Source organism: Brachyhypopomus gauderio, chromosome 20 (assembly GCF_052324685.1).
Source record: "Brachyhypopomus gauderio isolate BG-103 chromosome 20, BGAUD_0.2, whole genome shotgun sequence".
NCBI lineage: Eukaryota > Metazoa > Chordata > Actinopteri > Gymnotiformes > Hypopomidae > Brachyhypopomus > Brachyhypopomus gauderio.
This window is the reverse complement of record NC_135230.1, coordinates 12961569-13074997: the sequence shown is the minus strand read 5'-3', so window position 1 is coordinate 13074997 and position 113429 is coordinate 12961569. Positions and strand designations below refer to the sequence as shown.

Genomic DNA, 113429 nt, shown 5'->3' with positions numbered 1-113429 from the left:
CTGATGAATGTTTAAGAATACCTAACACTTCCAGGCCATTCAGACTCATGGTTGTCTGTTCTAGCTAGGGCATCCATGCTCTAAAAGCCCTGATTTATCTCAGAATTGCCTTCGACATCCTGTGAAGACTCTGCTCTCTGAGTTTGGCCCTGGAATCAGTGGTCTGCACTGGCTCCAGTGGTGGTCTTCATGGGCTTTTATAATGTGTCTATATGAGCTTACAAAGTTCAGTCCAGAGTGCATTAGCATAGCAGTAGCCGTCTTCAAATGAATGACCATCTGCTTTCTCGCACGGACGTGGAGGTTAATGCCCTCGGCTTCGTCCCAGACGGGTCACATGCGATCGCTCCTGTTACCGCATTTACGCTATTATGAGCCGTGCGTGTGCGCATGGTTCTCTTAATGTGCCTTCCCCCAGGTCAAGCAGCTGATGAAGAGACAGAGGGCGAGGGAAGAGAGCTAGGGCAGCTGGCTGCGTGTGCGTGTGTGTTCGTTTGAGCGAGGGATTAAGATTACGAAAGGATAGCAAAAGTAGCCTAGTGAGAGACTTAAGACCCTGGCGGGCTGCGTAGGACAGCCTGGCAGGCATTTGAGGGGTTGTGCTGATGGGGGGGGGGGGGGGGGGGGGGGTGATGACGGAGGAGTGAAAAGGGAGTGAATGATGGCACAGAGAAAAGAGTTATGGGAGAAGGAATGCGAATCAGAAGGAGAGGAGAGGCGGTTGATGGAGCACAGAAGTGGCAGGACGTGTGAGGGGAGTGGGAGTCTACACAGCGAATGGATCCTGAGGAGCGTTTCATCACGAGCTGCTGGGTATCTCGCCCTCCTGGGGGTCAGTGTGTAAGGGAGTGTCGGGGGGGGGGGAGGAGGTGCGCCGCAGGAGGTGAAGACAAGGCCAAACGTGAGCAGGAGCTCGGCTGGAAGTACTGGAGGTTTGGGCAAGAACTGGCTGGACCTTGCTGGTATTTGTTAAGTATTTTTGTGTGTGTGGGTGCGTTGGGGGTGGGGGGGTTGAGTCCGTGTTTGTGTGTGCATGTGTGTGCGGGTGTGTTGGGGGGTTGAGTCCATGTTTGTGTGTGCATGTGTGTGCGGGTGTGTTGGTGGGTTGAGTCCGTGTTTGTGTGTGCATGTGTGTGCGGGTGTGTTGGGGGGTTGAGTCCGTGTTTGTGTGTGCATGTGTGTGCGGGTGTGTTGGGGGGTTGAGTCCGTGTTTGTGTGTGCATGTGCGTGGGGTGTGTTGGGGGGTTGAGTCCGTGTTTGTGTGTGGAGGTTGTGTGCAGGAGTGTTGGGGGGTTGAGTCCGTGTTTGCGTGTGCATGTGCGTGGGGTGTGTTGGGGGGTTGAGTACGTGTTTGTGTGTGCATGTGCGTGGGGGGTGTTGGGGGGTTGAGTCTGTTTGCGTGTGCATGTGCGTGGGGTGTGTTGGGGGGGTTGAGTCCGTGTTTGCGTGTGCATGTGTGTGGGGTGTGTTGGGGGGTTGAGTCCGTGTTTGTGTGTGCATGTGTGTGGGGTGTGTTGGGGGGTTGAGTCCGTGTTTGCGTGTGCATGTGCGTGGGGGGTGTTGGGGGGTTGAGTTCGTGTTTGCGTGTGCATGTGCGTGGGGTGTGTGTTGGGGGGTTGAGTCCGTGTTTGCGTGTGCATGTGTGTGCGGGTGTGTTGGGGGGTTGAGTCCGTGTTTGTGTGTGCATGTGTGTGGGGTGTGTTGGGGGGTTGAGTCTGTTTGCGTGTGCATGTGCGTGGGGTGTGTTGGGGGGGTTGAGTCCGTGTTTGCGTGTGCATGTGTGTGGGGTGTGTTGGGGGGTTGAGTCCGTGTTTGTGTGTGCATGTGTGTGGGGTGTGTTGGGGGGTTGAGTCCGTGTTTGCGTGTGCATGTGCGTGGGGTGTGTTGGGGGGTTGAGTCTGTGTTTGTGTGTGGGGGTTGTGTGCAGGAGTGTTGGGGGGGTTGAGTCTGTGTTTGTGTGTAGGGGTTGTGTGCAGGAGTGTTGGGGGGGTTGAGTCCGTGTTTGTGTGTGGGGGTTGTGTGCGGGTGTGTTGGGGGGGTTGAGTCCGTGTTTGTGTGTGGGGGTTGTGTGTGGGTGTGTTGGGGGGGTTGCGTCCGTGTTTGTGTGTACATGTGCGGGGGGTGTGTTTGGGGGTTGAGTCCATGTTTGTGTGTGGGGGTTGTGTGCGGGTGTGTTGGGGGGTTGAGTCCGTGTTTGTGTGTGCATGTGTGTGGGGTGTGTTGGGGGGTTGAGTCCGTGTTTGCGTGTGCATGTGCGTGGGGTGTGTTGGGGGGTTGAGTCTGTGTTTGTGTGTGGGGGTTGTGTGCAGGAGTGTTGGGGGGGTTGAGTCTGTGTTTGTGTGTAGGGGTTGTGTGCAGGAGTGTTGGGGGGGTTGAGTCCGTGTTTGTGTGTGGGGGTTGTGTGCGGGTGTGTTGGGGGGGTTGAGTCTGTGTTTGTGTGTGGGGGTTGTGTGTGGGTGTGTTGGGGGGGTTGAGTCCGTGTTTGTGTGTACATGTGCGGGGGGTGTGTTTGGGGGTTGAGTCCATGTTTGTGTGTGGGGGTTGTGTGCAGGAGTGTTGGGGGGTTGAGTCCATGTTTGTGTGTGGGGGTTGTGTGCGGGTGTGTTGGGGGGGTTGAGTCCGTGTTTGTGTGTGGGGGTTGTGTGCGGGTGTGTTGGGGGGTTGAGTCCGTGTTTGTGTGTGGGGGTTGTGTGCGGGTGTGTTGGGGGAGTTGAGTCCGTGTTTGTGTGTGGGGGTTGTGTGCGGGTGTGTTGGGGGGTTGAGTCCGTGTTTGTGTGTGGGGGAGTGTGTGCGGGTGTGTTGGGGGGTTGAGTCCGTGTTTGTGTGTAGGGGTTGTGTGCAGGAGTGTTGGGGGGGTTGAGTCCGTGTTTGTGTGTGGGGGTTGTGTGCGGGTGTGTTGGGGGGTTGAGTCCGTGTTTGTGTGTGGGGGTTGTGTGTGGGTGTGTTGGGGGGGTTGCGTCCGTGTTTGTGTGTACATGTGCGGGGGGTGTGTTTGGGGGTTGAGTCCATGTTTGTGTGTGGGGGTTGTGTGCGGGTGTGTTGGGGGGTTGAGTCCGTGTTTGTGTGTGCATGTGTGTGGGGTGTGTTGGGGGGTTGAGTCCGTGTTTGCGTGTGCATGTGCGCGGGGTGTGTTGGGGGGTTGAGTCTGTGTTTGTGTGTGGGGGTTGTGTGCAGGAGTGTTGGGGGGGTTGAGTCTGTGTTTGTGTGTAGGGGTTGTGTGCAGGAGTGTTGGGGGGGTTGAGTCCGTGTTTGTGTGTGGGGGTTGTGTGCGGGTGTGTTGGGGGGGTTGAGTCTGTGTTTGTGTGTGGGGGTTGTGTGTGGGTGTGTTGGGGGGGTTGAGTCCGTGTTTGTGTGTACATGTGCGGGGGGTGTGTTTGCGGGTTGAGTCCATGTTTGTGTGTGGGGGTTGTGTGCAGGAGTGTTGGGGGGTTGAGTCCATGTTTGTGTGTGGGGGTTGTGTGCGGGTGTGTTGGGGGGGTTGAGTCCGTGTTTGTGTGTGGGGGTTGTGTGCGGGTGTGTTGGGGGGTTGAGTCCGTGTTTGTGTGTGGGGGTTGTGTGCGGGTGTGTTGGGGGAGTTGAGTCCGTGTTTGTGTGTGGGGGTTGTGTGCGGGTGTGTTGGGGGGTTGAGTCCGTGTTTGTGTGTGGGGGAGTGTGTGCGGGTGTGTTGGGGGGTTGAGTCCGTGTTTGTGTGTGGGGGTTGTGTGCAGGAGTGTTGGGGGGTTGAGTCTGTGTTTGTGTGTGGGGGTTGTGTGCGGGTGTGTTGGGGGGGTTGAGTCCGTGTTTGTGTGTACATGTGCGTGGGGTGTGTTTGGGGGTTGAGTCCATGTTTGTGTGTGGGAGTTGTGTGCAGGAGTGTTGGGGGGGTTGAGTCCATGTTTGTGTGTGGGGGTTGTGTGCGGGTGTGTTGGGGGGTTGAGTCCGTGTTTGTGTGTGGGGGTGTGTGTGCGGGTGTGTTGGGGGGTTGAGTCCGTGTTTGTGTGTGGGGGTGTGTGTGCGGGTGTGTTGGGGGGTTGAGTCCGTGTTTGTGTGTGGGGGTGTGTGTGCGGGTGTGTTGGGGGGTTGAGTCCGTGTTTGTGTGTGGGGGTTGTGTGCGGGTGTGTTGGGGGGGTTGAGTCCGTGTTTGTGTGTACATGTGCGTGGGGTGTGTTTGGGGGTTGAGTCCATGTTTGTGTGTGGGAGTTGTGTGCAGGAGTGTTGGGGGGGTTGAGTCCATGTTTGTGTGTGGGGGTTGTGTGCGGGTGTGTTGGGGGGGTTGAGTCCGTGTTTGTGTGTGGGGGTTGTGTGCGGTTGTGTTGGGGGTTGAGTCTGTGTTTGTGTGTGCATGTGTGTGGGGTGTGTGTGCGGGTGTGTTGGGGGGGTTGAGTCCGTGTTTGTGTGTGGGTTGTGTGCGGGTGTGTTGGGGGGTTGAGTCAGTGTTTGTGTGTGGGGGTGTGTGCGGGTGTGTTGGGGGGTTGAGTCCGTGTTTGTGTGTGGGGGTGTGTGTGCGGGTGTGTTGGGGGGGGGGGGGGGGGGGGGGGCGTTGAGTCTGTGTTTGTGTGTGGGGGTTGTGTGCGGGTGTGTTGGGGGTTGAGTCCGTGTTTGTGTGTGGGGGTGTGTGTGCGGGTGTGTTGGGGGGTTGAGTCCGTGTTTGTGTGTGGGGGTGTGTGTGCGGGTGTGTTGGGGGGTTGAGTCCGTGTTTGTGTGTGGGGGTGTGTGTGCGGGTGTGTTGGGGGGTTGAGTCCGTGTTTGTGTGTGGGGGTGTGTGTGCGGGTGTGTTGGGGGGTTGAGTCCGTGTTTGTGTGTGGGGGTGTGTGTGCAGGAGTGTTGGGGGGGTTGAGTCCGTGTTTGTGTGTGGGGGTTATGTGCGGGTGTGTTGGGGGTTGAGTCCGTGTTTGTGTGTGGGGGTGTGTGTGCGGGTGTGTTGGGAGGTTGAGTCCGTGTTTGTGTGTGGGGGTTGTGTGCGGGTGTGTTGGGGGGTTGAGTCTGTGTTTGTGTGTGGGGGTGTGTGCGGGTGTGTTGGGGGGTTGAGTCCGTGTTTGTGTGTGGGGGTGTGTGTGCGGGTGTGTTGGGGGGGGTTGAGTCCGTGTTTGTGTGTGGGGGTGTGTGTGCGGGTGTGTTGGGGGGGTTGAGTCTGTGTTTGTGTGTGGGGGTGTGTGTGCGGGTGTGTTGGGGGGGTTGAGTCTGTGTTTGTGTGTGGGGGTGTGTGTGCGGGTGTGTTGGGGGGGTTGAGTCCGTGTTTGTGTGTGGGGGTGTGTGTGCGGGTGTGTTGGGGGGTTGAGTCTGTGTTTGTGTGTGGGGGTGTGTGTGCGGGTGTGTTGGGGGGGTTGAGTCTGTGTTTGTGTGTGGGGGTGTGTGTGCGGGTGTGTTGGGGGGGTTGAGTCTGTGTTTGTGTGTGGGGGTGTGTGTGCGGGTGTGTTGGGGGGGTTGAGTCTGTGTTTGTGTGTGGGGGTGTTGTGTGCGGGTGTGTTGGGGGGAGGAAGCGTGAGTGCAGCGTGTACTTCTACCCAGGGAGCAGTGCTGCTGTAACAATGGAGAGCAGATGTAATCACGCCCTTCAGCGTGTGGCCCGGTTCTGCTCACAGCAACTATAACTCCATCCTCTGGTGAAGCCATGAACACTCCCAGCACCATATCACAGTGCTGAGCAGCACCACCCAACACAAAGCCTGTAAAATCTAAAAATTCCTGGCAAATAGGGAAGTTATTTAACCAAAGCGTGTTTGCGTGGAGCGAACAGAGAAAATACGGATTTGTGCCTCAAGGCCGTCTTGGATCAAATCAGACAGTCAAATCATGGGGTCCCACTTTTATTTTGCATGCTCCATTGAAGAGGGTGTGGGTGAGCGTGGAAGTGCACGAGTGTCGTGTTTGAAATAGGGGCTGATGATTGACAGGTTGGAGGTGTCCAATTGGTTGGGAGATAGAGACTGGAGATGTGTGGGTGATGATATGTGTATGTTCAGCTGAGCCACCTGCACACTGCAAAAAAAAAAAAAAAAAGCAAAGATCATTAACATTAAACTTAACAATAAAAATCATGAATTAAATAAATGGTTCAGATTTTCCTCACCACTTATGAATGATTTAAGACACTCAATTACCAATAAACATTACCCATATTATTCATATGCAGTATGTTTGGCTTGGAATAAAAATGTCCCAATGAACATAAACGGCGCTTTGGCTGAAAACGTGTCTTTAGAGGATAAAACTGTCACTTTCAATGCAAGCTACATCACAATAGGATGGAGGGAGAGGGAGAAACAGAAACCCTGGTCTGGACCCCATTGAACATGGAGGTGGAGGTGTTTGTGTGCGTGCAACCCTCAGCCAAACAAGGGTGCCGTGAACCCAGTGCTTTCCCCCAGATGCACGTGAAGGAGAAACACGCACGCACAAGCACAACCAGACACAATGTGTCACGGACGATCACACTCGCGCAGCGTATCCATCAGGTGCACACGTGCACGCCTTTCACGTGCACTAGCGGACGGACAGAACAGAGAGAGGGAGAGTGGCGTGCCGTTCCACTTTCCCAGCAGATCAAATTGACATCCCAGAATTACTGGCCAGCAACCCTCGGCCGGAGGCAACTGCAGCCTCCAGATGTTCCATGTCAAAGGGAACCGGTTCTGTGTTCTCAGTCTCAGCAACAACACACGACACCACAAAAACACTCCCCCCAAACACCCACTTGTCTTTTAGGGTTCATAACACTTTATAAGCTTTAGGCTTTCTCTCACGACATCATTTCCTTTCAACCACTGTGCCAATTACCAGTACAAAACAGTGCTCAAACCAGTTGCAATATCTAGGTTTCCAGTACATCTTTGCACAAACATTAGATATTGCTTTGATATTTTGACCCGTTATTCAGAAAAGTGATTGGTTTGAAAAGCAACATCAAAAATCACTTTCACTACACCAGTGCTAAAAAAAATGAAACACACTAATATTTATGTCCAGTCAAACACCTCTGCATGAGCTCAGAGTCCATGGATGGGGTGGTTTTCCGGTAGCACCGAGACCCAGGGCTGGTGAGAGCCCGTGAGAGTGCTGAGAGACACTCAGCAGCTTGGGCTGGACAGGAGAAACAGCACGAAGAGACCACCTAAAAAGCCCCGCCCATGCCTGCATAAGCCCCGCCCATGGCCGCCAAAGCCCGCCCTCCTCGTCCCTCTGCCCATTCCAGTCGAAAGTAGGTCAACCAGGAAGACCTAGTTAAAGAAAATACCTCCAGGAGCGTCCAGGACCTCAGCCACAAATACAGTCTGTCCAAGAAAATAGTAAAAGCTTTGCTGAAAGGCAAACTTGCACTAACTTTATTAGACACCTTTATCGCCTAGAAACAAAACATAGTGAAAGGACTACAAAACGTTGCCATGCACAGTGTGTGTTTATTCTGCGTGTGGGACTGCTGTGTGCCAATCATCGGTCATGTAGTGATAAACTGACCACTGATGAGAGAAGGACAGTATTCACCAGCCACGCACAACACCACATGTCCTGTCGTGTGCACCTGTTCACCTGTGAGGCGTTACTACCAATCACTCTATGTGGGTGGTGAGTGCGCTGGCAAAAATGTTGCGTTCCACGTTTCCGTCCTCTTTCCGTCTGGTAAATGAAAATGGGAAATCCGATTTCAGGGTCTTAAGTCTCTAGCACTGACATTTTCACGGTTCTTTCACTACAGCCATGTTCTCTGCTGTTTCTGAAGAAAAATGGTTGCCAGTGAATTTTGTCAGCTGGCATCAACCAGGAAAGCCAAACCACAAAGAATCTTGTAATGACTCATAGTTGATCCATTAGCGTGGAAACCTCAGATAAATCTCACTGCTACTGAGATTTGATTATTTGCTAAACTGGGGCGCTTTTCCTAGAAACACACAGTGATTACAGTACAATCCAATATGTAGGCATTTTACATTGCAGACAAGCAGCAAATTGGTAGTACAGTCTGCAGGTATTTTGACAGTGACAAATTCTTTTTGTTGTTATTGTTTTGGCTCTATACCCCATTGCATTGAGATTAAAATGAAAAAATGACCAAATTGAAAAATTTTTGACTACCGAAATGTGGGAGTTTAAACTCGCTTGCTGTAATAAAGGAGCAGCAATTCAATTATCCTGCATTCTTGGTCCTTTTACCTCAGATTTGATCAAACCTAAATCTTTACACAGTGCGGCATTGATTTTACCGGTTAGAGATTTTGTCACACCCTAGGTCCTTTTGCGTCTTAGCGCAGCAATTAACGGTCTAGTCTTGAAGACAGTCCTGAAAAGCGTGGGCCGCTACGATGAGCATGTAGGCGCACTCCCATGTTCCCCTCGCCTCCAACCACACGTGAGCATGTACATCTTTCCCCTTCTATCGATCTCAGAATGCTCCCTGCACAAACAGGAAAAGTATGCAGGGGTTCACAGCACAAATGTACTTATCCCCGTCCAGGACAGAGATGGAGCAGCACCCTTGCGTGAGCACATACCTGTCTACAAAGAGGTATGAGGTCATTTCTAGCCTGCAAGGGCGTCATCCACCCTCTGGCCTTGTTTTTAACCATAGCACTCAGTGAAGCGTCAGCTGCTTGAATCAGAGGACACTGGAACGAAAATGCAGCAGGGGGCGGTGTGCATATTTGGGGGTGTGATTAATTTAAGACATGTGTAAACAGCATACACACACACACACACACATTTCCTTGTGCAATGTTCCCACTCGTAGAGTGCAGTACAGACCCGGTGGGGCCGTGCTCTCATTCCTCACTGTTTTAACGGCATACCTTTCAAATGACTTTCAGCACAGATACCGAATACGTCCTGGTACTTCTGGAATCTTAATGCCGTAAGCTTAATAACCAAAAATGAAGCCTGGAGTTGAATAAATGAGCAACCATTCAAATTGAAAATAAGTAGGATTTCTAACCTAAAACACAACGGGACAGCTGCATCATGTTTTTTTTACCTTGACAAATTAAATGCCAGAATACCAGGGTATGACCTTGAACCCGTAACTAAGGGCTTGTGGGAGTTACTAAAGTTGCTATCTGATTTGGTTCATGTAACTTTAACACAAAACATGCCCTACTGTATTTAATCAGAGCTTCAGAGGTAGACTCCTGTCCTCATAACAAGACATCATGCTTGAAGTGTACTTTCACATATGTACTGTTTATCTCGTGTTAGTTTGCAGATTTAAAATGACAAACTTTGATCAGCAGTAGCAGAACTATGGAAATAGGTGGAAATTTGGGTCATGAAATACATTTTTGTACTATATGCACATTTATTAGACAATAATCACAATAATATTTTTTTTCAAAGATAAATAAATATTTGTTTATAAATAAATATTCAAATATATTTACAAGATACTAATCAGCCCATGTATGGAACCTGAAAAGAAAAACATTAGATTGAATACCAAATACATTTTCTTGACATATTAAGAATTATCTCAGAGTTTGGTGGACATGCACCCAAACTATGTGCTATGGCACTCAAAAGATATTGACATGGAAATATTAATAAAACAGAAAAGAGAAACTGTTCCAGATAGTTCTCCCTTCCTGCTGTATTCCTTAGGGCCACTCTACATATCACAAAGAACTCACTTTTCTCAGTTCTGGGGGAAAAAAAGCCCTTTACAAAGCAGCTGTGTTAAAGCAACATTTTGCCTCATCACGATCATTTGCAGAAGCACATAGCACACTTCTTCCTGGCAAATATTTATATATACACACAGTGCAACAGAGATCAGAACATTCAGATACTGTTATAATGATGAACTATAACATTTAGAGGTAGGTATTAAATGTGCTGAGTGCTTTCATCATAAAAAGCAACTTAATCCTACATATTAATATGATGTATATAGCGTAGCATATAATAATCCGTAGTCTACAGTATTTAACAAGGTTTACTATCTTTTCTTTAATAAAGCTACTCCATACTGTTTTTATGGCACACACCTACATAGGTCAACATAAATACTCTTGCAGAATTACAGAGGATTTGGGAAAGGAGACATGAAGTCAAGAGAAGCACAAAGGTTCTGACCATTTGGTTAATGTTGTTCTAATCAAGCCTTATTTTGACGTATGTGAGAGCAGTCAGGTTCACTGCACACCGCGTCAACAGTCAAAGCACACTGGGACCAGAGATCACTGTTGGGTTCATGACATCCAGATGACTCACAATGACTGAAACTGATATGACATCTCAGTAGAGTCAAGTTTAACAATACAATACTTTGTTCTTAAGTGAATGTTCGAGAGACCCAGAATGTTTAAAAAAAAAATGATTTCATGATTTGAAAGTCTATGTAGGAAATCTTGTTCTCATCAAGCAATCACAAGCTTTTCACCATCAAAGGTTGAGACAGCTTCTACAAACAATTGCTGACTTGTATTGTTTGACCGAATTATGCCTTCTCATGTTAAGAATAAACCTGCCATTCTGGTGTGTAGTCACGATCCGGCCCACTGCACTCGTAACAGAGTCACTTGGACTCTCATAAGTGGTGTTTAGCACCAAGGACCCTTATGCATTTAAAACAAAACATCAAAATCTTCAAGATGGACGTTTCATGGCCACCGCCTATTCCCCAAGTCTCCTGACAGTGTCTCCGGACATGCTCCTCTAACACAAGCATATGGACCCTAGCACATTCCATCCTCCCCTGCCCACCCTATAATCATAGGGTCAGTAACCCCTGAGTGCTGCTTCTCCCGTTTGAGGACCTTGAGGGGAAACCGCATCGCTTTCTTCCTCATGTCCAGAGGGTGAACTCTATTTCCCAGACCTTCCAGGGCCGATGGAATTGCCTAAAGTCCCACCTTAACCCAAGGGCAAAGAGCTCCGTTGGCATGTGTGCATGTTACTGATGGCCTACGATTCGTTTCAACATTTCTGGAAACTCCTCAAGGATGTTGAAGAACAGCCAGTGCATTTCTGCTCACGAATGTTCCTAATCCTAAAATGCTCAACCCCACCCAGTGGACAACATGAGGTTGTTCTTGCAACTCTATCTGCTATCATGACCCTTTTGTATTAGCTCTTCTTTTTCAGACCAGCACCACAGCCAAAAACTGTTAATAAACCTTCCTGTCTATCTACTATTCGTAGGTTTGTCTGAAATTATTATGGACTTTATTATTGACTTTCACTGCCCATGTCGGTCTTTATCAACCATCTGATTTACGATGCCTCAAAGCATAATTATATACTTTATAAGTCCCCTTGTCTACAAATCTTTGACTGCTGTAGCAACAGATTCCTTTTGTGAATGTTCATTGTTCCATTGAGGTCAAATCCCATCAAGAAAAGTTCTTTGGTCCAAAAAACTCTGATCCATGCCCTGACGCTCTGAAACCCTCCTGTCTGTTTATGGGCAAACTGTGGTGGAGCCACAGGCCCCATTAGCAAAGATACAACAAGCTGTGTCTGGATTCAAAACACACGCTCGGCTTTCAAGGACTCCGCTTGATGAGAGCAAAGATCAGCATCTTGTCAACTGAAAACACTGACTCATCTGCGTTACACTTGCCAAAGGAGTTTCTGGACAGCCCTTAGATCAGGACTTCCATTTTTATTTGCTCTCGTGTCCAAAAATTCGGTTTTAGCATCTACTAGCACATTATCAGAACATCATGGAGATTAGCGATAACTGTTAATTTGTAGCAGCACTGAATAAAGTCGTCTAATCTCAGAATCCTTCTTGGATTCAGTTGACAGCCACTAAATGATCAAAGAGCAATTCTTAACTTGTTCTTTTTCCACCTTTATTCTTATCTGACCTACAGCTCACAAGAAACCAATCTTTGAGTTTAGACAGGACCCAACAAGTTTGTTCTTAATCACTAGCAGAAAGGTTTCCATGTCTACAGCATGGACTCAGGGTGGGTCCCACACACAACTGACTGAAGTAGAATATGGCCTACTAACTGTGCCAGGCTCACTAATGAGGTCAGGCACTGGGACCGAACTTCAGCATAATGACTTTATTCATGTAAATTTTGTTTGTAGCTTCAATACGTCATGTGGAATAGACCCAGGCCCCTGTCAAAGAATCAGTGTTCTAAGGACCCGATTCTGACAGTCTCCAACAGTGATGAGCCATGACGAAAGCTGGAACTCTGAACTTGGGGCTATGACTGTGGAGTGAGCTAAATGATGTTGGGGTGAACAGTATGACTATGGGGTGAGCTGATGGCTGTTTCTGGACAGTGTGGTTGCTTTCCTCAGGATATCTCTGCTGCCTTTGATGTGCTGCACAAGATACACACTCACCACTCAGCTGGAAGTGTGTATGTGTTTGACTGTGATGATTTGCCCATTTGTCATGTCTAATTGTGAATTTGGAATGGCTGCATAAATGTGCATATTTATGTTCTTGAAATACATAAACCAGACTGCCTTAAAATACAGATCACCATAATTAACATGTATGGACTCTGTGCACCATCAGACAGGTTATATGGACTCTGTGCACCATCAGACAGGTCTTGGTCACAGTGTCAGATGGCACTGAACATGAAAGTATGCAGCTGCACTTAAGACAAACTTTGAATTTCAGCTGAGAATAAAAAGCCTGTTTTAAATCATCTCCGTCTCCCCCATGTCCAGTTCTTTAGCTCTGGTTCATTGCACTGATGATGTTTAGAAGCTTTGATGTATTTTTTTGTTTTTTCAGCATAGTACATATGTAACAAGAACACATAAACCACATCACAGTACACTCACAATACACAACACCACCTTACAGTACACAGCACCACCTCACAGTACACAACACCACCTCACAGTACACAACACCACCTCACAGTACTCAACACCACCTCACAATACACAACACCACCTCACAGTACACAGCACCACCTCACAATACACAACACCACCTCACAATACACAACACCACCTCACAGTACACATCATCACACTCAGTTATTTTTTATAATAGGTGACATATTTGATAACAGCTTACACTGTAAACAGCAACACTTGTAAGTGGTTTGCTTAATTCTGCTGGTCAATTAAACACTTAGCCAACATAAAAGCTATGCTGCGTCCAAAATATTCAATCCTTATAAGTTTCGAAGCAAAACAAAAAAAAAACATGGTGTTGCCATGGTGCTTTGTGAAAAGAATGCTTCCTGCAGAATGTTCTAGGGTGGAGTGAGGTCAAAGGAAGGTGACAGTAATAAAATAAATGTAGTCTGTGTGCAGTTTCCATAAGTTGCTACTACAAATTTATGTTATTGTATTAGAATAGAGCCTAGGCCACTCACCAAGCACACCATTCCCTTTTACCAGTTACATGCGTTCTTCTATCGTATTACAGTATTGTTTGTAGCACAGTTCTGCTACAGTTATTTCTCCTTTCATTGACTACATTACCCATCAATCACCTGCCCACAACCCACCTGTCACTCCATCCACCTTAGCAGACGTTCTTACGCAGAACAACTTACAAAGTGCTTTGCATCTGTTCATAGAATGCAACTCTCTTCCAATCACAGGGCAGCTCCTTTTTCCATCTCCCCTGATTACTGATTATGTCCACCTGTTTTTAATTGTATATGCTTGTTTGACTTGTCTATTGGCATGTGGTGTGAAGTATTGCTATCTCATCCATGCATGCTGGTTGGTTCCATTGTTTGTCTCTCTGGATACTGACTTGCTTTGGTTACTGGGTTTGATCTCTGCTCTTCCTGTCTCTGGCCTCTCAAACTGCTCTCTGGTTGTGCATTTTGACTACATCTTTGGATCATCCCTGGATTGCCTCATTCTATCTACAAGTGCCTGGGTTCCAACTGTCATGTTACAGTTTGACTTGCATCCCAGTATTACTGACCACTATCATGACATGGCTATTTGTATTGGCACTACTTGCACTGAACATGCACAGCCAGGAGCTGTAGTATATAGTGCTATAAGGTGAACAAAACCTTTACTGATAATAATTAATTAACTATGGGAATTAACCAAGCAAATGGGCATCTGAAGGGAGTGTTAGACAGAAAGACTCGTATCTTTATGAACCCAAGTCCTTTCAGTCGTACCTACCAACTCCATGCTGACTTCCACCTACTCACTCTCTCTCTCTCTCTCTCTCTCTCTCTCTCTCTCTCTCTCTCTCTCGTTCTCTCTGAGATCATAACAAAGATCATTGCTTATAAACAAGAATAATGAGCAGTTAATTTTAAATGGGTTAAAACTGCTCAACATCACCAATAAACCATACACAATGGATATAACATGATCCTATGATGGTCCTATGACAACAATGCCATATAGTATAAAGATTCAATTGCTATGTGGTTGTAATGGTGTTTTAATTGTAAAGACTAAAACATCTCAAAGGTAGAACCAGTATATTCAATTTCACAAGTTCCCAGAAGTTGCAATTCATAAATTGTTTGCTATGGATGATTTTTCTGCCATATGGTCTTAGCCAGCACTGACACACATTTAATTCCATTTTAGCTTGGTGGAATCCTGGCTCTGAGTATGATGAATGGACATTTGAGTTATTCTAATGAAGTATTACACAGTAGGCTAAGGAGGTCTTCTGGGAGATGTTCTTTCCCAGAGTGAGTCAGCTCTTAAGTTACACAGTAATGTCACCAGTGTTTTTTGAAAAAGGAAAGCGGCCAAAGGCATTAATTTGATGACTTGTAGTCATGTACTGTGTTATTAGAAACACATTTTACTCACAAGAACTTTCTTACGTCTCAAGATTGATTTTCTCACAACTGTACATATGTCAGCAACACTGAACCACCACATCCTGTTGACCACCTACAGCTTGAGAAATCAGGATCGAATGAATACAAAATCAGTCAAACAGTAACTGTCACAAATGTAAAAATGTAAAATGTATGGAGAAATCTTAGAAAAGTCACATACATCATACACAATAGGTCTACTTAAGCATGTTAGAAATCTAGCATACACAATAAAATTATAAAAGCATTGCAGTTTTTACAATCGTTAAAAAATACACTTGACTCAATACTATATCCAACAAAATCATCATATAAACAGACTATGTGAACTAAACAGTCTATATGTTTGCATTGCTGTGATACAAAGTGTATCCAATGACCACTTCTTCCAAAATTCACCACCATTGTAAGTCTGTACAGCTACAGAAACATTGTGCAGATATTTAGATACGTTCAATTCAAAAGCCAACAAAGTTCTTATCACTATGGATGGAAATATGTTGTATATGTATGCATTTTGACAGACATATGAAAATAAGCACTTGAACTATGTAAGATGGATTATTCAGATTTTAGCAGAAAGTTTATTCATTTTTTTCCATTTTATTGTTTGTTTGTTTGCAGCCTTGTTACCATAGATACTGTAAAATGTGTCATACTTGCACTGAAATGTCTAAATGTGCCAATGTTTGTCAATTGTGATTTTCACTGGAGAGATTTTTCCACTACTGCGGGTCATGCACTGCTGACATTGGTCATAGAATAATTTATGACCAGCACCCATGTGACCAGATATTGCGTCTGAACGACTGCTGGGTGTATGGATCTGCCCGTGGATCATATCCAGGGCTAGGTATGACACTCAAGGAGATGTTTTTCTCTGTTTATGGCAAGAGAGAACATTCGATGTAATGTTAATGAGAATCTACGGCCAAATGCAGTGAACAGCACAGACAGAACAGGCCAACAGTAGACTCCTGATACCTATAAGCAAATATTTGTGAATTACTATATAGAGAGAAAAGAGACAGGTTAGAGTGTACAAATAACATAGACGAAAACAAAGAAACATCAAACGTATACACAAGCACAAACACGATTGAGGGAGGAGTCTGGGGCTGACCATATCAAAACCCCCCAAGAGAGTGGAGTCGGGGCGGACCTTAACAGAAATCCCCGACGAGAGAGGAGTCAGGGACGGACCTTAACAGAACCCCCCACGAGAGAGGAGTCAGGGACGGACCATAACAGAACCCCCCACGAATATTTGTTAATGCAATTTGTATTTTGCAATTTTACAAGATCTTTGGGTTGATTGTACACTGAGTGCCAAAGCAGTCTGGTGGGGTTTAACTGACAGTTTAACTGAAGTGTTAACATGTATGGTCCCAAAGCATAATGTGTGAAGATGTGAAAATGGTATTCAGAAAAGTGTGAAAATTATTATAAAAAAGCATATAAAAACACGCCAAGTACAAAGTCATATTTATTTAAGAGGAAAACACATTGACAATGTTATGGTGTGCTATAAAACTGGTAGTAACAATATAAAAATGAATGGTAGAAAACTACATTATATGCAAGCCCTTGAAGATAAAAGACTTCAAAGCAAACATAAACATATATGCTTACTCCAACAAGCAGGAGCTGTCAGAAAAAATGCTTTTGTGCCTCCACCCACCTCCCATAGTTATTAGGGTGGAAATGGGAGTGTATGACACAGCCTGCTCCACCCAAAGTCCCGCGCTCACAATTGTAGGAAAAAACAATAGATAACCCCACTACTGCCGAGCCAGAAAACGAACATAAATATGACACAGTAGAGTGGAAATAATTTGTGAAAACCTTTATTACAAAACAAGTAGCAAGGAAAATCCCTGGCAGCCAGGAGAAATGACGCAGCATGAATGCGTCTTCCCTGCAGGAAGTACTGGGAATCTCATTAACACCCCTCACCAACGCTCCTTAACGTCAGAGCAAAAGATCAGGAGACACTTATACAGGCCAACGGGTAATACCTCAAAATATAGCAGGTTAGAACACAACATTTAATAAACTAAAACATCAACTGAGGTAAAATAATACATGATAACTTTCATAACTTTCATTGAATAGTCAATTCCACTCACACACACACACACACACACACACACACACACACACACACACACACACACACACACACACACACACTCACACACACACACACACACACACTCAAAAGTGATTTTGTTTCAGTAATGAAGGAAGAAGAGCATTGTGGATCACTTTGTTTTTGTTTTAGAATGAACATATAAAGAAGTTAACATACTCTACGGGCTTATTAGATGTGTTATAATAACAGATTATGTATTTGGGTGTAAAATAGCTATTCAGTTTAAGAGAGTTAAACAGACGGGCTCATAAATCAGATACATAATAACACGTTATTTGTTATCTCACATTGGACAAAATAAGAGCATGAAAGTTCCATCAACATATCCACAAAAGGAGCATGAGCTATAAAAGAGGAATCACTGGGTGTTTCTTATTTCAAAAGAAAACTATTATTATGCATAGGCTGTCCACCCCCGGTTTATTACCCATGCACGCTGCGTCCTTACGCCACACTGTTAATGCAACAATGCAAGAATAACTGGGATGTAGTCGTGTAGGATGTAGAAGGAATGAGTTGCCACTTGACCTCGCAAATAATCTTTTAGAAAGTTAGTGAAAAGGCTCAAGGGAAAATTGCTAATAATTCTGCCCTATACGTTTTCACTTCGTTTATAATGATAATAAACTATCTGTCAAACTGTCAACACAACACACAAAATGAGAATTGACGGTTTCCATGGTGTTAAAAGACAAGGAATTCGTTAAAAGTTCCTCATAAATCAACCCAACCGGGTCATCATTTTTTGTGGTTTTGTGTTTGAGTTAGAAAAAAAGAATAATGGCCCTCGATGAAACGGTGTATGTTTCTCTTCAAACCGACGTGTGAGTTGGGGCTGCTAACATGGGAAGCTGTGCTGTTCTCTGCGGCTTTCAGTATAAGCTACACCCTCCTGACGCCTGTGTTCCTTACTGCAGCGGAGAAAGGGGAACTTGTGAACTCATGGCAGGGCGTGTTTGAGCGCCTCCGTTTGACACAGTTTTCCGGCCCGGTCACTGCGCATTTGTGCCTGCACACTCCATAAAGCGCTGCAAGTTTACACACGTGCGATCAAGTGAGCACATCACTGACGTGGATGTCTGGCCGGTCACATCCGCCGTAGCTCGTGGGACACAAACCCCGCTCCAGAACCCACGACGAAAAGTCCCTGATCTTCTATTGCGTTCTTTCACAATCTACCGGTGTTCTCAGGGCTCCCAACAAACCAACTTCCCCCAGCGATGACTCATCCCAGGTTCAAATTAACCACTTCTCTCGCTTAACACCCCTCCGCAACACACACAAGGCTTGCGCGCCTCCCTGGTGTAAAACAGAGGTGAAAAATTACACGTTTCACTCGTCGCGCGGGAGCGCGTGCCCAGTCTGGGAGCTGACCCTTCAGATTTTTTTGTCTGAGTTGCGTTTATAGCAGGATACAGTATGTGCACAGCTGCGTTGTTTTTTTTTTACACACATTTTTAGATGTAACGGGAACTGTGTGGGACCATCAGTCCTACAGTAGTGAAATGCTAGTTACTGGAGATGTTTTTAAATTAAGTGGGGCCATCTTAAAGACAGACCAAATGAAATGTCTAAATTATTCTGAATTTGACACTGTGTGCAATATCCAAATGGTAATTACATTTTCAAATTAAATGCTTTTTCAGGCTGTGGTTTCTGGTGACAAAACATTCAGACAAAACATTTGGACCAGACAAAACATTTTGTCAGGAATGCCACCTGATCCTCCTTTATCAGCCTCACCTGCCCCTCATTACCACGCCCCCTTCAGCCTTACTTAAGCACTTCACCAGCACGTCTCCATCGCGAAGTATTGCCGACTCATGCCGCGTACCAAGCCTTTCTATATCCTGTCTGCTCTCCTGTGTTCTGACCCTCGCTTACATCCCCGACCTTGTCTCCTGCCTAATCCCTCTGTACCTTCTGACTTCTGCTCCCCCGGTATGACCCTGGATCGTCCTGACCACGCCAAGAAAACGCTGTTACTACTGATCCTAGTACTCGTGATTCACCTGCCATTGTTTGTACCAGCGTCTCATTTCAATAAAAGCGGTGTTCTTCTGCATTTGGATCCCTCTCTGCCTGTTCAATACGTTACAGAAATACTTCGCCTTCAAATGGATCCAGCAGAAGTAACCATCGCGACTCTCACTGAAACGGTCCGCCAACTCACGGATATCATACGGAGTCAGGGAATTAACATCGCTGCCCTTCAGGAAGCTGTCCGCCTCGTCACGACCTCCGCTTCTACCTCCGTGAGTGTTCCTGCAGCAGAACCGGAACGCTACGATGGATCTCCTGATCGCTGTCGGAATTTCCTCATGCAATGCTCCATATACTTCACGTATCATCCAGCCCGGTTCCAGGCTGAGTTACAGAGAGTCCACTTTATCCTGTCGTTCCTCACGGGAGTAGCAGGCACCTGGGGTACAGCGTTGTGGGAAAGCCAGGACCCTGCCCTCCAGTCGGAGAGTCAGTTCACCGCAGTGTTCCGGGCTGTTTTCGATCATCCCGCAGACGGACGTGATGTGGGAGACCGGCTCTACGAAATCAAACAAGAACAACGCAGTGCTGCCGATTATGCTAGGGAGTTTCGTACGCTAGCTGCAGGAAGCGGTTGGAGTGAATCGGCCTTGAAAACGGTTTTCCGCCGTGGTCTGCGAAACGACATCCAGGTTGAACTCGCCTGTCGTAGTGAAGCCCTCACTTTATCAGAGTTTATCCAAGCGTCGATTAACGTGGACAAGTTGTTGTCAACTCACCGCTCCAGTAATACCGATGCTCCTGTCACTACGTCTGGTGCACCACCTTCCAACGTATGTGCTCCAAGTCTTCGGATGTCAGACGAGTTCGTGCAGCTGGGCAGGTCCCCATTGACATGCCGATCGTTACTGAGATATAGTCAAGTTAGCTTACCCGTACAAATATCTTGGGGCGGCATAAATACTCACCTGTCTGCGTTAGTTGATTCGGGTGCAGCGGGCGATTTCATAGACTAAGACCTCGCCTACCACCTACACCTTCCCACCGTACCTATAGATCCTCCCGTGAGAGTGAATTCACTGAATGGACAACCTATAGGAGAGGGTGTGATTACGCTACGTACCTGCCCCGTAGAGTTGCGGGTAGGTCTGTTCCACAGTGAAATGAGAGAGTTCTTCCTCATATCCACGCCCCGAGACCCCGTCATACTCGGGTTACCGTGGCTGTCAATGAACGCCCCTGAAATCTCCTGGAAGAAGCGAGAACTCGTACGATGGAAGGAAAGTTGTCTTAGTAAGTGCATGCACCTACCACTCAGGTCCTCCTCGGTGGAAAGCCCCGACACTCCTCTCTCTGACGTCATCCCCGAGCAGTATCGCGCATTCGCTGACGTCTTCGACAAGGACAGTGCCTGTCGTCTGCCTCCTCATCGTCCCTGTGATTGTGCAATCAATCTCCTACCTGGGGCCCCCTTACCTCGTAAGACGAAACCTTACCCTCTATCACGCCCTGAAGATCAGGCGATGGAGTCCTACATCACCGAGGCTCTGCAGAAGGGGTTTATTCGACCATCCACCTCCCCGGTTGCTGCTGGTTTCTTTTTCATCGAGAAGAAGGATGGGGGATTACGACCTTGTATTGACTATCGTGCCCTAAACACCGTAACGACGAAAAATGCTTACCCTCTCCCCTTTATCACAGCCTCCCAAGAGCGTCTGATGGGGGCGAATATGTTCACCAAGCTGGACTTATGCAGCTCTTACAACTTGATCCGTATTCGAGAGGGCGATGAGTGGAAGACAGCCTTTGTTACCGCCAGAGGGCACTATGAGTATCTTGTCATGCCATATGGACTAACCAACAGCCCCGCTGTGTTCCAAGCGTTTATGGATGACATTTTCCGTGACCTGATAGATGACTTCGTTTTTGTTTATATAGACGATATCCTGATTTATTCCCCGTCTGCTTCAGAGCATATCCGACACGTCTCTGCAGTCTTACAACGCCTTCGTGAGCATAATCTTTACGTGAAGGCGGAGAAATGTGAATTTCATCGCTCCTCGGTGACGTTTCTGGGATGTACGCTATCCCCTGGCCAGATCTCCATGGATGCGCAGAAAGTAGAAGCTGTCTTAAACTGGCCGACCCCTCGTTCCACGAAAGAGCTGCAGCGATTCCTGGGGTTCGCTAACTTCTGTCGCCGTTTCATCCGAGGGTTCGATGAGTTGGCTACCCCTCTCACTAATCTCTTGAAAGGAGGGAGGAATCGGAAATTCACCTGGGCTGCTGAAGAGGAACAGGCGTTCTCACTCCTCAAAAAGGCATTCATGTCAGCCCCCATTCTGCACCTTCCTGACCCCCAACTCCAGTTCATCGTGGAAGTCGACGCCTCCGAGGTCGGAGTGGGCGCTATTCTCTCTCAGAGGCAGGGAAGCCCGCCGAAACTATACCCCTGCGCCTACTTCTCCAAAAAGCTGACCCCCGCGGAAATGAACTACGACGTGGGAGACCGGGAACTCCTGGCGATTAAACTCGCGCTCGAACAGTGGCGTCATTGGTTGGAGGGAGCGGAACACCCCTTCATTGTTTATACTGATCACAAGAACCTTGAATACCTGAAATCAGCCAGACGTCTAAACCCGCGACAAGCAAGGTGGGCACTGTTTTTCTCCCGGTTTCGTTTCACTGTCTCTTACAGACCCGGGTCAAAGAACATCAAAGCCGATGCCCTGTCACGGATCCACGAAAAGGACGAAGCCACTCATGAACCTGGACGTATTCTGCCAGAGTCCTGTTTCCTCGCAGCTATTCGCTGGGCAGTACAAGAGGAATTAGACGAGGCTTTGCGCACTGAACCCAGTCCGGTGGAATGTCCGGAGGGGAAACAATACGTGCCCGTATCCCTTCGGGGGCGCATCCTACAGCTCGCACACGATACGGCGGGCACTGGCCACCCAGGTATTACACGCAAATGACACTTGATCTCTCAGCGTTACTGGTGGCCGTCCTGGGAGGATGACATTCGTGATTATGTGCTGGCGTGTTCCGTTTGTGCTCAGACCCGTACTCCCCGTGCACTTCCAGCAGGAGAACTCCTTCCCTTACCCGTTCCTCACCGGCCATGGACGCACCTCGCGATTGACTTTGTGACAGATTTGCCCACATCGGGAGGTAATACTGTAGTTACGGTAATCGTAGATCGATTCTCTAAAATGTGCCGTCTCATTCCTTGCCCCAAATTACCCACTGCCATGGATACGGCTCTGACCCTCTTCCATTACGTATTCCGTATATATGGCTTACCCAAAGAGATCGTCTCAGATAGAGGGACACAGTTTACATCTCGAGTCTGGAAGCAGTTCTGCAAACTCCTTGGCATTACTGTCAGTCTGACTTCAGGCCACCACCCCCAGTCTAACGGAGAGGTTGAGCGTTACAATCAGGAGTTAGGGAGGTTTCTCCGACAATATTGCGTTTCTCAACACGACTGGCATAAATACCTCCCATGGGCAGAGTACGCCCGGAATTCCATTATACACACCGCGACCAAACTCACGCCCTTTCAATGTGTATACGGTTACCAACCTGTGTTTTTCCCGTGGGACAAGACACCAGCTGATGTCCCCGCCCTGGACGAATGGTTTAAACACAGTGCCCGTACCTGGGAGCTGGCGCATGTACACTTGCGGCACGCTCTACACACACGCCGGCTCAATGCAAACCGTCATCGTCTCCCCGCGTTGATTTATCACCTGGGACAGAGAGTATGGCTGTCGACACAGAACCTTAACTTGAAGCAACGATGTAAAAAACTCAGTCCACGGTACATCGGTCCATTTAAAGTGCTCAGCAGAGTTAACGCAGTCACCTACAAGCTTCTTTTGCCGTCACATTACCGTATTAACCCTGTCTTCCACGTCTCTCTCCTGAAACCGGTTCACTACAGCCCATTCACCGTGCCCCCTGTGTATGATAAACCTCCGGACCCTCTGGAGATCGACGGTCGTCCAGCGTACATCGTCCGAGAGCTTTTGGAGTCCCGACGCCGGCGAGGTGGTCTACAATATCTGGTGGATTGGGAGGGATATGGCCCCGAGGAACGGGCCTGGATTCCAGCGAGGGATGTCCTCTGCCCCACGATGATCGCGGATTTCCACGCTACACATCCTAACTTTCCTGCCCCCCGGCGCCACGGTCGCCCCCCAACACGTCGTGGAGCGTCAGGTGCCGCTCCTTTGAGGGGGGGGTACTGTCAGGAATGCCACCTGATCCTCCTTTATCAGCCTCACCTGCCCCTCATTACCACGCCCCCTTCAGCCTTACTTAAGCACTTCACCAGCACGTCTCCATCGCGAAGTATTGCCGACTCATGCCGCGTACCAAGCCTTTCTATATCCTGTCTGCGCTCCTGTGTTCTGACCCTCGCTTACGTCCCCGACCTTGTCTCCTGCCTAATCCCTCTGTACCTTCTGACTTCTGCTCCCCCGGTATGACCCTGGACCGTCCTGACCACGCCAAGAAAACGCTGTTACTACTGATCCTAGTACTCATGATTCACTTGCCATTGTTTGTACCAGCGTCTCATTTCAATAAAAGCGGTGTTCTTCCGCATTTGGATCCCTCTCTGCCTGTTCAATACGTTACACATTTTTAGGTCAAATCTTAATATCTTCTGAAATAGGCCAAGTTTTTAAAATGTGAATTGAAAATTTGACACAAATAAATGTAAAAAAAAAAAAAAGTCATGTGGCCTAACACCACGGACGTAATTTGGGGGGGGGACATGTCCCCCCCCCACTTTTTCAAAAGCCGGCTTTGGTCCCCCCCAGTTTTTACGGTTAAAACCAAATATTTAAATGGCGACGAATCCATGTCCCCACCACTTTTGAAATCAAAATGACGTCCATGCCTAAAACTACTTTTAATTGTAGCAGTTATGGTAGGGTGTACATGTTAACTGAATAAACAGAGTTCCTGTAGTCCTTATGATGTAGCCCATATGATCCCTTTTTCATTAGAATGTGACATGGTGCAATGGCTTCACACACATGTAAAAACTGAAAACGCGCCTCTTAACGTGCGTTACATGACAAAAACACACAATACTCCAGCTACATCTGAAACGGACGGCTGCCTGCCATGTGTTCAGTAGCCGAAACACTCCGTTTGTTATCGCTGCTGTTCACTCTTCTTTGATGTACGGTTCGCTTACTGGTTCGGATCATTTTCTTGTTATGTCGCCTCGTACCACGTCACAATGTCTTTGGCCTCTGAAAAGATCACAGTGCTTCGGTTTAAGCAGGTCTAATGAGTCCTTTATTTTACTGGCTATTATAAAATGGCCGGGGCCTCAAACTCTGACCTCAGCCGGGCCTGCAGGTGCCTTCGTCTCTCAGCGCTGCAGGATTCCATTATCATGGCTGATCATGCAGCACTTCCCTAAATGAGCCTGTGTTAACAGATATATCTCTGTAGCGTGCACATACAACACACACATCCCCTCTCACGCTGATATAATGGTGCCACGTGACATGTCCTTAATCACACAGCACAGGCTCTGGCTGTGCCATAGGGATGGAGGAATGAGGCCATAAACACTGGACACACAACCTGTCAATATGGTAAATCACAGCTGCATTTTCAAAAAAAACGCACAGCTGGGATGACATGAAGACAATGAGCTGGTTGTACGTCCTATATCAAAAGGACAGCTTTCTGTGACTTGTATGTCCACCATATGCCATATTTTCCCCTTTTAACTTACATTATAATAGATCCATTCAAAAGCACTTGCAAAAATGTGCAAGATGTCCAGACCATTTTGTCATTGCTTTGTATTATCTTGTCCTTTTTCATTTAGTAAACTTTCCAGTCATTATACACATAGTCGTAAACTTTCAACACTGTATCAGTGAGAGATGATGGAGAAACTTAAAGGCTAATTCTCGATCATGTAAAGTTTGGTGTGCTTCCTGTCTTTTTATGTCACTGGGAAACACACGGTGTTTCAGAAAGTTCAATGAAAATTAGTCATAGCTGGAGTCTGATGAAAGGTCAGGTGTGGTCACGCTTTAGGGGGTAAAATGGTGTTAATAAAAATCATTAGACCTTCCGATGGCTAAAGTGATTTGATAGTTGCCGTGACAACATGACCATTCTCAAGAATGTCTCCCGCATGAATAGGAGCATTTCAGTGGAGTCCATGATACGTTCCAGAGTTTGCAATCAACGTCAGTTTGTTTTTCTGGAACTGAAATCACCGTGGTCATAGCAAACAAGCCCCGCAACAGTAAATACACAGAAAGGCATTTCCCCAGCGGACTGCGGGGCATGTCTCCGGGCAGGCATTGTGCCTCTGAGGCAGCATGTGCTGTGATCCTCACGTGCTGCTCATCCAGACCTCGTTTTTCTGTCAGAGCTTTGTATGAGTCACCGCCCCACCCAAACAACTGCAGCCTCTGCATCTCAGGAGCCCAAACTCAATCTGCCTGCATGCCTTTGTCATGCACATAAAAGAATGTGAATTTGTAAGCAGTGGTTCTTAGCCAGAGGACCTTCCTAGCACTAGCATATGCTTTCAGGAGTTTAGCCATGTTAACAGAGCTGCAGAGGGGGAGTCCTTGTGTTTAGTGTTATGTCTCACAATTGGAAATCATGCTGGCTGTGGATTTAAGTGATACCATCAATGTTTAAACAGAATAAAGTGAGGTAGATTAGTTCCTACAGTCAGGCAAGGTAAAGTGTGTGACGATCGCATTACATGCTTCTCTGCATAGTGTGCTAACACAAAAGAAAAGCAAGAAAATGAGTAATTCCCCCTAGAAGCACATTAACTAAATTGGCAGTGTAAAACACACAGACATTCTGTATTAACAGGCTCCCACCTGCACAATGAAACACACCCTCTTTGCATTCTTTTTTTTTTTTGAGGGGAGGGGGTATAATTAGGATATTTACGAAACGAGCATCAAATACCATTGAGATGTGTGATATGTCTGCGGGTGTTTTGAACTCGTCAACCATTTTAAAAATCAAATTTCATTTGATTTGGTTTCCTGAATGCAGTCAGAGCTCATTATGCTATCCTCTGATTAAGAAATAAAACACACTTTAAAGTGATCCAGCTGTGCAACTATCACAAAAACATAATGTAAAGACTAAGAGTAAATCACTGTTTATATGGAGAGATCAAAAAACTTCATGCATTGACTTTAATGTGGGCATTGTCACCAACAATTGACCAACATAGTGTATTTTACTTCATTATCTCCCAGAGTCTACAGAGAAATAGGACACTGAGATGCTCTAATAAACTATCATAAATGTTTGTGTGTGTGTGTGTGTGTGTGTGTGTGTGTGTGAGAGAGAGAGAGAGAGTTTTGTTTTGGGACAGAAATTTGGCAGAGATTACATTTTCCATTCTTGGCCTGGATTCCTCTGGATTTCACAGAGCTTCGCTCTTCATGAAGCCTCTGTGGTCCTTCTGTGGTTCCACAGGTTCAGATATGTAGATGGAATATCAGCAGAAAGCCAGCCAGACTCTGCTGAAGCATAGACAGACATATAGGGAATGTTAGGGATGAGAGGATGAGATTGCATGTTTAGAATAGAAAGAAGAATGCATAAGAGAAAAAAATTCCCCAATTAACTAGGGCAATACTCTGGGGAATGTCTGTTTCCTGGGCGATGACTGCCATTCCTCAAAAACAAATGGATTCTTTCATAACACACTTGAAACAAAGTGCATCTGTGCTATGGCACAAACACATTCAAAAGAAATTCTCTAACATTATCTTAGTCAGATGCTCTCTCACGAAGTCTGAAATGCAGTTAGCCCTGAGCGCACGGCAAATGTCATTGGCTGAGCCTGCAACTAAAAGCCCAGCGTTGTCCAATCAGCACTGTTGGAAGACGACAGCTTCACCAATGGCAAAACAATGGTGACGAACTGTTTTAATTACTATGACCATATGCTTTGTGTGAAATAATGACCACCATACCAGGTCTGCCTGTTGCGAGACAAAAACCAGACAGACAGAAAGAGGTGCTGTGAACATGATGAGAAAGCTCCTGGTGGATATCCAAGGCCTGGGAAAACCCTAAATATGCTCCAACAATCCCTAAGAGTTGCATATCTCTCTCAGGTAATCATGGGATCATGTGGTCGGAGCATGCGATCACAGACATAACGCTCGTCCCCTCAGCTGCCCCCCCCCTCACCCACCCCACCTTGTGAACTCACAATCCACACTCGAGGCTTCTCAGGCTCATCCAGTGGACCTGACTCGTATAATGAGCTATGGGGGAGGTTTTTTTGGCAAGGTCTGGAGACCAACCTTGTGGGTGAAACCCTCATGGGAGATCTTCCCCCATGGAGAATTTCTCATATGAACAGAGGTTTATCATCCCAGCACAAGTCTGCTGGTTAACTTGATGAGATAGTATGAGAGGTATTTTATAGCCAGCTTTCTGATGCTCAGTATATATATTTTTACAGTATACTGGCAATAAACACTCCTCGTGTCAAAGATATATGGATAATACTAATACTATAAATTTTTCAGAATCTACAAAAATATTTTAGTAACCATGAAAAACACGATTTATATGAAGAATGATTCTGTTTTGGAAGTACATATTGGAAGCACACACTCTCCCTCAAAGCAAATGTAGCTCAGTTACATTCATTTATAATTTAGGACTGCATTTACTCTAAAGCAAGAACCAGTAAACAAAAACATGACCAAAAAATTCAATCTGCAAATGGATTTGTGTAAGGCAGCTTGTACGCACATCAAGACATTCAGGCCATGGAAATACAGAGGAGCTCAGACTGGATGGAGTAGGTGGATGACAATGCAAACTTGCAGTCTTCAGTGCTGCCATGGTGACCAAGCCAATAGTCCAAAACAGACTGGTCTTTCATGTGATCATGGTTACGCCCACCAGTGCACTGGGGTTAATGTCAAGATCAGGGTGTAGGAATCCCTGTCATTTTTTCTGTCCTCTTCCTGTCTGTGTTTTTCTTGTTTAATGTCCCAGCCAGCTGCTTCTCTCCGTTTTATTGCGTTGATTTCATAAAGATACATATCCAGTTTTTTTTAATTAAATCACTCGCATTGTCTTTGTCATAGCATATTCTCTGTTACCTGAATTAATAAAGGGGTATTTCATAGATCCAATATGTATTAAAACTAAAAACCATCTTGGAAATATGTCAAAACATCCCTTCAGTAATGTTAAGACATAAAGTAAATTCCCTAAGGACATATTACATACCGCTGATCCTTGGACACAGTACATAGATCTAAATATGGAGCTGTAAAATATCTGATCGTGAGAAACTCTCATCCTGTAAGAATGCCCGTCATCCCTTGATAATGTTCTTATTAAAATAATAATCCAGACAGCAATATGTTCAAAACGTGTAATAAATATATAATGTTGTGTTTTTATTTTGTGCTTTTCTGATTTTTACCAGACTTCAAATTAACAACAACAAAAAAAAAAATGCATGCATAAATAAAAATGCACAGACAAGCAGGTAACAAAATAAAACGTGAAGAACCTCTTTTAGGAAAACAGCAGTCTGGCTGGCCCGGGAGTTCTTGGCTGTCACGTGATCGCGCCGAGACCCAAAGATGTGGTTCGCCAGTTTGCTAGTCTACCATCTGGTTTTCACTGTCCATGGACTCGGGTGGATTTAAGATCCGCGAATTGTTGGAAGTTTGTATGGGGACATTTAACGAGATGAGTTCCGCGGAAGGAGGGAGAGGACATATGCTGACCTGTCTACCCTGCTGCTCGGTTTAAGTGGATTTTCCAAGGATTTTCTGAGTAAACGTGCCACCTCAGTGACACCTGCCCGCCGACCGCTCAGTGAGCCGCTCAGACCCCTCTGGTACCTACAGGTGACAAAAGTGCTTAACGCCTCTTGATAGGCTGTGTAACACGGAACTGCTCTGTTTTAAGAGATTGCGTAACTATTTAACCAAGGTAGCTTTTACAGTTTTTACGTGTTTTGTCAACAACGGGGTCTTCTGACATTTCTTCTGGAGTTTACTGAAGCAGTATAAACAGCTACTTCGGCACTGGCAACTGACCGTTAAGGTCAAACGGTCAAATTTAAAGGCTAACTGACTTGTGCACGAATATCATGTCCATCTTTCTAAAACTGCATTACTTTTTTAATTAGAGAAGAGTGTGGTGTAAAAACTAATAATGGCAATGGATCTATAGCGAATCTGTACACTGGTCACAGTATTTGAGTATCACTACGTACGTCTGTTCATATTACAAGAGGCGATAACATGAGATATTCACGATACTCACTCTAATTTTACTTTAAAAGATTTAAAATTATCTTTTGTACTTTTGCCATAATCTTATTATCTATAAATAATTCTTATCACATTTACTAAACTCTCTGAACTGTAAGCATTGTCCCATGTATAAGTGGTTCTTTATGTATGTTCTTTATTGACTACCCTTATGTTTAGATGTCTCTGTGTTGGAATATAAGTGTCCTTTATGAAGCTTGTCACCAAGTCGTACTATTCTAGAAAATTCAATATGGGAATTTTCACATATTTGGGTACAAAACGTCAAAACATAGACATAACCCTGTCCGGCTGAAGCACTTTCGAGTAGCTAGCACTAGTAGACAGTCCTAAAAAGGGACAGTCCAAGGTTGCTAATTCAGTGACTTAGTCTAGGAGTAGGTGTACAATATGCAGTTTCTAGACCCCCAGACGAGAACACCTCCTTCCTCTGGAGTTGTCCATGCAGCACTCATTGGGAGTTGTCCCAATGAAGATTTTCTTTGTTTTTGTTTAGTTACTTTTTAATTTTCTGCTGTTGCTTCTGCCTGAAAGCCAGCAGTAATGTATAAGTGGTGAAATTCCACTGTAGGTCAAAATTCCAAGCTGTCCACTGGTCCCCAGTGTCCCATAAGTCCAATGGCAAAAAAACCCCATAGCAGTCAGTCCATATTTTAGTAGCAATATTTTGGTAGTCTCACCAAGCCCAAACAGACAATGATTTAAAAGGGAAGTGTTTGCCATTCACTTGAGTTGAGATTATCATAGATAAATACGAATTAGTAGCAAAGTGTATTCAGACGGGCAGGGACAGTTGTTTTAATGTCCCACAAGGCATTCTCCAAGTTAAAGACTATTGTTCCTCGGTTTGAAATTGAGGTTAAATAACATCAGCTGTTTTGAATGGAGACAGAGAGGCCAAAGAACTCTGGCTGTTGAGCTTGTTTAAACTGTAATGGTATTATAAAGTAAACAGGAAAACGAGACTGCATTTGGTCATTAGAAGAGCCTCTGCACTCCTCAGAACAAAAGCTAATGTTCTGCCCCCCTCCCCATTTGTACCACCCTCAGGTGCAGCAGCCAGTATGGCATCTCTACACCTCCCTGCCTTCCTCCTCCTCCTCCTCCCGCTCCTCCTGTTGCTGCAAGCCCGGCAGGGCTCCCCCCTGAGGCCACAGTGGCCGTTGCAGCGTGTACCGGTGGTCCTCCCCCAGCAGATTGAGGAACGGCCGCCCCCAGACTTCCTCGCACCGGTGCAGTTGGAGGTGACTTCCTCCTGCAGCCCTGAGTGTCACAAGCAGGCTCCCGCCCCCACGTACTGGGACCTGCGTAACTTCCTGTCCTACGAGACCCTGTACTCCAGTGGCCAGCTGACGGAGACAGCCGTGGGAATCTATGGCTTCAACCCAAACGCTCTCCGCGAGGCCCCCGCCTCGGAGCAGGGGCGGTCCCGGGCCAAGCGCCAGATCTTCGGGCCTGACGGGCGTTTTAGCATCGTGGGCCGTGACTTCCTGTTGAATTACCCCTTCTCGACAGCCGTCAAGCTGTCCACTGGTTGCTCGGGCACACTGGTAGGTGATCGGCACGTCCTTACAGCGGCGCACTGTGTGCACGACGGGAAAAACTACGTGAAGGGCGCACAAAGGTTGCGCGTTGGCTTCCTGAAGCCGCAGCAGAAAGACGCCCCGGCGAACAACGGCACGGGTGAGCCGAAACCTCCTGCCCCAGACAAGATGAAGTTCCAGTGGATCCGTGTGAAGCGCACTCACGTGCCCAAGGGCTGGATCAAGGGCAACGCCAATGACATCGGCATGGACTACGACTACGCCCTCCTGGAGCTAAAGAAGGCTCACAAACGCAGGCACATGAAGCTGGGCGTAAGCCCTGCCGCCAGACACCTTCCCGGGAAGCGGGTGCAGTTCTCGGGCTTCGACAACGACCGGCCAGGCCAGCTGGCCTACCGCTTCTGCAAGGCCGGGGACGAGACCTACGACCTGCTCTATCAGCAGTGCGACGCCCAGCCCGGCGCCAGCGGCTCTGGGGTCTACGCCCGCATGTGGGACCGCAGGCGTCGCCAATGGGAGCGGAAGGTGATTGGGGTTTTCTCAGGACACCAGTGGGTGGACCTCAACGGCGCCCCCCAGGAGTTCAATGTGGCAGTGCGCATCACACCACTCAAATACGCCCAGATCTGCTACTGGATCAAAGGGAACTATGTTGACTGCAGAGAAGGCTAAACTAATGCTTAAAAGTTATTTCTCATCCAAGTGCAACTGCTAAGATTAATTGAAACAGAATTTTAACAACCTTGTAATGTAATGTAAACACTGTAATATAAACACTGAAAAAGGAACAAGGAAAACCCCATTCACATATATACTTAAGCCAATTTCTACAAATTGATGTACCCAAACTTAACAAAAACAAGTTTGCACTGTCTTATTTAGCTTGGAACATCCTGCTCTACACTCTATGTCCAACCTACAATTTATTTAATGTGCTAAGCCGGCAAGCAAATATATAGTTTGTATTTATAGCCAAACCATAAAAGCCATCTGAAAGCCACAGAACCACTATTAGCAGTACCACGTGTCATCCCCCTTCTATCAAAAACACTGAAGCAATTCTGCAACCACTTAGCATTTGTAAATATTCATATATATTTTTGTGAAAGAATGTAGTGCAGTTAACCAAAGATGTCTTTTAATAGTTACATACAGAAGTTAAACATGCATGGTTCTTTACTGTATGTAACCTGTGTCCTTGTGATAGTATCTTTATGTATTGTGTTGTCTCCCTCTAGTGGCCAAAGACAGCACTTCACCACACAACATTGGTTCTAATAGGTGTTGGTGAATGGATGCTGCCCTTTGACATCATGGATCTGCTTGGTGTCTTTGCATAAAGTAAAGATTTGGAGCTGGTGCTGATCCTAGATCACTGTACAATGGCAAATAAGTATTTAAAAAAGTATTTAAGTATATAGATTTAGAAAAACTGAACTTGTTCGCTCTGACGCACTTTGAATTTATATTGCTATTTGCAATGTCATTAACAGCTTTGGATGACAATTTACACTGTACTATAAACACATTAAATACACTTGGATAAGATAGCTCTACAATGCTCTGCTTTTTTAAAGAAAAGAATGAAGCAATCCAATTATCTTCTGGAATAACAGTTCCATTTCCTAGTCTCATATGCCAGATTTCATACATGTATCCTTTGTGCCTTGTAACAGGATATAATGATTAAGCATTCTGTAAAATTTTATTCTCGTCACTTGTCTTCATCTGTCCTCCCCAAAAAGACCTTTTCAGACACACACAAAGGAAGATGAACCATTTTTGTTTATTCTGGATGCCATGGCATTTTGAAATAATAATGCTGTACTGTCAAATACTGCAAGCTTGACAGACTTTGGGCCCTGCCCAGCATCCATATAGCCACGCCCATTAGCAAAGTGGAACAGAATATCCAAGAAAGCCTTCCACAGCATCATGATTTGGCACAGAGATAAACATGAAAAATATTCACTTGGGGTTAAGCTTCAAAAAGCAACAGCGGCGAACCTGATGGAGCATGTCTGACACTTCTAGAAAAAAACTGTCGGATAAAATGCACCAATATCAGGCTATGAATATGATAAAATACAGTAATGTAATGAAACTAATGATACAGCATTCACTATACAGGCAACGTACGAGATTTCATCCTGCTCGTCAGTCCTCGATCTTGATTGGCTGGTTGAGCCCTTCATGACTGGCAGCCTGCCTGTTGAATCTTTAAGAGCATCTTTGGCGAATTTGGACATCATGTGAGACGCATGCTACAAGGCCCCGACACTCCTCTCCATCCACAGCAACTTGTGTTTGTTTTTTGTTTTGTTTCCCCTCTTTCTCAAAAAAAAAAAAAAAAACAAAACTTGGGGAGAAAATGACATCACGCTGAAAAAACCGTAATGCCCCGTGTTCGTGTAACAGTATACAAAATAAAATATTTTCTTAAATAGATATAAACATTGCATGAAAATAGAACCGTATCAAAATAAACAGCTGGAGTTCACAGTCTTTCCGCTGCACCCCCTCGTCCCAGGCGTGCTCCGCTCCTCCCAGAAACACCCCGCTGGGTGCCACCCGGTCTCGGGGAGTGTGGGGGGGGCTTCACTGGGACTTGAGGCCCAGGCTGCCGGTGCTGGAGCCCAGCGGGTAGGAGTAGGCCTTGCCCAGCACCATGCGGTCCCGCAACAGCTTGAAGAGCACGTAGTAGTTGCAGAAGAGGATGAGCCCCAGCGAGAGCGTGTGGTTCCAGCGCTCGGAGCGCAGCAGGGAGTACAGCTGGTACAGCACCACGCTCGACTCGATCCCGATCAGCAGGTTCAGGATCCGCAACGGCTTATGGAACAGGATCTGAAATGGGGAGGGGGGGTGTTAGTGTTGACAAACAAACCTGGTGAGGAAATGTAACGGTTGCCCACTGAGAGAAAGCTGGTGGTTCTTACTGTTAACCAGTGTTGGGCATGTTTGTAACGGTTAGTCTACCTCAAATAAATGAGAGCAACAGTGTCGCTGTCCTTAAAAAACATCAAAACTGAACCAAAAATGGCCTTATGTATGTATGTATGGTGTCCTGGATACCAACAGGAAGTGCACATGCTTTACAGGAAGTGTAAAAACCACATGAACATCAGGTTTCATTATCAAGGCCAAATACAAACATTAAACAAGTTTATTAACTCTTATTAAAATAAATACAGATTTGAACTGCAGGCTACACATAAAAGACCCCATTATAAAACTGAAGCATTAAAATAAATAAATACAGTAAGGGGGGGGGCAGCCCTTCACTACAGCAGTTGCACGAGAAGCATCAAAGACATTTGGACAGGCTACCCACATAAAACCTGGCGTGGGAGACGTCGGAGGGCAAAGCCACGTTACACGGACCCACGGCCTTGTAGAGACAGCGGCTGTGTCGAACCAGCACACCCTGGGGCCACACGGTACCCTCAGACCATCTGAGGAACGACAGAGACGAAAATCACACTCACACACACACACAAAAACACTTGTGGCTCCACAGTGCAATCAACTCGCGTTTTATCTTGCAATCCCGCCCCCCCGGAGGGATCCGGGTAGAAGAAACATGACGTGCCACGACATTCTGACTCGTTGCCCGTGTGGGAGGTGGGCTCGGTGGGTGTGGCCCGGGCGGGGTGGGCGTGGCCCAGGCGGGGTGGGCGTGTCCACTCACACGTGCTGTGGCGCGTTGCTGTAGGAACCGTGCTCCAGACGCTGCCAGCGGCCCAGGTGAGCGGCCGAGCGGTGCAGCAGGTCGCAGTAGCCCGGGGGGAGGAGCTGGCTCATCAGCATGACGAAGGCGTTGATCCACACCATGATGAGGTGCTCACAGGACCAGCGCATGTCGTAGTACTGCGTGTTCTGTGACCAATAGGACACACACACACACACACACACGTTAAAGAACGGGAACGTAGACGTCATGCTGGGCTGACGTCCCGAGGCTCGGTGCACTCAAAGAACACGCCGGCTGGCGAGTGTGACCGACTCATTCACAGAGTTCACACACTGATGTGTGTGTGCCAACTCGGTAAATGAAGTTGCTGCCGAGTCCTTTGAGTTCACTTTCATATTGTGTTACCGCACTCTTCCAGAGAACTTACTGGAGAACTTACTTACTCACCTGCTTCTGGGAATGTATGAAAAAGTACAAGAGAATTTTATTATATACACCTACTCCATGTCTGTATCAAACTGGAAACCATATATTTGAGTTAATTTTACATTCCACCACCTCTATACTAGAGTCCACCATTATTGGCTTTTCATTAGTGACTGGATTTTAACCAGTCAGCTACTTTCTGAGCATCTTCAGCCAATCAAAAAGAGGGTTGGTACAGTACTACTGTGAGTACTAGTAAAATAGCAGTTGTACAGTACTGAGAATGCTACCATTATATTTTTCTATACTCCAATAAAGAGACTGGGAAATCATTAAACACGGTCTTAATCCCATTTCAAAAACAACTAATCTAATGATGTAATGGCCTGTGGCGTATTAACTAAACCCATGTGGGACAGCGGGCAGACGCACCTGGACAAAGCAGAGAGGGAGGAAGGCCACGTAGTAGGCGCTGAAGAGCGAGTTGAAGAGCACTTCCTTGATGCGGCGGTTGAAGTCACTCTTCAGCTCCTCCACCTCACTCCGGATCAGCTCGGGCGAGGGCAGGCAGGTGTGGGCGGGCACGTGGGCGGGGCTGGAGAACTGCTCCCTCAGGTTCTCGCGCAGGAGCGCCAGGAAGTCCTTGGGCCGCAGCAGCGAGCCGTCCGCCGCGTCCTGCTCGGTGAAGCCGTAGTCGCCCGGCAGCGGCTGCGCCCGGCCCTCCTGGTGGAAGCAGCACAGTGGCACGTACACGCCGAACCTGCGGGCCAGCGAGGGCAGGACACAGGCGTGAGTGAGGACACAGGCGTGAGTGAGGACACAGGCGTGAGTGAGGACACAGGCGTGAGTGAGGACACAGGCGTGAGTGAGGACACAGGCGTGAGTGAGGACACTCTGTTTCAGAGCAAACCTATACTCCAGAATTTCTGTTCAGTTCCCCTGGGTGTAAAGACGACCTCCAACCAACTAGTATAATTACCTGAGCAACCTGTAGACGTGTCCACTGTGGGACTGCAACACACTATTGTTGGGCAAACAGTCACTCAGTTGAATTTGTCTCAGTTTCTGCATTCCCCTCTATATTCTGTAGTCCAATCAGTGGTGAAGCATTTCAACTGCATTTAGGCTAAAAATGAAAGCAATTTGACAACGTCCTCAAACATTCTGAATATTTCCAAACAGAAAAACTCCAGACTACTGTTAAAGCACCCCAGGCTCAGCTCAGGAGAGGTGAGACGGTTTAACCACAATCGGTCTGCCTGTCATCTCACTTCCTCCACCCATAATCTTTCCCTTGAACAGTCTGCAGGTAAACTCCTGATCTCTGCCGACAGCAGACATGACAGGGGAATAAGGGTTTTGTTCTTTTCTCGTGTTGAGGGCTTGAGAATTATTTACAGGCCAATAAATGGCTCTAATGAAATGAATACCACTAATTAAAAGGTAAACTACTTAGTTTTGATCAAGACCAATACTAAACAATCCTACATAGCTACAAGGCACTATGTAGTCGATTATATGCAATATGCATGTGTGAATCAGTGTCTATTTCGTTGAATAATTTGTCATAGTTTGTCAACGAACCTTTTTTTCATGACGAAAACGAGATGATAACTAAATAAAAACTATAAAAAAGCATAAAAATGAAACAAAAATATTGGCCAGCAACGACATCCAATCAGACCTGATTTAGTTTAGTGAAAGCTAGGGATAAGTTAAGAGATCCAACCGCAACTACTTTAGCATACATGGAGAGGCGGGACAAACCGGGTAACCGTCCAATCAGTACTAACGTCTTCACATCGCACAGAACCCGAGAAGGCCATTGTTAACTCGACAATGTTAGCAGGGAGAAAGATAAGAGGCGATATATGGACACATTTCTCCTTTGACTTTGAGAAAACCAAGAAGGTGTGTAAACTAGAGGTGACCTGCAATAGTCGCTGATTCGACTATAATCGACTATACCCCCTAGTCGACTATGAACGTCATAGTCGAATGTACCATTCTAACTGCATGGGGGTGCCCAAGGATGCAGCTAAGCATTAGTTGTTACATGAAATGTCTGTTTTCGTTATATATAGTCTTTTGTCATATAAAATCATCCTAATTTCTGTTAATAAATATTTTTAAATGATGTTTGCACATTAACAATAGGCATCTTCCTTACTACACATTAATAAATCACACCCTGCAGTTGCACAATCCAAACGAGCGGAGCTGAAAACACTACAGAATACACGCAGCATCTGCCGAGATTGTAACAGCTACTAAAAAACTTTCAAAGTATTTTGAAAAAGATAAAGATGAATCAAAGAAAGTAAAGTGCAAGTTATGTCATCAACGTCTTTCATTTCGCACGACAACAAACAACATGGCATACTATTTAAAACGCGTAAGGCGAAAAAAAAATGTTAGTCGTTTCAGTAGTCGTCTCGTCGCGGTGCGTCTCGGCAAGTAGGCCTATAAACACTTTTTGATGTTGTTTGCTTTTAAACCCCGTTACTTGAACCTTTCCTTATACTTTTTTGCTGTTGTGTAGCAATTGTTTTTATATTTTCAGGCAGGCATATTTTATATAAAATATTTTTGACATTTTGCACAGTGCCTGTCTGACAGTTCAATATGCGCAATGCGCACTGACGGTTAATGTTCTCTAACGTTTCATAAAAAAATAAATAAGTAAATAAATAAAAGCTGAATAAAGTCAACCTACCGTGTTTATTCATTTATCTGAGTGTTTTAGGTTTTTACTTTGAAGAGGAAAAAAGTCCTGAATGAGAACGGGATCCCGTTTAAGGTGCTCAAAATAAATAAATAAATAAATAAATAAATAAAAATAAATAAACCCGATTCGACTATAGTCGACTAAAGGGAAAAGCTGACGAATCAGATTCGACTATGAAAATCCTTAGTTGAATACACCCCTAGTAAAGTGCAAGTTATATCATCAACGTCTTTCATTTCGCACAACAACCAACATGGCCTACCATTTAAAACGCGTAAGGCGAAAAAAAAAGTTTGTCGTTTCAGTTGTGTCGTCTCGTTGAGGTGCGTCTCGGCAAGTAGGCCTATAAATAACTAATTATAAACCCGATTCGACTATTAGTCGACTAAAGGGAAAAGCTGACAAATCAGATTCGACTATGAAAATCCTTAGTTGAATACAACCCTAGTGTAAACCATGTGGGACGATGATGTCGGGAAAAATACGACAAATGAAACGACATCTGCAGGCTATGGCATTGCCGTTTTTACGGCACCCAGTTTTATATAGAATGTAATATGCTTTGTTCATAAACTCCATATGCTTTTCAGGTAGAGCGGGCCTACTGGTCATCAATGTTTTGTTATTGTTATGCTCACTAAGCATAATTTCAAGTGAATAAAGTTGTTTGGAAATCAGTTTTTGTGTATATTGCACTTACAAACAATGATATTCTGTAACTGGTTAATAAATGTTTCATTTTGTGTAAGTGTATATAATATATTTTAGTCAACTAAATTCTTTTGATAATTAGTCGACTAAAACTAGACTATAACTAAACAACTCCAATGACTAAAATTATGACTAAAACTAAGGGCGTACTCACACTAGGCACGGTTTGCTGGTTCCATGCTGGGGCCCGGTTATCCCCCCTCCCCACTCCCCCTCTGACCTGCACTCACACTCGCTTCAGCAACCCGGCCCGAGCACGCTTACGTCATCACAACGCCGCTTTATTTGGAAAAAAAGCGCGCTCGCACAACACTATGGAGTTCACGATTCTCTTTTTATTGTATTTTTGAAGTCGTTTTGGGAGTGCAGAAACACGGTGCAAGCACAGATTTATCGATAATTTAACACAACGATTGTCTGCTAATCGCTTTGCCGCTATGACTGTTTAACGTGAGCGTCGCATCACTGATGTCATGTTTGAGTTCCAGCGAAATGAACCAATCAGACGAGGCACCAAGCGGGCCCGGGCACGGATAGCGCTCACACTAGAAGCGAACCGTGCCCGAGTCCACATGAATCGTGCCCTGGCCCACCTCTACAAGCGGGCCCGAGCACGGTTAACTGATCCGGGCCCGGGCACGGTTGGAGCGCTCACACTAGCCAAACGAACCGTGCTTCGGCAGGCAACCGTGCCTGGGCCCGGATCACAGAGCCTAGTGTGAGTACGCCCTAAATGACATTTTAGTCAAAAGACTAAGACTAAATAAAAAAATTGCTGTCAAAATTTACACTGGTGTGAATACATATGCACATACATTCGTGTTAGGTCATGGGTTAAAGCAAGAAATTTTCATTTGACTGAAAAATTTTTCCTGGCAAAAGACAATGCCAGCAATTACTGAAAATGTGGTGTAGTTGGGACACGGCCTCTTTTGCCTAATTCTACACAATAAACACATTTATAAAGTATATTTATCTAAACAGCCTGTGTAAGGAGAGAAGAGAGAATGAACACCTGAGCAATAAATGTACATAAATGTGTATTTAATGGGAGTTATCTGGGGGTCCTCTTCCAGAAAATTATTTAAAGATCAAGTCAAATTTAGTGAATCCTGGTGAGAGGTACGAAGCTCTCTTGTTTTTATCAGATTCATCATCGCAAAAACATAAGCCGTAAGATTACATGCTTTAAGTAGGTATGTTACAAAAAAATTAACACCACTGGATAGAGCTTTGAAATACAAACAGAACAACACCATCCATGTTAAGCCTGGTTTAAGCCTTTATACTTAACGCGGTACGAGTGGCGTGAGCAGCGCGAGGGTCCGCACGCCGAAAATGACGTAATCGCGGTGGCTCCACCCGTGCGCGAGAGCCTCGCAGTCGTGCACCTCTCGAATTTTGTAACTTCGCGCGCACAGTGCTTCAGCGCAGTGAACCAAGTCATGTTTGCCGGGTTCATACACCTTTATAAGGTGGAATTAAAGCACTTGTACGTCACTTTCAATGTCCATTTCAACGCGTTCTCAACGTTAAATGTAAGTTAAATATTTATACATATACTCGAAATGATTCGAAATAATTCGCTTTTTATCACATTATTTAATGGTGGTTTATTTTCAAAACGCCCAATCTTAACGACTTCACGTTCTCTCATGTTTCGTCCTGGAATTACAAGAGGCTCGTATTTGTTAACGTAATAACTGTTCAATGAGACAGATATTTGTTGTGAAACGAAGTAGTTACATTTTCAAGCATTTTAAAGTACTTTAGCCTAAATTCCAGCACTAATGCAACATTACAATTGGTCAGGTAAATGTTCATTCCCCTGTTTTTGAGGGGTGTTTCTTTATACTACCACATATTGCTTCGGACTACACTGCAAAAAGAATGTGACGCAGCAAGTAGCCTCCGCCGTTCGCGCAGGTGTACAGAGTCGCGCGCTACGGTCACGCCAGGCAGGAGGCTACGTAACATCCGCAAATCTGAAGGCGGAATGAACCACAAGTCAATCAAATGACACCGCCGTCATCCATCCAGCGCTGATGAGCGCCAGTGGGAATCATATTTCGGCCACAAAACAGATAGCACGCGCGTGTGTTGTTTATTATGATTTGACGGACTTTTTCCCCAAAAAAATCAAATGACGGAAATCCGTCGTAGTGACGGAGAACTTTAACCCATGTGTTAGGTGTGGTTATGAGGGCCGAGTGATATTAGTAGCAGACTTACGGGTAGCCCAGGAAGAGCAGGTTGAGCACTGAGTGACGCTTGAAGAGGTTGACGAGGGTCCAGCACAGGACCCAGCCGCAGAGCGTGAGCAGACTGAGCCGGGCCACGATGAGGAGCACATACTGCACGCAGGACGACGGGCTCGTCTGAGATGCCTGCCACGCGGAACCGGGTGGCAACAACAACAAAAACAAAGGAGACTTCAGGAATTAAGCAGATCAGGTCTCTCGAGACATTTTATTTTCAGGCCTAATCAGAGATTAATCTGAGTTACGAAATAACAAATGCATGTTTGCTGCTGGAAGGTCGAGAGACTTTGGGAGGAAAGTGGGCGTGTGCCAGGGAGGAAAGTGGGCGTGTGCCAGGAAGCAGGCCGCACCCTCACGGCTGTCCGGCTGGAGTTAATCGGGGCTGATCATAGCCGTGGTTTTAACAAGACCCAAAGGTCCAAAGTGAATAAAGCTGGACAATGTTTTCAGACATGACACTTAAAATGAACAGACACACCACACTAAAACAAAAAAGAAAAAAAAAAAGAAAAAAAACTCACAAAACTTCCCCTAGTCACACATGACTATGACCACTGTTTCATCATTTCAGTTTCAACAGTGTCTAAAAGTGTGCCAGTTTCAGAACATAAAAAAACTATGAAATTCCAGTACTGTGTATGTTTCCTATGAACATGGGTCGTACCATAAATGTCAATTATCTATAAATCATGTAAAATGACAAGTATTACCAAAGACTCAACTATATACACCACGCAAAAAGTACCTCTGACACAATGGTCCACACTAGTCTTCTGGCCAACATGACTGTGATGAAAATGGCCAGGTGGTAGTCAATCAGATAGAAGTTCTTGAAATAAAAAGACAACATTAATTAGACACAAGACACTAATTACACAGTTACAATGTGTTTGATCACCTAGAAAAATATGTGGGTTTCAACACACACTTGCAAGACTGAACTACAACCTGATGTGTATAAAATAATAATAAATAAAACTTGCTGTGAACACACCTCAGGCCTAAACTGACTGTAGAGGTTTTCAGCGGTAGGCAAGTGTGCTCAACTTAAAACAATGCAGCACTTTTAAAAAGAAAAACGTGTGCATCTTCATGTACGTGGTAGCAACATGGAGGCTCCTGAGGCAATACCTGAACATGCTTCAGGATGTGCTCAAGCACAGACCTCCATCCAAAGTCCACGTCTGTTTATAGCCCTGATATCTCCCCTCTCCACCACTGCCTTTGGCCCACAACTAAGGTGGAGGTAGCAGGTATTCAGTGAGTGTCCAGGGCCAACTGTACCAGCAGGGCTTACATCTAGTGTTATGCTAAGTCGGTCAGAACCTTAACTTAGCTACAACAGTCCCAAGTTGAAGACCGAGTGTACAATGTCCGCCTAGCCAGGACTGGGCTTGAAGTCAGATCCTATACCTTTTCTATGGCAACTGCTTTAAATGTCACAATGACATGGTGGTCATGATGCAACCATTCTAGGAGTCGTTCAGATGTCTATCACGAGTGAAAATGCTTTTTAATACGTTTTTTTGTGTCATTTTGTTTAGAGGTCAGTTTGGCTTTTAGTAAACCATACAATTAAATAAATTTACACATTTCACCGAAATTGCTTTTGCAGGTTTTGTTCCCTAAAGTCGGCACGGTCGTGGGATTAGCAGCCACAGTAAGTACGAGTAGCAATTTTGCTCAATAGAATTTCCTTAGCAACTGTCATTACACATTTCCCATGAACTGGTCTTGGCTGCACTTAGGCATAACAACCATAAAAACCTAGCATAACCCGGCTTAGCCATTACGACCACCTTAGGTAAACCCAGTTTAGCCATTATGACAGCCTTGGTCAAACCCAGTTTAGCCATTATGACAGCCTTGGTCATAATGACTACCTTGGTCAAACCCAGTTCGGCCATTACGACGTTGGTTAAGCCCCGTTGTTGAGGGGGCAGCTGAGGAAGCTGACCGCCCGGCGGGTGGGTGTACACGTACCAGTGAGGTGGAGGCAGCGGGGTGGCTGTGCGGGTACCACCACACCGTCCTGTAGATGTTGATGTACTGCACGAACAGCGCCACCAGCAGGTAGAGGAACAGCAGGAACTCGAACAGCAGACTGCCGTCGAGGGGCAGGTCGGGGATGCGAGAGTGTCGGACCGGCTCTGGCGTGATCAGCGTGGTGAGGGGCGGGGCCGACAGACCCACCGAATTACTGCTCCTACAGCGGGCGGGCGGAGGCGGGTGTTGAGGAGAGGCTGCTACATCATAGGTTCACGACTACTGTGCCACTTTTCTAATGTTTACTGTTCGTTCCGTTGCTAAACAATTCTGCCGAGTCAAAAATAATGAAGCCATCATGCACAAGTACTGAAAATAAAGGACTGTGTGAGCTGAAGAACCCCCACCCCTCCATCCTTCACCTCTGCAACGCTCACACTGACTGATGGGCTTAATGAAGCACCCTACTCCCGTGATTCCACTGGTTCGATACATTTCAAGGATCCGTGAGGCAGGAGTGAAGTGTGTCGATCTAAGTGGTACAGAACAAATGCAGCCAGAGCTGTAAAGCCAAGAGGACAACAGCAGATTTAGAGCAACTCTCGGGTCTTCCACTGTGCTCGTTAAGAAACGCAGCTCGCCAACTCAAACAGATAAAATCATGGCAGCTTGCGAGTTAACTCAAGCGTTCATGCACATGACCAGACACGAGTCAGAAAGAAGAAGAGAGACAAGCATTTTACTAGAACATCGAGTTTTGCAGGACATTTATGAATAATTTACGATGCACGAGGGCTCGTGACCTTAATGAAACATCACCCTTACTAAATCTGAAAACCAGAAACACTGAACACCGAAATCAAACCATAATATCAGAACTGCACATCGTTCCCAATACTATTGGTTTCTTCCATTCAGAAACAAAGAGTAACCTGAAATAGTACTGAGTAAAACCACCACCACCAGTTATCCTCTAAAGCACACACAAATACATGTAAGCCTATGAACGTTATCTTCCAGGCCACCGACAATAACAGGAAAGTCTCAGGACATGATCACTAAACAGCATCGCCTCCATGTGTTTGTGAATCAGCTTTCACTGAGCTCAGCGAAAACTATAAACACCAAGGCCACATTCACCAGAGTCCTGAAGCTAAAGGAGCCACCACACCAAACACTCGCACCACTCCTGTATATGGACATACAGGGACGTGTAACGTGGACCTGCAGAAACCTGCTCCAGCTGATGGTTTTCCCCCCTCAGACACTGCAGGTATTTTAACATGAGTGCAAGAACAGTAGCACGACCACAACTGTGAAGATAAGAAACAAATGTGCCCTCCCTCTTCAGGTTAAACAAGCAAGGGGTCTGATCTCAGCTGCACAGATGAGCCAACGTGAGACGGAGAACCCGCTCTCCCCCTCGCTTTCGTAAACTGGGTCCCTGTTTTCTTCTCACCGCACCGTGAAGAGCAGTCGAGTCCAGCCGCTGCTCTCACGCCCACAGTCACGTCGACGCGCCTTTTTTTTTTTTTTCGCAGTACTGTGGCTGTCACACATCCAGCACTGTGTGTGAACAGATCAAGGGCTACAAAGATGACTGACAATTACAAGAACAATAGAAAGCACAGTAAACATTAGTCTCGGTGGCACAGGAAACTCTCTCAGTGTTTTAATGTTGCCATGCCAGTATACATTATGCACCATACTGCATTCCTTAACTTGTGGATATCGTTACTGGCTACACCGTAGTATTTTTTTTACATGGTTTTTCCCCCTGTGGTCTACTTTTAAGCAACAGAACAGACCTGTGAGATCCACCACAAGCAACACAGGCTGCTCGGTCATTCCGCGCTACGAGACGCACGTACGCGTCGGACAGCACGTGAGGTCGTACCTGCCCCTGGAGCCCGTGCCGTTGCTGAGGCCGCCCCCCACCAGCGTCTGCAGGGAGGGCAGGGCGGAGCGGCTCAGCTGCTGTCTACTCGGACCCCTGCGGCCCCCGGGCATGTCGTGCTCCCGCTGCGACCTCCGGCACCACGAGCCCAGCAGCGCCTCCCAGTGAGCACGTCTTCACGGCCTCGCCAAGCGCAGCCCGGCCACTGCAACGACAGCCAAGTCAACATATGGGGAAAAGAAAAAAACAGGTTACGACCAAACTGGACAAGACTGTGCGGCCGGTGCCAGCAGACGAGATGAGTGGACTCACTTCAGCCCCAGCCGCCAAACCGTTCGTTTGCAGCGCAAAATGCTATTGTGACGAAGACTGAAGAACCCGAACTCAAACCCCAGTTCAAAAGGAAAGCTTAGACCACTGGACCAAAGAGCCAGCACTCTGGACAAGCAAACAGAGCACCCAGCCTAAATGACATTACACCATGGAGAGTGATGTAATAGTGATTAATTAATAAACAGTTATATGAACATTTTAGACATGGCACTAACAGTAAATGTAAAAAAGGGACAAAACAGTAAAAATAAAAAAGTGAGTTTGTGTGTTAATTGTTTCTGAAAGATGTCCATATCACGTTCGCCCTATTGTAGGATGAATAAAGGGAAAACTATATTTTTTGCTCCTAATTGAAGTGGCAAAAGCAGCACTATACGCGCATTAAAACAAAATTGGACACATGCCACTAAATCACAACAAAATAACGCATTCTGCAACAGCTTTAATACAATTACTCCTGCTGCAGAGCTTCAAGAGCCAAACAGGGCTACTATAACAGGGAAGATTCCTCTCTGTGCAAGAACGATAGAAAAACAGAGCAAGTCCAGCATGCTGAGAACTGACCAAATGACCGGATTATTAGGAGCGTCATGGCACAGGAGGAAAGTCTCGCCGCATCTCGGGCTCGTCACTCCACAGCTGCTGCGTTTCTCACCACGTTTGAAGCGAAACAGTCATCTGGGTCATTACAGTCGTCATCATCATCATCATCATCATGATGGTCTAACTGCGGCTCAGCTCACCGAGGACGCAACAGAACGAGGAACTGCGCAAACATGCGCAAACATGCGCAGTGGGAGCGCAGCCACGTTAAAGTGCGATTTACGCGCACGCAGCAGATTTTACAGTTGCGGGAATGACAGAGAGTCGCGGGGGGGATAAAAGAAGAGAGTCAAACGCGTCTGTCGTCCGTAGGTAAATTACCAGAGCGAATATCAGCAACTTCAGCACCGAGAAGAACTTCAACCCAGACGGTTAGCACCGAGTTTGGCCAGGAGCTGCAGGACTAACGCAACCTGTGGCTACACACCTCGCACTTGGCCGCGTTCAGCCGACGGCAGCACACGCAGCTAACCGCCCTTCGCGTCCTTCATCCCCCCCTCCACTCCTCCGGGTGTGCGTTCACTCCGGGGCCACAGGACGAGCTCTCTCGGTTAGCTCGCCGGGCTAACTCGCTGGCTGTTGCGGAGGTTAGCCAGCTAGCCCGTGAGCTAACACGGGTCTCTCCGCGGACCGACCCGCTCCCGCAAGTTCGTGTGCGAATTCGTGGCGTTTTCGCGGCGCCCAACTTCGCGGGCGAGTGTGAGCGGAGCACGGGGGAGTGTGGCTGAGGTGAAACGGGTGAGAGAAATACTCACACATCAATCAGGGACGGATGGTGTGGACGCGGAGACATCAGTCAATCGTGGTGAAGAATCGAGCCGAGAGCGAACATTTGTTTCTCCTGGAAATGTGGTCTGGGGCGTTTAATAAGGAGCTCTTTGGTTTAAAACAAAAAAAAACAAAACAAAAATAAATGAGTCACACACTGTAATAATGTTTCCAGTAGAACTGAAAAGTTGAAAAGGCGAGCTGGGGGAAGTTAGGCTACCCAGTGGAGTAACTAAGCTATTGGGGAGAGTGAAGATTTGCTAGCTACGGTCTCCTCAACTCTAGAGACCGACGTGGCAGAGCGGTTCCTCCCTCACCGCTGCGTCATCGGCTCCGCGACGCGGGGACGAGCGGCGCGCTGGGCGCGTTCACGCTGAAGATCCACGCGTGTCCAGGGCGGGCAGGTGCGAGATCTCTTAACGCCACACACATAGAGCACGATCACGTGCTGCAGCCTCATGGACCAGTAACAGTGCTTGGTTATTTGTTATGGATTGGTTTGCTGCCTGTGATGTGCTTGCTTTAGTTTGAAAGGCTGTGTAGTTGTAGTTATTTATTTTTGTAACTCAAGTACTGTGAGAATTTATTTTAGATTTAAAGTATTTTTAAGTATTTTATTGCACGCATAAAAGACCTTCATTGAGATATAATCTAAGCATCCTAAAACATGATTGTACACACTGCATGTGAATACAGTAGTATCTCCTTTAAAATTGTTCTCCTTGGTAATGTTTAATTTAGTTTACATAAAACAGCTCATCAATATAAAAAACGAACACAAAAAACGAATAACAAAAACTAGGTAAATGACTATAAACTAATTGCTTTGGAACCAGTTATTCAGAACAGAAACAGGCCCCCTGACACAGAGGGGCATTCTGCAGTCACAAGAAAAATTAGACCCTGACAAACAAACGTACAGCAGATTCAACAAACAAAGTCAACAGCACAGAGTAATTAATGAAAACATTTACATGTTCAAATTGTTGTTTCAGCATTGTTATTTATAGACACCAGAATCAAATACTTGATGTTCTAGTATTTATTCTGTGCTCTGAATATATTTTGTAGGAAATAGTTTGAGAATAGATGCAAATGACGTAAACAAACAATCAGTATAAAGCTTTACACGCATTCCACATACACAAGCTTTCAAAAGATTACCATTATATACACTGTACAAATTCTGCATTAGTCTCTAGAACGCATCTGTAATGAACCACGGAAAAACAGCTCTGCTCTACAGACTTAATCTTGCACTGAAAATGAGAAAAAAAACTTTATGAATAACCTTTTAGTGAATTAATATTGAACACGTCACAATTGTTAGCACCCAGAAAATGAAAAGACGTGATTGACCTGTATGGAAAATGATGTATATGTATTTTTGCCTGCATGTATGTGTAAGGGGGGGTTGTTGGGTGTGTATAAAGAGATTTTCTATCATGATGTTCCCACCCCTGCCAGGTGTCAGACTGGTTTGTGGTGAAACCTTTCATGGTCAAAGCACATTATAATCACCTGACCTACACCCCAATAAAAAACAGGACCAGTTCAGGAGCAAGGTCCTTGAAGATCAAGAAAGAGGTCTGTTTTACATTCTCCCACTTCAGACTTGGTTCATAGAGCCTTGATGTACAAAGTACTAAATGCAGAGGTGCCAATAATTTTGACAGTTCTTTATAATTTTTTATAATTATTATAAGTAATTTTATAGTTCATGTAATTGAAATATTTATGCACAAGTCAAACTGAGAGCAAAATAAAAGTTTTCCGTTGTCATTCCAACTTTACCAATGGTACCAATCTTTTTGGAGGGCCTGGTACTTTAGAGGCTAGGAAATTCACATATGCTATCAGTTAAAAAAAATTTACATCATAAAACCAAAAATTATATATAATATGCTCCTTTTGATTCAAAATGAACGTAAAAAAAATGAGGCATACCTTATCAACAAAATTAATTTTGTAATAAAAAACACCATGTCCAATGGCTCTTTCATTAATGTAAGATAAAGTGGCTGAATAAAAAATAAAAATAAAAAAACAACAAAGACAAAAAGATTTGGGTCACAGTCAGTGAGGGATGTGCGGGCCTGCTCCTGGATAGCTACACCAAGCTCAGTCCAGCACTGCTTCAAAGCCTGTACCAAAATCACATCAGCACTGGGACACTGTGCAGCAGCAGACACAGAAGGTGAGGATAACGAGGAGCATCCAGGTGATTGTTCAGCACCTGTTGGTGGTGGTTTAATTGGCAGCTCCTGGATACGTGGTGGGAGGGCGTCAGATTACTATGCTGTTACCGCTGCGTGAGCCGTTCTCCTGAAGGAAAGAGGAGTCTCAGTTAATGCGCAGAGTAAGTGTGTACGAGTGCAATGTAAAAACATGTTATTCAGAGAAGGACTGTTCAAGAACAGGTCCAGGAAGTATAGCAACACAGGATCATCCAATGAGAATGAAGCAGCATGTATCATGTAGCATGTTAGCCATGTGGTCATTAAAAAGACTCTAGACTCTTACGGAGAAGCGGTCGGGGCGTTTTGTCGGCTTCTGTTCCGGCTCGTACTCGGTGTAGCTGGGGGGATGGTCGTTCCAGGCTCTGCCTCTAGGTCCGCCTCTAGCCCCGCCCCGAGCTCCGCCCCTCCTGCTGCTGTCGTCGTCGCTGGCCGAGCCCCAGTACTCGCGGTCATCCTGTCGGGAGCGGGTGTCTCGGGTGGCCGCGAGCAGGTCGTCCCTGGAGCGGGAGCGCGGGCGGTAGCCCAGATCTGCCCCCCTGCTCCGGTTGTCCAGGATGTCCTCCTGGCTGTAGCTGCGGGTCATGTGGTGCCTGGACGGGGGAGGGTAGCGGCGGTCGTCACGGCGAGGGGGTGCGTAGCTGGACGAGCCGCTGGAGTTGGTCGGGGGCCGTCCGCCCCGGGAGCCGGGTGGGGGGCGGCGAGAGGCGGGGCCATCATTCAGGGCAGAGAGCATGCTGGGGGGGCCGGCACTGAAGGGCACGTTCTGGGGCATGTGCTGGGGGGGCGGGGGCATGTGCTGCATGGCCGGCTGCGATTGGACGTCCAGGCCACGCACTTGGTTCTCCAGGAAGTCCAACATCTGATTGGTGCCGTGAGAGCTACCATTCCCATGTATACTAGGCGGTGGCATGCCGTGGATGCTTGGGGGAGCCATGGAGACGAGGCCGGCCTGAGGGGGGAGGGGCAGGGGCAGAGGAGGAATTGGAGTCATGGCCATCTTTCCTGCTGAACCTGAAAAGAGAAATGGATGGATGGATGGATGTAAGACTTGACAGAACTCCAGAAGAGCGTAAAGCTTTATTTAAAGATTCATTACTCTTTGGGCTCTCTCAAAGACACACTGTGTCTAGTAGAATGAAGCTTCCCTTTTGGGGAGGCCCATATGCATTTCTGAAATTAGCCACTTTACCAAATGAAAAAAAGAAAAAAAAAAAAAGCACAAGGTGGCAAAGCGGGTTTCACTTTAACCGTGCACACAGTAAAGACGTCAATTAATTGTAAGTGACCGAGTTAACTGTCAATTCATACAACATACATTTCACAGGACATGGAGGCTTTGGCTGACTGACCTGCATACATCATGGGGTCCATCTGGAAAGCGGAGCTGTGGGTACTGAGGGGGGCGTACATGGGCTGGCTGCCTGGCCATGTGCTCATGGCTTTCTGAGCGTCCTTCATCATCCGGTACTGCATGACAGCTGAGGGCAAGAAGCAACGGTCACCATGAGTCCACAGCTCACCCAAACCTGTGCTTCGCTGTTTCGATTTGTTACCAGTTACAGCTAATAGCTGTGAGAATCAAACTTTACTCTGTAACACCTGATACGTTTGAAGGTGTCAAAAAACCCATCACATATTCTCAAATGTAGGAGGATGCTCAGGGCTCACACAGGTACAGAATCGTTTGTGTAAGCAGGTTTTCCCAAACAGCTAACCAATTTTTTTTTTTATGTAATGCAACAGGTGGTCTCAAGGTGGAGCTCTTGTGCTGCTCAGCAGACTATGTGTGAGGCACGATCAACCCCCCTGCCAACATTGTGCAATGTTGAGCATTTTGAAGTGACGACATTTCAGGGATGACCGCACAACAAACACTACATGTGGGCATGCAGGTATTCATGAGTGTGTGTGTGTGTGTGTGTGTGTGTGTTCAAATCTACCCTTCTCAATGTGTGTGTTCAATCCTACTCTTCTCAGGTATTCATGAGTGTGTGTGTGTGTGTGTGTGTGTGTGGTGTGTGTGTGTGTTCAATCCTACCCTTCTCAGGTATTCATGTGAGAGTGTGTGTGTGTGTGTGTGTGTGTGTGTGTGTTCAATCCTACTCTTCTCAGGGCAGCAACAGGTTTTCGGGCAGCAGGGGCAGCGTATGTAGCAACAGCAGCGCTGTGGACAACACTGGCAGCAGCAGACACAGATGAGGATGATGAGGAGCAGAACCCCGATGATCATGAAGAGGACAGTCAGCCAATCTGGAGGGAGCATTGGGAAAGTGTTTATTTTGTAGCCAATCACCACACTTCAAATACACTCCTAACTGAAACCGAAGTCAATTTTACGTGAAAACAGCCCGACTCAAGTGGCTAAAGAAAAGGGCCAAACAATGCAATATACAGTCAGTTCTGTAGCCTTTGATCATGGTAAACTGGGTCCAGTATCGTCCATCCATTCTAGTAAGGCTGCCACACTTTATTTACAAGTCTAAAAGCTGGAAAAGCTGCTTACTGTAGACGATGAGTTTGATCTCTGCATTAGGATATCCAGTTGTATCTCCAGGTGCATTAACAGAGCACACGTAGAGCCCATTATCCCACCACATCACCTCACCGATCAATAGATCAGCCTCTGGGGGAGGAGGGAGAAGACCAGTCAGTAGGACTAAATTATCTGGACTAAATCACTGAGCCATTCCCAGTGTGAACAAAGCTGTCTCAAAATGCCAACGATACGTAATTATATTCTCATTCTACAGACACAGTACAGCCTTCGATTTTAAAGACTGCTGAGGAGAGTGCTATAAAGCTTAAACAAATAAAAGCACATTTAAATAAAGCTACTAGCTGGAATAAGCGGTACAGATAATGGATTGATTAATGGAAATAAAAGGTTGCATAGTTTACACCACGCTGTCTTGGTCTTACTTTATTACAAAATCGGATGGGTGACAAATGAATCCAGCAAAGGACGTACGGTTCTCGATGGAGATTTTGCGGTTTCTGTAATCGGGACCTAGTGTGGCCATGTTGGAGCCTTGCTTCTGGGCCACAGTCCGGACGGTGCGCTGGCTGTCGGGACAGTTATTGGATGGGTCCTGGCCCATCTGGAGATCAGCCTGATAGGCTACATAGACAGATTTGTTAACGTTATTTGCATAAGCAAACAGGTATGTGCACATAGTCATTTATATAATCCATCAGCCAAAAAGAATAAAAACACTACTATACAGGCCACACAGCAAGACAAGTCATCATAGCCATATAATTTATCAAAGCTTAAATGGTTTAATATTTTTATGCTCCAACCAAACTCTAGTTCAGCAACTTCATGTCAGTGTTTCCGATGCAAACTCAAAAATCAGGCTGCACCCTTCTGTTGAATAACTCTAGTTTCAGTCTCGGTAAGAGTAAGGTTGCGTAAGATAATACCTTAAAATACCTGAAATACCTAAATATACAATAAAGTACACAAAGAGAACAGAAAAAGCTCCACATGCGCCCTCCTGTCAGCATGCCTTCAGAGCATGGTCCCCTCAGTAGGACAGAAGCTGAAGGTATCATCACAGCTCACTCACACAATGATTTAATCACACAGGGCTGAGAGGCCATTCCTTCCTCAGACACCCTCATTTCCTTTAGCTCTTTTGTGGGACTCGGGAGCCGTTATCAGTCACCTGTTCTTCCAGCCTAAGTGTGCACACAGTGGTTGGCCCGTTCGGGCTTCTCACCTGCTGAGTAGTAGTTCAGGACTGGGTCTTTACAGAAGGACTTGAAGACCCAGGTGACCAGCACATTCTGAAGGTTTGCTGAAGTTGAGTAGTCACAGCGCAGTGTGATGGGAACGAAAAGACCCGTGCTCATCTGGTTCACGGGCACGGTCACCAGAACAGACAACACATCTGTGTGTGAGACACACACACACATGGAATGGTTAGTTCGGACCCTTGCAAGGAACAACATACTAAAAATGTGTTTAAAAACTGAAAATGTTTTCCAATTTCTCTTTATGTTTGTTGTTCACCAGAAACAGAAACTCTTATAAAGTTTCTCATATAGGCCTACAGAGTTACTATACACACACACACACACACACACACACACACACACACATTCATTCAAATTATACAGCACGACATAATAGAGTTTGGAAAATACAGAGACAGAGAAACATCACTGAAAAACATCAACACCAAAACCTGTATAACTGGAAAGGGACTGATAGGAAAACCGGAAGTATGTTCCTACAACGCCCGTCTTGTCGACGGTTGATTTTTTCCCCCAATTTCATTCAACAAAAAAAAAATCAAAATAGTCGTTCTCAAACAAAGTGTTTATTTTGGACCCGTTTGGAAATTTCTGTCAAGTCTTTTAAGTTTTAGACAATTCGAGATCTAGTTTTAACGAAGCGTCTTCGCAGTTCTTGGACGCTACACCTCCGCAATGGTAGTTTTATGGCCGCTTAGTTTTCTAGCCTGCAGCAACTTGCTGAAGAACTGGTTTTACAGGCCGCTGATGCATTACTCACAACCTGATAAACAGCGGCGGTGACGGTAGATACGACAGATTATACAATCGTGAGATACTCTGTACGTGTTGTTAAGTTAATTGAATAAAGAATTGATAAATTTTAAAATAAACGAAAAGACGCATCTATGATTCATCTGTTTTCGGTCACGTGATCGATACCTGGTCGGTCTGTCTTGCGCTCAGTTTCGGTGCGTGACGACATTAGAGACACAATACTTAATACTTTACTCAATACTTCGAAAAACAAATAAAAATGTTACAATCAAACTACTTTGTACTGGGTAGAAACGAATGAATCAGAAATATTAGAATTCTGCTTTACCTGAGATCAGGAAACTGAGAACCAGCGGTACGAGTAGTTTCCCCATTGTGTCCAGCGCCTGTTCACAATACGAGTTAATTCAATCTTCAGATAAATACGAAAATATAAGCACTGTATTTGGACAAAAACCTAAATACGAAGTAACAAAGCTTAATACTATTTATCCCGTTGAAATAGAGCTACTTTATGTATAATGTCTCCTGTTGCTACTTCGGTTGCTAGCCCCTTACCTGTTCTCCTTTGTATAAACTTCCGTGGTGTATTCGACTCCACCCCGAAACAGGTGCATCGTTTGACGTAACGTGGACAGGTAATATGACTCAAAATAATAAAAAAATCCAAAACTGTGTCCTAAATACTTTTTCGAACAAAGGATATTGTGTGGAGACTTTGGGGCTGTCTGTAGTCTGCATGTTTTACTAATAAAGATTAGTCATAAAGATTTAAAAAATGAAATAATACTTTCTTTCTTTCTGTCTGTCTGTCTGTCTGTCTGTCTGTCTGTCTGTCTATCTATCTATCTATCTATCTATCTATCTATCTATCTATCTATCTATCTATCTATCTATCTATCTATCTATCTATCTATCTATCTATCTATCTATCTATCTATCTATCCAGCAGATGGCGTAGAACACATTGGGTAAGTACATCGTTTTCACACAACTCTTCAGGCTCTGAATGTGATCGAAGCCTCTGACTGCGATGGTTATTCATGTAGTTGTGCAGTTTGGAAAGCAGAAAATGGTTCTAATGGGTCGCCTGAATTCTGTGTAGATTAATCAGATATCCAGTCATAGAACTGGCCACAATACATCTGTATTTGTATCTACATCTCCCAGGATATCTCTGTACCCATCTATCTTTACATCTCTCCCTATTTTACATTGTTGATAAGAATGCAAACGCTTGGGTCCTTAACTGAGGTGGAACACCAAAACAGTGTCTGGTGTAACAAAGTGGGGGGCCCTCAAATTAACATTTGAATAAGGAGTCCCACAGCCATACTGAAAGGATGAAGAGAGGTTGTCGTGTTCCTGAGGCTTGAGTTTGCAAGCCTATGTCAAATCACAAAGTTGAGAGACCGTGTGTGTGTGTGTGTGTGTGAGAGAGAGAGAGAGAGAGAGATCTATTTGTAGGGCACAGTGCTTTCTCTAAATATTGGCAGCTAACAGACTTAGGCCACAAAAAAAAAAGAAAAAAAAAAACTTGTAAGGGCAATTCCATGGCTCAAACCCCCTTCATGCACACACTACCATGCACTGGCTCTAATCATATTGGTGTCAGTACATGTTAGTGTGGGTGTGTAGGCAAGCATATAATAATGTGTAAATTTACATTGACCATATCAATAAACACAGCAAGTCGCACAGAGCGATGTCGCTTCCTGCTATTGTACACCAGCCACACACCACATGCCATGAATAATTTTCATTTTCCTTTCGGTGTTCAAATGCATCCTGTTGGCTCAAGGTTACAACACAAAGCAGTGATTCCACACCACGTTTTGAGAAAACTTGTGTCTAACAGAAACTGATCAGAAACCGACGGGCTACTCCACGTCTCATTAGCCGGTACGATGCTACTGCTCACCAAACATCCAGGCTAGCGTGTGATTGTCAGCGTCTGCTAGTCTGCCACGTGAGATCCTTGACTGCATTCCATGCATACGTCTCTTACTCCCCGACTCAGTTCACCCCTGAGTCAGAACCAGAGGCCTGGTACTCCGAGGCACTGCTCAGAGGCAGCCCTGCACAACCCCAGACACGTGAACAAACTGTCATGCAAGACTGATGAATCTGGATTTAGGCTTTTTCTTTTTATTGGGTGAAAGGGAATGTGCGATCCTCACTGATGTGACAGGGAGCGGGACGGTGTTTCTAGAACAAAATAAATAAGTCAATTTGGCACCGTTGGTCATGCTATTCTCAAAATACTTTAACATTAATGTGTAGCTAAATATACCAGATATGTGTATTTTACGGTAAACAATGTTTTGATATGCACATTTAAAGTTAGCATTAACACAAATCAATCAACATTAATGTACCATGCTTAGTATTATAAAAACAGTGACTGAGCGCACAAGACAAAATGATTATTTTTGTGCTATTTGTTAGTTTTCATGTAAATTGTTTATTGTGTGCAGAGTGGGACTACTTGAATATAAAAGGTGAGGACACCCTAGTGCCTGTATGAGGCGTCTATCAGAGAGACTCTTATTATGTGATAACAATGGACAAGAACTCTCAGCGTATGAGTCATCTGTGGTGAAACGGTCTCATTTACATAGCAGAAAGCTGCTAACACGCTCCAACATGCCAAACGCCAGCACCTCACATCGGTTGACACTTCGTAGCAAGACTGTACGCTGCAGTAAGAAGACAATCAGCTGTGGGTTTGCTGAGGACATGTTGGGATTCTTCTTTGTTCGTTTTGCATCGAGAAGTTTTTTTCTAATTTGGTTATGACTGGTAAGCGTGGACTTATAAAACATAAAAAACAGGATACAGCAAAATAATAAAATACACTACATAAACGTAGGTACTAAAACAAAAAAAAATTATAAGCAGGAAGAAAATATAAAAAAAATATATTTGAAATAATATAAATCTGTCAAGTTTGAGTTCCATCACATTCAGTATGAACACATACGTTTCTGACAAAACTAGGCACTCCAGACTTCACTATTACATAAAATAAGGCACTGTTTATTAACATGTTATGTGAAGTGTGGCAAAGAATGCAGTATAACTTGGACAAACGTCACCCAGGGTCTGATCTCACACGGCCAAGAGACTCATTCACGTCTCCAAGTGTCGTCTGGTGAAATCATCCTTGTGTGACATCACAATGAGTTTGTGTTTTCTGTGGCTGGCACATATTCCTCCAGCCTCTACTGGAGGACACGCTCAGGGCTACTCATGCATCCAGTCACCTCAAACTCTGGAGGGTCTCTAGCAAACATAAACAGGCAGTTTATAGTGACAAAAGACACAGGATATTTGTAATGAAATGACATATTTTCCACTTTGTTGAAAAAAATTTCTTGTCCAGTGAACAACCTTGTTCAAAGCATAAAAAGAACCTCAGATGTAAAGTAACACCACAGTGAAATCTTTGACATGTTCATAAACAAGAGCTCTTGCACCTCTGGTTTTCCAGTCAAAGGTTTCTTGGCCATTCGCAGAGTCCAAAACGAATAGTAGGTCTTTATTTAAGCTCTTAGGAGGAAAATGCAATAACAACACTGCTAAGTCGTGTTAGCTGTAGCATTCCGCAGTGGTTTTGATGTTGCAGACACATCCTCTTTTTTCCTCGCATAATGCAAGAGGGCAGATCGGTGAGTCAAAGCGTGAAGACCAGCAAGCAGAATGCAGGGCCTGCCGATGCTGCCCGGTGGAGCGGTGTGTGGCGGGTGGCTCGGTGAAGACACGTGTGGCGGCCCTGCGCCTTTATTTGTAAGGCATCAGACTATGAGTGAATCTCTGCTTAGGAGCGTGTTCTGTTAAAAAGAGAAAATAGGAGAGAGAAGTGTGAAAGTTGTGGAAAGGCAGGTGTGAAAATGGATTTGCGCTCTATTAGTGAGATCCAGCGATGAAAAGGGGAGGAACTTGCAGGTGAGGGCTTCGTAAGTGTGTTACCACTGCATGTACTGTAGCGTAGATTTCAGTTTCATGACATTAAGACACATGTTACATATAGTCCAACTGAAATCATAATGTGGGGGGGGGGGGGGGGACAGTGCCTAAGCAACATATACACTGATTAATGGTGCACTCCATAAGACTCCATTTATGCTGTGACAAAGAAATTGCTACATTGACCTTCATGCTCCTCCTCAGCTACCAGTGAACCTGCAGAATGTCCTTGTCTAGCTGTACATGGAGAGGCATTTCAATCTGAAATCAGTTACACATCATAGATGCAGGTACAGGAAGCCGGATCGCTGTACTAGCTCTATAGCTAGGAACCCAAGCCTAGTTCTAATGCATACCAGTCTAGCAAAATACATTTCACAAAATTGTCACTCTTATATTGTAAATGTGGCTTTTAGCACAGGTGTCAGGAAGGCATTGCTGATATTTCTCAGTATTGTGTTCATGCAACTTATTTGCAACATCTTCACTGACAATGATGAATTATTGCTAAATGGTAATGGCATATCCCAGTGTAACCATCTGGTAGGGCCATACTTAGTTCTAGTTTACCCTGAATATTCATAGAAACATTTCTTATCTAAATATTAAATAGAAAACTAAATACCATATTTGGAGTTAATTTTCAAGTTAGTTGTTTTAAAGTTGTAACAAAGTGTAAGTTGCAATAAAAATGACGAAACACTGCAAGCGAAGGGATGTTTGAAAACACGTCTCTGCTCATCCTTGTTACCTGTGTACAGGTTATTTTCTGCTGTCGAGGTGAGGCGCAAACTGAACCGTGACTGAAAAACCTACGTCCGAATCAAAGTGCGGATTCTGTTCATCAAAAAACCTCTACAAGAGACAAACACGACATAACACGAGATAAACAGGAAGTAACTGACGAGGGGAGGAAATCTTATAGAGTGCATCTTAACCAATGATGTGTGCCATATGTCACTGACATGGCGTCTTCTTCAAGCCTGTCTTCTCCTAATTCAGTATGGGGTAAGAGAAACTCTTATTCCAATGACCCTGAATTGGTCTGAGGCACTATAATGGAAAGTCCTCATAAGTAAGGGGTCTGCAGGTAACTCACCACTTTCCGGGGTCTCTGTTGTTCCCGACCCTCGGGCTCCAGTTGAGAGGGCTTAGCAGGACGCGGGTAGGCAAAGGGCCGCTGGGACGTTTCGCCACTGCGGAAGCGCTCGAGCTCCCTCTCTACATATGGCGGCAAGGATTCGTTACAAGGTGATCCACTGCTTGGTGACTGACTGTGAGCGCTTTTTCTCGAGCTGTTCTTGGAGGGCGTGTCCGAGTCGTCCTCGCGCCGCCCACCTTTGGAAGACGCCGCCCTCCCTGATTTCGCCTTGCGCTCTAATAAGCTGCTAAGAAGAGCGTCGTCATAGTCCCGCCCACTGTCACCATCCTGACCCCTGGAGTCCTTCCTACTGTGCTCACGCTCAGTGGCATCTCGGCGTGGGATTGGCCGATCGCTGTCCCAGGTACCTCGTCTCTTGCCATTTCCGGATAAGCGAGGGGGACTGGGAGGACGCGGATGGTCTCTGTGTCTCTCCGCGCTGTCCTTTGGGTAATAACGCTTCGAGCTGTAGTACGGATAGCGATCGCGCTCCAGCTCCCGTTCTCGTTCACGGTCCCGGTCTCGGCCCCGGTCCCGTTCTCTTGTGCACTCCCTCTGACGTTCGTGTGTCCGGTAGTCGTCCTCCGGGTCACTGATGTCTCCGTGACGGCCCCGCCGCATATAGGACATGGCAAATTCCTCAAGCTCGTCCAGCGAGCCAGTACGTCCACCCATTTGGAAAGCTTTCCTCTGCAGGTGCTCTGAACGAGGGTTCCACCTGGGACAGTAACATTCAGAAGCATACCAGAAACCTTTTCAAAGCAACTCCAAGCAATCATGCACTGAGAAAAGTGATCTCTTTATTCAGTACACATCGACCCATATCTCATTGCTACCTTGGGTGATCCTCCTCTACCCTCTTGCCATGCTGAGGGTGTGGTGCAGCCCTCCACACATGGGATGGAGCGATCTCTCTGGTTAGAAGGTCAGCATGGTCGGCCAGATCAGGAATGGGTGGAAGGGCCTTCTTCTGAACCTGCAGATAGTTCTGGTGGAAGTCTGTCTCCAGTTCGTGTAGAGAACTGAGCTCGGACATACTGCAGGCTGCAGAAAAAACACAAAGCATAAAGCCAACACAGTCATTTCAAAGGCCGAGGGCCCCTCATGTTCTCAGACCAAAATGCCTTAAATACACACGGAGAAGGAGCTATGCCAGTTACAACATGTTGTGTCGAAAGGCACAGAAACCGGCCATTTCAAAAAGCAGCGGTATTCCCATTACTTAAACGCAGCTCAGAGTTTACGCTCGCATGCAGGAACTGCACCGAACGAGGGGCGTTTAGAAAGCGGAAAGAGCAGGAAGGAGGAGGAGGTGTGGAGAAGTCAGGAAGCGAGGGACGTGGGAGCACTGGCAGGCCCGGCCGTTGGGACACCCGACAGCTCTGAGTGACACGAGAGGCTTACAGCCATGACTGTTGAGGGTCTTGGAGGGGTTGAAATGCGCCAGTTCCTTTTCCACATACTGCAGCACCTTCAGAGAGTTCTGATCCGACGCCGGCTGCAGACGGTAGCCGTTGTGCACTACAATTTGTGTATGTGTGTGTGTTTGTCAAAGAGAGACAGGAACCATTTTTATTAAAACCTTCTTATTCTTAAGAGTCAATAAGATAAACTTCAAACTTCAATTTCATGTTCTCACTAAATACGTTATGCATATATAAACTGCTGAAGGCAATCTGCCTTGTTTTCTCCAGTCAAATTTACATTTATTTAATCTATAAAAGATTAAAGCCACACTTAATCGTGAGGGCAGTTAAAGAACCATTTCATGGCAAGAGCTTTGATTCTCTAACTCTGTTATCAGCAGGCGTGTCGGCACACAATTACACCAATAACCCTGAACTGATAACACTCTGAGCAAACACATACGGGACAGGAACGAATACTGTATCTTCTCTAGTACAACAGTTTCTTATCTGTCCAGTTTACGTTTACCCTGCTGTACATCAGCTGAGTAGAATTACTGAGGCTCAGCCACAAACATTTAGCCCTTAGTTAGACCGCTATGTTGATTACATATTAGTGAATGAAGCTGGGACTCTTAGATACTGCTGAGTGGCTGCTCACCTCCAGTTACGTTGTTCTCCACAGACGGCGTGACGGACATCTTGGAGTCGATGAAGGAGGGAGGAGCTATGGGTACCATGGCAGGCATGCCCTGCATAAAGTAGGGAGGGTACATGGCGACTGGCGTCGAGGGTCCTGTCTTTATGCCTTTTCCTGCTTCGTACACTGTTGGGTAGATTTCATCAAGATGAATGTTAAGGATGTGCCCCATGGAGGCCACCCTGGTGCTCCATGGAGATTTCGCTACATTCACACAATGACATGATATCGTCTGGCATGTACCAGGATTGGTCCTTGATGTTTTAACACTGTGTTTATTTGGTTAGTTTTGGCATAAACGAACGCTGTTAGTTTGTGCTGCAGATCAGATAAAGCATGCCACTTCTCTGTAGATGGTTCCAAACCTTTTTTTATCGGCCAATACTAAACTAAATGCTATTAGGATCATATTTCATTTTTTCACTTATTTATATGCAGAGAGGCACACTTTTGAGAAAGGCACTGACATTTGACATCAATTATTAACATAATGGAAACATTCAAGAAGCACATAAATCAAAATGTCAACAAAACCTCTGAGCTAATAAACAAGCACTGCAAAACAGTGATGTCATCATAAATAGCTTGGATGGTGAAATGGGAGGAACTCACGGTGACGAGGGCAACAGCAGGTATCCGGGCAACAGCAGCATCGTACATAGCAACAGCAGGAGTGAGGACAGCACTGACACCAGCAAACGCCCACCAGCAGGATAAACAGGATGCTGCCCAAGACTACAGCTCCCACAAATGCCCACTCTGAAATAGAGGGGCCAGCAATAAAACTACAATTCCCAGAATTCATATTGGAAATTAGAAAGTCATGCTGCCTAGTTAGAAAAGTAAACAATCTCTGAGTGTAGACATTTCATGTTCTTTTAAGAAATTAAGGTATGTCATGTGTAATCAGTAGAAGGTTGTACTTATTAAGCAACTGTGTAAAGGCGTTTCAGACTGTGTTAATTTAGGATTCTATCTTGTCATCCATCAAACAATGAAAAATAAACCATGGACAATAAAGTTATGTTTTTACTTTCAACTATAATTCCTTTCTCATGCATAATGACCACTAAAATGTACAACACAATAGCTTGGATAACTGGAGAAAAACATTTTATAATATCCAGTAATAAACAATGATAAACTCCCACAAATGTGTGATACATAGCACATAACTGTGTGAGATTAAACAAATGTCTGTTCAGAAATGAAAGAATGGATGACTTAATTTTTATATCTAGAAAGATAAATCTAGTCTGGCTGAGGGAAGGAAGTGGGAGGGTAAATGTAATTCAGGAAGTAGTAGTCTGTGGTAGGACACAGTAGAAATAACATGTTTATATCTAGGATAAACACACAGAGAAAGAGAGAGAGATATAAAGAGACACACATACAAACACATGTAATGTGACATTAATGACTAACTATGAAGCAACACATAATGTAAGAATGGATCTAAGAATGGATAGTTTAAAAACTGTCTATACTCTTTACACAGTCTCTTTATAAGCCAAATATGCAGCGGCCATCACAAACAGCTTATTTCCTTGCAAATGAGTGTGGCAATTAGTCTACAGTAGTGATGGGCACTGACTAAACATTACTTGAAATGTATTAACACTGTATCGAGGAGACCAAACCTCTTAGGATCAAACTTACTGGGAGTGTGTGGGAGATCACACCACTTTTGAACCGGTAAGGACAGCATTACTGGCACAGTCACTGACGATAAGAGACTCCCTTGTATGACCTAATTTGGAGAATATCTGATACACTGTTCTTGTAAAGTGAAGGAATGATGTCAATGTCAGATAGGGTGACTAATCTAGAGGATTAGGATAGAGAATTGTCTGAAATTGTCTTTCTGTGTCTTACACTGTATGTATGTGAGTCAGACTGACCACACCACTGTCATTGCTAACATAACTCTAGGTTATAATGCCAAGAGAGCACTGTGTGGTAATCAGCTGTTTGATCATAAGTATTCCCACCCTCATTACTTGCTATGACAATGCTGATGAGTTGCTTCCTATGGGTGGAGTCAAGCCCATTACATACATCTCACTCTGCTGTAAAGATGTTGCAGGATATCAAAGCAAAATCCCCAGGTCATCAAATTCAAACATGAACAATTACATTTGGGAAAAATATAACTGATGCACATCTAACAGGAAGATGAGCCAACACTTGGAATATTTGCGAAAAAAGTGGTAATTTGTTGAATAATTATAGATATTAGATCAAATGTTATTGTCTGAAATCTATTTCAGAATTTTATTTCTGACACGAACTCTATTGTCATTGTGCATGTACAGGTACACAGCCAAGGAAATGTAGTATATATAATCTAAAAAGGAGTCCTACTGCTGTATATCTATTCTGCAGGTGACATGGTTCCATTGCTACTATATCTTATCCAGCAATCAAGGTCTTCAGATGTGATCTGATTGTGGGGTATGTTGTATCTCCACTGGCAGCACATAAGGGAGGGGCTTTGAAGAAAGATCTGGACAGAAGGTGTGAATTTGAGGGGAAGGGTGGAGTTCTTTGGTGGCCAAGTCTGGTGGAAGTTAATGTAGGAGTGGTAAGATGTGTTCCTGTGGGAGATGCAGGATCTGGTGTTCCTGCATGAAACCATGGGGGGCAGGAAATGGTGGATTTGCCTCAAGATGTTCCCATAGCATTGGGATAAAACTGATCATTTGTACTCTGGTTATATCGGTGTGTTTATGTGGCATGTTGTGTAGTGAGAAAGGTTATGCTACAGGGTAAGAGTTCCATCACTCACTGAGAAAGTTTGGAGACTTCACGCCAAAGGTGGCAGTCCTGTGTGGAAATGCACTCTGTATTCAAATATACTCTGTTGTGTATACCATCAACCTGATTCCCATTGGTTAACCTGCTTTTGTAACTGCTGTCCCTGTAATATGCTGGGGGGAGGGGTATAAAGGGAGAGGGTTGTGGGTGTAGTGTATAAAGAGAAAGGATTGTGGGTGTAGGGTATAAAGGGAGAGGGTTGTGGGTGTAGGGTATAAAGGGAGAGTATTGTGGGTGTAGGTATAAAGGGAGATGATTGTGGGTGTAGGGTATAAAGGGAGAGTATTGTGGGTGTAGGGTATAAAGGGAGAGGGTTGTGGGTGTAGTGTATAAAGGGAAAGGATTGTGGGTGTAGGGTATAAAGGGAGAGGGTTGTGGGTGTAGGGTATAAAGGGAGAGTATTGTGGGTGTAGGTATAAAGGGAGATGATTGTGGGTGTAGGGTATAAAGGGAGAGTATTGTGGGTGTATGTATAAAGAGAGATGATTGTGGGTGTAGGGTATAAAGGGAGAGGATTGTGGGTGTAGGGTATAAAGGGAGAGGATTGTGGGTGTAGGTATAAAGGGAGATGATTGTGGGTGTAGGATATAAAGGGAGAGGATTGTGGGTACAGGGTGTAAAGGGAGAGGATTGTGGGTGTAGGTATAAAGGGAGATGATTGTGGGTGTAGGATATAAAGGGAGAGAATTGTGGGTGCAGGGTGTAAAGGGAGAGGATTGTGGGTGTAGGGTATAAAGGGAGATGATTGTGGGTGTAGGATATAAAGGGAGAGGATTGTGGGTGCAGGGTGTAAAGGGAGAGGATTGTGGGTGTAGGTATAAAGGGAGATGATTGTGGGTGTAGGATATAAAGGGAGAGGATTGTGGGTGCAGGGTGTAAAGGGAGAGGATTGTGGGTGTAGGGTATAAAGGGAGAGGATTGTGGGTGTAGGGTCTCTTCTTCCTCTGCATTAAGTCCTTCTTCTTTGCACCATGAGGCAAACTGCATCAGTCGGTATTTCTGTTTCCATTAGGTATTATCATGTGTTACTGTAATTTAGAATAGTTGTTCTAATTTTTTTGTTGGTTATTGAATAAATCTGGTTAATTGTATAATGGTCTCCCTTCGTTACAACTATAGTTTGCCAGATGAGTTCATAATTAGTATCAGATAAAGGTAAATCAATGCTAACACCTGTCACGGTGCAGCCCCTGACCCCTCCCTCTGGGCGTATGTTTATGTCGTCTACGTCCAGTCGTCTGCGTCTGTGTATCTTCACGGTTGTGGTTGTGTCCGTGTGTTAATCAGACTCACCTGTGGCTCGTTTCGTCATCACGCGAGGATTATGTGGTTTGTCTATTTAGTGTGCGTTCACGCAGTGTCCCGTGCTCGTCTTTTGTTTCGGCGCCCTCCGCCGTCCGAATCCTCAGGGTACAGTCCGCCTCCTTCTGAATACTCGGAGGGCGGGCCATACACTGAGGAGGAGGTGGAGGTGAGCCCGCCTGCCTCGGAGAGCTCTGGGGGAACCGTGAGGGAGAAAAGAGGGCGGAAGGAGAGCGGTCATCCTTCTCACTCCGAGGGGAGTGAGATGGACTCCCGGTACTGCACCTCGGAGGACCCCATGGTATGGAGCCCGGGTGGTTCGGAGGAGGGGATGGAGACGGAGGAACCCTCACCCGCAGCCAGACCAGAGGAGCCCCCACCACGCGGAGGTGAAGTTCCCCTGTGGTGCGCCCGGAGATCAGACAGCGAGCGTTGGCAGGCGTACCCGACCGCGCACGCCCCGAGGGCATGCGAAGAGACCGGTCCCACGCCTACCGAGAGGACTGCAGGGGCATCTGCCAGTCGTGCCGCTCCCGGCGGAGGGATTACGGCAGGAGCGCAAGGGAGACCGCCCACTGCAGCGCCCGCAGCTCAGGGAGGATTCCCCTCCCTGGCAGCGCACTTACAGGCCCGAAGCCTGGCTCCGTTTTCATGTGTTCTTGTTCCAGTGTTTGTGTCTGTCCCCGTGTTGCACCCGAATCCCCTATTCCCTTTTGTGCCTCTGTTCTTAAATGTTCCTGTTTGTGTTTTCGTGAATGTTCCATGTTTTGTGTCTAATGTCTTTTCCCCTGTCTTCCCAGGGAGGGTGTTCTAGGCTGTTCGTGGCGGAGTCCCCACCGAGGGCGGTCATCTCCCCGACACAGGACTGAAGGCTCCGGATCCGCCCATCGGTGTGGGTTCGGGGCATTCAGTTCTGTTGGCACCCCGGGACGGGTAGTGCCCTTGGTGAGGGGCTCTGTCACGGTGCAGCCCCTGAACCCTCCCTCTGGGCGTGTGTTTATGTCGTCTACGTCCAGTCATCTGCGTCTGTGTATCTTCACGGTTGTGGTTGTGTCCGTGTGTTAATCAGACTCACCTGTGGCTCGTTTCGTCATCACGCGGAGATTATGTAGTTTGTCTATTTAGTGTGCGTTCGCGCAGTGTCCCGTGCTCGTCTTTGTTAGAGTCGTTCACGTTTGTGTTTATGTTCTACGTGCGCTGGAAGCGCTACTTCGTCACATTAAAAAGTGTTTGTCTCTGAAGACCAGACTCGTGTCTCGTCCTTCCTCCAGCGCCACAGCGTCACAACACCAATTCCCTATAAAGTATCCCATCTGCTGTGCATGTTTATGATTAAACAATAGCCTGCTTTGTCAGAGTTTTTAGCAAGGAACTTTATAAAGTTGGTATATTCAATAACCTTCAATGAGCTATTTGAGAAGTGAGTTCCTTTAGATTCTTACCAACTATAATTTGTAGTCAGATACTTTATGAACTTTTTATGCAGGTTAACCCTATTTCTGTACCTGTTCTCCCCTTGGTTGTAGACAAGCAGGTACGGTAGTTAGATATCATAACTAAAACCCATACATTAGAAAGAAATTGCTAACCTCACAGTAGTTGTGAACTGATTCATTAGTACTGCAATGGTGTTTAGAGGATGCAGTGAAAAGTGGTGTCTTATTATCAACATCAGCATAGAGGATGATTGGCCAGTGAGATCACAGCGGTTACGGAGAAGGAAAGGAGGCAATAAGAATGACGCTCCAAGGCAGGTAGGGGGAGCCCGTACCTGGCATAATCTCCAAGTCAAACTCAGGCAGCAGATCATCAGCCACACCTGTCTGACCTGGAGAGAAAGAGAGAGAGATGGAGAGGAGGAGGAAGAGGAGGAGCAGAGGTGAAGGTCACGGAAAAGAGAGGTGCGAGGCAAGTTTTGAGAAGAACTCTGGCAGAAAGGTGTGGCTGGTGCATGCAGCAAAAAGACATATTAAAGAGAAAGGAAGAATCAGATGACCCACCTGAAGAATCAGAAGATACAGCAGGCCAACGGTGTTTTTATGTGCATAATTAGTTATGATTGTGTTGTTAAAAATTTTTGTTTATATATAAAAAATCAATAATGATGCATCACGCAAGTCCTCGAGAAGAAATGCACTGGCAAAGTAATTATAGAGCCCAAAAGCTTGCAAAGTGAATTCACCAGTCTCTGCAGGTAACTATTAGTGTGTAATTGTGGTTATTCCACGAGGTCTATATTTATCCCATCAACGCTCGTTGTTAGAATCTCGCGTGGTTGCTAAAACTTCTCTGCAGTAAGAAGACGTGTATGTTATGATACTGCAGGGCTCACGTTTCTGTTGTATTTTCTCTCCCTGTCCTGTCCCATATATGTAACTGAGCATCAGCAGACTAGTGCTGGCTGGTGCTCTCAGCAGGAGGCCAGGACTGTGTCAGTGTGAGGTAGCACAGTGATTCATACACACATGTTTGGAGGAAGGAGTGATGAAAGTGAGTTGCCCAAGACTGCTGGAAACACAGCTAATGTCATCTCCACTATATTGTTTCATCTTGATTACTTCCAGACTATCAGGTCAACGCAGAAGGAAAACAATATTGCTTAAAATGCAGTAAAGCTTCCTGCAATAAAAGAACAATGTAAGAGGCCTACATGAAGACCAAAAGCTTATGAGAGCCTTATCTCTACTGTTCTCTTTTATAAGCAACAAAGACCTACAAAAGGATAGCATCACACACAAAAATCCACAAGGATTTACTTCTTTTTCTTCCGCTAAAACTATTCATCAAAGATTTTTGCTATGCTTGGGTATTAATCAGGACAGACTGTCCTGCTTTTCCAGCCAAAGCAACATTATAACAAAGAGGGAAAGGGCTCATGGGTACTTTTACCCTATGATAAAGCCTGAGCCAGGAAAGCCTTAACTCAACTACAGCTAGGAATTTGCTTTCTGTCCCTGGCACGTCATCAAGCAGGCAGAGCCCAGAGGTGAATGTTTGGTAAGAAATCACTGTTCTGTCAGAAAGCTGCGCTTTCTTCTCTGGAACTTCTGCAGCCCTTCACCGTGCCCCTTTACAGACGTTTCGGTTTGAATTTCTGCTGAAAAGGGTTTAACTGCCCACTTGTGCTTGGCGTCCAGTGGTAAGTACACTAGCACGTCCCACGAGAGTTTAACAGCACTTCTGATCACAAAGCCATGATGTGTGAGTGGGGGCTGCCATGACCAGCTCAGACCAGCTAAGAAGGTCCCACTGCTTGAAAAGACCTTAATCCAACCCCTCTCCTTCCTGCGCCGTCAACCCTGCTCCTGGGATCGGCCCTCGCGTGACCCCCTCTCTACTGCCGCACACAAAAAAAAGCACTTCTGTTGCCATGGCAGCACCTCCAAGAGTGCGTGACGTGCAGCCTTAGGTCACCGGGCACCGAGTTGGAGATTTGCTCCCTCTGGGCTTTTTTACGATGCCGGGGGCCTCGTTGAGAGTCACCTGTGGGGGGAGAACACCTGCCCATCTGCTGTCATTACTGGCTCCTCTATGCTGGCAGAAATTTAAATCGTAATACACGACTCGTACAACACGCTGCATGCGTGTGTGACAGTACAGGCATTGTTGCCCAAAGAGAGTCTCATGGAGAGTCTCACGGAGAGCTCGGAGTCCTTGAGAAAAAAGGGCATCAGCTTCACCTTGCATCAAGAGCAGTACTGAGACAATATAACTTTTTCCAACATGAGACCACAGGATGATCAGTTAGGTCAAAAAGGAAATAAAATTCAAAAAGCCATGCAACATATTTCCATCCCAAACTCAGAACATTAAGTTTGTGTCAGCTGCAAAATGTAATTCTGTTTTTTTTTTTTTTTTGCTTTTAAGTCACAAAAGAAAAGTACATTTGACATCAAAGATAAGTAGCCATGAAGCTCTGAAATAAATCACCCTGTTTAGCATTTGTGTCCAAGTCTTCAAATGCGTAGCACTGTGGTTTCCCAGCGAGACCTTTGTGAAGCTGCTCCTATAATTCACCAGGGCCATAAAACACCAGAGGTGCCCTGCTACTGTCTGGCTGCTTAGGGCAGAGAGGGCCAGACTAAAACTGTGTGAAGGGGAACCACTTAACAATGGTCCTCTGTGTGGGACAAGCTGATGTGGGAGAATCCTGGCGTACGAAGGATAACAAGCTAGAGATAAAGTATCTTCTGAGATACTTTGTGTTTTCTGACATGAACAGCCAAATTACTAACAAACAGTAGAATCTCAATAAATGCTGATAAGTCAAGATAAGCCTAGTCTAAATTCTTGGAAAAGAAGGAATTGTGGACAACATTTTGTAACCAGAAAACATCAGTAATGTTCAATCCACAGAACATACTAAACCAGCCAAACTTTGATTTCCCCCTAGTTTGCTGTTTTCATCCTCTTTGTCGCTGGTGACAAAGGAAATAATCAGCTGAGCTTGCATCCTAAGCAGATGCCCAGAATACCTCGACTTCCTGTGTTAGCTCAACCGTCACCTGAATGAGTTCATTTCCTAGATACGGTTGCTGACTTTTACTGAAAAGTATCACTCACCCAGAACCAGGAGCTCCACCTGGGCCTCGCTCTCCCCTTCCAGGTCGTCAGTGATCACCAACTTGCAGGAGTAAACACCACTGTCTCCCCACTGCAACTCCCCAATGCGCAGGTCAGCCTCTGGACAAGCAAGGGTTACGTATTCAGCTTCAATGTCAAATCCAGTCACGGCACACAACAGTTGTCGAGACGTACAACGATTTATATCGATCCGTAAAAATGTATTTGTTTCTTTTATTTTCACTTCTTTGAGATAAACAGTTTGCATATCACTGAGGTATATCACTGAGGTAGAATACCAGGTATTTCACAATAAGCCAAACTCTTCCAGAATCCTGATAGTAATAAACAAAGATTGTGGATGAACGTGGCATGTGGTTCAGAATCACAGGGATCACAGAGATGAAAGAGTTTGGAATGTCTCGGTTGTAGCCGTTCAACTGCATGCGGGAAGGAGCTCTCAGGTGGGCCCTCAGCTTGGCAGGCACGCACGTAGCGAGTAAACAGACTTATTTCAGGAATAGGAAGTGCTCAACACAATGGAAGGCCCTTCCTGTATGTAATGTGAGTCTTGGCTAACTGCTGGACTGAGTGAAAACTGATGTGGAGGCACCAGACAATGAAGCTAACTGCATGTTGGAATAAGATGGAAAGTACATTAAACAGCTGTATCTCTGTCTGACCCTGTGTTTAGGTCACTAAAGCACTCAGCGGTCTACTCTGTGAAATGACACTGAAGCAAAAACTTTGCTGAACACTGAAAAACACTGAACACGGAAATACCAAACCATATATCACATTGTATGTGCAAAACTTTTTTTTTTTTTTTTAAGATTTTCTATATGTATTTATCAAAATAGCTATTTTTCTTCACAGACAATGTTGGTGGCCACCCACTCATTTTCTGATCTGATATACATCTATCACAAACACGGCCAACTCATCCATCGGGCGGAAGGAGGAATTCCCCTGGAAATATATTCTCAGTCAGTGCTCTTATTCCTGGTGCTGTAGGCGCTATTTTGAGATAATCTGCAGGCTGCTTGTACTGTACAACCTGAAGTATAAGCATGACTCCTTAGATCCCAGTGGCCACCCCACCCATGCTGAGAGGGGCTCAGGACAGTTTGACAAGGTGCTGTCCTTAGGAAAGCCTAGACATCGGTTCATAGTGTTTGAACATACACTATCAAATGTTTGGAAATACTGACTAAATTCATGTTGTTTGTTCATAACTATACAAATATAATTTGGGAAAGGTGTTATATATGAATTCATTCTCGATACACACACACAGAATTTTAAATGCACTCTCAGCAAACTCTAGTGCTCTGCATATGTGCAAATGTCTTCAAGACCGAGGGAAAAGCATCATAGGTGTCTGTTTCAGCTGGTTAACAGATCACCAAAAACATGCAAAGCTGTCATGAAAATATAGGATACATAGGTTACTTAATATCCAAGTTAGTCGATATTTATTTATTAGAGCGTAATAACACTTAATGTGTCATTTCATTGGTTTGGCATCTTCCTTGTCATTTCATGTTGAAAATAATAAAAATAAACAGAGTATTTGTGTTCAAACATTTGACGGGTAGTGCATATGAGGAACTACCACCAGTTAACAAGACTGAAACACAGAGAGGGAGAGAGAGAGAGAGAGGGAAAGAGAAACTTTCAGACAATACAGAAACAAAGCAAATAATTGTGTTTTTTTTTATATGTTTACACACTGTGAGATTCAATGTAAACTAAATCAGTCAGCAGTCCTACAAATGCTAATCACACTTATCACATCACACGTAGCCCAGCACAATCACATTTAACACAGCACAGTGTCTGAAACAGAGCCAGATAACATAGTGCAGCAGTGGACTTCCTCTTCATCAGCGCATCAACGCAACTGGATGTACTGTAAGTAGATACACATGGCAAATAGCAAGCTTACATTCTCAATGCTTACAAGTAATACATTTGTTTTGATTACAAGTTGATTTATGGGTCTCTTTTCCCAATGAAGGAGTCCAAAATATTAAAAATATGCCACAAACCACTTGAACCATAGCCATGACCTTATGTACCATCTCTTGTTCACTCCCCTTAGCCTAAAGTATGCTATTCAGCCCAGATCATATGTTTTTAATTGGTAAACAGAAGCCATTCCCAAATTACTGCGTTTTGAGCTTCCCTGAAGGCAGATCGCCTTGGCTGTCATCAGACCACAATGGGCTTGAGATAACGTCAGGAACAATCATAGCTGAGAGTCAGTGTCTGAGCCCTTTCTTATATTTAATTCTGAGCCTTCTCAGCATGTAGTGTTAGGAATCTGCTTCATATGGATTGTTGTCTGGGCGTACTCTAGAAGGAAAATGGCCTTGTCCTGCAAAACATTCTCCCCCGTGACACAGGGTACTGTGAGCAACTGTGACTCAGAACCAAAGGCCTTGGACCAAGGGTTGCCACAGTTTATTAACATACACATTAGGAACTACATAGGCTGAGTGAGCACATTTGGAGAAAAACTCAAACGCACAATTCTAAAAAAAAAAAAAAAAAAAAAAAAAAAGAGAGAGAGAGAGAGGACAGAAACGTCCTGTGACTCACTCCAAGATCACAAATGTTTTGATTAATCATCTATGCTGAACACTGTATGACCAAAGTGTCTGTTTACATCCTGGACTGTACAAACAGTTGTTAGAAATAGTCAAACAGATAAACGCTAACATCACTCGTACAGTGACCGAAAGGTAGTGTTAATCATGTCTTCATGTCTTCCTCACTGATAACACTAGCTTTCCTCTCCTGAAAACATCTACTCCTGGTTGAAGAGACTACTGTCTGGCACTGTTAGGTGATAACCAAGAGGGCGACTGTTAGTAAAGCTCCCTACACAGTCATTATGTTAATGACATAATGGGTTCATAGTATCAGTATTTCCTAAGTAACTACCTTACACTTGAGTTTCGTTATCAGTGCTGTGTTTGTACTGCACCATTTGCCAAACACTTAAATATAAATGTACTGCACAGGTAATAAAAGGTAATAAGAGGTAATAAGAGCGCATTACTGTTGATGATAGAGATGTCTCGTCCTTTGTAGTACTCTGCGAGGGTGAAAGATGCTCCTTGCCTGGAGGCTACGATGCGAACCGTGCGTGAGCTGTCGGCACAATCCAGGTGGGAGTTGGCACCCAGCTCGGACACCCGCACCACCAGGTTGTCTGGGAAGCTGAAGGCGTCCCGTGTGCGGTCCCGGCAGTAGGACTTGTACCACCACTGCACCACTGGCGTCTGGGTAGAGACGGTGGAGTACTGGCATGGCAGGACCACCGACTGGAAAAGCATGGTGAACCTGCGTTCCTCCCTCATGAACACCTGCACCGCCTCACAGCACGGCATGCCTGCGAAATGGAGGGAGAGAGACAGAACAAATTAAAACAGATTTGGACAAGAAGAGAGAGAGAGAGAGAGAGAGAGAGAGAGAGAGAGAGAGAGAGAGGAGAAAGGGGGTGCATGAAGGAAATGGGTGGATACAGAGCAAAAGGCGAATGAAAATGTACGCGGAGGCAGAGCGTGGGATGCCAGAGAAGGTTAGAAAGAAATTGCGCTCTAAAACAATCCCTGCCGACACAGTTACTCACTCACCCCTAATAACTAGTGTTTTACCCTTTAGTACTGATAAGACAGTCTGCTCAGTCACTCCTGCTCCCACCTTCTTAGTCACCGAGCCTGGTGAAGCCCTGAGACCTCTACATTACTGCACCTCGTCTCCACACCTCTGGGGTGTGAGCATGGCAGTGTGGTAGTTTACAGTAGTACTGAGAAGTGCTTATTATCAGACAGCACACGACTCAGCCACGCTAAAAGCAGTTAGACGGAGGCCAGTGGATGACTCCCAGAGGTAAAAAGTTGATTTGTTAAGAGATTCAGATGCCTTAAAATAAATCTCTATATATCATAGTATGAAAACTGTAAACCTTTCATAAATACCCCGCCCCCCAACACACACACACACACACACACAGGACTACTGTACTTCTGGGTGTTTAATAATCCTTCGCACATTGTGTGTGGGGGTAGTGGTGGTGGGGGGTTAGGAATACATGCACGCCTAAAAACATCTGGTCTGGAATGTTGAGTTCATGTGAGATGTGTTCCTCTACGTTCATTAACTGATATCGGTTCCCCAATTAGGGAACAACAGTGGGCAATGTTTGTGTCTGTTGTGACATTTATGAAAAGACAACATCAAAGTTACATTTGCAAAAGAACTTCAATCACACAGAGACAGCCTGTTGTACAAAGATCAGATGGACATAAGAGGGAAAAGAACAAAACCACGATGGGGGCCAGGAAGACTGGAACAAGCAATAATTCTCTTGACACGGTCCCTCTTTCAAGGGTGTGGCACAGGAGACATTCCTTTACAAAAAAGCTCTGAAAACATTTCTGCAGAATAACGACTGGAGAACCAGCGGTTCATCGGTCATTCTTCGATCACGACTGAATACTGATGGGGTTTTATTTTGGCAGCTTCAGATGAGTATGATAAAAAAAGGAGTCATTTGGGTCAACATTAGGAATTGTATTAGTTTCATAAATTGTAAATATCGTCCACATATATTAATATATTAGATAAAGGATAAACAAAAATATATCCTATATCGGGGGTGGGATGGGATGATTCTGCCTTAATAAATTAACTTAGGGTAAAGCGAGAGAGTTCAGGTGTCGCTGCAAATTCAGCCTTTTTTATTAAAATGGTGATTAAGGTAGCCTTGTAAACCTTTACAGCCAACACGTACGTGTCTCAAGTATAGTCCACTTTAAAGCGTATAACAATAATAGGCAGCTTACCTGTAAATGTTCATATTCGTAGCACCTACAATTACTCTCAGCGTTTAGTTATTCCATAATATACTAGATTGCAACATAAAAATATAGATAAAAACAGGCGATACTTAAGTGAAGAAAGTAAATAAGATAAACACCGTTTTAGCTTAGCTAGAGATAACCTAGTCAAGGCAAGGATACCTAGGCTATAAGGGCTTCCAAAGTTTCAACCAACTTCAAAAACATCGTCGGGCTACTTTAACTTTCCGTAGCTCGGATAAAACAGAATGCGTTTTGTAACAACTAAAAACAACTCTGTGGCAAATAGCAAACTAAGTCGCAAGAAGCTAAGGACCGCAACCTGCTATGAACAACCTGCTGGTCTAGAAAAGTTAGGCTATTTGATTGCATAGAATTTAAATCAGAAATAGCTTACTTGTGAAAGGTAGCAGCACCGTCCACCACTTCAGTAGTGATAACATTTTAAAAATCGGCTTCTTGCGTTCCATACAGAAGTTTTGAACATTTCCTGCTTTCCTTGTTCGCCTTATCCTGTAGTCCGCTACTTATGAATTCCACCGTACGGGCCGTGAATAACGGGACTGTACCGCCTCAAAAATGGGTGCGCGCTCCCGTCTTATTGTGGGGGGGGGCGGTCTGTTCCGCGAGGGCGTCCGCGAGAATCCACGGGACAATGACTACTGTTAATCAGTCACGAAAAGTAATATATGATGAAACAGGCTATATAGCCTACCTCTGTCCTCCACGGCAAACTGTGTGCGCGTGTGTGTGTGTGTGTGTGTGTGTGTGTCTAGCATGTGTGTGAGTGTGTGCGTGCGTGTGTACGTGTGTGCGTGTGTGTGTGTGTGAGGTCAGTAATTGGAAGTAAACAATCTGTGTACGCTTGGCTACCCATACAGGCTACTCCCATCCCCTTTGAATTAGCCTTAGCTTATTCTGTTGGAGTAACCTTTGAGTTAAATCTTTTTTGGGCTTCAGTTAATCTGTTTAACATAATAAAGGGACGTTTAGGGTAAACAATTGGCTAATAAACCTGTTTGAAAGATGTTTGGCAAATTACTTTTTAAATCAAAATCTTTTAGGCCTACGGTTGAAAAACGTATATGTTTTTAACGACTGATCACTTGTGACAGCTCTATAAATTACTATTACTGCATTTTAAGTAACCCTTTCTTTTTGGACAATAGCCTTCGTGGGTTCGTGCCGTTAGTTCTGGCGCCCTCTAGTGTCTTTTTCTGAGGTGTGAAATAATTCACCATAATTCACCATGGCACACAGGCACCTACGCACGCGCGCCAACTAGCTGCTTCATTGGGTCTATTGGGTCATGATCGGGAGGCTGAGCTTTGTCCTTTCTTGGTCATTCCCCTATCTAGGTAGTATTTACGAATAGCGAGGCTATTAGCTATTATTTTATCGTATCGAGTTAATGTCGCAAGTTTCTAAAACAACTGTTAAAAAGATAATTAACAAAAGTAGCCAATAGAAACACCTGCGCGCAAAACTACAGGCAACAAATGGTAGCTGTCAAGCTTTCTTGTTAGATTACGAGGTGTATACTGTATGTTCCTATATAAAGTCGCTGCCCTGTCTGTTTACAAGAGGAACCTCACCAAACTGGTCTTACCTTATCTTTCACATCAGAGGTATTCACAGCAGTTATATTGTTACATGCATGGCGATGGTGGATATCATTATGAAAGAATTGTGCATTTCAAAAGCAAAATGTAAAATGTTTAATGACGTACTTTGGTTCTCACGCACATTTACATATTCCTTTTATTCAGCGAATCTCTCCGTCACTTTTTCTCCAGAATATAAGCATATACCCATGACAGCCAAGTTGTGTTTAAATCCTGCTACAGGTGTTTGTGTTTAACTTCATTCAGCTCATGCTGATTACTTGTGATTACATGTCAATCAAGGCTTAATGTCTACGAACACAATGTTTAATGCAATTCTACATAATCAGAAACTGTGAGCTTATATCAGGATCAGTGCCTGAAACGGACTGTGACTCAGATTCCATTTCTGGGGATGAAGTTACGACCGTAGGATTGTCGGACCTCGTGTTTTTATGGTTTTTATGGACGCGATATCGAAGCAATGAGGTATGATGTGCAGAACTGAGAGTTGGAGGTGGCGTCTCTTGTATTTGCCTCTTAGCAGCCGCAGAGATTTACCTTCAACACACTAAACTACTTCACAGCTAAACACGAAGAAGCCGGGATGGAAATCTTCACTTTCAAGTCTGGCCATTCTATTCATGAAAAAAGAATGGAGTGCTTGCTTCAGATAGGAAGCGTTGTGACTTTTATTCCATAAAGAGCCATGAAAACCTGAAGGTTGAGGCAGTGTTGTATCTTTTAGCCACTGATGTATTGAGGTTCTGTATATTTTTGCATTTTTAGTTTGTTTCACAGGTTTCCTGGGAGACCGGAGTGCTGACGAGAGGCTGATTTGTGACATCCTGTCAGTGAGGACAGAGATTCGGCGGATTTGTCAGCTATTGGTTAAATACTTACTTTGAGTATGTGCTGGTGCCCCAGTCTCTTGACTGGTATATTCCATTTGGTCATGGTAGATGCACTGTAAGATGGGACTTGTAAGATGTAGATGGGACTGGCTTTTGTATTAATTAAGCCTTGAGTTTATACATTGATGGCTCTTAGACCTGGAATCTAGACTAGTCCTGATACTGTCATGCAAAGAGCATCATGAGAAATACTAGAGACATAATGAGACAATACACGGTCATGTATTTATTTTGTTCTTGACTGGAGTTGTAGGGATGGACACCATATTTTTTTTTGCCTTGTATTTTTGTTAGGGAAGTTGTCAGAGGGCGATTAGGTAACCTTCTAAACATTGTTAATGTTGGCTTACTATGTTATACTCCTAATTTGCTTATGATGATTATTATATCCATCATAAATATTTGATGATAAAATTAGCTCCAACCTACTGCGGTGATTTGTCTTCGTGTGTCATTTTATGATCTTAGATGGAGCCATCTTGGTGAGATCACAGCATGTTTATTGAGATGGACGCCTGTCTTCAACACAGTAGTTCTTAGTTGTAGTGCTAACCAGTTCTGCTCATTTCTAGTTCCCTCCACCTCCACTTCTTCTCAAATTCTGATGAAGAAACTGTGAAGTGGCTTTTTGTACCTGGTTATAAGAACTATGTCCCCTCACACAGGCATGAGATAATAGTGTCCCTCATCAAACTTCCTTTGAGGCACACAGAGCACATGCAACAGAATAAATAAAACAAAACATTAAAAGAAAGCATAGATAAAAAAGAACCAAACATTATAAAATAAGATAATGAAATGACAAATTATTAAAATAACAGACAAAATAATGTAATAAAGTAAACAAGATGTCAAAAAACTATAAAAATAATTAGAACAGACATAAAATGTAACTAAGTAGAATAATGTGATAAAGTAATAAAAAAATTAACCATTAGAATTCCTAACTAAGTGCAGATCTAAACAGGAAGGTTTTAAGACTCTTCTTGAAGGTGTACAGGGAAGTAATGTCTGAGCTCCGCAGGAATAGTGTTGCATAGCTTTGGGCCATAGTGGCTAAAAGTAGCCTTGCCAATCTATAATCGGCTTTTAGGGATCACCTGAGAGAGCTGACTGGAACATATCTAATCATCATTTCACTAATAAAAGTAAAGAGGAGCAAGGCCATGAAAACATTTAAAAACCATCACGAGAACCTTAAAGCTATTCTAAAACTGAAAGGTAACCAGTGCAGTGAGTGAAGTGCAGGTGTAATATGATCCCTCTTTCTCCTGCGGATTTCATTCTGTCCCCTCTTCAAACTTAGCCCAGTTTGTTGGTTTTTGAGCTTCTGCCGTTATAAAGGAATGAGGTGGATGAGGCAGTGATCGGAAAAACCAGAGAGCTGCGCACATGACAGCGCGGTAGTGTCTCAATGCTAGTGTAGCACTCATCTAGTGCATTGCCTTCTTGTGTAGCATACGTGAAATGAAGAAAATGTGCCCTTTGTGTATTTAATTTCATGAGTGATGGAAAACGGATTTGACAAAAAGATCAGGATGGTTCCATAATTGTTTCACAGTTCATTCTCTACTATACTTCATCACTCATTCATAATTCTTTACTAACATGTTTTTATTTTATAAAAGCACACTCTATTAGTCCAGTTCATGTTTGTGAGACACATGAGAGAGTCAGTTTGTAGCCAGACACACTGTGGTTTATTACAGGGCAGCACAAGTCTTTTACAGACAGTATGTGTATGACAATGAAGATGAAGAACTGGGGGCCATGTAAAAAAAGCATGGCACAACATATACTTTGAAAGTAACTGAATTCACAAAAACCAAGCAACAAACCAGTGTTAGTAAGAAGAAAGGCAGCTGTGGTTTGTAGCAGGAACTACAGGCTTGCTAGACTGAGGAAGTAACACAGTAGCCCTGTATGTGAACAGAAACCTCACAATTACATCTTACATATAGGTCTCACACTTCATGTTAGCATACAGACATACCGGCCAGCACATTTAGCCCTTATCAGTGTATATGTTTTAGACTTCCTTTATATCTCACACATTGTCTTAACTTGATGAAACTCTCTGCCAACAAGCTGTTTTCATGCTCAGTGGTCAAAGACCATTTTGTTCATGGGACCTCAAACAGCTTCTAGCAAAGCCCACCTACAATATTTAGCTAACTTATGAGTAAGCTCTACATGATATATTAGAACATTAATTTAATTGACATTAAAGACAATTTCCACATAACTAAAACCCCACAGACCAGGTAAGTCATGTTCATCACAGGAGTACACCATCACACAGTATTTTACAAAGCAGGGGCTCATTTCACTCAGGTAGTCCGCATACACTAATAACTTCTCTTTTGGCACTTCTGGGTTAAAGAAATGCAAAATGTCTGCATGATCAACCCCAAAGACATGTAATTAAAAAAGGTGGCATGCAGGCTTACGCACTAGAGGGATTATTATCTGCAACATTTGGAGGTCTGTCATGATTATAATAGCGATCATCTGGTCATGCAATCATGTCAATCACTGTGGCAGTTGTCATAGTGATCGATCTCAGGCATTAGAATTGATCACGACTAGCCATCGTTGTGCCGGTCCTCATAGCTATCATTTTGCGATCATTCTGCAATCGTCATAGTGGTTGCATCATCTCGCTGATCAGAGTGGCGATCTCTGATCCCATAGTACTCCTGCTCACTATGGTCATCATATCAGCTGGCTTTATCCTCAGACATGGAGGACTTGATCTTTACACCTTCATCTTCATTGTCTACTTTCGTGAGTCTCTGTATATTGAATCTCCTCTGAAGATCTGAACAAAACAGCTCAAAATACATCAGTAAACCTGTTTAAGACTCACAGTACAAAATTATCTGAGAATAATAATAAAAAAAAGATATTCACCTAGGTATTGTCCACATATTAATGCTTGGGGCATTTACACATGGACGTAATTTTGATTTCATATGTGGGGGGGACACAAATGGGCGTGCTGGTGTGTTCCAGAGCGGTCGTCTTCTGCATGGTCCTAGCGCTAGATTCGTAGCTATTTAAATATTTGTTTTTTAACCGTAAAACCCCCCCCAAAAAAAATACGTCCGTGCATTTACACCTATTTTGCAATTAGAGCCACATTATTTTGTGGAAATACATTAATCTCTCCAATCCACACAATGTCTTTTGAAACCTTCTTGCCACTTGACAAAATTACATATTGTTTGTAGTAGCAGTCAACACTCAATGTTTACAGTTACTATGCAGTGCTGACGGAAAAGCCAAAGACAGTCTACCCCATGGGACACTCCTCATGTTTCTCCTGTTTCTGCTGTTTCCGTCGGCAATCGTAACAGTAGACAACAAACAGCAGGATCAAAAGAACAGCCACAACTCCTCCAATTATACCTGCTGTGGAGGCCACGTTCATAGAAGCTGAGGGACAAATCAGAAGAGAACAGAAACAATCAGACAGACAGGAGAAATCAATAGTGGATAAAAAGATTTAGATGTAGCAAAATGTAGAAATGGTAGAAAAAAATGACATTGTACTAGGGAGAAAAATGTTATCAAGGTAAATACATTTTGAATTACTTACGTGCCGTGACGGTTAAGGTGAGGTTACAGGAATTGGAGCGAATTTTGTTGGTTGATGTGCAGATGAAATAACCACTGTTGTCCGTGGAGATATTGTAGAGTGACAAAACTCCATTCACTAAAGTGAGTCATACAAGTGTGACACGGTCAGGTGCACAAGTACATAATTGCATCCCAAGAGTCATTGGGAGAGAAGTGTAACACATACCATCAGTGGACTTGGGTGGGTTCGGTCTTGGTTTATTAGCGTTATCAAAGCTTGTCCATTTATATGTGGGTGTGGGGGTGCCCTCATCTGAATAACAGCTGAGGCTAATATTCTGGTAAAATTCAGCTTTTCCCTGGATCGCACATTTGGGTATGGAAGGTGCCACTGTTTAAAAAGGAGAACATTCACCAAAGTGTTACAACCACATGTATTCTGGGAGATTCTTAGCAAATCAGTTTAGCAAATCAGTTTAGCAAAATCAGCAAATCAGTTTAGCAAATCAGGTAAATTTCAGGTTACCTAAAATCCAAGGTACATTTGGATTTTATTTGTCTAATCACACCATGAGAATGTGGTTGGATCAACTTACTGAACACGTGAATGAATGACATATAGTATTACAAGACAAGACAATATATATCTATGAACACATGAATGAATTACATGTAGTAATACAAGACAACACAGTATACATCTATGAACACATGAATGAATGACATGTAGTAATACAAGACAACACACTATACATCTATGAACACATGAATGAATGACATGTAGTAATACAACACACTATACATCTATGCAGGCCTCCCCCTACTTGGTTTCTTTCAGTCTGTTCCAATACTGGTTGCTTCTGGTTACACTCTAAACTACAAGTTTTACTTTCAGTGGGTCACTTGATACCACATATGAATTAGACCTACATACATTTACAAACACCAAAATAAAGTTCCAGTGATTATACATGTAATTAGAATTGTTATTCAAATTAGAATGAAATTAGAATGCTCTTCGTTTAATTCATATTCATAATAGCTTTTAATGACTTTCCATTTGATCAATGAGTACAAGTAATTATCTACGCAGAGCCAGATCTAACAGCAAATACTACCGTGACACTGAGGAAATGCAAAACTTGAGAAGTACTTGGCGTAATCTCTGTTCATACAGTTGTCCAGTTGAACCTCATCTCTCAGCTTACTATCGCCCTCAAACGTCTTTTTTTTCCTTCACTTTTTTTCCTCTTTCCATCAACTCAAACTAACATTCACAACAAGACAACAAGATCCTACAGTGCTTTGTTCACACTTACTCAAGACTAGAAGTTTAGTAGAATCCATTTGTTTTCCAGTGGTGTCCCCAGGGATTTGAACTTTACACTTATACACTCTGGTATCCATTGGAATTACAGAGTTAAGCACTAGGTTTGCTGTCCCTTGAAGGATGCTATAGTTCAGTGTTGCCCTGTCTTTATATTCATCACTAGTGTCAAGGGAAGAGATTCCAGGCGGCTTATTGTAGTACAACGTGGTGATGATAAGCTGTCAGATGGGAAGGATGATGGAGAGAGAGAGAGAGAGAGAGAGAGAGAGAGAGAGAGAGAGAGAGAACTGAGCCCAGGGACTGATATAAGTCCATCTCGGTGATCCATTTTTCTTTTAAGAGCTTTTGATGGAAGGATGTGTTTAGGTGAATGAAAGATGGTTAGATCTGAATGAAAGAACTGATATTAAATTGTGCACAATCAGTGAAAGCAGACAGGGGCAGTTCCTGGTATCTCTCTGGTATCACTCTGGTACAGGGCAGAGTGGGCCCCTTTTTCAGCCCGGGAGTTTCATACCCAAATCCGGCCCAAAATTATTTTTCCCTCACAATCGACCCAAACTAGAGATTGACATGAGCCGGCCCATCGGGAATACTCCCGAATCTCCCGATTAGCCACTCCGGCTCTGTTCTGGTATTAGAATTACACTATGGTATAAGCTATGCCATGTCATGCAGAAAGCTCTTAAAATTGATACAATTTATTTTAAATATCTCCATGTCCTACAAGTGTTGTAGGCCCATGGCTTACAGGCCAAGTAAAACATTGCTCATAGCTGTCGAATAATGGCAAAGGGGAGGAACTGGAAACAAATGATGTTGTGGTAGTGCCTTACGTCTGAATCAGATTTACTGGCAGCTTCAGCCATCCATGAGATGATGATCAGGTTGTTGACTGCATTCTGGGGTTTGAAGTTGCATGGTAAAATGGCACTGTCACCTCGTACAACTTCATACTTTAATGCTGGAATGTCAACAGTCAATGCCAGAGTCTGGGAAATTACTTCACAAAGAAAGAAAGAAAGAAAGAACGAAAGAAAGAAAGAGAGAGAGAGAGAGAGAGAGATATACTTTACTCTTCCTAGGGTAATTGAACTGACCATTTTTTTTCTTTTAACAGATACTGTTTTATGTTGGTCTGCTCCATTCAGCTTAATTAGCGCTCAAATGTTTAGCACTCAGTGACAAAAGATTTTCTTCTAATTCAAGGCTTTATTCCACAATACACTTGCTTTTGTTCACTATCAGTAATGGTTATAATAGTTGCACCAAACTACAGAACTAGAGCCACGAGCGAGATAGAAATCTAGGCTAGGTTCCAGTTCCTAAATGTGTACTCAGGGTCACACCTGAGAAGACATGACGCTATATTGTGGTATACACTCTGCAATACCATGCAGTGATGAAGATGTATCAATATGGTAGAAATGGTAAAGTCCTTAGTTGACACCGCAAGCATAAAATTACTTTTCACTGAATACACAAAACCATAACTGTCTCCCTGCATTCATATTCCAAAAAGAGGAATTCCATCAAGTCTTCTCTTTACTGAAAGGAAAAAAAGTTTTCAAATGTTTCATGTCAATCAAAAACCCAATCTTACTATGGACTTGTAAAAAGCATGTAAAAATTATATAGGCTATTACCCTGACTGTGTGATACTATAAAAATTAACTATGGCTTGTTAGTTTCACAATTTCATGTTCATATATGCTGACTCATATACACTGAAAAAAATAAAGCATTGGCTCAATGTATTGGCTCAAAATTTAGTTTTTTAGATTGAGTCAATGAAAAAAAGTTTGTGTGATTGATTAATTCAATTTTATTACATTGAGCCAATGCTTTATTTTTTTCAGTGTATGTTCATATATGCTGACTCTCAGATATTTACAACTTTGAACAGGCACATCTTGTGCTTTGGAAGCTCTTCAATATCATTACAGGAAATACCTGTGTAGTTTAGACTTCAGATAAGCTTAACACTAAGACTACCGCTATAAGCATACAATTACAGAAATACAATGTGAATTAGGCCTATGCATGATAACCATTTCTTTACTGTCAACGCTGTTTAATTAATCTTGGATTACATAGGCTATATTAAATTAGAAAAAAAACATCAAACCCCTTTAAAAAGGCGGAAACCAGGCAAATAGCTGATGTGTTGAGCGACTAAATAAGCTTTAGGTTACACAATTTTGCAGATTTAAGAACTCGTCCGTTGACTAATTTATCTCTTTTGAACTGTCGTTAGCTGACGTTGTTGTTACCTTTTAAAGCATATTAATAGTCTTCTATCGTCCTATCCATGTTTGAGTACCATTTTAGATGCTTAATTTAACTCCAATTTACTCAGAATTGAACGACTTCGACACTAAACCTTTAAGATTATGTTACTGAACCGCCAGCTCTGTCGGGATAGCGTAAGTCTTACTCACCTACATAGAGCAAATATACCGTTAAACCGTTTGCCATTGTTGTTGGGTTACATTTAACGATGGAAAAAAATAACCACACAAAAACAGGTACGTACATATGCCACAACCTGTACGACAGAGGGTTTTGAAGACCCAGCCAATAATCACGCTTCATGTTGCATGCGAATGCTGGCGTTTCACACACGCTGCCTACGAAACCATCACTTGGCAAAACGGAAACGAACATAGTTCACTTTAGTTCTCTTTCAGTTCCCACCATTCGTCTCAGTGTACTGTTTCAGCGTTCTTTTCTGGAAGACGTTAGCTGATAATGTGTAATATTTTTGTTTTAATATATAAACTCGCAGACATTTTAGTTTTCTGGTTGCTAGACACAGGGTTGCCAACTTTTCAAAATCACTTGGAGTGAGATTTGTTTTGCGGTGGGAGGGGGTGTCAAGTGGACACATTCATTATTATGTTTATTTGCGGGGGGGGGGTCAAATTATTATATGTTAATATGTTTCCTCTCCTCTCGATCGATCACCATTAGTTGGCGCCAGAGCGAACTAGTAACTCATTGAATCATAGATGTAGATCAGAGATAAATAAACTAGATTTTCTTCAGCGTGAGAAATCGGATGTATGGCGTGTGAAGACAGTCAAATGCGTGTGTCTCACGCTCATTGCGTTAGAGTTGGCAACCCTGTAGACATGTTCATTACTTTTTTGTGGTCAGCCAAATGGCCGACTGCAAACCCGCAAACTAACTTAGTCTTAGCAACAATAAACTGAGTGTTATGTTTTTTATTTTAAACACTGCAACCAAGTTGTTTGTTACAGAAAGTTTTAAAAAATGATTGAAACTTTACTGTAAGGGAATTTGTGATTTACTGTCTGAGACCCTCAGTCAGAACACTATGACATTCAGTTCACTCCCTTATCTGTGTCTGCTCCTCAGTCTCTTCAACTTCTCTCTCTCTCTCTCTCTCTCTCTCTCTCTCTCTCTCTCTCTCTCTCTCTCTCTCTCTCTCTCTCTCTCTCTCTCTCCTTTCCTACTACCCTAATGTGCCTCCTCTCCTGATAAGGAGAACACCAATCATACATATGTTTTATTATTCTTACCCAATTGCAGAGCCGGAGTGGCTAATCGGGAGATTCGGGAGGATTCCCGATGGGCCGGCTCATGTCAGTCTCTAGTTTGGGCCGATTGGGAGGGAAAAATTATTTTGGGCCGTATTTGGGCATGAAACTCCCGGGCTGAAAAAGTGTCCCACTCCGGCCCTGCCCAATTGTAAGAATTATTCTTACCCAACTACATGTATTATTTGGGAACTCTTTCCTGACACCCGTCTGTTGTGAATCTGTTCTCCTGGCACCAGCTACAGAACTCTGAGGGCCTTACAAATTTATAAACCTGATTATGAACCCTGATGGTTTTGATCTATGTCTGAAAGATGACTCCAAAAAGAAATAACCTTAACACTTACTTTGTGAAATTGTATCTGCATGTACAAGAGCTTCCTTGGATACTATAGTTTGTTGAGAAATTGTTGGTGCAGCAACACAATTAACTGAATTATATATGAATATATAAAAAATATGAATTATAAAAAATACATTTAAACAACAAATTAATTCATTTATTTCTGAAGAATATCTGTGACGCTGGGACAGAGGCAGCAGGAGGCAGAGGTAATCGGATGCTCGGGTTTATTATCCATAGCAAAGCGACTCGGGCTCAAAGGCAAAACAGGTATTAAACAGAAAGGTGAACACCGAAGTAAAACTCCTAAGTTGAAGTGGCAGGACTCTCCCTCGTAGTGAGGCGCTGAGGCAGGTGAATGAGCAGCGCTGGAAGGATCGACCTGTGGGAATATAAAGGGAGAGCCTAACGCGGAACAGGTGTCAGAACACAGGTGATTGGGAGCGTGGGAGTGTCCTGCGCTGTGAGGGTGTGTGTTGTGAGATGGGGGGCGTGGTGGTGCGTGTGCGTGTCGCTTGGGACGCCCTCTGGTGGCGTCCGGGCCGACTCACCGTGACAATATCGAACCTTTGCATTTCTTTCTAACAGATAGAAAACAGAACACGAATTCAGAAAAGTGAATAGTGTTTTGTGCCGACATAGTGGAAATTGTTCTTAAAACTAGATAGACTCTGGCTGTGTTCGAAACTCGAAACTGTGTTCTGGCTGTGTTCGAAACAGCCTATGACATGATGGTCACCCACTGCACACCATCATTATGGACCAAAGGAGCAAGTTCAGTGGCAGGTTCCTGTCACAGAGCAGCTCTACAGACACACTCAGGAAATCCTTTGTACCAAGAGCCATTAGACTCTTCAACTCCTCCCAGTGGAGTCGGAAGAGGGAGGGGGAACGAGTTGAAGAACGAGTCTCTTCTGTCACACAACAGTTTATTTATCTATTTATTTGCTACCTGCACTACTACCTTACAGTTCATCTGCTCTTCTGGACACTGGTCATTTGACTGTTTGGCCTGAAAATTTTTTACTGTATGTCCATACATTCCGTACATTGTTAGTACATCCACACTCCTGGTCACTTTGACAGCACATCCCATACATTTGCACTACTGGACATTGCACATACTAGTTTCAGTTTTACCAAATTTCTCTTGTACTGCACTACTTCCTTTCTCTGGTCGGGATACTTGCACACGTGTATTGTATAGTCTTTGTATTGTTTGTGAATGTCATATAAGTTATTGCTAAATTGTTTGTGTGTGTCCATTACTGTGATTTGTTATTGTTGTAACTGCTGCTGGCTGCTAAATAAAGTATCTACCTACCTACCTACCTACATACTAGTGGCGTACTGCTTGGGCCATCCATCCATCCATCCATCCATCCATTATCTACCGCTTATCCGGAGCCGGGTCGCGGAGGTAGCAGTCTGAGCAGGGAAACCCAAACCTCCCTCTCCCCAGACATCTCAGCCAGCTCCTCGGGTGGAACACCGAGACGTTCCCAGGCCAGTCGAGAGACATAGTCTCGCCAACGTGTCCTGGGTCTTCCTCGGGGCCTCCTCCCCGGGGGACATGCCTGGAACACCTCCCTAGGAAGGCGCCCAGGGGGCATCCGAAACAGGTGCCCAAGCCACCTCAACTGACTCCTCTCGATGTGGAGGAGCAGCGGTTCTACTCCGAGCTCCTCCCGAGTGACCGCACTTCTCACCCTATCTCTAAGGGTGCGCCCAGCCACTCTGCGGAGGAAACTCATTTCGGCCGCTTGTATCCGCGATCTCGTTCTTTCGGTCATTACCCAAAGCTCATGACCATAGGTGAGAGTAGGAACGTAAATCGACCGGTAAATCGAGAGCTTCGCCTTTTGGCTCAGCTCCTTCTTCACCACAACGGACCGGTACAGCGACCGCATTACTGCGGAAGCTGCACCAATCCGTCTGTCGATCTCACGCTCCATTCTTCCCTCACTCATGAACAAGATCCCGAGATACTTAAACTCCTCCACTTGAGGCAGGACTTCTCCACCCACATGAAGGGAGCAAGCTACCCTTTTCCGGTCGAGAACAATGGCCACGGACTTAGAGGTGCTGATTCTCATCCCAGCTGCTTCACACTCGGCTGCAAACCGCCCCAATGCATGCTGAAGGTCCTGGCCCGAAGCTGCCAACAGAACAACATCATCTGCAAATAGCAGAGATGAGATCCTGTGGCCTCCAGGACTCCCTCCGGCCCTTGGCTGCGCCTTGAGATCCTGTCCATAAAAATTATGAACAGGACCGGTGACAAGGGGCAGCCCTGACGGAGTCCAACATGCACTGGAAACAGGTCTGACTTACTGCCGGCCATGCAAACCAAACTCCTGCTCCGATCATACAGAGACCGGACAGCCCTTAGTAGAGGACCCCCGATTCCATACTCCTGGAGCACTCCCCACAGAATACCACGAGGAACACGATCGAATGCCTTCTCCAGATCCACAAAACACATGTGGACTGGTTGGGCATACTCCCATGAACCCTCGAGCACCCTATGAAGGGTATAAAGCTGGTCCAGTGTTCCACGGCCAGGACGAAAACCGCATTGTTCTTTTTGGATCCGAGGTTCGACTATCAGCCGAACTCTCCTTTCCAGTACCCTAGAGTAGACCTTACCAGGAAGGCTAAGAAGTGTGATACCCCGATAATTGGGGCACACTCTCCGGTCCCCTTTTTTAAAAAGCGGAACCACCACCCCAGTCTGCCACTCCGGAGGAACTGTCCCAGATTGCCATGCGATGTTGCAGAGGCATGTCAGCCAAGACAACCCCACCACATCCAGAGACTTAAGATACTCAGGACGAATCTCATCCACTCTCGCTGCCTTGCCACTGGGGAGTTTGCGAACCACCTCAGTGACTTTGGCTTGGGTAATGGACGGGTCCACCACTGAGTCGTCAGTCTCCGCTTCCTCCATGGAAGACATGACAGAGGGATTTAGGAGATCCTCAAAGTATTCCTTCCACCGTGTGACAATATCCTCAGTCGAGGTCAACAGCTCCCCACCCGCACTGTAAACAGTGTTGACAGAGTACTGCTTATCCCTTCTGAGGTGCCGGACGGTTTGCCAGAATTTCTTTGAGACCGACCGATAGTCCTCCTCCATGGCCTCACCAAACTCTTCCCAGCTCTGAGTTTTTGCTTCTACCACTGCCTGAGCCGCCGCACGCCTGGCCTGCCGATACCTATCAGCTGCCTCGGGAGTCCCAGTGGCCAACATGGCCCGATAGGACTCCTTCTTCAGCTTGACGGCATCCCGTACTTCCGGTGTCCACCATCTGGTACGGGGATTGCCGCCGCGACAGGCACCAGTGATCTTTCGGCCACAACTCAGTACAGCAGCTTCAACAATAGAGTCGGAGAACATGGTCCACTCAGACTCCATGTCCCCCGACTCCCTCGAAAGCTGGGAAAAGCTTTCCCGGAGGTGGCAGTTGTAGACCTCCCTGACAGAGTGCTCAGCCAGACGTTCCCAGCAGACCCTCACCATGCGTTTGGGTCTTCCAGGTCTGTCCAGCCTCCTCCTCCGCCAGCGGATCCAACTTACCACCAGGTAGTGATCAGTTGACAGCTCAGCCCCTCTCCTTACCCGAGTGTCCAAAACATAGGGCCGGAGATCAGATGAAACGACAACAAAGTCGATCATCGACTTCCGACCTAAGGTGTCCTGGTGCCAGGTGCACTTGTGGACATCCCTATGTTCGAACATGGTGTTCGTTATGGACAAACCATGACTAGCACAGAAGTCCAATAACAAAACACCACTCTGGTTCAAATCGGAGAGGCCGTTCCTCCCAATCACGCCCCTCCAGGTGTCACTGTCATTGCCCACGTGGGCGTTGAAGTCCCCCAGTAGAACAATGGAGTCCCCCATTGGAGCACTTTTCAGTACCCCTCCCAGGGACTCCAAGAAGGCTGAATACTCTGTGCTGCTATTTGGTCCATAGGCACAAACAACAGCCAGAGCCCTGCTCCCAACCCGAAGGCGAAGACAGGCAACCCTCTCGTTCACCGGGGTGAACTCCAACACATAACGACTAAGCTGGGGAGCTATGAGAACGCCCACCCCAGCCCGCCGCCATTCACCATGAGCAACTCCAGAGAAATGAAGAGTCCAGCCCCTCTCAAGGAGCTGGGTTCCAGAGCCCATGCTGTGCGTAGCGGTGAGCCCAACTATCTCTAGCAAAGGCCCGGCCACCAGGCGCTCGCTTACGAGCCCCAACCCTGGGCCTGGCTCCAGGGTGGGGCCCCGGCTGCGCCATACCGGGCGACGTCACTGGTCTTTTATTGATGTTGTTCATAGGGGGTCTTTGTGAACTGCTCTTAGTCTGGCTTGTCACCTAGGACCTGTTTGCCATGGGAGACCCTACCAGGGGACGCAATGCCCCAGGCAACATAGCCCCCAGGATCATTCAAGCACGCAAACCCCTCCACCACTGTAAGGTGGCAGTTCAAGGAGGGGCTGCTTGGGCCCCAAATCAGTATCCAGTATGCAGTATGCGGATGACATACTACTTCTGCAAAATATTCCAGTACGCGAACTGAGCTATCTTTGTGGTGTACTGCATCCCATTATGCAACGCTACGTTCATGTGACCCCGTAGTATGCTTTGCTTTTGTCACATACTGGAAACTGTACTGCATACTACTACGAGGACCAGTATGCAGTATCCAGTATATACTGAGTGCAGTATGCAGTATGCAGTATGTAGTAGGCTATTTCAAACACAGATATGAAAACTGGTTTCATTTTAGTGAGCAGTTTTATAATGAACTGCTTGCACAAGAAAAGCTTTTTAACATCATAACAAGAGATACCTGTGTAGTTTAGACTTCAAATAGGCCTAAGCTTAACAAGCATACATCTAAGCATACAACTACAGAAATACAATGTGAATTACGCATGATAACATTTTATTTGCTTTCAACCCTGTTTAATCTTGGATTATGTAGGCTATATATAAAACATATATAGCTGATGTGTTGAGCAACTAAATAAACTTTAGGCCACCACCAGCTCTGTCAGGATGTCGGGACGGGCTTAGTCAATTCATATTTCAACCAGCTTTCTGGAATAACTCCCAGGATAGACCTAATACATAAACCTACATGGTGAACATGTGATTGTAAGTTTAAACAATACATTAATTCATTTATTTATGAAGAATACTGAACCCTGGCATTTCTTTCTAACAAATAGAAAAGAGAATGCGAATTCAGAAAAGTGAATAGTGCTTTTGTGCCCTGACATTTTATAGTGGAAATTGTTCTTAAAACAAGATGGAGGCAGGGCAATCGGCCTAGTAACCAAGATAGACAATGAGATATACTCACCAACCACTTTATTAGGTACACCTATCCAACTGTTCATTAACAAAAATGTCGAATGACCCAATCACATGGCAGCAACTCAATGCATTTAGGCATGTAGACATGGTCAAGACGATCTGCTGCAGTTCAAAACCAAGCACCAGAATGGGGAAGAAAGGTGATTTAAGTCATTTTGAATGTGGCATGGTTGTTGGTGCCAGATGGGCTGGTCTGAGTATTTCAAATGACCAGACATTATAACCTATAGGCATGCAGAAGAACATTTCTGAACGCACAACATGCCGAACTTTTGAGGTGGATGGGCTACAGCAGAAGACCACTCCTGTCAGCTAAGAACAGAAAAATGAGTCTACAATTTGCACAGGCTCACCAAAATTGGACAATATAAGATTGGAAAAACCTTGCCTTGTCTGGTGAGTCTTGATTTCGGATGGTAGGGTCAGAATTTGGCATTCACAACAAGAAAGCATGGATCCATTCTGCCTTGTATTAACTATTCAGCCTGGTTGTGGTGCAATAGTGTGGGGGATATTTTCCTGGCACACTTTGAGCCCATTAGTACCAATTGAGCATCATGTCAACTCCACATCCTACCTGAGTATTGTTGCTGACCATGTCCATCCCTTTAGGACCACAGTGTACCCATTTTCTGATGGCTACTTCCAGCAGGACAACGAGCCATGTCATAAAGCATGAATCATTTCGGACTGGTTTTTTGAAGATGACAATGAGTTAGTTCACTGTACTCAAATGGCTTCCACAGTCACCAGATCTCAATCCAATAGATCACCTTTGGGATGTGGTGGAACGGGAGATTTGCATCATGGATGCGCAGCTGATAAATCTGCATCAACTGCGTGATGCTATCATGTCAATATGGACCAGACTCTCTGATTAATGTTTCCAGTACATTGTTGAATCTATGCCATGAAGGATTAAGGCAGATCTGAAGGCAAAAGACAGTCCAACCCAGTACTAGCGAGGTGTACCTAATATAGTGGCCAGTGAGGTGTATGAAAACTGGTTTCATTTTAGTGAACAGGTCTTTAGGAAAGTTATAGGCAATGATGACTATAATAAGGCCCCTCACTTTATAATGAACAAGGACAGAATCAGAGTCAAATTTATTTTTATAGTGCTTTTTACAACAGCTGTTTTCACAAAGCAGACTTACACATGTCCGAGTCCAAGCCCCCAGTGAGCAGGACAATGATGGCTTTGCCAAGAAAACATCTCCCTAGATCACAAGGAGGAAATCTGGAGAGGAGCCAACACCAATGTAAATGTGATGCATTTATACCTGCATCATTTGTTCTCTAACGATCTGTTGTTTACATTTACAGTGGAGGGGGAACCTGCCTTTTTGACCAGTAATGTTATACGTTGCTTAGGCCAGATGAGGGCAGATGAGTGCAGCTAAAATGGTTATCAGACAGGACACCAGCAGCAGGTCCTGGTTGAGTTAGGTACTGCAGGGCACTAGCGGACTATTTTGACAAACTACTGAACAGGGGACTGTTATGACAAACTACTGAATAGTTCTCCTTGTAAAATATGCTCCATTCTGGTAGTCTTGCCAAGGATTCAGTGCCTGGGCCTTATCTTATGTTGAATTTGATATTGCCCAAATCATGTCTGCAACAAAAAATGCATTTTTACCCATGATCAAAACTATTGAGCATCCAAAGAACATTCAAAGTACATCAATGAAAATTGAGACAATGTAAACAGTATGGACATTTACCTTCAGTTGCAGAGTTTGTCACTGTAAACTAAATTTGGTTGAATGAAAGAAAAGGTTTTGTTGCTGATGTGTGGACTGTAGTTTGGCCTATGATGGCTGCATATGCACTGAACATCTACATGTTTTTTTCCATTATTCTCTATACAATACAGTACAACTTACATAAAATTAACAAAAGATTACTTAAAGTATACAGGAGGAGGTGAGGACTGTAGATTATGTGCAAATACTATTCAGGCACTTGAGCAATTGTGAAATCTGATCAATTATTAACCTAGTAATCCACTAACTGTGAATTAAGATAATACACTCGGTTTCTGGTGATCTTGTAAACAAGCCATTGTGGAGGTCTAAAAGCCCACTCATCAAATACAGACAAAAGATTTCATACTTTTCAAAGACAAGTGTATTCCAAACATTTTATTGTCCATGCCCAGATATCTGGTAGTGGGCACAGTTATGGTTCCACCTGGGGTGCCATTTTCTCCACTAAACAATGGCCAAGCTGACATGCTAGATAATCAATAACTATTTATCTGAAGTCATTACATGCCTCTTCAATCTTTTTATTCACTGGGCTCCCCCCAACTGCGTGTTCAAATGTTCTTTATTGATTAAATAAGTGTGATGAAGGACAAGAATCTCTTATTCATCTAGCAGTGATCAGTATGCATTCTTGGCACTTGGGCACAATTCAATCTTCTCCCAATGTTTAATCAGCCTCATAATGACATTTCTTGACTCTCACAAAATTTCCAAGCGACCATTCTTTGTGTAAAAGTGTTCAGCTTTTAATAAAATATACAATTCACTGCACATACACATTATATATATATGATTATGACAAAGATAAAAAAAGACAAGGTGATTCACTGATGAAAGGTTCTATATAGAATAAAGAACAGGACAGTTGAGAGAAAGACCAATGCACCCTGCCCTAAAAGCCTCAGATGAGAGAAGATGAGGATGTGAGGGGTGAGGAAGAGTGTTAATAACAGGCACAACATTTAGCCCTCATCAGTGTCACACTGCCTCAACCTGATGGAACTTTTGTACATGAGAAAGCACTTCATGATCTCTTACAGCATCTTCTTGCAAAGCCCATCAACAATATTTAGCCAACTATGCATAAAAGCTCTTAAATGATATTGGAACATAAGATATAACCTAAAATTCCACAGATCAGGTAATGCATGTTCATCACATGAGTTCACCATTACACTGTATTGTACAAAGTGGGGGATAATTTCATTCATTCACACACCTAATGACTTTCCTATTGGCCCTTAAGGGTTAAATGAATGCAAAAAAATGTGTGTATGATCAAACTCCAAATACCTATACTTAAATTGTTAACATGAAATCTCACCCCCTCGAAGGTTTATTAGCCGGAACATTTGGAGGTCTGTCACGGCCATAATCGCGATCATCTCGATAGCGATCTTGACGGTCATCATAACGGTCATCGTAGCGGTCACGGGGTTCCCTGCGGCGGTCGTCATAGCGATCTTGGTCATCGTCATAGCGATCACTTCGCCGGTCGTCATAGCGATCACTTCGCCGGTCGTCATAGCGATCACTTCGCCGGTCGTCATAGCGATCACTTCGCCGGTCGTCATAGCGATCACTTCGCCGGTCGTCATTGCGATCACTTCGCCGGTCGTCATTGCGATCACTTCGCCGGTCGTCCACCCTCCCCTTGCGATCGTCATAGTCATCTCGCCGATCAGAGTAGCGATCGCTGGACCCATCGTAATCCCGCTCATTATGGTCTTCGTATCGCTCATGTCTGTTTGAGTTATCCTGAGGCACGTCAGACTTGCTGCTTTCGCCTCTATATTCTGAAATTTCGTGAGGCTCTTTGTCCGTGTATTCAGTCTCTTCTGTAGGTCTGAACAGAACAGCACAAAATATGTCACCAAATCTGCTTAAAACTTTCAGTAAAAACAGTATAAAAGCAGCTTAGAGAAATGGTAAAAAAGACTTCCGGTTTTGTTCGCAGATGGTCATTTGCTTTCTGAGCATTAGGATTATATCCAGGTATGGATTTTCCACATATTAAAACACATGTAAAAGCACCCAATAAGCATTAAGTCACTATTTCTTTTAAATAATTCGCATAACCACAACCCCTTTTTATTATTTTTTTACTTTTATCAAACTTCAAGAGTTTGATAAATACAAAACTGTATATAATTGGTAGCAACAATCCCCATTTACATAAACAGGACAACCACACAGTTAAAATCTGTTATTTCTATTGTAATCACTTGCACCAATCCCATATCAATCTGGGAAACCTGAGCTGTTTTTGGCAACCATGCATGGTTACATTTCGAACTGCTTACCAAAAACACATTAACAAGCCAATGTTAACACTAAAAGTGCACAGAAATCAAGTGGTCATAAGATACCACCAACATTCCACTTGTGCATGGTAACTGCACCGTTTCAGTTACTATGCCCTGTTGACTGAAATTTCAGAGACAGCCTACCCCATTGCATAGTCCTCATGTTTCTCCTGTTTCCGACGGCAACAGCAGCAATAGACAACAACCAGCAGGATTAAAAGAACAACCACAACTCCTCCAATTATACCGGCTGTGGAGGCCACATTCATAGAAGCTGAGGGACAAATCAGAAGAGAACAGAAACAATCAGACAGACAGGAGAAATCAATAGTGGATAAAAAGATTTAGATGTAGCAAAATGTAGAAATGGTAGAAAAAAATGACATTGTACTAGGGAGAAAAATGTTATGAAGGTAAATACATTTTGAATTACTTACGTGCCGTGACGGTTAAGGTGAGGTTACAGGAATTGGAGCGAATTTTGTTGGTTGATGTGCAGATGAAATAACCACTGGTGTCCGTGGAGATATTGTAGAGTGACAAAACTCCATTCACTAAAGTGAGTCATACAAGTGTGACACGGTCAGGTGCACAAGTACATAATTGCATCCCAAGGGTCATTGGGAGAGAAGTGTAACACATACCATCAGTGGACTTGGGTGGGTTCGGTCTTGGTTTATTAGCGTTATCAAAGCTTGTCCATTTATATGTGGGTGTGGGGGTGCCCTCATCTGAATAACAGGTGAGGTTAATATTCTGGTAAAATTCAGCTTTTCCCTGGATCGCACATTTGGGTATGGAAGGTGCCACTGTTTAAAAAGGAGAACATTCACTAGTGTTACAACCACATGTATTCTGGGAGATTCTTAGCAAATCAGCCACACAATCAGATGGCATGAAGATGTTTAGCTTCCATGAACAATGTCTGAATTGTTGAAGTTTTTTGTACAGACACATTTGGAACTGTTTAATCACACCTTCAGATGTAGGATGTAGTTGGATCAACTTGTTATACTGAACAGATAAATTAATTACCTATGGGTACGTACATCAGTAAAGGTACATATTGCCAGGAAAGGCAATAATCTTATTTGCAGTTCATCACATTATGACCTGTGTTGTAATTGCAAATTATATGCAAATGCACAAATCACTCATCTAAAGCAGAATGACAATTTGATAATACTATTAGTAGCCAAGATATGATTGAAATAAACGTAATAAATTATTTTTATATACAATTTTATATCCCACCACGGTTTCAAATTAGTTCTCACTTGATCAATGAGTGCGAGTAATAACACGCACTGCTCATTTTATGCTCAAATGGGTCAAGTTATTACATTTTATAGCTTTTTTAAAGCCGTTTCCTTGAACCATTTACAGTGTAGCATTCAACCCAGGTCTAACAGCAGAAACCTCCATGACACTGAGGAAAGCTGGAGAAATACTCCGTTCATAGTTTTCCAAATGAACCTCGTATTTCAGCTTAGCACTGTGCTCAAACCTTTTACTTCTACCTCCTTTTTATCCAGCAACTCTAACATTCACAACAAGAACCTACAGTGCTTTGTTCACACTTACCCAAAACCACAAGTTTGGTAGTATCTACTTGTTTTCCAGTGCTGTCCCCAGGGATTTGAACTTTACACTCATACACTCTGGTATCCGCTGACTTTACAGAGTTGAGCACTAGGTTTGCTGTCCCTTGAGGGATGCTATAGTTCAGTGTTGCCCTGTCTTTGTATTCATCACTAACGTCAAGGGAAGAGATTCCAGGCGGCTTATTGTAGTACAACGTGACGATGTTGATCTGTCAGATGAGAAGGATTTTGGAGAGAGAGAGAGAGAGAGAGAGAGAGAGAGAGAGAGAGAGAGAGAGAGAGAGAGAGAGAGAGAGAGAGAGAGAGAGAGAGAGAGAGAGAGAGAGAGAGAGAGAGAAAGAACAAACTGAGCCCAGGGACTGTTGAAAGTTTATATTGGTGATAGAGATATATATATATAGGAACATTTGATGGCAGGATGTGGTCAGGTGAATGAAAGATGGTCAGATCTGAATGAAAGAACTGATATTTAATGCTGCATAATCAGTGAAAACAGACAGGGACAGTCCCTGGTATCACCATTAAACTTTGCTATATGCCATACCTTGCACAAACTCTTAAAATGGAAACCATATTAAAAATAATTTAACATATTGTGCAAATAGTGTAGGTTTCCACAGACCAAGACAAACATTGCTCATAGTAGTTAAAATTAATAACGGCAAAGGAGAGAAGCCAGAAACAAATGATGAGGTGGTAGTTTCTTACCTCTGGATCAGATTCAACATCTGCATGAGCCATCCATGAGACAACAATCAGGTTGTTGTCTGATGTCTTGGGTTGGAAGGTGCAGGGTAGTATGGCATTGTCACCTCGTGCAACTTCATAGGTTGGTAATGGGATGTCAACATTTAAAGCCAGAGTCTGATAAAGAACTATAAAACAGATGCACACATACAGTAAAATTCTTTCTATGGCATTTCCATTGACATCCACTAAACCTAATCCTAGTCTTTCCCCCCCCTATTGTTGGAGGGTGTTTATTAAAAAAAGGAGAACAAAGAATGTTTTAATGTTTTCCTATCATGGAAAATTTGCTCCTGACAGAATAAAAACATAAGCTGAATGAAGAAAGCTACTAACCCTTCATGAATCACAATTTATTGGTAGTATCCCTTATCAAAATCACCAAGAGTGAAAAGATGGAGATATTAGCATTCTTCCAGAGGCCTTTAAGAGGACTATTGGAGACGGACAACTCCCAACGACTACCAACAGCCAAACACTTCAAAGCAGAGGTGGGCATTCTAGGTTCAGAAAGTAAAAGTCCTTCACAGGATTTTATTCAAGCTTGCTGGATTATCTAATTAGTGCCAGGTAAAATTAGTGGAATCAACACAATCCAGGAAGCCTGAGTAAAATCCTGGTGAGTACCTTTCTGAACCTGGAATGCCCACCTCTGTTCAAAGGGAGAAACGGTTCAAAATGTTTGTTACTCTGCATGATAAAGAAAACCACAATTGGCAATGAACTAAAACTTAAGAAAGGTAACTACATAGGCTAAGCAAACTACCAAAACGGGGCGTTGGCTCACAAGCCTCCGCCATTGAAACATCGCGCAAGACTGCGTTTTACGAGCCTTCCGGATTGTGCATTTATGTCATGCTTCGAGGTAGTCTTTCCCTTGACTTGGCAATTTCCCAACTGTACTTTCACAACTGATTTAATAAGATATATTAAATAAGGTAGCCACATATACTAACACTCGCATGGTTGCCTATATGGACTTTGAATTAAAATAAATGTTCCGTTTTACCTATAAAATTTGAGGTTAACCGCTGCGTATAATCAGAAGCAGATAAATACATTCTGCACATATGTTACTGAATATAGTAAAGACTACAGGTTACATCTCCGATGTTTTAAGTTTATATATAATGTTTGTACTATATCTATTCACACATTTATTTTAACATATATATATATTGTACAAAAATTGTACAAAGATAAGCTTAATATATAAACCTACGTGATGATGTCATAAATTGAATATCACGTTATCCTACTTTGTTATTAGGACCAAGAACGTTAAAAACTTACCGACAGCAAGTCATACTCACCAACATATAGCAAATATATCGTCAAAACGTCCTTTGCCATTGTTGTTGTGTTAGATTTAACGTTGGGAGGGGGGAACACCAAATTAATGCACCGCTCGAGCTGTGCTTGTTTCGAGTCAACAGGTGCGTTCAAGGGACGGAACCTACATCAGAAATGCTTTGGAAGACCCGCCCAAAAATCAAGTTTCAACTTGACAGACGTTGAGTACGCGACAAATACTTTGCAACATGGAAACGAACCTACGCTTTATCTCTCCCATATCCCCATGCCCATATTTAAAGTTTAAAACGTAATTTTCTGGAAAACATTAGCTACATTACATTACATTTAAAATTTAAAACGTTTTAGTACGATGAGCTAGATTGAGCGTGAATGTGCGGACAAAAAAGGTAAATTTTTATTCTTGCAAACAGGTAGAGATAAACGTCAAAACCGGTTAGACAAGGGAGGAAGGGACAGTACACACAGTCTCTCTCTCTCTCTCTCTCTCTCTCTCTCTCTCTCTCTCTCTCTCTCTCTCTCTCTCTCTCTCTCTCTCTCTCTCTCTCTCTCTCTCTCTCTCTGTGTGTTTGTGGTTAATTATCTTGATTTCCTATCTGAAAATTCACTCATAACTGAAACTGAAACTCGATGCTGAAAGATAAATACACTGAATTTAAATAAGTAAAACGACTAAAGGCCCAAAACTTCATAATTGAACTACTTGATTAGTACGTACACAATAAATCGCACAAAAACATATTCCCATGCACCCTCACTCTCAAGACCTCTAATGAGTTAATGACATTAAGAAGGAAGTAAAATATTTATACCCGCATCATCTGTTCTTAAGCATTCTTTTGTTTATATTTACAGGGACAGTGGAGGGGGAATCTTCGTTTTTGACCAATAATGTTGTTGCTTAGGCCAGATGAAGGCATATGAGAGCAGCTAAAATAGGGGTATTGAAGTGATTATGGCCAGATGGGCAGGTTATCAGCCAGGACACCAGCAGCAGGGTGAGATCAGTACTACAGGGCGCTAGTGGACTGTTATGATAAACTACTGAACAGGGGACTGTTACGACAACTTACTGAATAGTTCTCCATGTGAAACATACTTCATTCTGCTAGTCTGGCCAGTACATGGATTCAGTACATGGGCCATATCTTACGTTGTATTTCATGTCTGCCCAAATCATGACTGCATGACTATTCTCATAAAATTTGTGGTAGCAATGAGCATCCAATGAACATTCAAAGTACAACGAAAATTTACAAAATGTAAGTACTATAGAGATTTTACTTAGACTCTTCTGTAACAGAGTTTGTCAAAGACACATAATTTGTTTCAATGTAAGAAAATGTTTTGTTGCTGATGTTCACTATGTATTTAGGTTTAGAGTGGCTGCTGCATCTGCACTGAACATGTAGACTGTGCAATTCATCATTGTATATAAGTGAAAAAACAAACAAACAAAAAAATCCCTGATGTGTTACAACTCTACCAAGCAGTGTTAATTTTGACAGCAATTTTTGATTTAGTTTTAGCCTTAGTCTTTTGATTAAAATGTCATTTAGTTTTAGTCATAATTTAGTCATTGGATTTGTTTTTAGTCTTTTATTCGACTAATTATCAAAAGAATTTAGTTGACTAAAATATAAATGGTGTAATAGTCAATATAAACATTTGCACAAAATGTAACATTTATTTACCAGTTACAGAATATTATTGTTTGTATGTGCAATATATGCAAAAACAAATTTCCAAACAACTTTATTGACCTGGGGGCTATTCCACGAAGCGAGCTAACTAAGTAAGCCGGGCTTTTTAAGACAAGCCTTGCTCATTTTGCTCAAATTCGGTTCCATGAAAGTGGTTAGACTTAAGCCTCGCTCAGTTACTACAGCAATATATACGTTTGTACAAACCTGCTCTGTACCAGGCTAGAGTTGAGGCTTAGCTTAGCTGGACCGCTTCTATTGGCTGAGCAGTGTGATGTCAGTCTCGCTATCCAGGAAACAAAATTGAAGAACAAGGTTCCGATGCAGTTCTATCCATTAAATTGCTGTGGATGTAGCATATCATATCATATCTTTATACATTTAATTGAGTACTGTAATTATTAGTTTGGAATGATTGCAGGTTATTATTATCAAAATGTAATAATTATATTTCCAAATGCAATTTATATTTCGATCTTCCTACATATTCATTGTTAATCAGTGAGGTTTCTGCACATTTTAATGTATTGGTTTAATCTTAACAAATTCAGGTCAGTGTAAAATGGAATACAGTGTCTAATCGCAGTTATGGTCAACAAACATACATTAGCATAAACTCTATATCACAAAAATACAAGTCTTTGTACTTGAGTATTAATAATAACTGAGTAATTTAGGTGAAGATACTTTTAGGTATATATTTATCCCCATACTTCCTCTTTTGTGTTCAAATTACAAGCAAATCATATCACTCCGCAATTCACATATGTTCAGTATAAATAATGTAAATGTGTGGTTAACTTAATGGTGCAAAAAGGAAATGGATACAGACAACTACCTTACCAAATTTTGCATACAGGTGATACAAATAATCCAAAATGTAAGCTATAAAAAGAGCAGCTAACAGTGAAGGCTGAAGGCTGATTGACCATGGCATGCCCATTTGTAGAGAATCCAGTATGACGGAGCGTGTGTAGTGCGCAGAGCATTCATGCTACCAGCTCCAAGATCATTCCAGGACAGGACAGATCCACTGGGCTTTCCAGATGACTTCTTATTTGAGTGCTACAGGTTCAGAAGACACAGTATTATATATCTTTGTAAATTACTGTAAAAAAGTGTAGTAAAGCTCTTACCAAACCCCAAACGGTCTGTATCACTTTGCACTTCTTTGCCAGTGGTGTATTTCTGTACAGCGTTGGGGATGCAGAACATCTTAGTAAGGCAACGGTCTGTCGCGAAATTTGAAAGGTTTGCCTTGTGCTTAAGCGCTTCCTTAATATATTCATCAAATTCCCTGGTCACAGAGGCATCCTTCCCATAAAAGAATCCTTTTTCAGAACAGCTGTTGAGAAGTAGTGTTGGTTTGATCAGTAAATTGGAGTTAAATGTATATGACTTTAACAGACGCTCTTATCCAGAGCACATACCAAAGTGCTTTGTATTCATCTTGATCAACTATTTTATGCTAAAATTCATTCAATTCAAAACGCATTGAATTCTCCAGGATTTCCAAATGTCATTGGTGTTATAGACTGCACCCACATCTGGATAAAGGCTCCATCTGAACCCATGGAGGCAGACTATGTGAACCTGAAATCATTTCACACCATCAATGTACAGGTACATGCAAGTTTTGCCTACCCAACAGAAATTGTAAAGCATGTTAGTCCATGGGTTTGAACAACTTTCACACTTTGTCACTTTTGCCATTGTTCTAGATGGTTTGCACCAGCCAATTTCTATTTTCCAACACTGAGGCAAAATGGCCCAGCTCGGTGCACGATTCCAGGAGCGGAGCTCGGAGCGGTTGTTTTCTGCATGGTCCTAGCGCTAGATTCGTCGCTATTTAAATATTTCTTTTTAACCGCTAAAACTGCAGAGGACCAAAACCGGCTTTTGAAATATAATTTTTAAATGTTGATAATAATAACCTGCAATCATTCCAAACTAATAATTACAGTACTCAAATAAATGTATAAAGATATGATATGATATGCTACATCCACAGATGATATGCTACATCCACTACTTGTTCCTCAATTCAGTTTCCCGGATGGCGAGACTGACATCACACTGCTCAGCCAATAGAAGCGGTCCCGCTAAGCTAAGCCTCAACTCTAGCCTGGTAGGGAGCAGGTTTGTTCAAACCATATATGTAATGCTGCAGCCCGGAGCCCCGGTGGGCGTGGGTAAAGTGCGTATCATGTGTCAATCATTTTTGAATGCAGCCAATCAGATACCAGACTTTCGTTGTTAATCAATTTTTATTAAGCCAATCATCAGCCAGAGTTAGCTGTCAATCATTTTTTACTGCAGCCAATCATCTTAACAGATATGCCAGAAGAAGGCGGAAACTGCACGGAGAAGCTCTTTAAACAGAAGTATATGCCATTCTTGCACAAAAGTAGCTGAATAAAAACATTAGAAGAGCCATGACTTTAGACATTTTTAAATCAAAGTTTAAAATACTTCTCACTTGTTATTCTGGAACGGCGCTTTAATGTTTTTTTTCTCTTTATTGCACATATTGCATCATTTACATCATATATATATGTGGCGAGTGTAAATTGTTAGCGGAGGGGAGGTGTAAATGGACACAAATTAAGTATTATATCGCGATCGATCGCAAACTATTAGCGCCTCCGCCGAGCAAAGCGTTGAGGAGCGATTTCGATTGGAGGATTGTGCTCTATATTTTATTATTAATTTTTTTGCTGATGCTGGTCCAGCGTGTCGCGTGCCACTGATTATGCCTCGGCGTGCCAACGGTGGCCCGCGTGCCATAGGTTGCCGACCCCTGCTGTAGAGCCTTTGAATATTAAAACCATTGTCAAAATTAAGCTCAGATGTGGCCAGCAATGGAGCGCAAGTAAAAGAAGAACACGATCACACCAGTCTCATTGAAAATGAAGGAGTTAATGAATAAAGTGCACCAACGCAAAACCCGTGACATAATCCCAATAAAGTTTGAAGACCAGTATTGTTTTGATATAATCAGGCATTGCTTTTAATCGTCATAATTATGGAGAGCTAGCTATCGTATGCTCACCGTGTACATCTTTCGCCAAGAGAAATTTGTGGGCAGAGTTTAATTACATCTTTGCGGGAGTCATTGAGTTGGATTAACTCTGATTTGATCAACTCTGTCCGATAACACCAACACTCCATCGTCATTTGATTATATCAAAACAATACTGGTCTTCAAACTTTATTTGGATTATGTCACGGGTTTTGCGTTGGTGCACTTTATTCATTAACTCCTTCATTTTCAATGAGACTGGTGTGATCGCATCTTTCTTTTACTTGCGCTACATTACTGGTCACATGAGCTTAATTTCGACAATGGTTTTAATATTCAAAGGCTCTACAGCAGGGGTCGGCAACCTATGGCACGCGGGCCACCGTTGGCACGCCGAGGCATAATCAGTGGCACGCGACACGCTGGACCAGCATCAGCAAAAAAATTAATAATAAAAAATAGAGCACAATCCTCCAATCGAAATCGCTCCTCAACGCTTTGCTCGGCGGAGGCGCTTATACTTGGCGATCGATCGCGATATAATACTTAATTTGTGTCCATTTACACCTCCCTTCCGCTAACAATTTACACTCGCCACATATATATATATGATGTACAAATGATGCAATACGTGGAATAAAGAGAAAAAAAAACATTAAAGTGCCGTTCCAGAAAAATAAGTGAGAAGTATTTTAAACTTTGATTTAAAAATGTCTAAAGTCATGGCTCTTCTAATGTTTTTATTCAGCTACTTTTGTGCAAGAATGGCATATACTTCTGTTTAAAGAGCTTCTCCGTGCAGTTTCCGCCTTCTTTTGGCAGATCTGTTAAGATGATTGGCTGCAGTAAAAAATGATTGACAGCTAACTCTGGCTGATAATTGGCTTAATAAAAATTGATTGACAACGAAAGTCTAGTATCTGATTGGCTGCATTCGAAAATGATTGACACATGCTCCGCCCCTTACCCACGCCCACCGGGCTCCGGCCTGCAGCATTACCCTTCTCTTTCAAACTAGTGATGGGAATTTCGGCTCTTTTTAGGGAGCCGGATCTTTTAGCTCAGCTCATCAGCTCATCATAAAGATTCGGCTCTTTCGGCTCCCAAATGGCTCCTTATTTGAGGAGGTGGCGAACGTACTTTGTTGACCGGGGGGGGGGGGGGGGGGGGGGGGGGTCTTAGAGAGGAACCGACTCGGTCTTAGAGGGGAACCAGCTCTCGTCGTTCACTTTAAAGAGTCCGCTCTTTGAACCGGTTCGTTCGCGACCGACACATCACTAGTTCAAACGTATATGTTGCTGTAGTAACTGAGCGAGGCTCAAATCTAGCCTCTTTCATGGAACCGAATTTGAGCAAAATGAGACAGGTTTGTCTGAAAAAGCCCGGCTTACTGAGTTAGCTCGCTTCGTGGATTACTCCCCCAGATCTGATTGAATGTCGTCGCAATATTTTCTTCTCGTTTTTATTCATTAACGAAAATGTCCATTAATTTCGTCATCGTTTTTATCCCTTCATATAGTTTTTATTTAGTTATCGTCTCGTTTTCATCATGAAAAAAGGTTCGTTGATGAAAACTATGACGAAAATTATTCGTCAATGAAATTAACACTGCTACCAAGTGCAACGATCAAGGACCAGACAGCAACATGAGCCTACAGACAAAGGTTTTACTGCCATACTGCAATACAATTATGGAATGGGTGTAGACAGAAGATGATTGCATGTTATTCATACACATCAAACAAGAAGGCACATATGTACATTTGGGGCCAAGTCGAGTACTTATTTGACCGTACTTGTGTGGTGTCATCCATGGACGTAATTTTGATTTCAAAAGTGGGGGGGGGGGGCATGGATTCGTCGCTATTTAAATATTTGGTTTTAACCATAAAAACTGGGGGGGACCAAAACCGGCTTTTGAAAAAGTGGGGGGGACATGTCCCCCCGTCCCCCCCCCAAATTACGTCCGTGGTGTCATCCATATAAACTGAAGCTAAGGCAGATGGCACCATGACTATGTGACAGTACTTGTCTCACACCAGGCTTTGGTTTGGGTTTGGCTTTTTTCCCCCTTTTCATATCCTGACAGTTTCACTGGGCTATATATGGTATATGATGGTACTTGTGTTCTTTAAAAAGTAGAAGCTGAGGTGTTGGTGGTGGTTAGACTTCCTCCTTAGGTCATAGATTTAACATATACGTTGCTGGAGGGCCTAATGACACGTGTCCAGCCAATACCAACCAATCATTGGGCTGGATTGTGAAGTCGAGGTGGTGCAAGTCTAGCAGTTGAATGGATTCATGTGACGAATAAATTGCTTTTTGTAGTCATCTCAAAATCAAACTATATGTTGCAATATTTCTGCAGGACTCTGGAGGGCAACACTGTCATCCTCAAACAAGATCGATGTAAATAATTAAGTAATCTTGCTTTTACACCAATGCAAAACAACCATTCATGTTCCTCGGCACTTAGATTATGAATGCCCTTAAAAGTATGTGTGCTTTGTTAGCTGGAGTGATCCAATAGGTCTCTAATATAGAGAGACCTCTAATATATAGATCTATAAAAAAATAAGTGATCAAACATATAGGCCTACTGTTGTGTGTACATGTCATTGATTAAATATGCGCTACAACGCGCTCAACTTTTGTTCAGGATCAGCTTCTTATCACTGGTAACGACGCGGCTTTCCTCTCACTCAGTCCCGCAGCTTCACAGTACTTTAACAGAGGCTCTTAACAGAGCAACTTACAAAAGTGCTTTGTTATCTACTAATAGAATACATCCCAGCCAGTGCAATAGGTAGTTTACTACTAGATACAGTAATGCTGATACAGAGAAATTATTAAAACTGAGCATGTGCAATATCATGAATACGGGTTAGAAGTGCAGGATTAGTGATCATGTAAAGTACTTCTTTAATTCTAAATGAATCTTCAGTCTGCGTTTGTAGAAAACAAGGAACCATACTGTTCAGACAGCTAATGGAAGTTTCCCACCATCTGGGAGCCAGGAGCCAGTTTTCCATGAGATTTGAAAGATGTTAATTCAAGCTAAGCCACATTTGTGGTTCGAAATACAGAAGGTATTGATTGTTTTCCAAGTACATTATTGCAAAGAAGACTCTGCCTCATCGATTGTGACGTTGAAGGCACAGAAGGAAGGAGAGGCGTTAAGAGAATGTTTATTCTCCATGCTGCCCGGCTCAAGCGTAATCAAAACAAAAGCTGACAATGTAGTAGTAGTGAGTCCGAGTGCTGAACTAAAGCAGCAGGGAAGAGTGTGTGCAGAGCAGGTACTGGTGACGCAACCTCGGCACGGGACCAGCGGTGACACACGGCACCGACGGCAGGTACCCGTGAGCTTAAACAGTAGGGAGAACAATAGAGGGCAAACAAGGAACAGGTGTGTGTAATTACCAATAAGTGATAGATTGTGAGCAGGGCAGTATGTGTGTCAGTGACTCAGAGATGGGCACTCGAGTCGAAATCGCACCTAAGTCGTAGTGATGGGCAAATGAAGCCTCTTGAAGCAATGAAGCTTTCCAACCCTTTGCTTTGCAAAAAGGTTCATTACTCGAGGCTTCATTCATCACTCACTAGTGACATCTGCTGGTGAAACTGTAACAGCCTCGTCATTCAGTTGGATCATACTTTCAAAAATTTGTAAATGCAATATTGTCACAAAGTTTCCATCAAACTCATGTTTAGTAACAGGAGAATCAATTAAATCATACTTAATTGTCATATTTTAATTATTAAAATGATTTGTAGCCAATCTAATCCTTGACCATTAGTGGTTGTGTTGGGTTTTCTTGTATGTCATGAACGTATTTGACAATGAAGATATGTTGTACTTTACTATATTGGGAATTGAGTGGTTGTTGAGGCAGACTGAATATTTTGAGTTAGAAACTGAGAAAAAAAAAACAAAATGTGTTTTAAATAATTGCTTTTTGGGGGTTCTAGATCTGGTTTGGTAGTCATGGCCTGGTGGTTAGGGAAGGGAAGTGGTTAGGGAACTGGTCTTGTAACCGGAGGGTCGTGGGTTCGATTCCCAGACCTGAGGCCATGACTGAGGCGCCCCTTAACCCTCAATTGTTCACTTATATAAAAATGAGATAAAATGTAAGTGGCTCTGGATAAGGGCGTCTGCCAAATGTAAAATGTTTTTAACATTACAAATAAGGTTTGCCTCTTCCAATGGTTTTTAGTCTGTTTTTGATGTGTGAATCTGATGTACATCCTGATCAAACAAAAAGAATTTAGAACATTCCAGATTTTAAATTTAACCACCTTCTACAACACGAAGCAACAGGGTTCATAGCGCTTTTATTTTGAAAAACGATACGCAAAAGGAAGCAATGACGTGGCCGATGTAATGTGAGGCCTCGTTTGTTGCTGATCACGTGATTTTGCTCAATCTAACACAAGCTCCAAAGCGGGGCTTCATCGGACACGCCCCTTTTTACTCAGTACACGCTTCGAAGCGTAGCTTCAGATGTCCCATCACTACTAAGTCGCCTACAAAAAGATTTCAGACTTAAAACACGTCCCTAATGTCTCTCGATTCGACTCGAACATCGGTCTTCGCGAGCGGGAAATCGGAGAGAAGCTTTAAATGTAAACAAACGAGGTTGTAATGGCTTCGTCTGGAGTACGTGGAGCTTTTGTCTACAGGGAGTTTAAAGACAAAACCGAAGGACGCAACGTGTAAAGAATGTGGGAAACGAACGACCACATCAAACCTCATAAGGCACCTGAACACACACCCGGATGTTTATTTAGTTTACATTAGACACTTAGCCGTCAACAAACATCAAACAACCATCGACATTTTAAGTATTGAGTACCTGTCAAGTCTCCTGTTTTGGCTGGGAAACTACCGTATTTTACCCCTCTTTCCCGTCGTCCTCCCGTATTAATATGTTCCCGTAAATTTCCCGTATTATAATGTAATACATTTTTTAAAAGCATTCAAGTGCCTCTCCAAAATGATTTATGTCGCTAGCCTGGCGAGAATGGAAACCTGCTCGAGTGTCAGTTCTCGTGAGATTAGCGCTGACAGCGGGAACCACAAACCCAAAAAACTAATCAGAGATGGATGAATGTAACGATAGATAAGGCGTTCCTACCAAAAAGGTGAATAATTTGTGTAAAATATAAGGGGTCCTGGACCTTGGTTGGGCTGGTGGGAATGCTCGCAGCAACCAATGGAAATTTTCCCTTATTTTAAAATAAAAACTTGACAGGTATGTATCTTGCATCCTCATTGTAGCTTGACATCTCACTCACTACCAACCATAACCTGGTGGCAACACACTTCACACTTTCCAGATAATCAGCAAGTGCGATTGTGCGGGCAATTGGCAAGCTTCTCGGATCATGTTTTTGAACAACTCAAACATGGGGATTGAGAGCATACAGTATTTCAGAGTTCTGTGCGAATGGCAAATTCCCTCTGATCTGGAGCTCTTCTTGTCAACCTTCACAACCTGACGGTGAGTGGAAAATCAAGACTACAATCGTGTGGAAACAGTAGTAGACTACTAGTACTAGTAGGAGATAGCCGGCACATACACTGGCCAGAAGAAGAGAAGAGCAATGGAATGAGAGGTTAGAGTGGAGCTTGGAATGTCTGAAGAGAAGGACGGAGAACGGTGTACAACAGGGGTACTCAACTGGCGGACCGCGGTCCGGATCCGGACCCAATCTCATTCCTGATTAACTGGATACGGACCAAAACAAAACCGTAGCATTTATTTCAGGGCTACTGAAAAAACACTCCGTCACGAGTGTTACGTTTGGTCGTGCACCTCTCGAATTTTGTAACTTCGCGCCGCGCTTCAGCGCAATGAACAAAGTCACGTTTTCAGGGTTCATACACCTTTATAAGGTGGAATTAAAGCACTTGTACGTCACTTTCAAGGTCCATTTCAATATTTCCCAGCATGTTAAACATAATTACGTTAAATATTTATACATATACTCGAAATAATTCGCTTTTTATCACATTATTTAATGGATGTTTATTTAAAAAATGCCCAATCTTCACGTCTTCACGTTCTCTCATGTTTCGTCCTGGAATTACAAGAGGCTCGTATTTGTTAACCTAATACAAGAGAACTATTCTGTTAAAAGGGCTGCCGAAAACTGTTGTACTGGACCTTTAAGGGGCGGAGCTTAAAGCACATGTGAGCCACATGCAGAGCACATGTGAGCTGCAGGCAGATGAGAAAGGAGCTGCACTGAATCACAGTTCTAAGTTGTTGTCGCTGTTTACAGTTCGTTGCCACCCCGTCGTGATTGTGTGCGTGGATATGAAAGTAGGTAATGTTAAAGTTCAAATTATAGTCTATTTCGCTGAATATACCTATTTTCACTCCCCTTTATGCTATGTTCTGCTCGTGTGAACATTTAAATGCGGGCTACCTGTGGGGAATTTGTGTTACATCCGTTTAGGGACAGAGTATTTAGAAATGTTAATATTGCAGTCATTTTATAATGTAATTGTGATATTACTTTAGTTAGTTAATTTGTCATTATTCAGACACTGATTTATTTATTTATCTGTTCTAGAACCACACATGTCACTTAAAGTGAGAATAAACAGCAAACGCAAGTTAAACCCACTGGAGTGCGACTAAACCTTTCTTTGGAGTTCTAACCGGACTCACAACAGCGATTTGAACCTCCCAACTAGCACATCACGAATTATAATATTTTTTAATGGTCCTTCGAGCCGGATAAGCAAATTGCTGTTTAAAGATGCAGAATCAAGAGTCAGCAGTAGCAGACGCTCGACCCAAACGAAATCTATCAGTACCTTCCTACCTATCACATTATGACCTCAGTGGACCTGGAGCTCAGAGTCAATTTCGTTCACCATTTATAAATGAAAAGGGAGCATCTATGGATCGAATAAGGTCAGAGCCTCCAGCTACAAGATCTCCATCACCACCAATCAGTCAGAGCTCGATGAGCCTGGGGGAGAGTGAGGAGCAAGAATCTGAGTTTAGCCAATCTAGGGGACTAGTCACCGGAGAGCAGCAAACCCACCACGTTTCTGAAGTCAGTGCTGCTCTCAGAGAGATCCGTCAAGAAAATGCTGAACTCCGTAAACAGTTCCAAAACCTGATGATTGCTTTACAGCCCCAGCCAGCAGCCCATCACTCTCAATTCCTGCCTCCTCCACCTCAAAGTGTGTACAGTGGTGGTTATGGGCTCTACCAGCAGCAACAATATCCAACACTCAGCAACCAAGGAAATCTGTTACAAGACTTAACTCAACTTCGAGTTACCCAACCATCAAGAGGTCTGCCCTATAACTATACAGCTACACCCCAGCAGAGTGCACCTTTCTTTCCAGGTGGAGATTCTTCATTTTTCCAACCACCCTGCCTAGATGAACCACTGAGAGAGACTACATACAGGGGGCCTAAACCCACCATACCCAGCCTTACATCACCAGACCCCAGAGAGTTTGCACGCATGAAGATTGCTTTGGATAATCTGTTACCAGTCAATGGCACTGAAAGATACAAGTACCAAATCCTGACAGATCACCTCCAATGTGAAGAAGCTTCACTTGTAGCTGACTCCTACTGCAACTCAAGGCAACCTTACACGGATACAATGATGGCTCTCACTAAGATGTATGGACAGCCTCACAAGCTTGCAGTGCAACGGATCGCAGAGTTAATGGATAGTCCAAATATACGCAGCGGCGATGTTAAGAGCTTCCGTCTGTTTGCCCTCAACGTGCAATCACTGGTAGGCATGTTAGAACAACTGGGACAAAGAGGGCAAGTAGAGTTAAGTTGCGGCTCTCACGTTTCAAGGCTCTTAAGTAAACTTCCCTATGACCTCAACACTAGCTTTAAGAGATATATCCATCCTCTAAGAGTGGCCATTCCCACCCTCGTTGATTTTGCTGAGTGGCTAGAATACGAGCTGGAAGTGCAGGAAGACCACATGAAGCCCCCCAGAAGAGAGGAGTCGTTCACCAAGAAGCCTGATACCAAGCGCACTCCTAAACATTCTAATAAGACTGCTACTATCCTCCTGGGTACTGAGAAGGTCTCAGGATCAGAGAGTGTAGCAGCACCAGGCGTACCTGGACATCCTTCCAACAAGTCAAAGGGAGTAGGAAAGGTAACAGCCTATTGTCCTTATTGTGACAATGACAAGCATTTCCTGAACAACTGTTCCAACTTTAAGAGCCTGAGCAAAGAACAAAGGGTGACATGGATCAAAGTAAACAATAAGTGTTGGCGTTGTGGACGTAATCACCAAGCTGCAAAATGTACACTCAAAGCTCCCTGTAAGACCTGTGGCAGAAGACATCTGCTTGTGCTGCACGAGGTGAACGAGAGGCCAGACGAGGAACAAACATCACCTACATCTTCAGCAGAAAACTGCCTTGATAACACTGCCAACAAAGTTATGTACGTTGACCGTCCAGCCTACAACTGCAAGGTGCTACTGAAGATCAGTAAGGTACTCCTGAGGAATGGTGACAAGTCCCTTGAGACATATGCAGTCTTAGACGACGGATCTGAGAGGACTATTCTGCTCCAGCCAGCCGCTAAACTGTTGGGCCTTAGGGGAAGTAAAGAGGTGTTAGCTCTTCGTACAGTCAGACAAGAAGTGGAGAAGCTCCAAGGAGCCACCGTGTCTTTCACAATTTCTCCAGCAGCCAATCCTGACAAGATGTACAATATTCAGAGTGCCTTCACAGCCGAGCAATTGAGTTTAGCTGAACATTCCCATCCAGTTGTCTCACTCCAGCAGAAATATAGACATCTGTCAGGCTTGCCCCTCCCTCCTCTAAACAGAGTTCATCCCATGTTACTGATCGGCGCCGACTATACACACCTCATTACACCTATAGAGCCAGTCAGATTAGGACCACCTGGAGGACCAGCAGCTGTGAAGACGCTCCTTGGATGGACGCTACAGGGACCAGCTCAAGCCATTGAATCCTCCACTAATGTAAGTCACTGCCTCTTTACATCTACACCATCACCCACAGAGCTGTTCTCATGTGTAGAGAAGCTATGGCAGATGGATGTGCTCCCCTATCGCAGTGAGAAGTTAGCGGTTAGGTCACGACAAGACCAAGAGGCAGTTAGGCTCCTGCAAGAACAAACAGTGAGAGTTAATGTCAATGGCGTTGAGCGTTATGCCACACCCCTCCTTCGAATCAAGAACGCACCTCTCCTGAAAGCTACTCCAGAATCAGTGTTGCCACTCCTGAGAAGCACAGAGAAGCGCCTAACCAAATCACCAGAAAAGGCTGCTGCTTATCAGCAGGAGATCGACAAGCTAGTTGAAGCTGGCTATGTAGTGAAGTTGGCAGACCACCATCTGGAGACTAGTGCTGAAGCTTGGTACATACCCCACCACATGGTCCAACATAATGGGAAGAACCGTGTAGTGTACAACTGCTCATTCCAATACCAAGGCAACAACCTTAACCAGCTCCTCTTACCAGGTCCCACTCTGGGCCCTGCCTTGCAAGCGGTGTTATTGCGTTTCAGAGAACATTCTGTGGCCTTCAGCAGCGATATCCGTGGCATGTTTCATCCGGTGAGGCTCCTACCTGCAGATCGACCCCTGTTGCGAGACATGAAGCGAGACAACCCTCCTGAGGTATACGAGTGGCAGGTACTTCCCTTCGGAACTACTTGTAGCCCCTGTTGCGCAACATTCGCATTGCAAAAACATGTCACAGACCACAGCCAACCGGAAGAAGACATACATGTTGCCATTAACAAATCTTTCTACGTGGACAACTGTTTACAGAGTCTCACATGCCCAGCAGCTGCCAAGACACTTATAGACAAACTGCACTCACTTTTAGCCGAAGGGGGATTTGAGCTGAGGCAGTGGGCAAGTAATAAACCAGATATCATTCAGCATCTCCCTTCGGACCTCAAGTCATCCAGCTGTGAGTTGTGGCTAAACCAAGATCAGTCTGACATCCAAGAACCAGCTCTTGGACTACAGTGGAACTGTAAGTCTGACACCCTTACTTACAAACACAGACACATCAATTGCTCAATGACTACTATGAGGAATATTTATAGAGTTTTAGCCAGTCAGTATGACTAGGGCTGGGTATCGATTCAAATTCCAAGAATCGATCCGATTCCGATTCTGAAGATTAAGAATCAATTTATTTCAATTTAATCCGATTTAATCGATTCGATCCGATTCGATCTAATTTGGGGTTTAGTGTTATTAAAAATGTATTTATTTGAGCTGTTTCCTGACTATGTACAGAAGCAACATGTTAAAACTAGTATTATATCAATATTAATCAGCAAATAGTTACTGGTAGTTGGTAGTTACTGATGGCTGGAAGACTGGTGAAAAGGGTAATCATAAATCTACCTTCAAGAAAGGTAATCCAGGACAATAAACAGAGGACATCTTTGAGGTGTCTATATCTGCAACAGTGGACTCCTACTGGGACACTAACCAGTGCATTATTATTATGATTGAAATAATTAAGAAGTCACCCAAAAGCTGTTGCTACCAAATGCATTTTTATTTTAAAAGTGCTCACACTTAATAAACTG

The 113429-nt window shown here is 44.1% G+C and overlaps 6 protein-coding genes and 1 long non-coding RNA gene across 19 annotated transcripts; 2 read left to right on the top strand and 5 right to left on the bottom strand.

Moving 5' to 3' along the window:
- Positions 1–28477: 28477 nt before the first annotated feature.
- Positions 28478–32273, top strand: LOC143484096 (serine protease 23-like). Of its 2 annotated transcripts, none has more exons than XM_076982609.1 (2): positions 28478–28744; positions 30234–32273. In XM_076982609.1, the coding sequence occupies exon 2, from the start codon at positions 30248–30250 to the stop codon at positions 31397–31399; it is 1152 nt and encodes a 383-aa protein (XP_076838724.1). In that variant the 5' UTR covers positions 28478–28744; positions 30234–30247; the 3' UTR covers positions 31400–32273. The 2 variants fall into 2 exon arrangements, with proteins under 2 accessions (XP_076838724.1, XP_076838723.1); XM_076982608.1 differs by having other exon boundaries at positions 28481–28754.
- A 221-nt stretch (positions 32274–32494) lies between these two features.
- Positions 32495–46588, bottom strand: tmem39a (transmembrane protein 39A). Of its 2 annotated transcripts, XM_076982606.1 has the most exons (10): positions 46449–46588; positions 46119–46239; positions 44428–44632; positions 42528–42750; positions 41290–41373; positions 40516–40670; positions 35277–35604; positions 34416–34603; positions 34059–34179; positions 32495–33571 (listed from the first exon to the last, which is right to left on the bottom strand). In XM_076982606.1, the coding sequence occupies exons 3-10, from the start codon at positions 44538–44540 to the stop codon at positions 33326–33328; spliced, it is 1458 nt and encodes a 485-aa protein (XP_076838721.1). In that variant the 5' UTR covers positions 44541–44632; positions 46119–46239; positions 46449–46588; the 3' UTR covers positions 32495–33325. The 2 variants fall into 2 exon arrangements, with proteins under 2 accessions (XP_076838721.1, XP_076838722.1); XM_076982607.1 differs by lacking the exons at positions 42528–42750; positions 44428–44632; positions 46119–46239; positions 46449–46588 and adding an exon at positions 41676–42500.
- Positions 46401–51268, top strand: LOC143484098 (uncharacterized). 3 transcript variants are annotated; one of them, XR_013122544.1, is made up of 3 exons: positions 46401–46535; positions 50115–50263; positions 50484–51268. It is a non-coding gene; the product is annotated as an uncharacterized LOC143484098 (long non-coding RNA). The 3 variants fall into 3 exon arrangements; XR_013122543.1 differs by lacking the exon at positions 46401–46535 and adding an exon at positions 47596–47718; XR_013122542.1 differs by lacking the exon at positions 46401–46535 and adding an exon at positions 47596–47718 and having other exon boundaries at positions 49696–50263.
- ildr1a (immunoglobulin-like domain containing receptor 1a) lies at positions 47159–53666 on the bottom strand. Its single transcript, XM_076982605.1, has 9 exons — positions 53445–53666; positions 53215–53272; positions 52094–52264; positions 51340–51489; positions 50875–50994; positions 50475–50621; positions 49721–49849; positions 48655–49382; positions 47159–48456 (listed from the first exon to the last, which is right to left on the bottom strand). The coding sequence occupies exons 2-9, from the start codon at positions 53258–53260 to the stop codon at positions 48418–48420; spliced, it is 1530 nt and encodes a 509-aa protein (XP_076838720.1). The 5' UTR covers positions 53261–53272; positions 53445–53666; the 3' UTR covers positions 47159–48417.
- Positions 53667–54807: 1141 nt separating this feature from the next.
- LOC143484092 (immunoglobulin-like domain-containing receptor 2) lies at positions 54808–75446 on the bottom strand. Of its 8 annotated transcripts, none has more exons than XM_076982597.1 (10): positions 74053–74367; positions 71852–72184; positions 68785–68904; positions 65993–66049; positions 60715–60861; positions 60064–60228; positions 59401–59517; positions 58833–59040; positions 57955–58714; positions 54808–56719 (listed from the first exon to the last, which is right to left on the bottom strand). In XM_076982597.1, the coding sequence occupies exons 1-10, from the start codon at positions 74123–74125 to the stop codon at positions 56684–56686; spliced, it is 2016 nt and encodes a 671-aa protein (XP_076838712.1). In that variant the 5' UTR covers positions 74126–74367; the 3' UTR covers positions 54808–56683. The 8 variants fall into 8 exon arrangements, with proteins under 8 accessions (XP_076838712.1, XP_076838714.1, XP_076838716.1 ...); XM_076982599.1 differs by having other exon boundaries at positions 54808–56171; XM_076982601.1 differs by lacking the exons at positions 54808–56719; positions 74053–74367 and adding exons at positions 56727–57710; positions 75386–75446.
- Positions 75447–77850: 2404 nt separating this feature from the next.
- Positions 77851–83752, bottom strand: LOC143484097 (cell surface A33 antigen-like). Of its 2 annotated transcripts, none has more exons than XM_076982611.1 (6): positions 83622–83752; positions 81922–82088; positions 81075–81303; positions 79982–80146; positions 79775–79891; positions 77851–79611 (listed from the first exon to the last, which is right to left on the bottom strand). In XM_076982611.1, exons 2-6 carry the CDS (start codon positions 81952–81954, stop codon positions 79469–79471), a joined length of 687 nt encoding a protein of 228 aa, XP_076838726.1. In that variant the 5' UTR covers positions 81955–82088; positions 83622–83752; the 3' UTR covers positions 77851–79468. The 2 variants fall into 2 exon arrangements, with proteins under 2 accessions (XP_076838726.1, XP_076838725.1); XM_076982610.1 differs by having other exon boundaries at positions 83527–83652.
- A 9097-nt stretch (positions 83753–92849) lies between these two features.
- Positions 92850–98271, bottom strand: LOC143484335 (V-set and immunoglobulin domain-containing protein 2-like). The gene is made up of 7 exons (XM_076983017.1): positions 98115–98271; positions 96763–96929; positions 96035–96263; positions 95095–95259; positions 94888–95004; positions 94595–94724; positions 92850–93990 (listed from the first exon to the last, which is right to left on the bottom strand). The coding sequence occupies exons 1-7, from the start codon at positions 98152–98154 to the stop codon at positions 93465–93467; spliced, it is 1374 nt and encodes a 457-aa protein (XP_076839132.1). The 5' UTR covers positions 98155–98271; the 3' UTR covers positions 92850–93464.
- Between the last annotated feature and the right edge of the window lie 15158 nt (positions 98272–113429).

Bases quoted from the DNA above. Each gene is read 5' to 3' on its own strand.
- LOC143484096 (XM_076982609.1), top strand. From the start codon at position 30,248: ATGGCATCTCTACACCTCCCTGCCTTCCTCCTCCTCCTCCTCCCGCTC.
- tmem39a (XM_076982606.1), bottom strand. From the start codon at position 44,540: ATGCCCGGGGGCCGCAGGGGTCCGAGTAGACAGCAGCTGAGCCGCTCC. The intron at 41,374-42,527 runs GTACGTGTACAC...TTTTATTTCAAG, and splicing joins CCGCTGCCTCCACCTCACTG to AACTTCTATCTGATTGACTA. The intron at 40,671-41,289 runs GTACTTTTTGCG...TCCGCGTGGCAG, and splicing joins TGTGGACCATTGTGTCAGAG to GCATCTCAGACGAGCCCGTC.
- ildr1a (XM_076982605.1), bottom strand. From the start codon at position 53,260: ATGGGGAAACTACTCGTACCGCTGGTTCTCAGTTTCCTGATCTCAG. The intron at 52,265-53,214 runs GTAAAGCAGAAT...TCTCACACACAG, and splicing joins TCTCAGTTTCCTGATCTCAG to ATGTGTTGTCTGTTCTGGTG. The intron at 49,850-50,474 runs GTAGGATTGAAC...TCTTGCCCTCAG, and splicing joins CTGTTGCTGCCCTGAGAAGA to CTGTCATGCAGTACCGGATG.
- LOC143484092 (XM_076982596.1), bottom strand. From the start codon at position 74,125: ATGGAACGCAAGAAGCCGATTTTTAAAATGTTATCACTACTGAAGTGG. The intron at 68,905-71,851 runs GTAATGCGCTCT...TTGCTTGTCCAG, and splicing joins AGACATCTCTATCATCAACA to AGGCTGACCTGCGCATTGGG. The intron at 59,041-59,400 runs GTAAGCCTCTCG...TTTTTTCTGCAG, and splicing joins GACCCTCAACAGTCATGGCT to CCTGCAGTATGTCCGAGCTC.
- LOC143484097 (XM_076982610.1), bottom strand. From the start codon at position 83,623: ATGTACGTACCTGTTTTTGTGTGGTTATTTTTTTCCATCGTTAAATGT. The intron at 82,089-83,526 runs GTGAGTAAGACT...TTCTTTGTGAAG, and splicing joins GGTATATTTGCTCTATGTAG to TAATTTCCCAGACTCTGGCA. The intron at 80,147-81,074 runs GTAAGTGTGAAC...CTTTTTAAACAG, and splicing joins TACTAAACTTCTAGTCTTGA to TGGCACCTTCCATACCCAAA.
- LOC143484335 (XM_076983017.1), bottom strand. From the start codon at position 98,154: ATGGCAAAGGACGTTTTGACGATATATTTGCTATATGTTG. The intron at 95,260-96,034 runs GTAAGTGTGAAC...CTTTTTAAACAG, and splicing joins TACCAAACTTGTGGTTTTGG to TGGCACCTTCCATACCCAAA. The intron at 94,725-94,887 runs GTAAGTAATTCA...TTTGTCCCTCAG, and splicing joins CACCTTAACCGTCACGGCAC to CTTCTATGAATGTGGCCTCC.